Source organism: Ischnura elegans, chromosome 2 (genome assembly GCF_921293095.1).
Source record: "Ischnura elegans chromosome 2, ioIscEleg1.1, whole genome shotgun sequence".
In the NCBI taxonomy this organism is placed as follows: Eukaryota; Metazoa; Arthropoda; class Insecta; order Odonata; family Coenagrionidae; genus Ischnura; species Ischnura elegans.
Genome location: NC_060247.1, coordinates 64,154,733 through 64,298,911, shown reverse-complemented (window position 1 = coordinate 64,298,911; position 144,179 = coordinate 64,154,733). Strand labels below are relative to the sequence as shown.

Genomic DNA, 144,179 nt, shown 5'->3' with positions numbered 1-144,179 from the left:
AAGGATGAATTGGAGGCGACGTTATCTCATTTGTATTGATTATAATTATGCTGAATCAAAAATAAAGGCTTATTTTTGTTCTCACTTGGGCATTATAATGTTAGCATTTAAAATTTTGAGCAAAAAACTACAATATTTATGCTCATAATGAATTCTGCGAAGCTATTTGCTGTAAATCCGCTGTTATGATAGAAAAAATTAAAGCGATGTCAGTATCCTCGGTACCATCATACGATTGAGAAATAACGCGCAAAGAAAACGGAAATAGTTTTGATTATTTTTTAGACGAATAAATTGAGTAAGAGCGTCGACATCCTCGGAACAGCAATGAATTTGCTTCCATAATTTCATTTTCATTATTTAAAAACAAGGCTCCCCCACTAATGCTGCCAACTTAAGATACCATATGATGATATCGTTCAAATGATAAAATCAAAGTTTTATGAATTTTTTGGGTTACACAAGGCTCGTGAACGTGCCATATTTAATCAAAGTAAATTTTCGTGTTGGCACTAAAGTAGATAATTACGCCATTTCCGAACGAATATTTTCTATTCATTCTTCATGCATTCGTTGCAAATTTATCAATCACACTAGCATTATCTTTTTTATTGCTCAATATTAAATTTCAAGTAAGCATTTAGTATGCAATAAATGCGTAATTTTAACTTTTTAATAGCGGCATTACAACACGGCAAGAAATCGTACAGCGCCCTCTGGCCGTAAAAATACTGGCTCCATTGAAAAAAACTTCCAGGAAGTTTACCTTAATCGCTGATGCTATCTTTGGTCGTAAATTTTCCTTTCCGAATTCATTTTTTCTTCCCTTGAGGCCTAACTCAGGTGTTGGTGGCTATAGAGGGAGAAAAATGTTCGAACACTGCTAACCCCTGAAAAAAGTGCTAAGTGCTGAGCAGGGATATTCAAGAAATAAAGATAAGCTTTCAAGGCACGAACTTTAAAATGAAGTTTCACAGTATTGCAAAATATTTGTGCTGCGAAATGACAATGCATACCACGGGATTCAAATTTTTCTCATGTTTTACTTCTCTAAATAATATTTAAGATTTCTGATGTTGTCTTGTTTCCTATTTAAATATTTTCCGACTTTATGACAAACCTATTCCAATAAAAAATGACTTCCTGGAATAGTTTTAACAGAACTTTAAGTTAAAACGTTCTGGTGACGTCTGCAATTAAAACTGTAACAGAGAATCAAGGTGGTCCTTCGTGGATATTTTTTGTGTGTCAACATGATTCATTGCACGATATTACTTTAAGGTATGTCTCGTCGCTAATATCACATTTTGTATTAAAACAGATATTTCACACTATAAAATTTGAAATGAGAAAGGAAATATTTTTGGAGAACAAATAATGCTCTTCATTTGCTCATTATAAATTCTAGTTCTTTGGCATTTTTGATTCATAGCTAATTGGAACGACATTTTCCCAGATTTTATCAAGAGAATTAATTATACTTAAGCTGAGGCAGGTAAATAAAAACTATGCAATTTACACATCTACTTAAGACTATTAGGAATCGCAATGGGAAAAAACATTACTTAAAGTATAACCGCTACAAAAATAAGAACTTATTAAACAAGAAATGTAATGCTCACAATCTCCATATTTCATCATTGCTATTGCTAAAAAATGATCTCAAGGAGTTATTGAATTTATTTGCCATGTATCCCATTCCCATTATCCTGAAAATGAGTCTTGCATTTGGAAAACCTCATGAGCGTAATAGTTTCGTGAATCTGAGATATTTTTGCCTGATTCGTCAGGACCCTATCTCGAGATAGAGGTTGGTAATAATAGGTGGACATGCTAATAAGAATAGCAATTCTCTAGGCTGCCATTACATGAAAAACATCGTAAGATCAACGGAAGTCTGTTCATAATCATCATTTTGGCGACCCTGCTTCTCAATATCTGTCCAACATTTTCCAACTCCCACTTTATGTCTTCACAGCTGAACCCCAACTTCCTCAAGTCCTCTTTCACTTCATCCACCTTTCTTCGTATTCCTCAACCTCGCCTTCCATTTTCGGCGTACCCACTAATGAAGGTTTTGACTGACTGTTTCAGAGGATAAGCTATTTATTTGGAACATTCCATATCATACCTGGTAAGAAAATGACTAGAGAGAGAGCTCATGTTTTTCCATTTCTGGATAGCAATGAATGGAAATAGAATGTGCCATTTTGTTCCGTTGTTAGATTTGTGATAATTTTTAGGAGTGTATATGTATCCTAAATTCATGTTCTTAATTGCAGTTGGACTTATTGTTTTTATCTTTGATCAAAATGGAAGTAATTTACTTATTTTCTGTTCTGAAACTCAAATATGAGCCTCTCTGGTGATGTAAATTTTTGGAAGGCAGAAATTCTTCCGGGTTTTCTTCCGCGTTCATCCATTTTACTGGACAAAATTTCGCCAACGTTCCAGTTGGCTTCCTAAGGTCCACTGAAGGAAGCCTACTTGGAAACGATGTAAATTTTTACTTAATAGGGGATGTGGGTCATATTACTTTTTCATTATAAATACCTGGACTAAGGAAGTTATTTATGTTGCCTTTTAATTAATTATTTATCGCTTGAATGAACACAAATTCATGATTATTGGGGATTCCAGTTGATTATTCCAGAAAAATTCCAGAATATAGATGCGGTGAGTTGAGAAGAATTGAAATAAATATTAGTACAGGCATGCGATTATTAGTATGGGATGACTTCATGAAACCTCATGCGACGTTACGGGAGGGAGAGGGTGGGAACTGTTCAAGAACTGAGCAGAGAGGAAGGTTACTGTACTTCGGCGATGAGAGGCAAAGGTATAAATGGCTTTCCTCGGGTTTTTCTTTTCTTGCCACTTCTTCTCTCGACTCCAGCCCTTCCTTTTTGTGGTCTCCGGAGACTGTTCGGGGAATTGCGTTGGCTTGGGGGATCCGGTTCTTAAAGCGCTCTCGCATGGCCGGACGTTCAACTCTCCACGCTCTCTTCCTCTTTATATCTTTTTCTCCCTCACCCCCTCCCTCCACTGCGCTCTACACCCTCCCCACCCCCCACCCCCCATCTCCCTTTGCACGGGACCACACCCAGGATGGTCATCCGTCCGCATCCACTTCCTCTCCAAACTACCCTTTTTATTAGCACTGCCACCACACCTTTGCTTGTTCACGCTATTTTAATTTCAATCGCGTTCCACTTCGGAGGAGATGAAATTCGGAGATCTAAGGGATGATGAACCCATCTTTGCATCCACTGAACGAGAGCAAATTCCGTTTTTTTACGGAAAATGTTTAGTTGGTGTTGAAGAAATGGTGTCGGAGACTCTCAAAGTAATAAATTTTAATGCACAATATGGAGCAAAAACTAGGATGAAGGTAAAATGGCATAATATTCTTGAAATGTAAGTCTAAATAACAATTTGGTGGCCCGTGGATTTTAAAAATGATCATGTAAAACATTTGTCTTCGAATTAATAGGTTATGAGGTTTAATCGGCACCGTTTGGCAATAAAGCGGAGAATGCATTTTGTGTCCCGATGATTTCTATTTGCATTTTCTGCGTCCTTTTGCAAATTGAATTCCGTTACTTGATAGACTTCAGTGGGACAAAAAATACTCTAACACTTTAATGAAGTAGATACTGAGATTATAGAATTTTACGGTGGAAACATGTGCCTATGTGCCTGTTAAATAAATTTGAGTATCCTAGAAAAGGTCGTGGAATTAACAGTGCCTCTTTACTGACCAAAAATTTTATTAGCTCTTCTTAGCCTATTTTAATTACGCAATTGAATCACGATGTTGTTACAATGATGGAGAAAAGAAATTTCAGAATTGTTTAATGGTGAATCCTTTTTGACTATCCACCCATCCAGGAAAGACTCGTACCTAACTCTCCCGCACGCTTCGAATTAATTCGTTTAAATAAAGCCATTTTATATTTTTTGCGCTTTTTTCCTCTAAATTTTCTAAACACAGATGTCTTCTTATTACTTTGAACCAGGAAAACGGTCGACGGATATTCTGAGGATAAACTGTCTTCAGGATGAAATTAAAACTGAATTCAAATCGAATCTGGGATAATTATTACCTCGACGGAAAAGAAAATTACGGAACGGGTATTTTTGAAAGGGTGAGAATTGAATACATATTGTGAATTGTGGCATTGACCAGTGTCTTTCAGGGGAATCTCTTTCTCTTATAAAATGCTGTGGGTGGGAATTTTTAGAATGCTAGGCCATCCGCCGGAAAGTACGTCGAATTGTGGACCCTTGGCGCCTTTTGCAAGAAGTAGACTAACATAGACATCGATTTATTTATCCCTGTTCTTAGAAATCCTTCCCATACCAACATACTAACCTAAATGGAGTGAAGACCTTTTTGCTATTGACTGTTTCCTAATGCCATGTTCCAATTTCAGCAGGTGTAGAAATTGAAGCATCTTAGAAGTCTGGAAGTTTCGAGGCATGGTTTCAACCATAATGTTCAATTATGCTCATATATCACTATTCAAAGGGCGATTAAAAGACGAGAATTTACTACGGACTACTTTTTTTTAATTTTGGGAGAACCAGTCAGCAATATATACAGGAGATTATTATTACGGTCAAAATGTCGATAAGAAAATGATTTCTATCATAAAGGTAGAATAAATTCTCAACGAAAATTAAATTAAAATATTAATCCTAAATACTGATATGAGGTCATAAAATAAATAAATCAAAGAACAAGACTTAGTGTAAAAGGATATGGGGGAAAATTGGCGGAAGCAGGCAGAAACAATGAAATTTTAAATACATCAATGCAATGAGATCATTCTCTGTGAAGGGTTAATAGAGGAAGGCATAATAAATAAAAGACTGAGTCCAGATTGAAATATGAGTGCATATGATGTACTTAGACTTGACCTCGGAGAAATTTCTACGATTGGGAAGCTCAATGCGGCATGGAAATGAATTCATCAAATGGATATAGGAAGAGGCAAATGATGATAAGAATTAATGAAACTTCTAAAAAAAAATCTTTCCTTGTAGTCGCAGTTTATTTTAAAATTAGTTTATTAGAGAGCAGTTACACATGTCTTGGTGAAATAAGCAACTTTGCTATCATTTCCAATAAGTTTCAAGATATTGACAGTGTTTTTCATTCCTAGCCATAATCCCTCTCAACACGTCATGTACGTAAAAAACTATTTTCACCCTAGATGATTAGTTGGACCACTTAAACTTCTAACTTTCTCAATGTTAGTAAAAATAATAGCAGGTGACCACTGAAGGTGATATTTGGGTTATATATAGGTTATATATAGGTGATATTTATATTTTATGCCAGAGGATCTCCGGATTAATTGAGTTTTGGCATTAATTCATTCATTTCGAGTTTAACTTCATTTTATACGCCAAGCGTCAAAATATTTCGCAAAACATAGTAGACGACCAATACTTTCGTCTTATTATCAGAGCTTTTGGTGGTTTTCCACCTAAATTTCAGTGACTAGAGTTTTCTCTTTTATCCAGTTCGTTGTTCACTGTCATGCCATGATCGATTCAAGTTCCAGAATGGGCTCGTTAACCAATTTTATTTTACTTCCCCTATGAAAAAATTGTATAAACCTGTATAAAATTTGTATGCATTCTAATACATTGTCATGACAATTGTATAAGGATGTATACAAATTTTATACATGTTTATACAATTTTTTCGCAGGGGTTTTTTGTAAAGGAAGGATTTTAAAAGAAAAGAGACCAGTATTTTTCGGTTCCTCGTTCTGACGCGTACATTTTGAGCTGCCGGCCGCCAAAAGACACGACGACCAAAACCTTTCTTTGCACATAAGTTGATGGCATCACGAACTCATGTCTTGCCTATCACCATATTTCTGCCGCTCCTTAATCTGCTGCATGAGCCTTATGACGTTATTTATTAGTTATTGTGTACGCTCTTGCTATCTTATTCCTTCCGCAATGAAAGGTTCTTCCTAAGGGAGTGAATGTCCAAAAAGTCGGCTTTTGAAAGAATTTCTCTTAAACTCGTAAATAAAAACAAATACCCTTAATTTACAAGAAAAAACAAGAAAAAATGATCCCAATATGTGTTTTTAATTCCTGGCTATCCAGGTTTTAACATGAACAGCGCCATTTTTTGTTTGATACTTATTGCTGCTTCAAATAATTTAGCACTGGAAAAAGTTAATGGTTCTGCTGATCTGACATTTCAATTGGGAAGATATTACTTTTTGCTTCCCATTCCTCTACTTCGACATTTATCGTCTTCTTCCAAAAGGAACTCATAATTTTCGAGATTCCCGTTTATATTTAAACCGCAGAATCCATTACTTCCCTATCCATGACGTGCTAACCGACCGGAAAAAAGACAATGCATTCAGGAAGGTCTCCAGGACAAAAAAAAACGTGTTTGTGTTTTTTGGCGTTGATTATGTGAACCGCTATGATGAACTGAGTAGTAAAAAGAAATTCCCAACGAAAAACTTCCAACTTTCTTTCACTCCCTCCTTCCCTAAAATTATCGTATTTAAGGTTTCCTTATGGCTATGCCATTACAGCACCATTTGGTACATTTGATTGACGTTTTCAAACCGTTTGCAATATTTTAGGTATATTACGATTAAGATAATTTATTCATGATAATCCCTGGCGTTAGACACTCAGATTTAACTATTTGTTTAACTTTTACTTATTATGAGAAGCATATAAGAAGTATTTCTTACCTCTCTTTACCAGTGGTGTCATGGTGCCGGAATGTGCTGGAACGCCGTTTAACACGCCGGCACTGGTTTACAAAAGGCATTACGGTCAAATAACAATTTTATCAATTTTACTGTTCTTCATTATTTCTAATAGATACATTCCTGACCAAAACAAAAATTTTGTAATGAAATGGAAATAATAACTTGCAATCAATAAAACACACCGAGTAATATTTCACTTCTAAAAAAAGGTTAAGGAAAGTGCGTTCCGGCACTACAAATTTTGCCATGAGGTCACAGCTCCTTACCACATACAAGTAAGTGCAACGTTGTTCCGTATGCACTAGAGATATAATTTGAGTCCTGTATGACTAAATGAAGGAATCAATTATGCAATCACTTCCTCCTCCTTGCTTTAAGATGTCATATTGTATCTAATAGTGTCACTTCACTGAGCTAGTCAGGATACTGAGCCTCATAGAAGCTCCGTGAATGGGTTGGCTCTCCAGCGTACGGGATTTTCCGACAAATTCAGTGGAATTTATAGTTCATGCGAGAGAGATAAGGAAAACTCAATTTTAAGCTGCTTATCCATAAATCACTTCCATCACCCATCAGGCAGCAAAACTTCTAGTCCTGAGGTGAAGTTGGAAGGGTAGAAAATATTAACGAAAAGTGAGACAATTGGGTTGCATACCCACAGGAGTCTATCATGCGTTGAGGTCTCCAACGAATGTTTTGATTAGCTTCAAATTCGAAGAGTTTATCGAGAAAGCATCGTGGGAGTCATGGAAATGGAAACTGGATTAAAATAAGTTGGCATAAATATAATCTGCTTATAAAATGAAAAATAATTCTTATACGTACAATATTAAAAGATCGATTGGCCTCTGAATGGAGGTGTGGAAGCAAAAATATCAAAAATTGGCCTTTCGAATATTTCCGTGCAAAGAGTGGGAAAGTTGGAGTTATCGGAGCTTTTCACCCTGTAACTCTTGACCGGCCACCATGAGAAACGTCTTTTCTATAGCCGTTCTAGAAGTGGACGAGTAAGAGAGTCAGTTAGAAAAGAGGGTGTGTGTCATCCCCTTGAAATTGAATTACTTTTTCAAGGTGCACTCTCACATCATACCTCACTGCCCCAAATTAACTAAAAATATTAGCCATTTATAATCAACAAAACTACTATATACATTAGCTCAATGCATCCCCAAATCCATCTAGGTCTATTTTTGTGCCTCGGGAGATGGGGGTGATGAAATTACATAAGGATGAATAAGGAGCAGTAAGAATACTACCAGCTAATTTTCTTTTTGTAGTTCTCGGATATTGTGTGATGGATATTCTCAAGCTCGGTAACCCCATGTACATAATGATTTTAAACAAGAATATAAATAGATAATATCCAGATATACTTTATATTAGAGATGGGTCGAATAGCAGATTTCTCGAATTCGAATATCGAATTCGAATATTAAATCATTGCTCGAATATTCGAATACCTCGAATTTCGAATACCTCGAATACTAAATGATGAATGCTGGTATGTTTGACTCGGTTGCCTATGCAGCAGGAAACACAAGATTTTGGGGGAGTAATTTTGATTTCCTTTAAATGATTCGAACAGGAATTTAGCGGATTAATGAATATTTTAATTTTATGGAAACAATTGGGCATATAATTAATTCAACTAACATCACTTTACCCCCACTCCTGCTGCCAAGTGCTAGCTGACAATCTCAGGCATTTTGTAAAATACAAGCTCTTTTCCACCGGATTTTCTTCAATTATTTTGTTAGTTTTTTTGTTAGTTATTATTATTAGTTCATCTTTGGGAGTTCTCACGAGATAAGAAGATGAATTGGAATTGCTATCAGGGAGAAACCAAATATTCTGAGAAAATATCCCTTTGTCTGGGACTGTAACAATAAAGATTTATAGCACCACTCATAAATTGTAACTTGATATATGTTTTCGGAAAAAAATACGGCATCAACTCCCGAGAAGCTCTGCTGCTCATATCGAGTTTCGCCAGAATGCTAAGTCTCCGTCGTATTTTGACATTTATTTCTTTGCGTAAAATGCTTAAATAAACTCAGAAATACGTCGTGTTTGGTCTTATTCTTTTTGAAATTACGCGCACATTACTAATATTTCAATTCAATAAAGGTGTAACATCAATTGACGAAAGTCATTCTTAGACACCTTTTGTGCTAATAGATGACTCATGCAGCGGTTGACCTCCACAGAAATGGGGAACTTCGAAGCTGGTAGGAAAGAAAAGGTCAGTGGGGGAGAAAAGGGAGGGCCCGAAAGACGTTTCTATTGTTCTCGTGTAACTTGGTATTTTTTCGAAGCCAAGGTCTTCGTAATATGATCCCTGCGCGAGCTGTGACCTTTTTTTTATTTCGAAGAAGAGGAAAGCCTCAGAGGGGGGGCTAGTGCTGAATGGAGAGGGATACCGGATCTTGGGAAATGCGCTAATGTAAGTATCCCACGTTACTCACACAGCTGTTGACCTCCAGAAATGGGGAACTTCGAAGCAGGTAGCCAGAAAAAGGTCAGTGGGTGAGAAAAGGGGGGAGGGCGTGAAACACGTTTTTATTGTTCTCGTAACTCGATATTTTTTTCGAAGCAGGGGTCTTCGTAATGCGATCCCTGCGCGATCTGGGGCCTTTTGTTTGATTTCGGAGAAGAGGAAAGCGTCAGAGTGGGTGAGGCAAGTGCTGAATGGAGGGGGATAGCGGATCGTGGGAAATGCCCTAAGGTTGCTATCCCACGGCGCTGAGGTTCTCCTGGTGGGGGGAATCGGGGATTTTCGGATTTTTCCAACCCGACCATTTTCGGTTCCCCTCGTCGAACTCTTTTCTCCGCTAAAATCCACGAATTTGATGTAATTCGTCAACTTGCGTAAAACGGCGCAGCGAGCACTAAACGACTAGAGTTCTCTTCATTTTTCCGAGTCAACTACCAACGACGTGCGTGCGACAGTGTATGACGCGAAATTCAAAGTATTCGAGGTATTCGAGGCGGTACTTTTCGCATAACTATTCGAAACCTCGAATATCGAATACTTTCTAATATTCGAGGTATTCGAGTATTCGCGGATACTATTCGCACATCTCTACTTTATATTTTAGCTTCATACCAAAGTATAAAAATATTTAGAATAATAGAAAGCTGAATAAATGGTGAGGCCAATGATGATCAACAATTTTTGCTTTGTTTTGGTTTTAAGAACCAAAATAAGAATTCTTAACGTTAACGTATTTATTGAGGTACAATATCACCAAATATGACTCATAACTTCCATCACTTGCAGTCACCACTACAGTTTTGATGAATAAATTTAAGGCTTAACTACCAGGTCTATGCAGTCAAATTGCAGCCATACTACAGACCTCGCAAAAATTAATAGGGGTTAAAAAATTGTTTAGGTGGTGAAAAAAATTTGGCCTAAAAGGGAAATTGTTGAGAACATGATTTTAAGAAACATATTAAAAGCTATATTAAAAGAGGTGTAAGTGACATTTCATTGATAAAAAATATATACAATGTATGGTACAAAATTTGAAATATATTTCCAAGGTTTTTTTATATCGATATATCGGACAACTCACTTCACTAAGAATGAAGTGGTTGAACTTTTAATTTCAGCTATGCTGTAGTACCTAATCAGGCAATAACTATTTGTTTCAGTTGGCCTCACCCCAGGTAATGGGATGTATCGGTCTACAAAGAGTCACTTGTAACTCTGCCCCCACATAGGGGCATCAAATTTAGGGGGGGAGGGTCATGACCTGGGTCCAAGGAGTATGGATTACCCCCAGGAAGAGAGGAGCATTCTCCTTTCTAAAATGTTTTGTTGGGAGTGCTGCGTTCTACAATAAACCCGGCTCAAACTTCTCTCACATTTGGGGCTTGTAGCCATGCATTTGCATATGCATTCCCTTTACTCTGTTACAAGGGTACAAAAACTATCAAACTAATAAATATTTTAATACTTTTATAAAATTTGGGGGGTCACGACCCCTGAGGCCCCACCCTAAAGCCACCTCAGCTTTCAAGCAGGTCCCCCAAATCACTTGCTTGAAAGTGATGGCAAAAGGAATTCAGGATGAAGCTTATGAGCCTCAGGCTCAAATAGACTACTGCTAATAATGATTCATTGAAGCTTCATCAATGTGCAAATGTTTTTTTTCACTAGAACATTGTTCAATTTTGAAAATTTATATATTTTAGGGTAATTCTCAAAAAATATTCTATGTTTCACATTTTCCTCAACAATGACTGTCCAGCTTTTAGTATTTAAAATTTGAATTTTGGGTAGTTTGAAATGTGAATCCCTTACTTTATTATTTTATTTACTATTACTGACTAATTTTCTTCTTCTTTTTACTTCAGGTAATTGTGCAGATCTCGGCCATGCACCAATGGTGGAATCACCAGCAGGTGAATCGTCACCAAAAGGGGTTCAGAAAGCAGTTTCCTACAAGAGAGTGGTGGATAGGCATTACTTGAGGAATCATGTACCACCACCCCAGAATCCTCTCCCTCACATCCCTGGATACATACCAGTGTACATTCAGAGGGATGGAAGCTACTGAGAACGTGTAATTAAATGACAACATGACATGAAGAAAGTTCCATGACAATATATCCACCACATTGGAACTATGAATTCCAAAATTCTCTCCAATAAAAAAGAGAATTGACTTGTGATTACCGTTACATATCAAAGACATTAAAAAGCCTCCATCCAAAAAAACATATTTTAAATATGTATTCTTATGAATTAATCATTTCGTTGATATAAGCTGTGAACAGAATAATGAGATGGAAGTATCCTCTCCTGAGTGTGAGCAGAAGTTGGATTTTACTATTCGGCCATTTCTTTGCTTGCTTGAAATTTCTGGAATATATTTGGCTTAAAGATTACCCTAATGTAATGGAAATTTCATCATTAGTAGGTATTTATGTAAACAGTGTTCTCAATAAGGATATATTGGTATAATCATTATTACTATTTTTGAAGGCCAAAGCTTTGAAAACAATAAAATAGATTCATTGATCAGTTGTTGGTTTATTTGGTAATAACTTTCCTAGCCAGACCCCAAAATGTAATTCTTCTCTTCCTTTCATAACCTCCTCTATTCTTTATTTTATATCCCACCTTGTTACATCAACTTAATTCAATGGAATATGTGCAAGAGAGGTAGAGAAAGCATGAGATGGTAGAATCATTTATGATTGCTAGTAAAATATTAATGAAGTTCCATTTAATATCATATCAGCAGTTGAACCTTGGGGCATTATTGTAACTAAAAAATGACTTTAGGGTATTAGAGAATCCATAATTAATTGGTAAACTGTGTATTAATAAATTACATGCAGAATTGCAACAGCATGGTTTATGCAAATCTGTATGTGGTGTTTTTTTACCTTATTCTTTAAGTCCTTGGTGCCCAAAAATTTAGTTGCACCATATGATCTCATACCTCCTTTGTTTTTCAATTCAGTGAGGATCCTGACTCAATCAAAGAAAACCTTTTCTATACACTCTACTATCTAAATTAATTCTGTTGCTCTGGAAATTTTGATTTGTGAAGTTATGATATTTCTTGCACCAGGAACAGTAGCAAATACAGAAAAAACACAAGGGAGGGAACATAAAAGATATCATCAGCTACCTTCACTTTTATCATAATAAAAAAAATAATCAAGTTGCACGGAAGTTTAAGAAAGTTTTATTCAAACTCATTAAATACATATGCAAGACAATTTCATCTTATGATTTTAAAAAGCTACAATTGTGGCTCTGCATTATTCAGCAATGGAGGTGGCCCTGCAAGGGAGGGGGGTGCATATGTCTCCACCACTGGCCAAGAACAATGGGGCAAAATGCATTCAATAGATCTGTTAATCATAAATACACCCACACAGTTAATAGAGTCTGGAGGATGCCCAGTGAGAAATGGGTGGTGGAATCCACGTGGAACCCACGTGGAGATGTAACGTGGATACCACGTGTTTTTGGTCGTGGAATCAACGTGGAACCCACGTGGAAATTTGGTGGAAAAATTAAAACAGCAGTAGGTGCTGTCCTAAAACCATTAAAACCTCAACCACTCTATATCTAAACCTTCTATATATGTGTCTACGATTTTTCATGTGCTCTCATGGCTGCCTTTCCACGAATTATATAAAAATAGAATGTGCGATACAGTTTCACATAACTAGCGTGGTTTCAGGATGATAAATGACGCAATGTCACCAGAGAGTTAAGTTCCACAAATTAGAAATTCTGTTTAACATTTAATGCTAATCACCACAAATCCACTTGAAATCAACGTGGATTCCACGTGGGTCCAACCACTCAATATCCACCACCACCAAATATCCACCACTCAACGTGGATTCCACGTGGGTTCCACGTGGATTCCACCACCCATTTCTCACTGGGTGTGCTCTAGGTACTTGTCTTACACATTTGAAATCTATCCATAAATTTTTGGGACAGACAATGTCTGACAACCATCCATTCAGCCTGGGGAGGACTAAGATCTTTGCTTGGGGGGAAGGGGTGTGGGGGGTTCATTACTGTCTGGGGTGCCTTACTGGTATGGATTACCTCTCAGAGATATCGAGGCAGAAGTCTGATGTTCAGAGAAAATGACTTTTAGATATTCATCTTTTAAAGCATCCTTAAATGTGACCATCATTTCAATTTTTCCTGATATAAAGGGGGAGCAACCTCTTTGTTAATATTCCACTACATCCAGCCTAGCTCTAACCACTTTTACAGCCATTACAATGTCTTAAAATCAAGCATACTTTTTATCATGTTTTACAGCATACCTATTTGAAGTTATTACTGCCTTTTTTGGTGGAGAAATTTTCATTGAATTTAGACTTGAAGCGGTTCTAATAGTACACATTACTCACAATAAAAATGGGATTGTTTTCTTATGATGCCCTCTCAAAATTGACCATAAATTTCTAACATAAATATTGAGCAAGCATACTTTTATTGCAGAAATGAATCAAAATTAAAAACTTATTTCTGTGAGGATATTTTAATCCATAAGCAATTTATCTACAAGATATAAAGTCCCTTTCATAACTGGCTGTATACACCTATTGTACAAATTCCTGACCACTTCCAGAGAGGTGCAGATCTAAAACTTTTCAGGAAGGGGGGGGGGGGGGGGGGGGACCAAAGATTATGTATTTGGAGGATATTTCCAAAAATAACTATTTTTCACCCCATTCCCCCAAAACAATTCAAAATGGCGGAAATCCAGGTTTTTTTTTGAACAACTATGGTTAACAGCCTCCAAAAAGCAGAGTACATATGTACCTACTTGGGGTATCTTAACCTTTTTATTATCATTCAAATAGGAGAGGGATTAAGGTTTTGTCATAGTATAGGGCTAAAATAATTATTTCAAACTGAGAAACAAATGATCAAATATGCTTATGTTTCTTATCATGAAGGTGAAAAATTAGTGATATTGTAATGTGGAACCCTCTGTATACTTGGGCATTCCTTCCTTATGATTTACTTCATCTCCATGTGTCACACGGGTCCATTTTGGAGCAGGTTTCCTACCCCACATAATTTCCCCAAACAGTACCATCTGCCACTATTGCCCCATCAAAGGATTTATTCCTCAAGGAATCATGGGCGCAGCCAAAAATTAAGGTTAGGGGGGGTTTTAGGCGCAACTAATACTTTGGGCCGTTGGGGTTTTGCATACCCACCAGGGTAAGTGGGAGTTGCGGGGGCCCTCCAGAAAATTTTTAAGATTAATGGTTCCAAATGGCGAGTTTCACGGCTTTATGAGGGATATTTGATTAATCCTAAGACATTTATATAAGTAATACTAATCCATTAAGTAAAATGGATTAAATTTAAAAAATTCTCTGAGCTCTGGGGGGGGGGGGGGGGTTTAACCCCCAAAACCCCCCCTCGCTGCGCCACTGCAAGGAATAACCGTAGACAAGCCAGTGGTATACCTTTAAAGAGACATCAACAGGGCCATTTCAATTGCAAGAATTCTGCAGAGGAGAAGTCATTTTCCTTAGCTGTGACCTTTAACCAAATCTCCCAAACTTGCGAAAGATGTTATACCACTTGAAATACAAAGGCATCTTCTTCTCTTGCAGAGTTTTGTTGGATACAGACGACAAGACCAGGAGAATGCAGGAAATTCAGGTTTGACTCCCAGTCAGAACAAGATTTTTCCTCTGTAAAAAATTACCACAACTAAAATATTAATATCTCAACTAATGGCTCTAGCATTAACTCTGTTTAAATACTAAACTCTTATGCTTACCGCTATATATTTTTAATATCAATTACCAATTCCATTCATGACATGTGTCAACAAAAACAGAAGGAAAATATGATGCAGTAAAAAGCAATTACACCCATGCCTCGCTTAGCGAAGGGATACGTTCCTTGGAGTCTTTGCACTAACCGAATTTGCATTATTTGAGACCATTTTAATATGGGGAAGAAAGGGACGCATTCCTGTTAGCATAGGTGTTAGTTATCGATTGTCCTATAAATCATATGTATTCCTATTAGCAGCCTTAGAAAACCTTATTTATATAAACATTTATAGCTTAAAATATCTTTAAAGGCAGTAGGCTTTTCATTTAAAGACATTTTTCTCGTGAAAAAAATTAGTACGTGCTTTTGAAATTCCCTTCTTTCATGCAAGTAGGCTAGCATCTAGGAAAAAAGTGCATGCTACCTCAGGGGTTTGTAATACATTGCTGGCTGTAGACAAATTTTCAAAACGGTCTAAAAATAATTCTTGTGTCACTCAGGCCCTTTTGTTGCTCATCCAAAGGACAGGCAAATGTTACTTTGAATACCCTTTCATTGCTCGCGGAATTTGTGAAAGATAAATCATAACTGGCTTTAATTTGAAGTCCCTCGAGCCATTAGCACCAAGCAGCAATGTGAAACGGTCATTAAATGCCTTGAAGCCTGACCTAGGTTTTTGAATGAACGAGATTGCATTCTACTCCAAAACAATCCCATCTCATCAAAATTAAAAATTATAGTGGAAGGGGAAAGGAGCCACTCTCAATCACAGCTTGGATTTCATCAGAAAAAACTGCGGCGACTGTGTTATCATTATTTGGAGATTCAACTGAAATCGCAGTACTAAAATAACAGCTCGCCGTTTCAAATTCTGGAACTAAACGGAGCTTCCAAAGTCTCGGAGCACTCACCACTCTCACCTTTTTTTATATATTCAAATAAAGCCACAGCTTTTGCACAAATAACTGCCTGTGATAGAGGAACATCATTTGACCGTTTATGATAAATACAGGTTTTTAGAAGTCTTTCCGTTTTCTCCACTTCGTTTAGGTGGTGACCGCTTGGCTGAAGTTGGTGAGGCTGATGTCACTGACGTTTTATATCCTCATCAGATACGTCAAAATGCACGAATTTTTTGTCCTAAAGAACAGTAACTCGGCAATTCTATAGGGAATGACCATAAAATACTATATTTTTCGAATTTCGACCCTCCCCCCCTAAATTGCATTTGGGCGAGGGTCAAGGGTTCACCTAGAGGTCTCAAATTTTTCAGGCCTTATTTTTAATAGGTCCCACAACTTTTTTTCATCGGGCCATATGGATTTGAAAAAAAAACAGCTGTCTATATATCTAGATATTTCCGATTCGCCCTAATGCACACATCTTGATTAATGATCATTAATGTGTATGCTACGGACAGTGGGCCAAAGTTGGCAGGCAGAACTTTCTCAATACTACGAATATTTAAGTGAAATATTTTGGAAACTGAACTTCAAAATTGCAAGCAAAAATTCAACACTATTTTTATAAGGTAAAAGACCCTTTTCGAGTGAGTTGCTTTAGCATGAGAAAAAAAGACCACGCCCAGAGAGCAAGGAAAGATATTTCCAAAAGGAAAAGCTTTCCTTAGGCATAGTATAACCATTTGTAGTTTTTATCGTCGATACCAAACTTCCACGAAGTCAAGCCTGAAACGAATTTATATATTTCCTTTGGCAGATACATATTCAATGCTTATGAATCGCGAGGATGACTACTTACTTTTAAGCTAATGGAAATGTACTTTCAGTGCCGAGTGCTTTATCCAACCATCCCACATGCAGGTATCAGAGAAATTTACCAATCAGGGATTAGCAGCCCCACAGGTACCAGTTATCTGAGGAATATTTACCAGCAAATTTGAAGGCATATCCACTTCCGCTTAGTCTGAGGATGCATGCAGCCAAGTAGAGAAAATATGGCCACCAATATGTGCAGAATCGGGATGAAACCCATTAACCAACCCAGTGGTACATAGGAATAACAAAATTTCTCAAAGTGCATCTACATATTCATCCACATTCTATCCCGCAAGTTGCCTCAATACGAGTGCAGCCATGGAATTTTCGGACACCAACAAATAAAAAAAGGTGGGTACGAAGTGTCATCATGCATTTATTGAAGTCCTTTATTGCTTGGGGAAAAGCAAATTCATTTGCCTATCCATACAAAAAAGTATTTATATTGATTTACTATTTCAGTCATATGTGGATAGCAGGGTTGCAGCTAGGAATTAAGGCTAGGAGGGGTTTTAGGGGCAACTAACACTGGAAAGGTCTGAGGGTGCGAAATACCCACCGGGGTAAGTGGGAGGTGCAGGGGCTCTCCCCTAGAAAATTTTCAGGTAAATGGCTCAAAATGGTTAGTTTTACGGCTTTCTGAGGGATATTTTATTAATTATTGCACTGTTATGTATGTTAGTAATATAAATCCAATTAAGTGAAATGGATTAAACTGTAAATTTCCCTGAGCTCTGGGGTTGGGGGGATTTCCTCCATAACCCCCTCCCCTCGCTGCACCACTGGTGTAGAACAAGTATCAGCCTTTCAATAAAATCACTAAAAGGATTTTAACTTTCTGTTCAAATTTAATTTCAAAATTAATTACAGGTATCAATCATCATTATGATGTTGGGCAGACATAGCTACTGGAAGTATTTTTGAAGGGGTCTCATTGCTGTAGAGGGTGGCTATCTGAGCAACTAAAGACAAAATGGTAACTCTGTAGGCCACCTTCAAGGTGTGATTTGTCCTTTTCCTTGATTAATAGCTAAACAAGACAGTTTGAACAATAGACTCATGTTTCATTTGGTGAAATTATTCATGGCAATTAATTGCTGAAACCTGGATCGGTGCAATTTTTATAAAAGTGTGGAAGATTACAAATGTTTTGTGCTCCTCTATCATCACAATGGAACAGTCCATGCAGTTTTTTGTTCACACTGTCTCAAATGGTTGAAAAGTATATAAAGCTGTTGCAACACTTAATACATTAAATAAGGTTTCAAATTTTATCCACTTCAGAAATAGAGAAGACATATGAGATGTTACCTTCTATAAAGAGCTGTAAGTATTTGTAAGTACTCCTGTTTCCAATAATTCTCCATTAATGAGTAATTTTCACATCTTAAGATCATATAACAGCCAATCGCCATTGTAATTGTCGCACTTCTTGGTGCTGCAATGCAAATCTCAGTGTGGTGCCTGACTTGACTGATGTAGGTGTAACCACAATGCTTACAGATCCATGTAGTATTAAAGGTATGTAACTAGTACATTTTTTGCAAGTTATTTTATGATGATTGACTGCTCTCAATGTGAGATCGATGTTCGGCCCTTGCATTAAAAATGTTTGAAGACCACTGGTCTAGGTGGTCGTGACTGGTACAGATTTGACCACATTCCAGGGGTTATGCAATGCTTTCTCACATTCAAAAGGCTAATCAACCTTTAAATGCCTATTATGCTCATACAGGCCCAGGAAAAAAAGCTCCACTTGGTTTCTGTCCTCCCTGTATGAGCAAGAAAATGCCATAGGGTAGAAATTAAATCCCACAGTGAATTGCGATCACTGGGCATTTAAATTCAGCAGCCAAAGGATAACCATGGGATGGGAAGTGAAGAATTTATGAAAGAGACCAAGAGAGAGGCATACCACAAAATGGCAGACAATACGATACCTCCCCTGCACAAATGCTCAACAATCGCCCACCGAATCAAATCTGCTCATCTAGTAGCATTGTTGTATCTGTGTTGTATTGTTGCATCATCTTCTTCCTTGTTCATCCAGCGACACAGACGGTGATACGCAGAAGTCACAGTTCGAAATGTCTGCTACATCATCGCCATGGAATATCATGAATAACATTTTCTTCATTTAATGTATGAAGGAGTATTCTCAATCAAAATCAAAAATGCTTATCAATTCACGTCTAAAACAATATTTATCAACATAGGAATTTCTGAATGGAAGATCCAGCCATTTGAGGATGTCCCCGACACATTTAAATAAAAATATTTTTAAATTATAGCTTTGCATGGAAGTACGCAAGCAATTTAAAAAACACAAAGATAATGGCAGGAATAGATTTTGACAAAAAATTATTGCAAAATGTGCCGTTGAAAGTTGAATGCTTCGATACACTGGTTTTATCCTAATAATGACTGAGTATTATTTTTACACCGTTTTAACCAAAAAGACATCAGTAAACGACTTTTCGGTGCTGTCTGGGAGATGAGCGGATTTGATTTGGCGGGCGATTGCTGAGCGTTTGTGCAGTGGAGGTATCGAATAGTACACCAGTGACCAGACATGAAGAAGGAGACAATGACATGGAAACTGTACAAAGAGGGAGGATAAGGATTAAGAAGGAAAAGTTGCGTTGTGAGTGCAAACGAAAGTGATTGGGGAGTACTTTATCCCATAAGAGGTTTTGAAGCATTTAGGAGAGGCTTGGTGTTGGAAATCAGTATTCAATGATTTAATATGGTAGGTAGCAGGGAAAGATATATTTAAGGGTAAATGAAAAAAATAAAGGGAAAAAACCTTTCAAGTGAGATGCTTTAACATGGGAAAAAGACCAAGCCTTGAGTGCAAGGAGAGATTAAGTTTATTAATTGATAGCACATGAGTTGAACAAGGTTACATTAAATATCTACTTGGTACTGCAGAAGATAAATTTGTACTTAATATGTCTTCTCATAAAAACAATTGAACAAAAATGTACAAGACTTATTTCAAGGAATTGAATGACCTAATGAATCAGGAGAGAATCAAAAGTACATTAAAACTTGAGAAAATTAGTAGATGAAGAATTTTAAAGACTTTGACAAAAGGATAATGGCCAGATATCAGCTGAAAATCAACTAAATGAAGGGTAAGTTATTAGTTTGCAGCAAAAGATAGGAGGCTAAAACAAACATCAACCTAGGACAGCATAAGCTTGAAGAGGTGAAAGAGTTTTCTTACTTGGGAAGCCAAAATACCAACGATGGACGAAGCAAGAAAGAAATAGTCAGTAGAATAGCGCAGGCGAAGAAGGCTTTCTACAAAAAGAAGAATCTTCCTACAGCTGAGAATACAAGTATAGAAGTAAGGAAACAATTCATCAGATGCTACATATGGAGAATGTTTCTCTATGGAAGCGAGGCTTGGATGTTGACAGCAGCAGAGAAGTCAAGAGTTGAAGCATTTGAAATGTGGTGCTACCAAAGAATGATGAAGATAAAATGGATTGACCGTGCAAGTAACGAGAAGTGAAAAGAGAAGCCTCCTAAAAACCTTCAGGAGAAGATGGGACAACTTAGTCAGCCACATTTTGAGGCACGACGGCCTGATGAAGACAGGTGGAAGAATCATAGAAGGACAGGTGGAAGGGAAGAAAGGCAAGGGACAGCCCCGAATATGTCACAAAAGACAGGTAATAAAGGATGTAAAGGAGAAGAAATACGTCACTATAAAAAGGTTAGCGGATAGGAGAGAGAAATGGAAAGGCTGCGTCAAACCAATCTTAGGATTGCTGTGATGATGATGATGAAAGAATTTTAATATCGAATACTTGAACACCTTTGGCCACAATGTTTATCCATCACTATCATAAAAAGAAAAGAATACCAGGATGGATAGGACCAGGGGCGCAGCTAGGAATTAAGGCTAGGGGGGTTTCAGGCGCAACTGATACTGGGGGGTCTGGGGGTGTGGTATACCCGTCAGGGTAAGCAGGAGGTGCGGGGGCCCTCCGCCAGAAAAAAATTTAAGATAAATGGTTCAAAAAGTTGAGAAAAAGGGATATTTTGTTAATCCTCACACTATTCTATAAGCAATATTAATCATATTAAGTAAAATATATTTAACTTAAAAATTTCTCTGAGCTCTGGGGGGGGTTTTATCCCCAAAAACCCCCCCCCCTCGCTGCGCCACTGGATAGGACCGCCACGGAAAAATTGAGATAGAAACACATGCATCATGGCACACTTCTTCAGAAGGTTCACTAACATAAGTGTACTAAGGCCAAGTTTACACAATGCAGGCTGTCAGAAAGTCAATCGTAGCAGGGTAGCAAAGAAAAAGCAGCAGACATTTTGTGGACCGAGGACCATATACCAGAACATTAGTCTAGCCTTGATACTGACTCAAACTTGACTCAGCTGCCAATTTGGCACTTGAGACCACTCAAATCCCATCTTAAAATCAGTCGCTAAGTTCCAAGACATCCACAGCAATTTCTTCACATTTTAAAAATGATATTTACATCTCTTGTGAAAATGCATTACTTTTTATATTTTACCACAGTTAATCTATCTACAGTGAGTTGAGTTGAAATTAATTTATAAAATACAAATTGTGACGAGCGTGATGCGCCCGCTCCCAGCGGGCTTCCCCCGCTCTTTTCAATGCAAGTCCACAGAGGGATAGGCGCGTTTCTAATTTTAAAATGTAAAAAATAGGCAGGGTCTTATGTACAAATTTAAATGGAATGTTCATGTACTAATTGAGGTCAGAGGACCTCTTTAAACACAACATTGGAAGTAATTACACTATCCTCTGTTAATACTTGTTTAGCGTTTTCCTTAATATTTACAAAAATATTTTGAAAAGATCTTACCCTAGAGAATGCTACATAAAGTTGGCCATGAGAGAATACAGGGTCAGGCAGGAATAAGCCGGCTCTTTGCAAAGTCTGACCCTGAGCCTAGCTAATAGTCATCGCATAGGAAACCTTAATGGGAAATTGTCTGCGAGTCAAATTAAAAGGCATGGTGGGATCCGATGGCGTTAACTGTATTCTTGGGATGAGGACAATCTTGCCAGAATCGATTATTATTTTTATTTTTAAAAACCAATTTTAGGAAACAATAGCAATATTTAGGAAGTAAGATATGCCGTCCCATGTTCTCTGATAAATTCTGTGCATTTTGGTACCTCATTTGTAGAGTTTGGTTGCGTATAAGTTGAGAAAAAGGTATCTATGCAGTACAAATAATAAAGAGGATTTAAACTCAACTTGAGTAAGAGATCTAAACCACCAAGACAATCAGAGAACTCAATATTTATTCAGGTTCCAGAATATGGCTCTGAGCCTTGATCAAAAATTGTACATCCTGCAGACATTTTGCGATCAAAGAAACCTACCTATGACTAAAGATGGAAGCAAAATCCTTACAATGAGCACAAGCCAAGAGAAAGGAACTGAATGTATGAATTACATAATCCTGTGGCTTAGTCTGGTAAGCATAACCTTTACCTGTCAAAACAACATTCGAGTTGAATCTATAAATATAAAATAATTCATAATCAAATGGCAGGTTTATCAATATAAATCATACATACCTACTTTACATACCTACCACCAGAGGCTTTGTTGGCATTAGGAGCCTTAGCAAATAGGAGGAATGTTTACATAACCTAATTTATATTGACTTGAGATTGCCAATGTACTGAATTGAAAACTATAAATCTCATAATTAACCTTGTGCCTTAAAGTATAGCAGCACCAGTGACTAATTCTTTTGTATGTATTTATAAGCAAGTAAAAGCCTTTGAAAGTTCACAGGTTACTGGTAGATTTTAACAGGATTGAAGTAATTGCAGATTCTGAACATTCAGAGTTGAACACTCAGGATACATTCATTCTAGAGATCAAGAAAAGATCCTGATATGGATTATGTTCTTCAATTTCAAGGTAGTACCGTTTTCATAAGCTGGTTTAAAGGCTCCCTACATTGGATTACTGAAATTAAAGCCCAGATTTATTCACCACAGATGTAGGAAGAGACTTATCGAAAGGAGGTAAGAATAAGAGCTAAAGGGTAAATGGGATATAGGGATACATGTTTCCACCAATCATACACATCAACAGCCTATATGAGGCAATAAATTACCATCACTATAAGTTAGACCAAATGATGCCCACTATATAGAGGCTGACTAAACCTGTAGTACAGAAATTATGATCAAAGAGCAACATTGAAAGAATGGAACCTCTGCTTACTTTACTCAATAGAACTTCGAATTAAAGTTCAAAACTATTTCTACAAAAAAATTAGCTGCTACAGAAAGGTGCCGTGTAAGCCATTCCTGCTATAGATCAAACTGGTTTTGGAAGGGGGAAGTACCTATATCACGTGATTACCCACTCACTCAGGAGCGAGTGAACATGCATTTATAAGCATGTAAAAGCCGTTTGAAGTTCACATATTAATGCAAGATTTAAACAGAATTGAAATCATTCTAGATTTTGAACAGAGGTCAAAAAAATATCCTGATATAGATTAAATGAGCATGCTTGTGCAAAAAATAAAAATTTCTCATGACAAGACCCGTTTAGCCAAACTTATTTATAGAATTCCTTCTTCAAGTCCACGGCATTCTCAGCAGCATTCCCAATTAAGGCCAGTGTACAGCAAAAATAGCAATAAATATAAAATGAGAATTAATGAAAAAATTAGCTCAACGTCTTTGGGGTGCTTACAGAAAAAATTAGCATTGACACAATGTATCATTCTTCCGCAAAATTATAACAGCAAGCTGGTATGGAAATTGAGTTGCTTCTTAGCCACATTGAGGCCTTTTTCCATAGTTTACTTCTGTATTCAATATTATATGTACTTTATTTTCTATTCCATGATTCAAGGTTAGAACAAACAACACAGGGATACTAAGCACATGAAAAAAATTGATATGACACTGCACATTTCGATTTCAACTAAATTTTCACTTTAATTCAACATCTACTTATCTCTGCTCAAATTTTCATGCAAATTTCACTGAGTTCCATGCAAATATTTTCTATGAGCACCACAATTGACCTATGAGTAAAAGAATCTCATACAAAGTGCACATGTGTGGATAATTATTTGCTAATATTTTATAAAAAACTGGTCTTTAATGTCCAGCAAGTGCTCAGTCTCTCTTTACATTAACATTTTCCAGATTCTGAACACCATAATCATATTTAATCATATGTCACTCAAGTCCCTGCTCAAAATGAGTCACCAAGTTCCAAGATGTTGGCAGGCATGTCCTCATGTTTTAAAAATGACATGTGTATCTCTCATGAAAGCACAACCAGTTCCAAGTTTTTGATAAGCAAGAGACCATGAATTATTGTAGTTATAGCTGCAGACAACACTTCAGAATAAAAAATAGAGTGGATATAACATGGAATGGAGAAGCAAACTTAGAAAATGCTATGATTGAGCTATGATAAGCACCGCTTCCTCCGGCTGATACAGCACCTTTCTACAGCAGCTAATTGTTTCCGTGGAAACACTTTTTAAGTTCAGCATTCTTTCGGGCTGCATCCGCGTCCGTTGTCGAAGAACCACAACAGTTTCGCCAGCTCTCCTGCCAGCGTCCTCAGGTGAAGGATGAAGTGAAGCTTTTAGTCCTCTCTTATATAGTCAATTTTTGGCCCCAATTCGGTGGATTTCTTTCGACCAATCAGGGAACGTCCTCGTATTTGCGTCGAATATACCTTTTCCACGCGCTGTGCAAAGGATAGCCATCCTCCCTGTTAAAGTTCACTGGTCTTTTGACTATCTCAATGGCCTCTCTTATTATTCTCGGGAAGTACTTGTCTTCTCTCGCAATTATTTTGTCGTCGTCAAATAAAATTGAATTCCGGATCAGGCGTCGCGGGCACTTGTCCTCTGTTTTCTTCCTTCTCGGCCCTTTTCAGGAAGAAGAGGCGGCTCCAGAAGAGCTCACTAGTGGCTACTCTTGTTAACCGAGCATATAAAATTTGCGACTCAGACTCAATTGCCAGCGAGAAGAAGCACCTGACATCAGCCTTACTAAGAAATGGATACAGCGCCAACATGGTCCTGAAAAGGGCCGAGAAGGAAGAAAAGAGAGGACAAGTGCCCGCGACGCCTGACCCGAAAGATTCCACCAGGCCGGATCCGAAGGCTTATGTCACCATCCCCTTTATCGCAGGGACTTCTGAGAAAATCACGAGAGTATTGAGGAAGCATGATGTAGTGACCAGGTTCAACTGCGTCACTAAGATAGCTGACATCCTACCCGGGCCCAAGGACAGAATTTCACCACTACTCTCCGAAGGCGTGTACCAAGTGCCATGCTCTTGCGGTAAATGGTACATTGGTGAAACATGCAGAGCGCTGAACACCCGTATGAGCGAACACCGAAGAGCAACCAATAACAAACAGTTCAAAGCCTCTGCCATCGCGGAGCACGCCTGGAGTGAATCCGGACATTCAATTTTATTTGACGACGCCAAAATGATTGCGAGAGAAGACAAGTACTTCCCGAGAAATAAGAGAGGCCATTGAGATAGTCAAAAGACCAGTGAACTTTAACAGGGAGGATGGCTATCCTTTGCACAGCGCGTGGAAAAGGTATATTCGACGCAAATACGAGGACGTTCCCTGATTGGTCGAAAGAAATCCACCGAATTGGGGCCAAAAATTGACTATATAAGAGAGGACTAAAAGCTTCACTTCATCCTTCACCTGAGGACGCTGGTAGGAGAGCTGGCGAAACTGTTGTGGTTCTTCGACAATGGACGCGGATGCAGCCAGAAAGAATGCTGAACTCAAGTGATCACCGTGGAAACCTGCGTACGAACAAACACTTTTTAAGTTTACCCTTTGCATTGGAATGAAGTCCTATTTGTTAAAGTAACGGGAGGTTATTCTTTCAATGCTTCTCTTTACTCTCCATTTTTGGTCTACAGGTTCACCCGTTATACACTGGGCATCATCATGTCTCAGTTATAGTGACGGTAATTGACTGCCGGATATATGCTGTTGCTGTGGTTGATAGGTGGAACCATGAATCCCCATATTTTTCTTGCCCTTTAGTTCTTATACCCCATTCAATTTAGCCTTCCAATCCTGTGTATAAGTCCCTTCCTACATCTGTGGTGAAGATAGTTAATGAATCTGGGCTTCTATTTCAGTAATCCAATGTATAATTTTTTCTAGAGTACCCCAAAGATGTGAAGCCAATTTTTTTTGTTAGCTTTCAGACAACAATCCTTGAGTTTGCACTTCTCAAGATGCTTTCCTCATCTGACTCGATCAGTGCCACAGAAAGCAATTTTTTCAAACTGGGATAAACCTTAGCTTAGTTTTCATGATGCCCATTTCTAAAAATACACCCATAAAATGACTTTGAAGGGCGGGAAGTTACATAAAAGTGTAGTGAAACATTTGAACAATACCATATGGGGTAAAAACATTTATTTTCATTTTTAATATTCATAAGATCAGTTATCTTGAATTACACAGATTCGTTTCCAACATTGAGGTAAGTTTAACAGATGACAAAAACAAAACAGTTTGAGGGAAAGGAAGTAACAATTTCATTGATCATTTCCCTGAATGCATAACCTACATTTACAAATATGATCAAATTCCTTGTATTAAGTCAGAGTTAGGAAATTTCAGATATTTCATTGAGATTCACCATCAAAAATGAGATACATTAGATGAACTAAAAGTTAATTATTATTAAATTTTGATGATTCAGTAAGATTAATGCTTCTTGGTATCAATGAAGACTTTTAAATCAAACAATTAGGTGTACAGAGTTGTATGTTCGTCATGAAATTAATTTATACATCAAAATTAATTTACTTCAGGGGTGATCTAACAGTTAAGAAAACAATATAACAACAGGCATAGAAACCAAACATAACTTTGTTTATGTAATACATTAACATAAATGCAGTACCAGCAGAAATTACTTTAAACATCAAAAGCTGATCAAAATATCAAAATATATCCGACTGACCATATTACCATCTTCATTCACATACTTGTACCATCATCTTCATTCTCTCACTTAACAAGTAAGTACATTACAGAGTAAATCAGGCATGCTTATATCTGTACATACATACTACCTCCGTGAATAAAACCAAGAGGAAGTATAGTCAATCCTACAAAAGCTTTCCTCGGGAATAAATAATTACATCCAAACACAAGATTCCTCTACAATCAGGAGTTATCACCATTACTTTTCAAGGCGAGATCACAATTTTCAAACCAATGACTGAAGAATTCAGCTGGATAACAAAGTAATGTTATAGGAGAATAATATAACGAAAGCCCAATTTTTCTTACAACCAGTGCAAAAGCAATGCTGTTTTGCATAAAAGTTGCAAAATTGTATTTACCTCATAAACCAGCTATGAGCATTAGGGAAAAACAGATCACTTTGATCCCCTTTTCAGTTTAAGAAAAAATGATACTGTAACGGAGGAGGTAAGTTTAAAACATTTTTCCTAAGAATTTCACATTGAATATTTCTGCTGAAAAATATAACTTACACATTGCAGGCTATCTACCAGATATTTTGATGATTTGGCCTCCAATTTATCGAAAAGCAACAGAAACAAAGTTATGATTGCATTCACCATAAACAAAATAAAATTTATCTCCATCATGGGTGATCAGCATTATTTATTCATACACAACAAGGACTGCCACTTCCATTAACCGATTACTTCTAGAATGATAAGATTTTGCTATGATTTTTGAGTTAAGGGCCAACAACCTATCGCAAAGGCAATGTGAAATTCCTAGTTTAATGTCAATAAACTATATTCACGGAGGAAGGGCATTCAACATATATACAAACAACTTCCAGGAATTCAACATATTGGAATCATGTAAAAATTCTCTGATACCAATTGTATGAGAGGAAACCCTCATTCCTCAGTTACAATTTCACATGACATTCATTATTTAAACCAGAGGTTAAAAACGTATGAGCAAGTTAATTAAAAATTCAATGGCATGTTTTGGCAAGCAAGGAAACTGTCAAGTCCATTCTTGAGTACAACTATTTGAAATAAGCAAAATTTACAGACCATCTAGCCTTCCTCAACGGATTACTTTTCATCGCTTGCAAAGTAACTTCGAATGTTCATACAAATAACTTTGACATTGGCCATCAGCAATAATAATATACTGAATGAGAAGTATGTAAAGACTACAAATCATAAAAGACACCTCGATATATTAATTTTTTGAGAAAATGCTGCATCCTAACTTTGTTCAAAAGATTAGGAGAAAACCATGCAGCCAATTCACCACAGATTCAGTATTTTAAAACATCAGTAAAAAATTAGATGTTGATGCTTTGCAATAATAAATTGTACCATAAAAATATTCTCCAAAATACTCCAATGATTTCTTTACATATATAAATAAAGCATTTGTAACACAGGCAAGGGGGTCACAGAATTCGATACAGTACTGGCGACACTTAAAATGTTTTATACAACAATTTGAAGAAAATACTTTCTGATACAAAGAAATACTTGCTTAAAAAATCCTTCATGGACACATTAGGGCCGAAGTCTCTGCTCTGCATATTCAACAGTCCCTTGAAGAATTTCCTTCTCACAAACCCTGAGTTGAATCGCCAAACGCTGACAATCTGTAAGGACCTCTGTCTTCTGCGAGTCCTTTTCCAATATCAGATAGTCCTCCTAGGGGAAGAAAACCGTAGAATAATAATAATGATTCAATACTAATTAGTGGGGTTGATAATGATAAATAAACTGGAGATATATAAACATTTTAAGGATTTTGAGCAGGTTGAATATTGAAATGCAAACAAATGATTCTGCATGATGAAAACATAATTTATGCACATTAACAAATTTATACTGAGATAGCTGATTCACAAATCATTTCCATCTTAATAACATACCAAAGTAACTTTGTCCCTTCCACAGTAGATACATTTACTATTTTAAACAATCATGACATCAAAAAAAGCTTGCTTTGGGCTTATCCCCTCTAAGAAAAAGATCTAGTTAAACCTTTCGAGATGGTGGAGTTCTCTGCTAAGCATGACTGCTGGACTAAGTCCCAATTATTCTATCCCCTATTCCGTCCCCTCTGTACAGAGGATTATTGCAGGACATTCGTCAAGAAAGGCCTCGTGGATAATCACAGTCTCAGCACCAACCTTTTCCGACCTTTCCTAGCCGGGACTCCACATTATCTCGGACTCTGAAGGTATTTGGGCTCCCTCCTTTCGGGGTTAATAACCCTACCAGTGGCACTGGTTTGCGGTCAATCACGCTTTGCTTACATGAATTAGCTATAGGGATAATTGTTACTTGCACATAAATTGCAGACTTCAAATTTAATTCCTTGTTTAATTCTGAGAATTTTCAAATTTCGAACAAAGCTCTGCCATCAATAATAACGCATTTAATGCAGCAACAATCTCCATGTTGATGTATATACTTAAATCATGGTAAAATAGTTCTCGGAGTATAGGTGTGTATGTAATGCAAAAAAGTTTAAGCCAACGTTTCAGTTTATTTTAAACTATCATCAGGGCTTCAATATGTTCTAACGTTCCTCTTGTATTTCTTCTTAAATTTTCCATTTTTGAAGTCCAAAAAATGGGTTAAGGTTAGATGTTGTTATGCAGCTACTTCTTCGGATTCTTCTCCTTGTACTTCTATATTGTAGTATGAGATGACAGTGATATGAAAGTGATGAATAACTTTCCTTCTTGGTTGATTAGATAATTATAGAACTTTTTTGCAGCACATATATTGACCTATACTCCGAGAAATATTTTACCATGAATTAAACGAGGTCAAGATAAGAAGGAAAAAAATTAATTATACTGAAATCGAGATATAAGTTGATATTTGTCCTACAATTTTGTTTGAAAATTGTAAATGCTGCACAAAAGACAAAAAAATCTGTTCTTAGTTTACATTTTTTGAAAAAGGAACAAATATTTATTTCGAAACACAATTTTGAAAACTGAATGAATGAAAAATTGTATGACTGTATAGAGGGGTAATATAAGATGAGGGGTCTGGACACCTGCTCCCGGATTTTGAGGGTACGGCCTAAGTCCCGCTTTGTTGGGTCCCGAAACAAAGACTTTGCGAACCCGAGACCATCACAAAAGGGGGAGAATAAGGAAATGCATATTTTCAGCTTTCATTCACCTGCGTAGGTAAATCTCCAACGAAAATTTGCGGCTTTCGTCTCCCGGGTCAAGAAACGTTCCGCCACACATTTGCCTCGTTCTTAGCAAAAGGGTTAACATTATTGTAATAAAGGATGTAAATGAATACCAATCTCATGATGGGAACACTACAGTATTAATGCCAACTAAAATACTGTGTCAATGACTCCATTGTGGCTCAATGGTCTAGCTTCAAGCATTATGATTTTATCATGGAAGCAAAATCAAAGGTGAATGAAATGAAAGTATCTAAAGCAAACATTAGGGAGTAATGAGAATAAAGTCCTGAAAGGAATTGGATAACATAGAATACGTACTTATGAAAACCTGAAAAAGAAGTTGGGACAACTTATTTGGCCACAACATGAGACAACATGGCCTAATGAGGACAATCATCCAAAGATGAGTGAACATTAAGAATGGCAGAGAAAGACCTAAGATTAATAGATGGATAAACACATAATGGTTGATGAAGGATGCCAAATGAATGTGAAAAAATTAGCAAATAGGAGAATTCAGTGAACAATCACATCAAACCAATCTTACGATAGTTGATCAGTGATGATGAAAGCAAACATATACCCTGAATGAAGCAAATGAAATACATAGGAGAATCAATGGCAATGCATCATGCATAAATTTTACCTTGAGTGTGGTGGAGTATGCAGATAAAAGCAAGCGCACACGAGTTAGAAGGAAGTTCCATGCTCGAGACTCCACCTGGGTGTCCACAGCGCAATCAGGATGAACTAAATCACCACTGTGATCACTTTCCAACCAGTGTTCTAATTGCTCTGCAATGGATACAAAACAAATAAATTCAGCTGAGTGTGTCATGGGGAAAAAAAAGGACTTTAAATTGACAAACTATAGTATAGACAAATCTAAAGTACTTCCTACCACTGTAAGTGCTACTGTTCAATGCTCAAAAAATTAAAGAGGCTCAAAATAACGTTTCTTTTGCATGTAGAAAACTCAAATGACTCCACAAATCAGCAACTTTTATTAGATAAGGCTTTGGTAATTCATGCACATCATCTGTATCCTGTAAAAGGCATTTTAAACTGGGCACATCATTGTGCAATCTGATGTATATGCAAAAGCAAAACCAAAATTGCAATCTGTTAAGTGGTGAATTGCTAGAACACATGCGAGAATGTGTGAATGCGAGACAAAGTGTGCAAATACAAAATAGCCCCTGCTCTAATTCCGAGCTTGCATTCTAGCAACTTCAGCAAATGTTTTCAGTGCTAATCTTCACAATGACATGACCTCTGTAAAACAGCCTTAAACACTAGCAGAACATTATTAAGGAAATGATCTGTGTAAAACAACCTTAATAATGTTATGCTAGTGTTTTAAGGCTGTTTTACACACGGCATGTAATTGCACATTCTGACATGTGTATAAAGGTGCAGTCAAAATTGTGTTGTGTAGAGTGGTGAATTGCACGAACACATGCATTGCATGAACATGATTTGGCAAAATAGCCCCTGTTCTCATTTCATTCATGTATTCCTGCAATTTCACCTCATAATCAGAAATGAATGCAGTTCTAATCTGCTCAATAATGTGTACCATGTATAAAGCCCTTTAAAGAAATTGACCTATTTCATCATCATTTGATAATATATGTCAGTTCAACTACGATTAGTTTTACTAATCGGATTTCTATTCTACTTTTACAACTGAAATCTTCAAAATCATGTATTTTCTAAAAGCCACTTACCTTTCCCCATTGCAAATACCCGCAAAAATGCTAGCAGTTGACCATCAACTGGCTGGGGTCCAGGCAGCAAAGAGAAATCCGTGGGAGGCGTGGCATTTGAAAAAAATGGAAGCTTGGGTGGTATTTTGGAGAGAAGTGCTGTCCTCAAGGGATGCAGAGGATCACCCTTAGATACACCAAGACGAAGTGCTAAGGAGTCATGTTCATTTTTAGGGAAGACAAAGCCGTTGTGCACAAGAAGGTCTGAGTTAGGCCTTGATCCATAGAAAATGAATATCTGAGAGCCTTTGGAAAAATTCTGGAGAGCATGGCAAATACTACGTCCTCCTTCTTCCTCTTCATAATCAGTGGTCAACTACAAAAAAAGGATATTTGGAAACATCAGAGTAAGACAGAAATTCCCTTAGCATATAAAAGTTATTGTGATCTACAAGCATGTAAAAGGCAAAAAAACAGTTAAAAATTTAAGTCAAACGGTTGGTCGAAGTTCATAATGGTTGGTCTTTGCCAATAATGAAATCTCAAAGCACAGTCTTCATATGCTTCTTTCAATAGATACATATCAATTTATTTCTCTGAACATATAACTAAAGCTAAACTTTTGAAAACGTTTAAAAATGCTAGATGCCTTATTATTAGGGATACTAAAAGTTAAAGGGGATCTAAAATGGTTTTTTTCTCATGGATGTCCTTACACTCTCTATAATTTTATTATGTCATATCTTAATTAGGAGAACTGAGGGGAGACCTGAGTCTTAACTAAGCTATGGAATATTGGCAAGTGATAAAAATTGTAGATTTTTGGTCATAGCGAGCATCAGGAGTGCCACAGTAAGTAAAATCACTCTGAAATGTATAGGGAATTCAGTCTTATGCCTTTTATTACCCTTTCAAATTAACTTCCCAATTTGTACCTTTTCTCCAAATAAACCCCTATCCCTGAAAATTTTACGAGGATACTGCGTAAGTAAGTACATTAGAAATATGGCTATTTGACATGTATGACTTTACTTTCCCAATGCTGCCTGCTGTTGAAAACCAGGAAATAGAGATTTTTTGATCATATAAAGTTAAACTGCAAACTATTATACATTCAAGAGTAATAATAAATGAGTTAAACTTAAAATAAAACCAAACCTGAGCTAGTATATTTCAATTTAAGGTGGAAGGAAAAGTATGACTCACATTAATTAAGGAGGATTGAAAAATTGACAATTTTGAAGATAACATCCCAAAATGACCATTTTTCCTCGAGAAAATTAGGAAAAGTGCTTAAACCTTTTAAAGCATTAACAAAAAATAGTTTCTCATTTGGACTAATAGCTCACTCTAGACTACTAGAGGTAGTAATAAGAAAGAAAATTATGGGCCTGAGCCATGAAAAATGATGATAGAATAGAGATACAGTTAACTTACTTCTCCATTTGTGTGGTTGCACATATCCCACATTGGAATAAAAGCATTGACCAGTGCTGGATTCTTTTCAGATTGCATTTCTCCAGGTTGGACATCTCCCGGCACAAAGTTTTGTCGAGTCATCACTGTTGAGACAGCCCATCTATAAATAAAAAAACACCATTTCCAAATTTAAATTCGCGTTTCATTTAAGAGACACACAGATGAAGATCGCAATTCATTGGGCATAAGTCCTACACAAATAATTAATTGTGATTACAATCGGACATTATTAACAATAGCAACGAGAGGTAATACTTATAAAAAAAACTTTCCCCAACAATTACTGGTAGGAAACTGGTTCATTCAGAAGAATTACGATAAATGGGGAACATAAAAAATGAATAAGTCAACAAATAATATAATAATTTAATCTACATGAAACATCACAATCTACAGTCACCAAGGCAGAGCTTGAACTCACGTCCTCCTGTGTGGTGGGCAAGGACTTGACCCTGATGCCACTGAGGCCGGTAATTAACATTAAAACACCAGGGGATTATCATTGATACACCTACACCTAATATAAATTACTCTAAAATTCAACTTCAGTTACATGGTGTTTCAAGGAGAGAAAAAAATGCATTTTAGAATTTGAAAATCTGCCCTTGTTTGTATTTTAATCTTGCTCGCATGGGTAAAAGCCAAAGGGATGACAATAATAATTTATTTTTTCAGTACACTCAACAGTATTAGAAACATCTTTTTAGGTAACACCCATGGATAAACCTGGATCGGGGTTACCTTTTTGTAGTCGTTATAAAAACTATTTTCCAACAAAATCAAATTTAAATTATACACTGGATTAACTACTATATATTACATTAAAAGCAGGAATTAACAATGGTAAACACGCACATAAAATAAATACTTTAAAAATTCAACAAATATTACATGGCGTTGCAACAGTGGAAAAAATTTAATTTTTAGAATTTGAAAAGCCACTCTAGTTCGTATTTCAACCTTGCTCGCATGCGTAAAAGCCGAAAGAATGATAATGATAATAATTTATTTTTTCAATTCAGTTCACAGTATTAGAATTTTTTTGGTAACCCTCAAGGATAAGCCTTTCTTGGAGTTAATTTCCTGTTATCCACGCACAAATTATTTTCTAAGAAAACCAATTAAATCATACAATAGATTATGCTATTAACATTGGTGAACATACTTATTAATTACATGCCTCATAGTTAAAAAAAAATGTAACATGGCGTTACAACGAGAGAAAAAAATACATTTTAGAATTCGAAAAATCGCTCCCTTGTTTGTATGTACATTCGCCGAGCATTTTGCCGGGAGAAATCACTTGAGGCCGCGCATACACTATCGAAGCACATCATCTTCCGCGCACGCCACGAATTACTCCACACGAGATAATCGCGCTGCGGGGCGTCCGACGAACCCTCGCTCGCTATATATCCCTCCTCCTGCTCCAGCGCGATTGCCAAGTGACCCAGTTATGACGGCGCGACGCGACGGTGGGACGGACGCAAACAGGCCGCGCGGAGGAATGAGTCGAAAAAAGAGATGGAGAGAGATAGATGGGTGGGGAGCAGAGTGTTTTGGGAAGCGCTGCGTCCAGTGGCTGATCCAGGATAGGTACAAAGGGTGGAGGTGGGGGGCAGTGGAATAGCAAGGAATATTAGTAGGAGGAGATGGGGGCCTGAGGGCGACCCACCCTTGCAATGGGGAGACATTTTTTGAAAAATTACATGCCTGGAAATACATTCTAAATCATTTTGGCACTTAAAATTTAACTTAAAGCAGATGCAATTCTTATACATCAAATATAGACAGTAGTTTAAAATATTTTTTTCATTTCTTGAGGCTTTGGGGGGTTCTCTATCTACTCTAAGATCTATCCCCCTCATCCCCACTGGTGGGGGATAACCTCCAAGAAGTAGTGGGGTCTCGCAGGTTTGGATAATTTTGGGAATTTCGAAGTTTGTAGCAACAATTTAAGGTTGTCTAATTACCAATTTTCCAAAGAATTAAGTTTTAGAAATAAACATTAATGTACATTTTTAGTAATTTGAGTTTTCGGGGCTCTCCTCTCCTGCATATATTTGGCAACTGAAAAAAGTACAATTTTATCTAGAGTATACTGAATACTCCAGGGTGGGGGACTATATTCCCTTCTAGCCTCTCTATGGATCCCCCACTGGCTGCATAGCAACCAAGGCGCGTTCACTAAGGTTTCCGCGAACATTACAAAGAGGATTCTTCTCTCGGCCTCTAAAGGCCGTATCACACTAGCGACTGCGGCCGCCGCTGCGACCGCGACTGCGGCTGCGGCTGCGACTACACCCCATCACACATTGCGGCCGACGCCACGATCGCGCATGCGCACGTATGAACGTTTCTGCTTGTGGCTTGTTTGTTTACGAAAGCCCAAAGAATAGATAGAGAGCAGCAATTGTTGAAAATGTTCCTAAAATATGTTAAAACGTACTTCATTTTCATTCACCTGTGTACTCGGGTGCAATATCCAATATACTGGGCCTCCATCTTCACTTTAAAAATCCGAAATTATCTCAGCGTTATCTTATAACCTTCTTGAACTTCCCTCGCTACGGTAACCAAAACAAACAAACACGTCTGCCGCCAGCGCGCGAGATTGAAATGGAGCTCTCTGATTGGCTGCGACTGCGACTGCGACTCTGAAGAATAGCCGGTCGGCTATTCTTCGGAGTCGCAGTCGCAGCGTCGACTGCCTCGCTCTGATTGGTCGACGGGCCAGTCGCAGTCGCGGTCGCAGCCGCAGCGCCGGCCGCAGTCGCTAGTGTGATACGGCCTTAAGGTGTGTAGTCACCGACCACAAATTTAAATGAGTTTACAAAAGTCGACACTCGCGTAGCTCACGAGCAGAGCGATTCCAATTTCACAGCGAAAGAAGGTAAAATTTAGGCCACTAACCGAAATTCATATTCGTGATGATGGGATTTTTAAATTTTTATTACTTTTCAATGTCACTCCTTACGATGGAAAATATTATATAGTAAATATTAGGAATAATTGAATCGCTACGTACTCATAGCCAGGTAGCGGATTTTTTGAAAACCGATCAAAATGCGCCCAAATTGGAAACAAAAAAGGAGGTGAGAATAATCCGACTCCACCCATTTTCACCAAAACATATTTGTAGGATATTTCATTGTAATTCAAGAGCATGAACGAAATATTCCTTGAAGCACATAATAAGTGAACTTCAAACAACCTTCAACCGCTCCTCTTTTCTGCTTCATACCGTAATAGGGTATAGTTTCCTTCATCAAAGAAAACGAAAGGCATTGATTGCGATTCGTTACCCACCATTAGTGAATTCATAATATCAAATTATTTGGTTTTAGAAATACCAGTTTAGACGAATGGCAATGGTCAATTTTAACCGCATTTGAAAAAAGGCCAGATTGGCGCCCATGCGATGCCACTTCACGTGACGTCACAGGGACCTAGTTTCTATACGATTAGACAGGAGTTTTACATCGTCTGAGATTGCCAATCCATAGATGAGGCACAGAGCTCAGGGAAACATTCCTTAATAATCACCTATTACAACTGCCTAAGGTCGGGAAGTTTCCTTCGTTTGATAGGGTATTAACAATCCTTATTTAAGCCAAGCGCTACCTGCTAGCAGGGTACTCTGCTACCTGCTAGAAGCCTGCAACGTACCGGCGCTCATAGTCTCGCATTAAGGTGGCCTCACACGGCGGTAGCCGGAATCATAATGACGTCACGTGGGCTTTTCCCAGCATTCATACATTGTCGTCGCGTTTTCGCGCATATGAAAATTTTCACTTATCATTAAATCGCGAAAAATAGATATCGTCATTTAAAAATCTAAAAGCGTTAAATGCGTACTTCAGGAGTCTAAATTACCTAAATCTTTCGATTTAGGCAATAAAAATACAATGGGAAACCACCCTAATATTCGTAAACGATTCACAGATCTTACAAACTCCACCACTTCACGTTTGAACGGATTAGAGAAAATATGTGAAATAGAAATTACATCTTACCGATGGTAATGACGTTAAGTTCTCCTGGCCTTTGACTGCAATGCAAGAATCCAAGTGATAAGTGTTTTGTTTACCTTTAAGCTATTTATTTCGAATTCGTTCACTGTACCGATTTTTCAAGTTTACTGTCATCATACCCGATGAATCGCGCGATATTTAAATTAAAGGTGACATGGATGCAAAATAAGTGAACATTCAGTGAGTGTTGGTGATAAAATTTCGTCATATTTACAAGTGAACTTTTTAAGAGGATTATTAGAAAGGGATGAATTCGAACCTTTCACTGCGCAAAATTAGTCAACTGCGGCCTGAATATGTAACAACGGACCAGATAGGTACGATTATGAGGAAGATGAATGCCATGCATCGAGAACTTGAAGGCGAAGCACACCTCCGGCTGGGCCTGTGGTTTATGGTGACAGATTACTCGCTTAAGACTAAAATCAACAACTTGAAATTTTCACGGTGGATTAAGTACACCCCGGCCAAAATTAACCAGTATCTTGCATTTGAAAATTTTACCACATTATTTTCTCAAATGCATTTTTTATACCTGAGTAATATAGGAAAATGTTAGCAACGGTGTACACAAGTTTGATACACAACCTGATTTTTTTAAGATGACGGCGTACGTTTTAAATGATGACTTGGCACCAACATGACAATATATGACCGATCAACAGGAAGGTATGCGTTCTCTTAAGCGTAATCCACACGAAATACAATAGAGCATCTATTGAAGTGCCACGTTGTTCGGGGGAATGACGAATTCCAGGGCCAGAACGTTCGACAAAATATTTCTCCCATTTTATCATTACATCTACATCTACATAATACCCTGCGAGCCACCTCTAGGGTGTTCGGCAGGGGGTGATCAATCACCAGCATGCAGCATGCATTTGGAATCCCACATGCACACCACACCGTCCAAAAAACGTCCCGTATAATAACAAACTATACTACTATATGCTGTTAGAAATAGAATATAGAATAGAAATTCAGAAACATGCATTAAGTTTTACATAGGTTGGTAGGCTACACTACAAGTCATGCAATCTATTTACGAGTTCTATTGCTGCCGTTATAATCTCTTATTGATCGTGGAAAAAATGACATTCGGACTGTCTGTTCTGCAATCTATCTCTCTTTACCAATGAACCTGTAAAAATTGCGCGATTCTAAGATGATTTTCAACGTGTCACTCGAAAAAAATTATGCAAGCCTAGCACGTGGACTCACTGTTCTCTTGCGACTCCAAACCAAATTCGTATACAAGGCGTTTAGCGCTCTCCATTCTTTCGCGGCAGGTTTTAGGTGCGAAACTTTCCTTAGGATGCTTCCCCGGCTGCAGAAATCACCCGCCCGCGGCATTTCTTTCGGTCGGAGAACATCAGGTTGCGCGCTAAATGAATAATTATAAGCCAACCGCCGTCCTCCTTTGGCCATGTCAATTCGCCCCGATATAGCGGACTCCACCGTATGCATCGGCCGTGTTTACACCGAAGGAACTTTCACGCGTGCGAGGGGAAAATCAAGGTCACTCCGACACACATGGACAAAAAGAAAGGCTGACATCCCAAAGGAGTAGGGAGACATCCGAGAGGATGCATGAAGTACGTGATGGCCAACGAAATTCCATTTTCCACTTTCCTCCGCCGGGACTCGTTTTCAAACAGCAACTGGCCTCCCTTGTATTGAGCGCGCAGATCAAGTGAAACGCGAAATCGTAAGTCGCAAGCATGGTGGCGACCCGATACATGTATTCATGTTAAAAATATTAGATTTCGGCTCTGGTGATCTCGAAATTTCCCATTGAAATGACGCCGAGTTTAACCTACTTAGTGCCACGGGCCGATCGTTCGGCTTTTGCATCATAGCCGAAAAGTGCCACGAGCTGAAATATCGGCTGTGAGATAGTAAAACTTTCAAATTAATTACAAGGCAGCAAGTAAACTCTTGAATAACCCTTTAATAGCTAAAAATTAATACAATTTTTTAAATTATAGTATTCTACCGATTAAGGTAGGTTTTCATGGAGTATTCAAGAAGTGAGCTGGGAGCCTACCTTTCCTTCCAGCACTACCTTCTTTAATTCACTGCTACTCTCTTTCAATCTATCTAAAAATCCTATTCTTTTCCTTCCCCTCCCTCGTTTCCCTAACATTCTACCCTCTAAGAAAATTTAAAAAAACAGCATGGTAATATACCAAAGGATGGCGTAACAGATATTTTTCCTCGAAAATATTACAATAGATGTTAATACCACGGGCAGTTCTCGCCAGTGCCCCTCTAAGTAGTTGGCACTACTAGTAAGAGGGTTAACCATTGCGATAGCGATGTCAGAGTGCACCGAAACAGCAGCGATTTCTGACACTAGCGCACGCGACGACAGAGATTGAAATGGTACACCTTGGGGTAGCTCTTCTTGGCTGACTGAATTGTTAGCCTTTGCTATTACGCTGTTTATTTGGATTATAAATTTAATTTCCATTAAACTGACGAATAGCGAGTAAACAAAAACTACCGTAGGAGTCAGCCCATTACGAATCACGTGATCTGGGATTTTATATTCGACGGCACTCCGTGGTTTTTGGTTCTTTTCCTTCTCCGTACAAACTGTAAGTGTAGCAGCAAAAAAAGCAAAGCAACGCGATGCGATGGAAAACATGCATCAATAGTGGCGTAGCCAAGAATTTCGTTGTTAGGGGGGGGGGGGGTCCAAAACCAGGGGTAAAATTAAAAAAAAACTAGGTACTAATTAGAGGGTTTTAAACTAATTTTAATACTTTTCCTTATAACTTCATTTGCTGAATATATATGTTGTACACTCATGATTTTTCAATGCTTTGTTTTCTTTTATGAACGAAAATAATTGCACTTTTATATTTCGGGGTGGGTCCGGACCCCCCGGACCCTCCTGGCTACGCCACTGTGCAGCAATAATGGAAACCGAAATTTATCCACAGGATATTCTAATGCACTGGTTATTCGGAACATTCTGCGCTCAAAATAGAGCTTTATGACAATTTTTTCAAGAATTCGAAATTTTAATTTTAGCTTTTGATTCTCTTCATATGAAGCTCAGGCTTTCATTAAACTAGAATGAGCGGTAATCGTCGACAGAAACATAAAGACAGCCCTTATTTCTGTAGCTTAAGTTGCGGCCCCGACAATCAACAGAAAGCAGTTAAGAATAACGACAGTAGAAAACAGAAAATGTTCACCAGCAGTTGAGTTTCACTTTAATTCCCGGTCTCATGCGACATGACACTAACTATAACGTTGAGATGATGAGACTTGTCGTTAGTTCCGCCTATTCTTCCACTGCGCTGCCCTATTTTCTCCTCTGTGAATTATTTTACCATAAATATTGTACTTTTTTAGAAACTAGTTCCTTATAGGAGTACGTCTCTCATGGTCTGTTTGATTTATGGCTTATTAATAGGCCGGTAATTCGAAAGTACAAAAGCACACGGAGGCTTCGGAAATCACAAGGGTAAGCGAGGTAATCCTCGGAAATAAGCACGACTTTCAAATTCAAGACCTGAAGTTATTCATGTGCGGTTTATGCGCCATTTTTACAACGTACCTTTGGTTATAATGATAGTGCACAGCTTCTCTCAAACTCAATACCTATTCTGAGTATATTCTTCAGATGATGTTTCTTAGAGATATAATTTATGCCTACGAAAATAACCGAGTGATAGGGAAAGATTTTTAACTTGTGGTCTTCAAGAGGACACGTGTTTATCATTTTTTAGCGGAACGTTTCATTGTCCACGAATTCATAACCAATAAATTATTTATTATTTTGTTACCATTGATATCCCGCTCAACAAAGAAAGGCCCTTTAAGCAGTTTACACCAATCAAAAACGATGGATTATAAAGAGCCATGCCCTGGACTGCAGCATCCTATCCATCCAGACAGAACTCGACCTGCGACCTTCGGCTTAGCATGCGAGGACTATCGCTCGCCGGCACCGAGGCCGGCTAACTGCACTCGCTTAACGTTATAGTTATTGGTATTTTAGTAATACACCGATATATTTACTCTTAGTCTCACATACACTCTTACACATTTTAATTAATTACATGCAATATATCTAAAACACCCAAAAAATAAACGATTTATAACCAGGAACGGGTGATTATAAGACAAATAAAAAGCATATTTAATACTCAATTTAATAAAGATTCTCAATACATAGTGCTCACTCTAACTTCTCAAATTGGATCGGTTACAATACCACAAATAGAATGAATCTAAAATATGATTGTTTCACCCCAGAATTTTCTCGGGGAAGAGGGGGAATATCTTTTAATTGAGACATAGTAAAAGTTCGAAATAAGACTACTATTGTATGCCTAAAATCTTTTATAGGATAGCGTGAGAAGTAATGATACAGGAAACACTACGAAAATAAAATTTAAATATATTTTTTCGCGAATTTCCCAGTATTTTTCAATAATTTGTTTGACTAATTTAAGCCTTTTAATAAACACTAAAAGATTTCGTAAGTTTTAAAGGAGTAAAAATTGACGAAAGAGGGCTAACACAAAATTACTTACTATTAGACAATTAGTGATGCGTCTTCTCCACTGAAATGTGTTTTAATAAGTCCTTTGCAGTTGGACAAGAAAAACTCACCTTGAAAATGAGTGAGAGCACAAAAATCATGAAAATAAACCGAGCCTTTCAGTAAGTTCACGCCAATGTTTTGGATCGTGCGAAATGGACCGTGGAGGGCTATGCAGTCCCAGCGTCCAGCCGGTTAAACACTCTTACGGTAATGTATTTTTCGCAAGTCAATTACTGTACAATTATTCCAGATATTCTCCCATAACTTTCATTATTAATTTACGTTTCACAATATACCGTACTCGTTCAAGGTTTCAACACCCCATAGGTGGTGTATGATCATGAAATCGATCGAGTATTATTACCTAAGTTTCTTATCTTTAGACTCAAATCAAAGGCTACTTTTTGGCAGGTTTCTCACTTATTTAATATTAAAAATCAATTCATACATGGCCTAAGCTAATGTTTGAAGAGGAATAAGCATTAAAATATAAAATTATTAATCCCGAGTAAATGAAACCAATGATTTATGCGGTTGAATTTACAATTTACTACGATAGTTATCTTAATATTCTATCACAGTACGAAATTCGAGAGTGAATATAAATGGGACCCGCAGAAAAGTGAAGCTGACTTGAAAAATTCTTTAGAGAATCTTAACACTGGTAACACACACCAATAAATGGTATCATTATAATAAAATTAGCACAGATAAAATATGATATTTGGATCCGCGCGTTTTCCATAGTAAATATACCGTTGCCACCGGTCCAAATGCCAATTGTCGGAAGAATAGAATCTTTGGACCGATACAAAGCAATAGCTCTCATAGGAAATAAGAATGAGCTTCTCTTACAACAAAAAAAGAATTCCTCATTTGAAAATCATCGCTTGTCTAAGAACCAAGGGACCAACAACAGGAAAATTCGCTGTTCTCGCTCACATTTTCTCGTTCACAAACCCTTCCCCAGCATTAAACCATTGTTTCGAACATAACAAGCAACTTCAAGAGGATGATGTAACAACGCTTCCATTATTATCGATGCGGCAATCTCGACTCGAGGTCATGCTCTCCAACCGCGGGAAAAGTGAATATTTTAAGACTAAGGTGATCATAGCTTAAAGTAAGAAAGAAAAATGATTTTCTCCGAGTTAGATGTCTTAATTGATCGTTTCGCAACAACAAACGTTCCAATAAAAACTGACACAGTTAATTTTAAGACAGTTTTACATGGGGTTAAATACATGTACTTAATTTCTTAAAGTCCTAAGAGCAACCCAACCATCGTGTGAAAAATTAGAAAAGGAATTATTTCCCCTGGTCGTATTTTCGTATTTTTGCAGCTGTAACCGAAGCCTGTCACTGAACCAGAAGCAATTTCTAATCTACAATGCATACTGTTAACGCTGACGTCTCTCGGAAAACAAGAGTTTAAGCAAGACGATGAAATAGCTGCAAAAGCTGACCAACTGCTCCGACAGTGTTAGCTCTTGACATAATCAAGTCAATAGGGTAGTTACCTTCATCAAAGGAAACGAAAGGCATGGATTGCGATACGTGACCCAACATTAGTGTGTTCATAATATAAAAATTATTTGGTTTTAAAAATCCCAGTTTAGACGAATGTTAATGGTCAATTTCAACGCCATTTGAAAAGGCCAGATTGGCGCCCATTCGATGCCACTCCACGTGACGTCACAGGGGCTCACAGGCCATACGAGCAGTCAGAAGTTTTACATCGTCTGAGATTACCAATGCGATGAGGCACAGGGCTCAGGGAAACATTTCTTAATAATCACCTATTAAAATTGCCTATGGTCGGAAGGTTTCCTTCGTTTGATAAGGTATTAATAATCCTTATTTAAGCCAAGAGCTACCTGCTAGCAGGGTACTCTGCTACCTGCTAGCAGCCTGCATTGTATCGGCGCTCATATCCTCGCACCAAGGTGGCCTCACATGGCGGCAGCTGGAACCAGAATGACGTCACACAGGCTTTTCTTATTTTTTTTATTCTAATCAAAATAAGTTTAATATACGATCATCTACATCCACACAACTCCCAGTAAACCGCCTCAATAGGCGTGAGTAAGACAATGTTACTTCTAGTACACTGCACCCAACTTTACCCGTCGAAGGTTTCAGACAGTTTTTACGTTTCTCTCGGCTGTAGGGCCCCACGATGTTAATATTGAGGGACCGCAGTGACTTCCTTTGCTCAAATAAGCCGAAGTGGCCTAACAGCCGAAACTAGGACACAACTGTGGAAGTCAATGAGTCTACCTGCATTGCCATTTCTGTAAGTTGGTACTTAAATTAACTTATCCACGCACTGATTGGCAGTACAAATATGGACTAGAGCGATCCATGTGGATGAACATCAACCAAAAGATGATGTCAACGTTTTAATCCCAATTTCGGTATTATTATGTAACATGGAAAAAGTTATCAAATTAGATGTTTAAATTAATATTTAATTAAAATCCTGAATTTCCTTCTTATAAAATTCAATAGATATGAAATTATAATTGAAATAAATAAAAACTAAATGCCAACAATCGCACCCATCCCAATCGCAACTCAGGAATCACGTCATCCCGGATTTTATCATTTTAATCTCGGTTACACACGCCGACAGCCGAAAATCACTACAGGCAATATTTTCTCCGAGGTTCCGCACCACTCCAGAACTGCCAACAAATGATCCGCTTCAAAATTTTTCGCTCGGTGACGCATGACTGAGAAGGTCTTGAGGTCAGAGGCATTGAGCAATTTTGAAGCACGTGAGTTAAGTCCTCTCATTCACGCGGTCGAATGGTGATGGGGGGGGTAATAAGTGAGGGTTGGAAAGAGGGGGGGGGTCGCAAAACGACGAAGGGCCCATTGTTAAAGGAGAGCATTCGCATGGGAGTTGAAAGCTGAGACCATTCTCGGAGAGCGAACACGCGAGGTGTGGACGGAAAGTGCCAACCCCTGCCCAGTTAACGCCGAAACAATGACAGCGGGTCATTGGGCGTGGGAACTCGTCCAATCAAGAGCGCTCAACTTTGTTATGAGACGGAGCAAAACTCCACGCCACGGTGGACCTGCTTTGCGCGTCAAAGAAATGAAATAGCGGGTGGATAATGAGGGAGGAAAGGGTTTCTGTGGTTGGGGTAGGGAGATCAAAGACGTATTACGCAGGTGAGGCTCCCATTATTCAAGTATCCACGAAAGATCTCGGGAAAAAAGTATGAATTGCGATTGCACCAGCCATCAAGGAATTGCAAAAGAGGAAAAAAATCCATATTTTTAGGCTTCGCGCTTCTTTTCTCTGCTTACGAATACTCTGGTTTAGACCTGGCGGGGTATAAGCATTTTTTCAGACAAATGGTTTCGTGTTTAGATTCTAACAAATACAATGTAAAATAAATTTCCACCCTCACCAGTAAAATAAATTCCGAAAATTACGATAAAAAAATAAAAAACTAGTTTTTACGATTGGTTTTTATTCAATTACAGTAAAACTTGTGAGGCAATATCACAAATGGGAAAAAATAACAATGCAAGAATTTTTATAATCAAGTAATAACGTCTGAAATGACTACATAAATGTCTCTTGAACCACTAACTGACCAAGGATATATGGATTAACAGTAAAATAAGCAAGTGCGTAAAATTCGCCGCCTAAGACAAAAAATGGAGTAGTATAAATAACAATGAAGATAATAGTCGTATGACATAAAGCATGAAACGGGGTCTAATTAACACTTTTCTGCGCAGCCAGCGAAGTTCTGAATATTTTACATTTTGCAAAACGTAAATACGATATGACGCCACTCGTTCCAGGCGATAGTTATTAATAGATCACTAGCAATTAAATGTATGGACCACTAAATTAACGAGTAGGACAATGGGGTGCATTAAATTTCCGGATTTAAACTTCCAATAGGGAAAGATTTAGAAGTGGGAACACTTCCGTAAGCGGCATGTCGGAAGTAGGCTGAGCATTAATTGCTAACGTGAATCCTACCACCTCAAGGCGGAAACCAAAAAGATTTATCTTTATAAACCTTATATGAGGGCTAATAGGTAATTAGGAACATTCTGTGATTTCATCGCAGTATGCATCAGCATACTCATCATGCAAATTAAGAAATATTTGCGAGATAAATCATCTAAAGTTCAATAAAAATAATTCACTTCCCTCGTCCATAATATAATTAAAAATTTAGTCCCCTCAAGCGACATATTTAGCTTTAAAATAACCTGCCCTTGGTTTATCGAACACGACCTTCACAGTTACTCTAGCATATATTACCCTTAATATATATTTACATGCTGCATTACCAAAAATCCCACAGCCGTATAGTAGCGATAACGACCAAATAAATATAAGTTGAGCCGTCAGAGAGAAAATAAAGAAGACTGGCCAGCTTTGTCAGAGGGATGTTATCTAAATTTTTATGCCAGCCATTAATGCCAAGGAAAGAGAGGCAGTTACGGAGGCACTTACTACCTGCACCTCCAGTTTATTGTTTTGACACTAATATAACATCCAGTATCGCAATCAGTGCCACGTCACGGAGGGAACGAGATATACTGGAGCCATCCCTCGAACCCGCTTTCGGCTAAATAATATTTTTTCAGGCAATTTAAACACTACTGGTAACCTACAAGTCTTCAGAGATTCCTAATCCAGACAAAAGAATTTTACATTGGTACTTGCTAACACAAACTCGAAAAAACTTTCTTTGTATTTCGTCACTCCCTTTAAAATGACAAGGTTTAGTTCTGAAGAAATAGAAGTCATTTCCTCTCTAGATACCGAGGAAGAGTACTCATTTCTACTACTGCAGCAGGGGTTGGAGCAGGAACATAACATCAGTAATCGTACTTATGAAAAGGGTGAATCGATATTTTAGAGACTATTATAAATATTTTACCACCAATTTTTCTAACATAGCATGGTAAACTACAAGGACGCAATGAGCATTCTCATCATTAAGTTTTTGCAGTGAAGTACAAAAAGTGAGGGCAGATGTAACTATTTAGATTTATTTTGTATTAAAAACGATTTCCACCCATTGAATAACGTTTTGAAGTGGGCGAAGACTTGACAACATTATCACCTTGAATATCTATGCTTGCAGCTGCATCATCAATTCATTAATTGGATAAAGATTTTTTATGGAAAAATTAACTGATCGAGGGCTACGTCTATTTCGGACTCTTCGATCTTAGCATTATTTTTTCCCGTACTTTGCGAATCATAAAATTATTTCCCGACCAAGTGCTATGGATTTCGCAACTTTAAAATCATTACATACTGATTTGACACTGAGAATTTCTCAAATTCGTTAAGGAATCTAATTGATCATCGCAATAATAAAAATTTACGTATTTTCAAATTATTATTTAATAGCCGCGGGCTAAATTACCGATAAATTACACTTAGTACACGTAATATACTTTATTGGAAAACAGTAAGAAGTGATGGCCGAATAATGATGTACTACATGGGTACAGACTTCCCGTTTAGTTATCCCAAGAGGGTAAGACAATCTTTCAATTTATCTTCTAATGTAACATCGGAGAAAAATGAAAAGAAAAGATTTAGCTGCTTGAGAGAACTGACGATTACCGGACTGATTCTTGACAAAGCGACATTTTCGGGTCACGAGGTCACAAAACGAACGAGAGTGAGAACGTTTTCCGTGGGAAAACCTGTTTTCGCACTGAGTCGAGCATAACACCCGAGGAGTCCTGTTATGATTATGTAGAGGGTGACGGAAATATACACTTCTCAGAAGCGAATCACGCGCAGGAGGGGGGCAAGGAGACGCAATAGCAAGGATATGTGCAAAAGACGTAAACAAGGTGTCGAGTTCGCCTGATTCCGGGCCAAAATTAGAGAGGGGTATCCACACCTGTTGCGTTGCTGACACAAACACGAATGTCTCCTTCTCGCGGAGAGAGAGATATGCAATCGGTAATAAATCTCGTTGGCTATGGCGATGGGCATCGAAAGAAATTAACTACTATTTGAAACAAATTAGCCACCCACAAGTCAGTGGCTAAGCCAGGAAATGATTCCGGTGGGATTTCATGATAAGAGTTCGATTATGGTACCTGCGGGCGATAGAAAGTTTACTTATAAAAGTAATAACAAACTTAGTAAAACGAAAAAGTGCGACATAAATCGATTTTAGTTGACAACAACAACAAATTTGTGCTGTACTATATAGAATGAAGAGAGAAATTTGGTTGATCAAAGGGCGGAAGTGTCCTCCTCGCAGGGGTGGAAAATAGATATCGCTTATAAATATTTTTTGCTACAAAGAACAGAACCAGAACAAATAACTACAATTTGATATATATGGTGCAATCAAAAGTCAGAGGTTAAGCCATCAAATGACTCCGCTTAGACTTAAAATTAAACTTGCATTATGATAATTATACCTCAAAGAAATCTCACTTCTAAATAATAATGTATGCACAACACGATTCCCTAATTAAATTCTATGTGGCAGGCACTTAAGAGTTCAACGTCCGTCCGTCGGACGAGGTTCCCTTGGCGCCTTTCGTTAAGAGCATGCTAATGCCGACACCAGGTTTCTCTCCACCCTTCCCTAGCGGCAAAAATGACCTTATCTGCCGGTCGCCACTTCCACATAACATACCATACTTCATTCCATAAACCCAGCTCTCTTCCTTCCTTCCACGTTATTTGACATCTTCTCTCTATCGTGTATTTCAAAATAGCCTTGTCCGTAAGCCTAACCACTCCCTATCTCTAATTTATCTTATCCAACGATTTCATTTCCCAGCCCACCGCATTTTGGGCCTCCTCATTTGTCCGCTCTCTTTTGAACATACAAATGATAGTTAGGAGTGAAAAAGCTTTTCATTCACTTGAGGAGGAAGTGTCGGATTGATCCACTAAAATAGAATGGCAACAAAACAGGGTTCATTTGGAACAGGAAATACGGGGAAGAGTGGGTCCTACAGTGAAATTTAGTGAAAGCCATCGCAAACATGTCAAAATAAAATGTCACTCATTCCACAACGTACTCCATGTTTTCAGAGAAGAGATATTTGGTATGGTTTCCCACTTCCATTCCATCATTAGAGGAAAACGGATACAGCAGTAAAGTTTAAAGAAAATATTAGTGAAGAGTTTGATCAGGAGTGTACGGCGCTCTCTCTACGGCGCGGAAACGCGGACACTGAGGAAGGAGGGCGAGAGAAGATGGAGGCATTCGAGATGTGGGTATGAAGAAGAATGGAGAAGGTGAAATGGACAGAGAGGAGGAGGAACGACGAAGTGCTGGATATGGTTGGCGAAAAGAGGCAGCTTTTAGATGATATACGGAGGAGACAGAAAGAATGGATGGATGGAGCGAGTACTTAGCGGGGAGGGGATGTTGAAAATGGTGTTAAAGGGTAGAATGTTAGGGAAACTAGGGACGGGAAAGAAAATAATAGCATTTTTAGATTGTATATTGAAAGGGAGTCGGCCTTACACAGAATTGAAGAAGGCAGTGCTCGGAGGAAAGGGTGGCTCCCAGATTTCTTCTTTAGTACTCCATGGAAACCTACTTTAACCGGTAGAATACTATGATTGCACAACGTAGTCTGTTGCTCGGGAAAGACTGGCCTTTACAAATAACATAATAATTTTTAAAAGACCTAAGATTCCAAAAGGTATGACATCACTCCTAAACTCATCTATTATTCATTTCACTGAACAGTTTGTTATTAAAACATAATAAATTTGAAAAGGTCGAATTATTTCTATGCATCGAGCTACTCAACGCCAGAAGCGTAGACAAGGGTGTTTCGGGGCTAAAATCAGAACCAATACCGCGGTCAAGCAAAATTCAACCCATGAAAATATCGATATTGCCATTGAAAGTCATTTATTTTATTAATTTAAAAGGATTTATTTACATTATTGAAAATAAAATGCATTAAATACATCCCTTCAGAGAATGATAATCATGAAAGAGGTGTTTTTAACCTAAAAAATTGCAAAATACGGCATGAATTTTAGCAAATGCTGCTGTATAATTGCATTTCCATTCCCTAAGAAACCTTCCAACAGCTGAATTTGTCTTGACATCGGCTTGAAAACGACTGTGAATAAAAGACCTCGGACCATTCTCACCTAATTCTTGAAAGGGAGCTCATTCAATATGCAAAGCCCTAAACTGAGACCTTCACACAAGACTAATCCTAAGTCGTGACTATGAATACGGACATACCAGAATGGGCGTCGTCGAAAGATTTATCCCCATCCCGTCGATGTAAGCTGTCTCCGACCGAAGTTGGAATGACACGGCATATGGCGAGGAAGTCGCTCCTTGGAATGCATTTCCGACTTCGTTACGAGAGGCACGTAACACGTCCTTTTGAAATAAAGCGAAGATATCCATGGATATCACAGAAGCTCTGGAGGAACGTAAAAAGAGAATGTGACGCTTTGCTCTCATAAAATTGTTTTTCCTTCGAAAAGCTTTAGCTAATTGTATAAAACTAACGCTATCATCTTAAACAGTTTAGGGTGAGGATAAGACCCTTATCAGAATATACAGTACAGAGTTACGTATTTGTTAGTTCTTCTCGTAAATCGATTTCAACCTCTCCAAATGTGATAAGGGGAGCAGAATTAATATGCTAAAAAAATCAGGTCAACTTTTTTACATTTGTAGGTCACTCATTGCATTTACAATTAATTTTCTTAAATACGCCAAGTAATATCCATAATCTAAGGCTAACATGAAAATTTACAGTACTTAAGAGATAAACATCACACGTTTTTTTAATACCCGGGGAGCCGTTATCGCCGAATAAAATATTTTAGCGTTCTGCTCCGGGTTCTCGCGCACAACAATCACGGTCAGCCGATTGGGCCAACTGCAGGTACGAAGCATATATAAATACAAGTATTGTCTCGGGAGTAAAACCTTCATGATTAAAATACAGGCATGTTTTGAAGGTTTTACTGTATAAATCCTTCACGAAAATGCATAAACATGTATGTCCGCAATGGGTTATGAATTACGTATTTTTTTTTCTAAGGAGTAATAAACCACGAACAACACAAAATACACGCGGTCAGACGACATAAATGGGTCTTCCTTAGGAGGTCCTTCCGCGAGTATGGCTTTCAAAAGAATAATTTTCTCACGACATATTCATTCTACAGCATTCCTCGAATCAAACTTTGGGACCTCGAAACTTTGATTGGTGAGGAAAAATTTTTCTGGATTACCCTACGCCTTACCCACATCAAATCCTCGTAAAATAGGTGCCAAAAGGCACCAGAAGATTCATCAATATTCAGGAGGAGACTAAATAATAGCCTTATGTAAATTATTCAAAGTCTCTACCGTTTAGAAGAAGGAAATGCGACTCGATTTGAGAGTTTATTGTTCTCCACGGCATGATATTAAGGAAGTAGGTACATTTCCCAGGCTAGCACCGTATAGTCTGGAGGAGAAATTGTATTCTTGTGAAATATCCGATAATTAGTTCCTTTTCCAATCTTAAAACTGATTGGAGAACCATCTTGATAGCATTGCAGCCATTCACTTGATTCTTTTGGTTGGTTATCGATTCCAGATGTCTCTCACTTCGAGATCCCACCCCCATTGAATATTAAAAGGAAGTTATGAGAGGAGTTTGAGGTAATCTACAGGAGAGGAATAATTGTTGCAGATTTTAATAAACAGGGACTCCAGGAAATTATATAAAAATTGATCTTCATTGGTATTTTATAAAAGCCTCATTCATGATCTCGAATTGATCAATACGCAATTACATATGTAAATTACAAATCTCAATAGTGGTAAACCAGTAAACGCCTGAGAAATTTAACACTTTTAATCAATGGCATTCATTTATTTGCATCTCTGGACGAGATATATTTGATTAAATAAAAAAAACATAGTCCCTCACAGATACTTATTTCCCCGACACTTTGCGAGGAAAACTTTTATTTATTAAGATGCGGAGAAGGTAACCCATTCATCCGCCAAATACACGTAATTTAACGATAGAAGAAAACATTCTGTCCATGAAAGCTGCCTCTTACCGAAGTTGGAATGGCACGCATATGGAAAGGAATCGCCGGTTGGAATATACTTCCGACTTCCTAACGAGAGGCACATAACACGCTATTGCATTTATCAGGTGATTATTTAGAATCCTGAGGTACTTACATCTTAAATATCTCACGGAAAGGAAATTTGACCGAACACTACATACCTTAATTTTACATACTGATGAAAGTTTGAGACGTAGTTATCCCCTTTTACATTCATGCTAAAATTTTAACGAACTTCCCCCTATTTCATTGAGGACTGAATATGAGGTTTCCGCGGCATTTCTCCACATTTTTAACGGCTCTCGGGCGTTGCCACTATCTTATTGAAAGATAGTAACCTCTATTATCACCAGCTACATAAGATTGGAGTACTTTCATCGATTTAAATAATCAAGTTTACTAAAATTACGACTTTATTTGTCACAAATATTGCAAACATGGTGACGAAAAATTCCCTGGAAACTTAGTTTAAACATTAACTCTTTCAAATCTTAGCCACGATGCCAAAATTTATCGAGATAAAAATCTATTAAAGAGGGATGAGAATAATCGAACCCTTCCAGTGATACAACACGATTGAATTACCTCAGAAAATGGAAAGTGACGCATTAGTTCGACCACTGATGCAGGAACTGGGATCTTCCGCAAAGGAAAACTAAACCACGATGCCAAGAAAATCATTTCAACCGAAAAAGGGAAACCAGGAACGCGTAAGGCGGCGATCCGCACGGGAAGCTCCATAAAAGAGCTCTTTTTCACCCACAAGGGGAGACACGGAGCAATAAGCCAGGAGCTTTCACCGACGAATCTCGAGATCCTTATCGCGAGGCCATGCGGAAAGATAGGTGAGGATGAAAAAATGTGGCAGTCCCGGGACTGACCGGCAAAAGTGAAAACTCTTAATATTGAATGCAGATCATTTTTTTATATCACAAGTTAAGTATTGGTCAAGTGACTATAATATTTATGGATTACGGGGGTAACCCGCGTCAAGGCTTATGGAAATTTATTAAAATGACCATTATCAAGCCTTGACGCGGGTTAAAATCCAATGACATAAGCATTAGTGTTCATAAAAAGTTAAGTTTAATTATGAGAAATATGTATAACATTCTTCATGATTCATATTCACTACTATCAAGCGCATACACAATTACAATTTACACGCTATACATGCATGTAAATAAATTCCCTGGATGGTGAGATTCCCACCCACACGGGGTTCGATTCTGTGGCCTTGGACTTGGCAAGATGTGACGTCACCACAAACGTGACTCGCGGTGAACGAGACTAGAATCATAGGAGGAATATAAGTAAGTAAACATAGAAAAAAATAGAAATCTAAATAAAAATTACGTGAATTAACTAAATGAGTACACTTCAGATAATAATTCAAAACCAGTGGGCATAAAACATGTTAAGGGCATTAAACCAACTCGTTACCTAAAAATTACAAATTTTTTAAAAGAAAAATAATAAATTTAAGGCTAAAGTCTAAAATTTGGGGAGAAAAATCATGAATGAAGAATGAGAGAGAATTAAGTACTACACAACGGTGTCTAAAAATATAAATTTTGATTGCAATTAACCTATTTATTCAAAAAAATAAATATCTACACGATGCGAAAGGTGCCAATTTCATGAGAATAGCATTTTTTACACAAAACTGGAATAAATACCAGCCCAAAAATTTCTGACGTTAAAATTTCTCGTAAGGGTTTATACTATCCACTTTGTTTACTAATACTAAAAGGGGGTTATACACTATTACACTTACAAACTCACATAATAATCCACAGTAGTTCGGATTGTGCACTCATGAATCAACATCGTTATTACGCGTATTGCGTCATGAAAATTCTGGCATCCTATACTTATTTCAATTATTCCGATCCGTAAAGTTTTAATTTTTCAAACTCGGACAATGTTTGCATTCGATTAATACGAAAAAAATTCACATAAAATATGATAACTTCTTCGTACGTCTTTCTTTTGATACAGAATTCCACCTGTATCAAAATAAAACCCATTAACTGCTTCGTAGTCTATTTAAAAATAAAAAATATTAATACTTGATCGTTAATGAAAACATTTATAAAATAAAGTTCTACGATCACCTAAAGCAGTTGACGTTTAAGAAACGGATAATAATCCACTTTAATGGAAACGGGAGGCGTGTAAGTCGAGACAGAACGAGGGTGAAAGTGAGCTATGTAACGCAGGAACGCGTGGATACAAAACGAAGAGCTTCGAAAAAAAAACTCTTCGGATGAAAAACACAAAAAAATTCTTTTCCACGCACACCCGACTCTTCCGACGCTGGAAGTGTTAGGAAATCATCGTCATCATGCATTCAAAATGCTTCCCGGACGAAAGGAACTCCCGGAGTATGAATTCTCAACGGCGGAGATTCATGAAAAAAGCACGGATTCACACGCGTTGAGAATCCCCTTTCCGGATTTCGATTGTTGAAGATGTTCTCACGTCCAAATGAAAGGAAGTCAGGCTTCGGAAGGAAAGCAGGATGCAGGATGTAGAGTTCATTTTCGGTCAGACAGCTAAAGGAGAATTTAGATGGACAGTCGACGGGCAGGGAAACATGGGAGAATAATATTTTCCTTAAAAATATGTCGTTTTTTTTTAATTAGCAGTAAGTTTCATGAATCATCATTACTTTTGTGTTCATTATTAATACCGTGTTCTAGTCGCTAAACGTAACTTTAGAGTAAAGATCATTGATGGTTTCACAAGCTTTCATATGTTTAAAATTCAAAATGTTCTAAAGCTTACTCTTCGTTAGGCCTACGAATGGCCATATTATTAGAAGGGAACTCGAGCTTTCCTAGGCCTTTTCAGTTCGCAGAATATAAGGAGCCAAGAATGATGAGGTGGAATTTGGAACCAAAGCATCAATCGGTATATAAATACTGGAAATAACACATTATGGCTGAACGGCTATACTCATTTCACAATAAAAGCTATCAAAGCCTGAGGCACCCTGTCCTCAACAGATTATAAGCCCTCCTATATTACTTAGGAAAAAAATACACTACTCATCGGTATATGCTCAAAAATTCTGATAAGCACAATATAACTCGGGAAAATGTTCACGTAACATATTAGTTATAATGGATGTACAGTGTATACTATATGCATTGTACACCGATTAAATATATACCCATTTTAAAATAAAAATTAATTATATTCATATCTTGCTACAATTAAAGCTATGCGTAACAAAATTACCCAAAGATTAAATATAAAATGCATGTACAGTCATCACTGATCAAGATTTGCCAAGTAACAAACAACAGGTAAAACCAAATTCTCAAAAAATCCCGAAAATAGCAATAAGTAAATCTATTATTATGAATAGCCGGCCATCAGAGAATATTCGAGAGAGTAGTTCTTAAAGAAAATTTTCCTATTCCATATTTTAACGAAAGATGCACACGTACGAGAATGAGCATTAACGAGGAATGAGAAGGATGAGGAAATGAATGAAGAGATGCATGTACGAGCATGAATAATGCAAGTCGTATGTGCGATAGGTAAAAAAGGATGCATTGGAGAAGAACTACTTAATTATGAAATATTACCTCTTTACAGAACTGATTATGAGCGGAGAGCTGTGTCAAACCAATTTTGGAATTATTGACCAGTGATGACGATGGCGCTAAAGGTATTAAACCATTTAAAACATAGAACTATTCAATACTTAAACAAATCTGAATGAACATCTGACGATGAGTTTACGGGTATCAACATTTTACACCCACAATAAAAACGGAAAAAATAGAAAATAATGATAAATATTCGTGATAGCAATACAACCTTATGACGCAGGGTCGAATTTCGATTGATTGAAGAGATAAGGCGAGGAGACGAGGCAAGGGTAAAGCACAAAAGACGACCTGATCGAAGGAGACAACCCAGGGAAGACAATAGGGTTAATCTTCTCTCTCTAGATATTTCAGATGATGGTGGCCATCGACAGGAGATAAGCCGAAATCCAAAACGTGCCCACTTAGGAGGGGATGAAGATCAATGACTGATTGGGACATTATTAGCAAACCCAAAAGCGTTAACACGTTACAGTTCATCGAACTTAGACCTCACAAACTGAGGCTGTGAATTCCAAAACAGCACTAGTATATCAGGAAATTATAAAAATCTTTCTCTTCACATCTTCAAAGCAACTGAAACCTTCACTTAAACGTTTCCGCACAAACAGAAAAGTAACTTGACATAACATCCATTCAAAGACATAAATACAGTACTTTCTCAAGGCCAAGTTACTTGGTAATTAACTCATACGAGTTAATGCCTAAATACACGAACCCGAGACTGACAGCGAAATTGCATCAAGGAACCACACGAGCATGAACATAAAACAGAATATATTTTTATTAGGTTCCATTCCGGTCCACCAAAATCGTTTACGCATGTATTCCCACTCGAACGATCATTCTTCACGAAGAATAAAACTTTTAAAAATTAAGCTATCGACCTGAAATTGTAAGGGTAAATAAAAGACGACTATGTCAAAATTTGCCCGCATTTCAAACTTGAAAATTTTACCTCAGTAGATACTCATTTGTAAAATATTCAATCTAAAATATACGTGCAAACATCGATTAGGGTCTGATAACTTCTATAGCTAACCCTCTACCCACAAATTTTGTTTGATGATGCGATCTTGCAAATTCAACACTTTTCGATGCTATTCACCGCGACTGTAAATATTGCTTAATAAATATACCGCAAAGCACTCCAAGCCGCGTTGCGAACATTTTTGAAGATAGTTTAAATGCGCCCAGAAAAGCGAGCAAAAATCCAGCTACCACGGGACGTACTGGTGCCTCCTGCAGTCCCCTTGTCTCTACAATAGGGTGGTTTCCTATAATTTGTTTAATGCCTAAATCGAAAGATTATTACTCCTGGAGTACGTATTTCACGCTTTTAGATTTTTAAATGACGATATCTATTTTTCGCGATTAAAAGAAAAGTGAAAATTTCCCAGAATTCATACTTAGCCGTCGCGAAAACGCGACGGCTAAGTATGAATGCTGGGAAAACTCCGAGTGATGTCGTTCTGGTTCCTGCTGCCGCAAGTAAGGTGACCTTGGGGCGAGGCTTTGAGCGCTGATACGACGCACGATGCTAGCAGGTGGCAGAGTACCCTGCTAGCTGGTAGCGCTTGGCTTAAATAAGGGTTATTAATACCTTATCAAATGAGGGAAACTTTCCGACCTTAGGCAGTTTTAATAGGTGATTATTAAGACATGTTTCCCTGAGCTCTGTGCCTCATGCATGCATTGGTAATCTCAGACGATGTAAAACTCCTATCTACTCGCATAGAAACTAGGTCCCTGTGACGTCACGTGGAGTGGCATCGCATGGGCGCCAATGTGGCCTTTTTCAAATGAGGATAAAATTGACCATTGCCATTCGTCTAAACAGGTATTTCTAAAACCAAATAATTTGTATATAATGAATACACTAATGGTGGGTTACGAATCGCATTAAATACCTTTCGTTTTCTTTGATGAAGGAAACTACCCTATTGGCAGTGCCGTCGTGTTTCGTCACCATCATTTAAGCTATATGCCCCATCAACTTGAACACGACAACGTATTTTGTCGACTTTTCGACGATACGTAACCAAAAGAGAAAAAAGATAATCAGTTGAACAGGAGTGAAGAGTGCCATCCGAAGTTTGACGCCGTCATCTTGACCACCAGCGGCCGACCTACATCAAATGAGAGCGAATGAGCAGCCCACCAACGATCGCCCCTCCCGCATGAAATTATCCCACACGACTTTCTACGCTCACGGAGAGACAAGAGGACTCGACAGAGAAGATTCTTGGAGAGATGGGAAGAGCGGAGCACAATGTCGGGTAGAAATACATAGTGGTTAGATGTCGCCTAAATTATGGTAACGCAACGCGGTGACATTGTCAATGGTAGAGATAAAGGGACTATACTTATGTGGGAGACACCAATACCTCCGGTTGCATCATGAATTTTTCCCATTTTTTGGGAAATTTTAATAAATTTTTGAAAAATGCCCGTAGCGTAAGGATGAGTGCAGAGCGGTATGTTAACTATGCAATATTTAAACCCACGAGGAATAGCATTGAAAAGTTCTGACTTCGATGGATCAAATCATCATGGATATAAATTTTGTAAAATATCACAAATTAATCATAGTCTTCTGTTAAAGTCGGATTGCTCTGTTCAACAACGGCGCGAGTTTCGACTTTTGTAAACTCAATCAAATGCATAGTGTTTGAAAAAACATCGTGAGGCCGACAAGAAAATCCCCTATTGCAGTGTTAGCGGGCAGGGGCCTTGCGAAAGATTACGCAAAACTTGAAAAAAGAACACAATGTCGTACCAAATCTCGCTATTACTCTTCTTCTATAATAATTTAACCAATCGAAATCATAGTCCAGCCTCTAAGGCCGAGAGGGCGGGCGGTGTGAATTCCTCGTTTGACAAACCCAAGTCGCGTGATAAAATACTGGAATCGAAGCCTGGAAAGGTTTCCCTTACACTACTAGTATATTTGCCCCTTTTTTAGTAGGTATGGGTGTATTCGATCATGCGTGAATTGTTAGCGGTTAAATCCCCTGACATACAGGACCTAATTTACTGTTTTCTGGGATGCATGAAATAAATAAATAAATGGTCATCTACCACTCACGATGCAATGGTTAGGGTCATTGTCTAATGCAATCGGACAGGTACAAAACTGTTATGAGAGGATTAATCTGCTGGATACTATCAGTAACAAAAAAACCGTCAATAAAAAAGGCCTATATTACAATATTCCTATGAAAAAGCGACCAGCATCGTTCGGGAAACGTTGGGACCACCCTAACAATGACGAAGACACAAATCCTAAAAGTTTTTCACCATAATGACGACCGGCCACGAAAGTTTTCATGATGATCCAAGCCCCTTTATTTCATTTCTTTCTCTAATCGTGAGCACAAATTAAAGAAATTTTTCAAATCGTTTAATGCGTTTAAGTGGATTCATATGTCAGAAATCAAGGTCAATGACAAAATGTGGTCATAACCTTCCAAATATAAAAGAGCTGTCCACACAATGCTGACCGTGCACTTGCAAGTGAAAGTGCGGAAGGGCAAAAACCAATGCACGCTCCGCCAGTCACATTGACGATTCGCCCTTCGAAAACGTCGAGAATTCTGAGAGGCAATCAACTATGTCCACAGACGAGATGAAGTTCAACTCTCTAACGCAGGTGTAAGGTAGTGCGCGGAGCGGACTAATCTTCAGCTTCTTTTGCAACTTTTGGACAACTGACAACCGTGACAGATTGTGGGTGTCGAAATATTTTCACCCTAAACACGCGTCAAATTTCATCGGCGAAATCGGAAACTTGTGATTGAAAAAAAAGAAAAAAAATTATCGAGAACACTCTCCTTTTCAAAATGGTACCCCAAGTTCCACTGTATTACACTTAGAAAATCAAAAATTCGTCCTTTTTTATGTCAGACAAATAAAATGTACGACTTTCACCGATCACGGCTCTAAGAACTTCCTTCACTACTTCCCTTCTACAGGATTAATACGCAAAGATTCACGAAAAAGGTTGCTTTGCTAAATTGGTGGGAGAAATAATTTTTTTATGAGAGAAAACGAGAGCACATCTGACGTCAATGACCAACGAACTACAATTGGTAATCAGAGAAAAAAACTATTCAATTATCTTCAGAAATATGTAGCTTAGTAGAAGCACGATAGTAAGGACAGATTTACAAGAATCTAATATACATAAAGGGTGCAATAAATGTGATTTTTTTTCATCTGAAGGCAAGCGTTTTCCTATAAGCAAAAAATTTAAAGCCTCTATAGCGAAAAAAATCTTATACAATAAGAAAATCATTTGTAACGAGATTAATTACTACTTCCTGCAGCTACGGAAATGGACTGGAGTAGCATCCAAAAAAATATTTTTCCGATTCTGACTTTTATTCGATTTCTCCCTACGACAGGAACATAATTGCGGTCACCGAGCCACTCTTATAGTCTCCACAAAGGAATAAATTGTCATAAATGGCTTATTCACCCTTTTCTATTGAAGCCAGTAAACTTTCGAAGCGAGCGTGAAAGTATAGACAATATTCAAGGCAGGATGAATCCTAGTCCGCGTAACGTAGAAACAAGAAATACCTGTATTTTGTATTATGCGCATGAAGCCACAAATCCCTGCACCGGGAAAGTTTCCACAGGAATTACTTGAGGTTCCCACACAGAAAAAAGGGTAATTTATAATCTCCCCATGAATCAAACAGTTTACACGGACACAAATGAATTTAAACAGCTCATTCTGCATAATAGGATCAAAAACTGCCGCATTAATCGATAGAAAGTTAATAATGGAAATAAAGTAGACTGAAGACAAAAGAGGCGAAATATCAGAAACCACGCACAACAGAGCAGGCAACTATCAAAAGCGACCGTTTCACAATGCTTTCGGCGTAGAGCAGCGTACAGAATGAACTCTTTAGAATCGCTAGAGTTGAAACAAGTGACAAGCGTAATTCATGGACTAAAGATAATCAGATAATAGGTGGTGACACAGGATTAAAGTGACCACTGGATAAATAATTCATTGATTTTCACAAACTAAAAAAATAAATGGCGAAGTAGTAACAAAAAATAAATGTTCCTACATCTATTACAGCTTCAACCACTGAACGGTATTTTATTTCCAGATTGCAAAAACCTCACTCCTGAAAGTTAGTCGACACTAAAAATCACCACGTACGCAACCAGCAGTGTTTCATACCTAAATTTGAGAGGCTAGCCTATCACAAGTTCTAATTACACTAACACTATTACATTCCATTTTTCGGGTGTACTTCTGCGGGCTTAATGTTTAACTCGACGTTCCGTTCCTTCTGCTGGGAACGTCGTCACGAGACCTGCAGAAACCTTAAAACCAAAATCTAATAAAACATATTTAAGAATAGTTAATTATCAAATTAGTCATATATAATAAACCCACATCCACATTAAAAAATCCGCAGAAAAACCTCAGTAAGAATAGCCGAGAAAGAATAAAATTACATCTACGGTAAGAGAGAACAAGCTGAGGTAAAACAAGAAATTAAGGCGTTTAAGAGAAAAAAATTTCATGTAGTGATGTGCATTAATAACAAAGAAACATAGACACTATTCTTTTTTAATTCTCTATCACCAACAGAAATTTTTCTATTGTTTGATATGCTTCAATATTTCCGTCAAGAACATTGTAAAATTTCATTAGTCAGAAATAGATGTTTCCCAGTTGTAGGTTTTAGAGCTTTTATGAAGCACACATTCATCCGAACACCAAAACTCTTATGTTAATATTTACACCAGTCTGTAAGGAAAATGTACATTGTGGCGATTCATATATCAAAATAATGAGCTCTATGCTTTCGAAGGTACGTATAATTTCACCCATGGACTAAAATATCAACACGTTTGAGAACGCTCCATAAATATTCATGGGCAATCAGCCAGATGATTGGCCACTTTCACGTTCATTTGGCGCAAATTTCCCCATACAGACCCCGATTTTTATCACAATCTGCATGACAATCGGTAACAAAAAAAAGAGGATGACTTTTTTCTTCATCGTCCTCACGGGTGACATTGCATCAACATTGAACGTATTAATTGCACCATTGAAAATTTTGATGGCGCAACACCTATGAGTTATGTTAATTATAGACCAAAATCAATACGCCTATGCACGAGTACGGCACAACGGTTAGATAATTCTGGATCAAAGTAAACATTTTAAGGCACCAAACAGGTCATTAGCATTAAAAAACTCGGACTCCAAAAATTGATCCTTGAATATACGACACTTAAAGATACTATGAAAAATAAATTACACACAACAAAAAGTGATCAAATTTACTTCAGAAAACGACCGAGAAGCAACATCTAATCCACATAAACGAGGTATCTTTTATATTTAAAGCTGTCGATACGATGAGCTTCTAGAGTAGCAAAAGGAGGCACAAAATCTAAGAGCGGGATTACCTGTTTTTCCAAAAAAGAGTCACTGGTTTCAAAATGTCAACGGTATAAGTTGTAACAAAGACATGTTCCGAAGCAAAGTACCTTCACAATGAAAATAAGCTATACCCTTCACAGTATTCCTTGAATTTTTTAGGCAATCAAGGCAAATTTAAGTAAAAGTCTCTAAGAAATGTGAACACATAAGTTTCAATACAGAATTTGTAAAACGTATACGTTTTTCGGGGATTCATTTACAAAACCATTAGGTTACCACGCACGACGGACATCAACATAGAAAATGCACAACAAACACTATACAGAAGAAATTTATTATTAAATATCAAATTTTTTAGGACATTCTGGTCCCATTATAAGGTTCTGCGTCGCACTTAGTGCTACAAAGCGTAGGATCAACGAAATACTATTTAACTTAAACGTCTGGGAATCAGTGAATCTTAGGAAATCCATGCACGCCATATAATATATTTTCCATTTAAGACAGTACCGCTATTTTTCATGGTGAACTCTGTAATGACTTGCTTCACTAACCATGAATTCCCATACCATAGCGGTCATAACTCGCTCTTAAAAGAGAAACAGCCAAAATTCCAGTGGTTCCAGCAGATGATATCAAAACAAGAATAAGAACGACTCACGTTGAAGGAACGCACGCATTCTCCACATAAATTAATTCATAAAGCTGTACTACAGCAAAAATTAAGAAATGTCGGGTGGTCTTGTTTCCATCATTGCTCCATACTCCCACCGTTTACCATGGCCCAGGCGACAGATAAAATAGATTAGATGTTAACAATGAGATAAATCGTAAACACCTGTGTCGAATCATATTTCACAACACTAGGCTTAATGAAGCAATAAGCCAAAATTTCCTCAACCTCCATTTTTTTACTGAAGTCAGGAAGACATAAAAATATTGTTCTAAACAGGGATTCGCGTGACTCAAGTTGCCTAAGGAGGTTGGCATTTGAGGAACGATCATCAAGGCTAATCTGCTCACAAAGTACTTCGGAGAAACACAAAGGCATGCGTTTAACGATTGGATTATTAAAACGAGTGATTAATTTATAATGACTTAAAAATATTTCAGTCCTTTTTACCGTGAAACAAAGTTTCTTTTAATTCCACTCAGAAGGTTGTTTTTTTATTATAATTGCGTATTTTTTCGTCTACGAAGGTAAAGCCTCGACACGGGCATTTTGGGATATGCAGCTTAAATTTTTTACGCTTAATCTAACGGGTATCTAAGTAAATTCCCTTCAGGGCCCGTTGTATTTATTGGAATAGGTTAGAGAAGTATTTGAAGGAAATGAAAACTTTGAATTATTATTTCTATCCTTTTCAAAAATTGGGGAGGATGCTACGCAATTGTGTTATATATCATGCAATTCAATAATGGTTTTATCAAAAAAAAAAAGGGAAAACTAACGAAATAAATGCAATAAATTTCCCCCAAACACTTTTCTGGATACAATTACTTCATTTTATTCTCCTCAGTTTCCTCAGACTTTCTTGCAGGAGTGTTCTCATAAATTTATGTCCCAAACGCGCAAGTATAAAGCCAGCTAAATATTACATTCGTCGATCAGTTATGTTAAAAATATGGAAATAAAGTATATAATCTCATAAAATAAATAATATCAACCACTAGGTCAATATGAGTGGCAACCAACATGTAGGATGAAAAGTTCTCGGTGAAAAGCCCGAGAACTTTTCATCCAACACCTACGCCGGGAAAACACCCGATTATATTTAACCAACACGTAGGTTACGACAAATTACCATTGAATCGTCCACTAAACCATAATTATAGCTTCCTTTTTCCATTAAATTCAAAATTACAGCAGCTACATCATTACGTAGACCCTCAAAAAATCTTACACGTTTACATAAAATTGCTACACGCCGACAACATTATGGCATAAGACTTTCCGTGATACATTCTGAAGTGATTTATAACTTATATTATTTAATGCGATGAAAAGGCCCGAAATGTGAATCTCATGAGCGTAAAATACAGTTGGGATGGAGGAAAGGAATGATTTCTATCGCATACGCATTCAACGCCTTCTCTAAGCGCAAATTAATGCTTACTCACTGCCGAATCGGCCTGATTTCCATTGTAATTGTAAGTAGCCCAAGTTCAACCTTTTCTATACATTTAAGTCATCACTACCGTCCTTTCACAGGGATACGGCTCATCGGAAATGGAACACAACAGCGTCTTTAAATATGAGTCGAGTCATTAACGTCGAGCTTTTCTCTCACTCTTCAGGAAGTAGGATGAGCGCCGATAGGAAGTAATTTCATTTGGAACTGTATCATTCCTCAACACAGACATGTGAACGTAATTAATTTGATCCTCGGACCGAATTCCACGGACCCAAACCTTGAAATTGGCATAGAGAACATCCTATGATACTGACCCACATAATCACATATTAGATGATACCGAATAAGAGGCTCTATGATAATTCGACATCTGAAAATGATATTATAATCCCCTTGCTCACCGAAAGGTTATAATACATATACCATACATTTTGCCAAAAATACGCAATCAAATATTTATTTGAATGCCTTTCACTCGCCTTTCAATAAGTCTGAGAAGCACCGAAGGGAAGAGATATAACTAGATCTAGAACATCATAGCTCAAACCTAAATTTAGCACTATTGTTCCTTACTTTTCTTTCATTTCGCAAAAACAAAATGGTGAACTGGGAACAAAACTGATACAAAATTATAATGGCTACCCATGGACAAAATTTAGTATTAAAAACATATTATTATCTTGTTGCAGATGATCTCTACTTTGCATCGAGCTACCACTCGTCGGCCAAAAAGCTTCGTTTCGGAAAACATGATAAGAACTTTCAAGGTATAACAGGTATATTGAGCTCATTAAACCGCGGAAAAATTCAAAACTTGCTCCAAATTGGGAAATAAAATCGCTTAAGAAAACTCGCATCAAAAAGTAGGTCGTCCAGCCAGAATACAAGCGGCGTAATTGAATCATGAAAGTATCTTCAAAACCTTACCTAAGAATAAGCGTGACACTGCTTCAATCCACCCTCAAAATTACAGAAGTTTGACTCCAGGGAGCGGCTACAACACCATTAGAAAAACAGCAAGGAAAAAATTCAAAGGACATCGAATATAAGAAACAAGAAATATCTGAACTTAAGATTACGTATAATACAAGGCGCAATTACCTTCACAAATCTAAATCGATTTTGTTAGGGTAAGGTAATTTATTAGAACTGACTGAGAATTTCATGAAAATTCGTACGTTATATCAACACTCCATATTCACTTTCACAGATACAAAGAACGATTAACAGGAACACAAAAAATTGAGCACCATCATCACTTTGCAGGTAAGAAAATCAATTGAAGTTGAAGTGGGTGCAAGGCAGGACAATAGACTGAAAAGGGACAAGCGAGCAGAAAGGACGCTACAAAAAACTACGACTATTCGCATTTAAGTCCCCAAACAAAGAGCCATTAGGGTTTCGACACCGAAGCACACCATCTCTCAATTTGCATTCCCAGGAACTTGGTGGACCGGAGCCGGGCTAGGGGTACCAACCCGTTCGAAACAAACGCAAAGTGGATTAGGGGCTCTCACAAAGTTCGATTCCGCGGAGAATGAGATTCAGAGAGGAGACAGTCTGTTGCCAATTAAATTCTGCACAACCCTCGTCGCACGAGCAGGGGGAAGCAAGAGGGATTTGGACGAATGAAGAGATACAATAACCCTTTCAAACGTCAATGAGTGACGGAGAATGGAAAAAAAAAACATCAGATGAGGGTCTGAAGCAGAAGGTACTTGGGAAGCTTCAACAAAAGAGAGAGAGAAAAATCGAGAAAAATAAGGCTTAGGGACGCGGGACTGAATTAAATCATGGGGAATTAACGCGAAAGACTCTGTAAAGAAACACACGAGAGTCATTTCGGGCTTTTCCAACGACACTTCCAGCTTTTCCTCCAATGAAAAATCGTAACATCAAAGTTATCTACTGTTTTAGGGTAGGGATTTAAAAGGGTCCCTCATGAATATTGTTAAGCAAATAGACTTGCATATTTCCATTTTCCATGACATATTTCAAATTTACTTCACTACTTAATTAGTCGTAATAAAGTGGGTTGGAGGTGCGATCGATATGCCGGTAACATAACAAGACGCATTTTGGAAGACAAGCATCAAAGATATTTCCCTCACTGCGAGATATTCAAGACAGCATACGAAATAGACCGAGGAACTATTTAAAAAGACAATACTAGATTAATTACAATTCTAACCATGATAAGGGTATTTTAAGAGGGTTCGATCAAACTTAAATGAAAATAATAAGCCCCCTCCACCCTTTAATTCCATAATAAACCGCTCAAATGAAAGGATATATACCAAGATTACAATTCAAAAACAAAAATTATAATGATAATAACGAATACTTAGAAATGCAAAGTACATTTTGATAGTCAAAATATTTATGACGGAGTGATAATATAACGAGGAAAAGAAATTGGAGTCGTCGCAGTTTTATTTCTTAACAGACAAGCAATATTGCCATTTTGTCCTTAAGTATAGTTACTTTGGATATCACCACGCACGGCATTACTTCCACCAATAGGGTCCCTAAATGCAACGATAGGAATAATCTAACTTTCAGCCTTATTTTAAAAATTCCACCTGATTTCGAAGTAAAAGATATTCACGCTCTCTTTGCGGCGTTGCCAAGGTAGTAGTTAAATGATACTCCACGGATTTGTTCGAACACGACGCGTTTCGCTGTTACAACAACATTATACAAGAACTTGATAATGTTGTTGTAACAACGAAATGCGTCGTGTTAGAATAAATCCTATGAAAATATTGCAATGTCCCATTTAACTTATATTAAGAACTTCCGCCATATCGTGCCGCATATAATACGAGATATTGTTAAGGTGCTTTAATGCCATTCAGGCTAGCCAACAATTCTTAACCCTTTCTAACCCAAAGCTGCTTCTGGAAGAAGTTAAATTTCACGACTTCTCATTTTAAAAAAGTGAAAATTCTCTACTCAATTATGATTACTGTGGCAGCTAAATATTTCGCCATTAAACTTTACCACACAAAAGAACACGCAATTTAAGTGTTTCCTGAACAGAGCTAAAAATTTACACATTTTTCATGCTACATAGAGGCAACAGTGTGTTATAATCAGGGAAGGCAAGGGAAACTAAACGAAAGCCAAAACCAGTAAAAATTCTATAATTTCGTTCCCAGGAGGGAAATGCAGAAACGAAACGAAATGGATTTAAATCCGGAGAGCTAAACTCAGGCTCGAAACGAAATCGGAGTCAAAACTACTTCGGGTCGAAACTAAACTATAAATCTGGGAGGAAATGAAACGCAGATAATATTTCGCACCGGAGGGACCACGTGCTTCACCTTCTAACAGTTTAGCTTCGACCCACGCGCCGAGTATGAAGTATGGTTGAATGAAGTAGGGATTCGGCCAACCGCCATTAAATTCATGGGGTACTCGTATTTTTACCAATAACAGGAGAGCGGTAAACGCAAACAGGCCATTTGATTTTTAAGCTCAATGTTTTAACCTCTCTACACGTATGTCAAACGTAATGGGACGAAACTATACCCTATTATCCCCTCCACTCAACTTTTGGAATCGAAACTTAACTATGAGCAGCGGAGTTTCGATTAATTTCGTTTCGTTCCCGGGAGTAAAGTTCCGTCCTGGGTCGAAACTAAACTCCTTGGTGAGTTTAATTCCGTGCAGGAACGAAACTAAACCTTGGTCTCGTATTTTCCTCCGGGTCGAATCGAAACATTTTTGTTTCGTTTCACTTGCCATCCCTGGTTGTAATGGGGTTCACCTGATGATGACGTCTAGCGTTGAAACCATGGTCGTGAATAAATATTAATGTGAAAGTACAAAGTTCTTTTTAATGTCAATTATGAATCGCTTTCACCAAGTTACACCTCAAACAATCAATTTTATCCAATAAGTTTCCAAACCTTTTCCAAAATCAAGGCCATACTGAAATTCATCCAAAAAGAAACTAACACATGACACGTAAGAAAATGATCCATACTGCAGCCTCCCTCAGTACGCGCCCCTGCGTGGAGAGGGAAATATTATGAACGTGGGCGGCGTCGGAGGGGAGTAAGGGGGTGTCTGGAGAAAGAAGGTGGCGGGGGAGAGGATGGACCGGAGGAGGGGGAGAAAGGTGGAGGAGAAGGGGGTGGGGTATAGGTAGGAGAGGGAGGTGACGAGCTTTCTCCAACGCACACCACCGATGGGCCCGGAGGAAGAAGCCGAGTCAGTTCACCTCCATCCACAGACAGAGAAAGAGTCGGGAGGGCGTTTTGCATACCTGCGCTGAGGAGATCCCAGCAACTGGGGCGAGGGAGGAACACGCCTTTGAAGACAGCCTTTGGTGGAGACCTGAGTGAGAGTCTTAGGTGGGGAGGCAGCGGAGGACTTCTAGAAGTAGGTGGGGCTAAAGTGGAGGGGGAGACCAAGTGTGTCGGCCCGAGGAAACTGGCAGTGTTCAGAGACCACGCGCGCGGTGGGTCTCCTGAGGATCTTTCCCTTAATGAACTCCGGTTCGCGATAAGTGAAACAAGACTTAGAACACGCGAATCTTCAGGTGAATCAAAGGATAGAAAGATCTTATGCGTAAATGGACATGATAAGGGTTGTGCCACTTATTTATCTTCGGTGAACTTCAATCTTTGACGCTCTATGCAAAAAAATTAAAAGTTTGCCCACCACTGTGAATACAACACGCCAAACCGAGTGAATGCTCCAGAAAGAAAATTAAATAAACCACTGGGGAAGAAAGAGTGGTTGACTGTACTTAGGGGATTAAAAAGGTCGTGTGGACACTGAGACGGGGAGTGGCAACTTGTGACTTACTCGCAACACGTGGATAAGAACAGCTTTGAATTATTGGTGAAGGCCGTGACAGTGTTTTTTTCAGTGGATTTGTGAGAGATTAAAAAAAAATTGGTAGCTATCTACACGTAGCTGGCTAAACTAAATATCTCCTAAGATATTAGGATATAGGATTTGGAAAAAGCGGTCTTTGCATGGTGATACCGGAAGGTAGAGAACGGCAAGGTGAATAGATGATATCACAAGCGGTTGGCGAATACGGCAAATGGTGAGTCATTACTCTTCCTTTCATATTCATATTTTCGTTGATAACAAGATTAACTAAACCATAAACTTCCTGCTAGCAATTAAACAAAATGTTCCGTTGTCACTTGTGATTCCAAGCCTCTTTAAAAGTCAAAGGGTTTGAGAGGTAAACATTTAATGGGTCACTTGGAAAATAGATCATGATCGTGAAAATGAGCCAATTCAGAGAAATAAGTTTTTTTCTGAGAAAATGAAACATGAAGGCACACGAAGGAACACTAAAGACTAAAAGCATAAGAGGATAAGAATTAAGATCATTCGTCAGAAAAACTAAAAACAATTATATTCCTATTCAAATTTGAAAAGTGAATCAGAGCGTAAAAAATAGTAACAAATACACAATACTTTATTTGTTCATAAAGCTGTTTATTACAGAGATGAAGCAATAATTGAGAAAATGCACATTTCACGGCACCATGAAATCGGTTAACTAGGAAGAAGCTCCTTACTTGGCAAAAAAGAATCATTTCAGAACGGAAACTATTAATGTACTTTCACATGCATGAGATTGATTTTGTTTGACTCACTGTTTCAGAAGAAACGCTCATCATTTTAAGCAGTCACTGAGAAATGATGAAATCCCTCAATTTCGGCGTATCTGCCCGAAACGATTATCACAAGAATAAAGGAGATCCAAGGTCTGTGGTGTGAGTCCCGATCCACGCAACGAATTGAAAATGACCGCGGAGAAACATTAAAATTAACCTGTTCTTCATGAACCTACTCTTTAATATTTCGGAAAAAATCGATTATTGTCTAGGTAAATATAAATTATAAAATCCACAAATAAATAATGAGACTGGTGAAAGAATGGCAAAATAAGAGCCAAAGAAGGCACCTCACAATATACATTTTAAAACTAAGAGCAAAGCAATACTGAAGTTATAGTAAAACGAGAAAAATCGATAAATAGAAAATAGTTCATAGCCTTCTTGCTAAGCTATAAAAGTATTAATATAAATTCGTACTCAACGAGTATGCTGAACTTTAAATATCCTAATTTTGCATTTTAATACTAAGAATACCATCGCTGAATATGTATTTTTTTAAATTACATACTTAAAGCGCGATTAAATAGTATTTATTTTGACCAGCGTAATCACGGCGGTGACTATTTAATACGACAGGCACGAAAGTATCCATGTAAGGATGATGGTAGGATAGCCCTTGACGTAAACTATTAGGGAGCAGATTTCCCACCGTTTCCTCGGATAATCTCCACGGTCCCTCACCTTTCCTAACCCCACCTAACCCTCTTGTCGCTCCGTTACCCTTGTCTCAATTACCCTTTCCCATCAACCGCCAATGAAGCGCGTAGTTCATCCCCTAAGAGGGTCTCCGAGAATGAGCGTGTCTCTCTGCCAGAAGACGTGCCCATCGATCAAAGAGTAGTGGTTAGAAAATAACTGTCCTCCTCCCCACGACTTCCTCAGAGGACAACGCTCGGAGATATTTTCTCTTGTTGACAAGCCACTCCACTACTTGTCATACGGCGTTGAGGGATCATGGTCATCCTTCGCCAGAATCTCATGAGCACTAGAGCGAATATTCGCCATCGACTACCCAAAACTCATTCCTGATCACCGGAGGAAGATTGGGAAGATGAGTAAACATGGTGGCAACACTGATGTATTTGCTGAAGATACATATAAAGGGGCTAGTATACTGTATTTTTTCGCGATATTTATTTTAAACCCGACTAGTTTCCTCACATTTCTACCATTTTCGAGGATAAGAGCAAATTATTCACATCAAGAGACTTGAATATATGTTCAAACACTGAAATTTAGCGGAATAAAATACAATGTAATACATACTTAGTAAACACAGTTTCACTCTTAAGTGAATGATTAAAATTAATTAAACCACGGACACTTGAAATTATTCACGCTCCACAAATTTTGACTCCTTTAGGTGACACCAGATCTTGTTCATTATGTATCATTTCATTTTCTAGTGACAATGGCATCGTTCTGGACTCTATACAGAAAAAAATTAACAGCATACGTCACCACTACTCACCGAGTTCATACAGCTACTGAAAACAGCGAGATATCATTGCCTAATTGCCATTAATTAAGTAAGCATGCAACTAATGCAGAAAACGTTGCACGTAGATTTACGAATGGTCAACAAGTTTATAACATTTTCCCTCACCGATCTGAAATGAAAGCGACAAAATGAGTAGGTACTAGATACTCTAAATCAGAGGGAAAGAATGTTTATATCCTTTCTTTTCATCAAGCATCCATTCCTATGGTATATTTTTCCTTTTTTGGGAAAGTAACGATCAAAATCCAAACATTATCATGACTAACTCAGGTTAATTACAAAACGTGCAGAGTTTCTGTATCTTATGCACCGAGTTCCAGAGCTGTAATTAATTTCATTCCGGCATTTAATGGAAATTTATCCACCCTGAAATCAGATTATCACTTTTAAAATTAAATCGAATTATCTTTCACGTATCAAATGAACAAGAAGACATCGAAATTAAACCAAAGACAAAACTTGAAAAAAAAAAACAGAATTCTTCAACGGCACATGTAAAGGAAAATATGAAGAACAAATACAGATGACATTTACGATCTCGCTTCATAGTTCTATCGTAAGCATTAGTCTTTATAAGCCTAAAAGCTAAACAAATAAAATAAGCCCGTAACAAAATGCAAACGAAGAAACAGGAAAGAGTGGGAGCTTTGAGAACCATGATTCAACAAAGAAAGTAGGAGATAAACATGACCTTCCAACATGTATTCCAAAATAAAGCACTATCCTAAGAGAGACTCTATACTCTCCAGGGGAATTCTGATACAAGTCAAAGGGAAATTCCAAGATACATCCCCCAGGGAGACCAAGAAAACAGGATTGAAATTTGTTCAAGGACTCCCATATCAAACTTCAATTCCCAGTCAACAAATACTCAGCGTAAAGGAAGTTAACGTTGACCTATTCACAAGGATAAACAAAAGATGAGAAACCGTCAACGAATGCAAACAATTTGAAATAAATTATACACATTGAAAATGACATGGAGCAAAAGAGATCGAAGATCGAAGAGTTGATCGAAGATCACCTCCTCCGCAACAGGTTTCAGGTTTCTAAAACATCATTTCCCTATTCATAAGCTAAAGAACGAGGGAAATCAACCAAAATAAATGCATTTATTTCGTTGTAAAAATGAAAATGGAACCATATCAAAGTGGAAGCGACTAGAAATCGACAGCATGCAATTTTTATGTTTCCAAAATGCGACCACAATATGCAAGACCTTAAATAAGAAGATCTACAGCCCTACTAGCAGTCGGAATTTGCCATTTTTTCATAAAATTTATCACATACGCTTGGAGCTGAGATATAAAAGGTTTATAAAGCAAATAGCGATCGCAAAATAAAGATCAATACGAAATCGCGAGAGATGCTACACATCTTCAGGTCTTCATGAGAAAAAACAACAGATGATAAAATTTCAGAAAAAGCACAAAGTAAAAAATACATAAAGCTTCATTTCAAGGTGTATTTCAAGGAATAACCTTTAGGATTCTTATTACGAAAAAGCCCTAGAGGTGTGGGCAAGGAGAAGAATGGAGAAGGTAAAGTGGACGTAGAGGAAGAGAAATAGCGTAGTGCTGGAAATGATGGGTGAGGAGAGATGGCTTTTAGTTGAGATATGCAGGAGACAGTCTTTTTGGGTAGAGCTATTACTGAGCAGATAGGGGATGATAAAAACAATTTTGGAGGGAATAATGTAAGGTAAGCGAGGGAAAGGCAGGAAGAGAATAAGATTTACGGATGGAATGAACGGGGGTAGGCCCTATTATAAATTCAAGAGGGAAGTACAAGTTGGGAGGGGAGATACGCCGATGTAATCGGCAAAATGCACCATGTATACCTACTTTATCCGGCAGGATAATTAAATATACTAATTTGGAGAAAACTTATTCATTAAAAGAAATTTAAGTAATTTTAGTTGCCAGTATATCATAAAGATGGTAGACGATTGTCAAGGAGGATATTCAAAGTTAAAATATGAATACCTGGAAGACTTCACATTCCTTCGCGAGGTCTCACTTTTAGTCATAAAAACAAAAGTAATAATTAGTAAAAGGCTAAGTTTCCTAAATATCCGCGGAATACCTAAGAAAGTGCAACCAAAAATTTCGAGCCACTAAAAGCTTAAATATATTTTCTTGCAATTTGGTATTATTCCATTGGCAGTGGCAGGCCGGATCATTGTGGGTAGGGTGGATTAGACCATTGTCGAGAATGTAAGAAATTGCTTGCTACCAAGCATGCTTCTGAAAAAAATTTCACTCATGAAAAAGTGAAAACTTGTACGAGAGCAACAGGTGTACGAAGACACTTTGTAACCGCAGCGACACTTCCCCATTAATGTGTTCCATTCCAGCGACCAGACACTCACAGTTTTCTCCGATGGTAAGCGGAAACGCGTCGCCCAGGGGCAATTCGCGGCAACATTCAGAGAGTTAAAGAAATACGCGGAAATTTTTAAGGGGCACATCACTACCGATCGATTAGCCTTTATTAGCGATGAAAAACTCGTTTAAAACTTACGCTATCATCATGAAAATTTCTAGATTCTCTACGGAAGTGAAGCATGGACAATAACAGCAGCAGAGAAATCAAGGGTAGGGGTGGTTAAGATTTCTCTGGTTCTTCATTGGGTCAGGTCCTACATATCTCCTTCCAACGTTTCAACCAGCAACTCGCCCATCGTCTTCAGGGATTCAGGAATCCAATCCGTCATCGTTTTTAGGCTTTCAGAAACCCTTGGATTCCTGAAGACGATGAGCGAGTTCTTGTCGAAACGTTTGAAGGAGATATGGAGGACCTGACCCAAAGAAGAACCCGAGAAATCTTCACTGCTACTGTTCACCGGGAAAGAAAATTACATCAAGGGAATAGGCTTTTCGAATTGCACAGGAGAATAATGAGGATCAAATGAATGAACCGAATGAACAATGAGGAAGTCCTAAGAACAGTAAGAGAGAAGAGAAGCCTCATGAAAACCTTGATAAGAAGACGGAAAAACCTCAAAGGCCATATCTTAAGACATGATGGCCTGATGAAGACAATCTTTGAAAGTAGATGACAAGAACGGAAAAGGACGAACTAGAGCATAATGTATGGAAAAGGTACAGAAGGATATGTAAGAGAAGAAATACCAAGGTGTGAAAAATTTAGCTGATAGGTGAATTGAGTGGAAAGCTGCATCAAACAATTATTTCATTCATGATGCTTTGATTAATTCATTGATGATGGCAAAGAAGGCTCTCACCATTATTTTTCTGAATCTCAAATTAAGGAAGAAATACATTTCTCAGTATTTTCTCGGATGTAAAACGAGTACCTTTTCAACACAAGCAAATTTGCATTAAATGTCTCCTATAGATGCCCAGAAAATTTTGAAGATGATAACGCACGTTTTCAAAGAGTAATTCTTCGCGGAAAAAGACTAAATACGACTGGTCAAGAAAAGTGATGCGCCTTCTTAGGACGTAGACCCTAGTCGATTTTTGTTATCAGAATGCGCGCAGCTGCATATTTTTTTTCCATTACCCCATAAACAGCACATTTACGGCCTTTACAATGGGGCATTAACAATTAACAATGAAGGACATTCACACACGCCCATGCCCTGGATAAGGGTAACTTACCCAGGCGGGACTCGAACCCGCGACCTTCGGTTTGGCAGTCGAGGACTTTACCCGGCCGCCACCGAGGCCGGCATATTTCCCAGTATCCCACAAAAAACAATTAGATGCACTTTATTAGCCGTGAAGTGGTCTGCTTGCGCTGAAATGTTAAATTAGTTCATGGAAATCACTAGAAGGGAATCAGTGCGCACAGCGTCATTTAGGTTGGCATTGCTACATAAAACATATAATGCTAAATAAAGGGTCGCATGTGAATATAGCATCAATTTTCGGCCTTAAGGAGCTGATTGACGCTAGGGTAGCCTGCGTAAGTTCAACAGGGAGTGATCCGTCCTCATGAATTTCTAAAGGGAATCTTTTGAAATCCATTAAGGAGGATTTCGGAAGAACGGCAAAGGAAGGCCTTGTGCGGAAGACGAAACGACCATCACAATCGTTAGTCAACAATCCTAAGATTGGTTTGACGCATCTCTCCATTCCTCTCTCCTATCCGCTAGACTTAACCATAGCTAAGTATTTCTTCTCTTATATATTCTTTATAACCTATCCTATGTCACTCATTTGAGGCCGTCCCTTGCCCTTCTTCCCTTCCACCTGTCCTTCCATGATTGTTTTCATCAGGCCATTATACCTCATAACGTGGCCAACTAAGTTGTCCCGTCGTCTCCTTCAGGCTTTTAGAAGAATCTTCTTTTCTCCCACTCTTCTTAGCACTTTCTCATTAGTTACATTGTCAATCCATTTTATCTTCAGACAAACCGATGAAGGATGTAAGAGAGAAAAATATGAATACAAGAAAAGGTTAGCTGATAGGAGAATTGCACGTAGAGCTTTGCAAAACTATACTTAGGATTGTTGACCGTAGATGACGAGGAGTCTTTATGGCTTTATAACTCTTAGGAAACGACGAGTAACGAAAATATTACACAAAACGGGCAGAAGAAAATTATGAGAAGGTAAACCGATCTTCGCTTAATGGCCAGTCTAAAAAATTCCAATCGTAGCGACCAGTTTCGAGAAAAACAGAATTCTCCTTAACGCCTCACTGACATTGGTAACGGCTTCCTTCCGGAGCAACTTGGCGTCAGAGGTGGGATGGGCACACGGCAACCCGTTAAAAAGACTTTACGCCTGAGTTACGGAAATGAATAACGGACACTTTCTCCGTCTAAACCGATTCACTCCAACGAAATTTCCGCAAAACAGGCGAGGGAGGAGAGCTTCGGGGAACCAATGTAGCATGATATTATATCTCTGCTCTTTTTATTTTTGCAAAATTCCGCTTCTCGGAAACTCGCCGACGCCAACATGAAATGGAATTAGAGATGATTTCGATCAAATCGCAAAATTCGAGACTTTCCCGGAGGAATAAACTGATGAATACTTCTCGGGTTTCAAACAGGTTGAATGTCTCCGTGACGGATGACAGAAACGTTAGAATTCTTTTCCAACACTCCCAATGCGAAATATGCTGTTGGTCTATCTCTGACGGTTTATGTAGGTACGATTTTCATTATGCACAAATGGTCAGTTATGTGTATCTCCACAACGCCATCACAAAAAAAATTGTGATGAGTTTTCAAAAAACCTCTTCTCAAATGAAAGTACCTCCTCTCCTTAGAACTTGCGAATACGCAAACCTCATGCGGACGAACCTCGGAGTAAAATAATGAAGAGTAAAAATAAGGTGCTCCGTTAAAAATGTCATGGAATATCAATGAGTGAAAAATTAGTCGGGACGGCTTAGGACTCGTTCATAGCAATTTAAGTTAGCGTGAATTGTCGTGTTGAAAACTTGACAAGAGTTTCACACAACTCTAAGCGGCGTAATACGAATAGGATAAGTCATTAGTTGAGAAAAGCGTAAATTTATCTTAAAAGCACCGGGTATCAAGGAAGAGAGTAGTGTTTAACGATGTTGCCTTCATAAGTGTATGTACTCGTCATTCCTGATGACGCCACCAGAAATACAGGATAAATCACTAACGCGAAAAAACTGGAGGCCATCAAAGAAGGCATGGGCAACACAAGGCTGTGATACTATCTTCAGCGTCATCTGTAAAATAATAACTGTCTGATTTTACCAATTAACCTCAGCCTCCCGTCTAAATTGACATGAAATATATAAACAAGCATATTTCCACTCACCTTTCGTTCATAACAAGGTTAACAGGGCGCCTGGACTGCAACAGATATTATAATTACTCTGCCGTCAAAATCTATTAGAAAAAATCGCCCCCAGTTTCACATTTCAAGTACATCAGCATCATTCGAGGTAAACTCTACAAGTGAAACTGGTAGTGCGAAGCAAACTCGTCATCGAACATTTGAAATGCAGTGACTAAAACCTCTGTAGTCCCCGCTAAAGATTACACGAGCTGGCGCTGCAAACATCGGATGAGAGAGACCACCGATTCGCTCCATCAGGTTACGCTTTCTCATTATGCGACCACTCCGCCGGTACACCGACATGCTGCTTACTCAAGAGTCAATATTCATTTGAAACTGGATTAACAGGGGACCTTTCGCGCGAGCAGACAGCGGATGTCGCCTTTACCACTTTGAAGATAATGCCGCTTTTGACAGCCATTTCCACGCAAAAGATTTCTCCCGGGGAGTAATGCCTCCTATTTGACGTTTAAATGCATTCACGAGCACCTGGAAACAACTTTATACGCAACTTCTGTCGTACTTGATAGAGGGCAACAAGGGAATATACAACTGGAGGAGAAAAACACGGAAAATTATTATTATAAGCGCCTTAAATTCACTTAGTAGTAGTAAGTCTAAAAGGTATAGAATCTTTAATAACTAACTTAGCGCAGGCATAACGCTTTTGGAACGCCGTACAGATATTTTTCACAATCTTCTCCTTTTAATTAAAAATTGTACGAGAGCACCGCAAAAGGTATTCCCAAATTCTCTTGAAATAGTTTTAGCATGCTATTGAAAGGGCTCACAAGTTTATTTGGATCCTTTCCTTCGTGGCTAACATATGCCAAAAGTATGACATATAAATAACCACAACATGAAGAATAAATTTCCACACTAACCACCGAAAAATAACTCATTAGTTCTGAGAAATGCTATCATAAAACATGACTAAATTAAATAATCAACAAATTTAGAGGCAAGGATACATTCCTGCATTAACCACGACAAATGATACGATAGCTTTACTGAATGGTAAGAGAAAACGCAGCCCGCATTCCATCAGAAATATACAGCCGTAACAATTGATTTTGTTATGAATAATTCTATTGGTGATGCAGCTAAAATAGTCCATTTATTGAAAAAGATGGCACACTCAAAAAATGACACAGAAGCGAGAGGCACTGAAATTTGAGGTAAGAAATTCACATCTTTCTATTAGACTATGATTGCGAAAAATACGAGATACATAGCTTAAAATAATACGGATGCAAAATACAAAGAATAATAGAATAACGATAAAAATTCAGAAAAATCATGCATCTAAACATTTTTTTACTTGGAAAAACTACAACTGGAACTCTATCTAACATTTCCGTTGATAAGTTAATGCTTTATTCGCTCAAAATGGCGAGACAAAGTGTCATAACCGTGGCAGGTCTGTTTTGCCTGGGGTATTTTAGGCGTGAGGAGAAATGATACGGAGAAAAGAATAAAATTCAAAGAAAAACTAAGAATGACAGAATAATGCGCGGAAAAAAAATTAAAAAAGTATCCGGAAATCTCGTCGCCAACAAACAAAAGAAGCCTTGAGAAAACACAAACTTGGAAATTATACGGGAGATATAAAAAGGATAAGAAGGAAGAAACAAGAGTGTTATTAGGGGCCGAAAATAAGAATCCTGCAGCCACAATAAGTATGCGATTCATTCATCATGACCCAAAGAAGCCATCTACTCCTTTGATCACCATTGTCAGCATTGAATTTTATCTCGTATCAGTATTGTTCTCAACAAAGCGAAGGAGTTGACGTACTTCAAAAAATTTTCTCGACGAAAATTTTACACTGTATTCAAAGATTATCTTCATCATCTAAGCTATCGCGCGCACAAAAAGCCATCATTTCTGACAACCCGAGTGTAAACGAAGTTCATACTGCAAAAAAACCGGAAAACAAAACAAGAATTGCCGAAACAAACCACTTTCACACCAATTATCATAAAAACACTTCAACGCGTAGAAAATACCATTTTCACTATACCTCAATCAAATAATACGGTAATTGATATTTCCATTAAATTTCCAACAACCAATAAACATTTACCAATGACTCTCATTTTACCTCAGTTAAATAACTTACGAGATCATTTAGAGGCGGAAAATATTAACGCAAAGCCCGTTGGCGTCTGAATGCAACCTATTCCGAAACTACTACATTAAGTCCGTCTTCCAAAAATGTTCCCACGTCAGATTCGAATACAAACGGGAACTTCTTAACCAAAATAAAAATCCACAACATCATTCCATTGGATTAACTCCATGCAGTAAGAGAGAATAAAAATACATAATTAAAAGTTAAAATAGACATTAGGAATGAAACATTGTACAAATCACTTCATCATGAAAATGACAAGTGTCACAATTATAATCATTAATGAGAGCATGAATTAAATTAGAGTGGTCATTATCATCATGATTAATTATTTTCCAAATCCAGAAAATCTACAAATCAAACTAAAGTCGTATGATTGCATTAGCAACTACTCTTAAATGTGTACATTACACACTCGTATTCATATTTTACCCAGCTACTTGAGGTAGAAAAGGAATTGCTTCCGACAAAAGGGACGCCACATGAAAAGCTATTTCTTCGTCGGTGGACCTCCCCATACGGCGTACGCATAAAATGATATTCGATGGTGGCGTAAAAATAGCTCGCGAAAAGAACATTGCACCGGATGGTATTCGAACCCATAGTCATGCTGCCAACACTCGACCTTCAGAGGAAGATTCATACATCCCCTCTTCTCAGACTCAGGAGGCCATAACGCAGACACAACCCAATGGATAGGCTGTGCACCATAATAATATCCAAAACTCATATCCTAGCAAAGAATAACCCATTACTCTATCATTTTAAAACGTACACAATCACTAGTAACACCCATATCGTTATTCCATTATTATAATAACATTTTAAAAAACTTCTATATGAGCCAAATATTATCTTTCTATACTCAAAAATTCTCCCTTAAATGAAATTCAATTGTATCTATATCATTAGAGATCATAAAGGAATAACAAAAAATAAACTTGCCTGGAAATACGTTTACATTTATTTTTGCAAATGGTAAAAAATATAAGTGAAGGAGAAATAGAATAGAAAGAGGAGATATTCAGGAGTTCCTAATCGCATGAGGAAAAATGTTTTCAGCAATTACGCAAGAAAATAACACGCGGCCCTGACCTAAAATTAAGTCTTAAGAAGAGTACACTGCAGGTACAAAAGTACACAAAAACATGCAAGTTAAAAAAAATATAAATTGAATGATTACTGGCGAAAAATGAGCTTAATAAACACAGAGCTACATGCTTATATTGAAAATTCCTTCCATTTTAGACATTTCAGTGACAGTTTTCTTCCAAATTTAATAATTTAGCAAAAAAATCGACTCATTTATTCGACTCAATTAGGCTCACGCTCACGTAGACTATTAAACGGGACTTCGATGAACAATGTCAAGGGAAGGGCTTCGAGATGTTATCACTCAAACCGTTGAAAGTAGACTGCTAGAAGAACGCCCCTTTCCAAAGGTAATATTATTCTCAATTATGCCGACACACCCGAGGGAGTACATCACTCATGAGATTTAGCAGTGCATAAGGAAACAATTCAGCGAACCGACACGAAGCGGCTCAAAGCATAAATAATGGCATCTCACTTATGAAGAAGCAGCCTAGATTAGCTGGGAGAGCGGAGAGAAACATTAATTACAAATAAACTGGTGGATATATAATGAAGGCAATGAATACTTGAAAAATAAAACTTCAACTAACCTGAAGCTAATCTCGATCTGTTATCTAAATTGGCGAAGTAAACACATAATTATGCCAACCATTATGAGAAGAGGATGCATATACTTACAACCTAGTTTTAGACAGCTCAGAAGGCTTTCAAACATCAGGAAATAAAAGGCTTATGACCAACGTACCTTTGCTTTATATGAATAATATGTAGCACGTTACTACCGACACAATTGCTGTTAAGGAGGAGTAAACATAAAACTTTCTAGTTTAAAATAGATTAATAAGGCAAGATAATGAAGGCCTTTCAATTAAAAAACTATCATATTGATGTTTTGACTAAGGCTAACGTAGGCTAATTTCGAAAATACAGTTTGGCAAAACTTACTAAAGCTTGATTAGAAATGGAATTACGTACTCATAACATACATCACAACGTGTAACATAGTATCTACAGTTGCAGCTAATCATTGCAAATGGTAAAAATACAATCTACATGATATCCCAGTATATTGACCCCGAGTTGATGAGAACTTCATTTATCCTAATTTCGACATATGCAAAGATTTTAAGAAAATATAAAAAAAAAATACAATTAAATTATGTATTACGCGGATAGCATGCTCATCACATAGAAATACTGAAATATTAATATGTTTAAATTGCATTATTTATTTCGGTTAACGGTAGTTTCATGGGGCCAAGATCCAGCCAGGTATATTGGACCCAAGCAATGCCCGATCGCTACCCTTTTCCGAACCCTTCCACGGGCTCTCAGAGATAAACCGGGTCCTCGGGAGACGTCGTCACAGCATGATCCTACCCCGACCGACATGATCTGTCGCAGTATATTTTTTACTTTACTAATTCCAATACTTAGAGGAAAATAAATACACTGATCATACTCCTCGCGGTTGAGCGATTATATGCTTTAATTTAATCCCACTCTGATGAAATGGTCGTCAATGGCCAACGTACTCCATGGTCGCCACAAAAAATTTCAATGGTGTAATACTAACCTATTGACTATTGGATTAGATGGATTCATAATGTAATTAATTATTTCCAGCAGAAAATGAGCACTTACACCCTCAGACTAACAACACATCGCGCCATAAAATTATTTTACGATCAAAATTTACCAGTTCCCGAATATTCATATGATGATCATAATTTTTTCCCTCAATAAATTGACTGGCGACGTAAAATGATGAATTGCCACAAAAACTGCAGTTTGAACTAATCAACAGGACATAGCTTTAATTATTGACAAGTGAAAGGAGTTGGAATTTATATCGCGAGCGTACTCATAACATTGAACAGAGAGGGAGGGAAGCAATCACGGAACGGAAAGGAACTCAAGTGACAAAGAGAAAACTGGATGAGAAAACTCGATTTCCACATGCCTCTCCCCGGAAACAATTCCTCGTCAATGACGACGAGGAATTAAAGAACTTTTTTGCTTCGGGGCCGACGTTCTCTCGTTCAATGCCAATGCCGCCAACCAAAATCAGTTATCCACGCGCTCAAGGAAGCGTGTCGAGCAGAACCGCGATGGCCGGAGGCGGGATACAAATGGGAGTGATGTGGGATTTTTGACCTTTTTCAAGGAATCGGCTGCACTCGTTTGCGAAAAAGATATACCACGACAGTCCAGCGATGTAATCTTGTTTAAACCCGCGTCACAGTTCAAATACATACACCAACTGTTTCGTTTTGCGAGTTTTCTTCCAGGTTTCCTTCCTCAATGGAACGCCCCGAGGAAATCTCAAAACGAGGAAAGGAAACTGTTTGTGTCTATACGATATTTTAAAATTTGACGTGGGTTTATTAAAAAAACGCAAAACGGTACGTCATTTCGGCACTGTGGTTACAATGATGGCTTACAATTTTAAATTTAGTAATTAGCCTAGATATTGAAAAAAATAAATTCTGAAGAGCGATTACTTTCGTCTCAGTTAACCGTACACATTTAACACGTTTCTTACAGGAGTATTTAAATGCAAAGGAACAACACGCCTGGGCAGAGGTGTTGAGATTGAAAATATGCGTCAATTTGGGCGAACCGCCTTTGGTTTAAGCATGGTTAAAAAGCCAATGTTAAAAAAAAAAACATTACCTACTCAAACGCTACGATAAGTCCATTCATAATAAGTAACTAACAACAACTGGCACCATACTATCAAATACCTATAGCATGCTTCAAAATTGTTTCAGTTGACGCACCTAAATGACGAGAATCTTCGTTATCCATCCGGAACGCTTGGGAAAAAAAGACGAGAATTCTGGACATCCGTAAGCAACGTGGTAATAATGCGGCCCGCAGGCACGCAATGGTGTACCAAACCTGATCATAGACCATATGGAAAAGCAGGCTAAAATATACCAGAAAAAATAGCTACCTACTTAGCTCATCATCAAAAAGTCACCTGACCAACCTCTCTTATAAGTTTTCAGAGTACCTAAGGAAGACTTACTAAAGAGGCCTCTTTAAGTTGAAATATATCGGGGAAGGGGTGGCACGGCGTAAAAAAATATACTATTTAGAACAGTGGCATTGCAACAATAGCTCCAAGAAAACTTTATTGCAATTACTTCAACTTTTTATTACTTTTAATTTAGTTCAAAATTAGTTCGTAAGTGAAGTTTACCTACAAAAATATTACCTACTATGGAATACAGGGAAATAGACGACATCAGAACTCATTTTTGAGTAACAGGTTCATTGGCACCTGGATCATATTGATTGATGGATAGTTACAAGGCACTCATATGACTGACGTAGCCTTAATGTTAATGATGAAAAAATACCGAAGCAAGAACTCGGTCTTGTCGATATAAAAGTAACAGTAATAGTATTTATATTTGTGTTGAGTTTTAATTCTTAAACTAACTTGGCGTCATAGATACTCAAAGAAAAATTAATAATGAGATTTTTCTAACACTATAAAAAGTACGATTCTTACATGATGAAATTGTAATATAGATGATAATTTGCTTTTACAAAACCAAGGCTTGTACATTACTTCCAGGGAAACCATGACTATTGACAGCTTATGTAACGGATTTCCACATTTGCGAATGGGAGAAAATTATGGGGAAATATCCTATAGATAGGATACCACAACCGAGAACAGATATACCAGAGGAGCATTTCAAAATCGTATTGTCATGAACACGGACTATAAAGGCATACGAAACTCTCCTATAAATTCCTCCATGAAACTTGATTAACAACAGAGATCCTGACCGAGGACATAAAAAATTTCTGGCCCTTGGAAATGAATAGGTAATGACTACAGACGAATTTATAGAAATTAATATTCACACAATTTATCAGTAACCGCTCCAGAGATTGAAGCCATTGTGCGGAGAAATCATTCACAATGAATGCTATCATACGGTATATGGTCGTCTTGAGATGGGAGCCCAGCCTAGAGAGAGCGAAGAGTACAAGGAACTTTCGCATAAGCAGCATCGAGTTGATTCCACGGGTAGGCAGTGTGAAAACGAGGGCGAGAGACACGAGTCCTTAGATGGTCATGCCGACGGACAACGGAGATCCACCACGGTGGATTCCCCTTATTAAAAAAAATGGGACGATTATCAGACAAGGAATCGAAAAGGTGGAAACTAGCGGAATGAAAATTGGCTGTTTAGAATTCTCCGCACTCATTTGTAAAACGAATAATAGTATATAGGGAAAGGTGAGATTGAGTGCAGGAAAGAACTCATTTTTTTAGTGCCTGAGACCAATCACATCAATATCGCTTAACGGCTCTCATTGATTGCAACGTAAAACGTCTTCAATAAATCTTAACATGTTTTTTATTCACACACATTCAGCAAAATAAAAATTTTACAGTATCGGCCTGCATGGGCTACGCGTTTATAGAAACACGGTGGCGATACATAGTACTTCTTTTAGTTCAATTTAATTATACCTAATTTAATTAACACTAATATTTACTTAATTTTCTTAAAAACAGATGAATTTGCACGAATTTTACCACCCACAACTTAAACAGGAAAAAAAGGTTCATTATCCCATATTCTAATCATATGATAGCTATGAAACGGACTAAAGTATTAAAGATATTTCGATATCGGATATTGATTTCGGAATAATTAATTTCGGTTTAGTTACTCGGCGCTCGTAATAAGTAGTTCGACAAATTTTCAGTATTCACTACATTTCTGCCCTGTAAAATTTCGTCTTTAAGACATCACGGCACGAAGATTTAGATATTAAAATAATACCTTTTTTACAAAGAAATCAGCATAATCAGTACCACAGTTTGTTCCAACGGGAAAACAAACTCACCCTTATGAATATTAACAAAGGCAGGCGATGTGATAGTTCATTCTTACGATGCCTGAGGCCGAAGCAAGTAGCTCATGCAGTCAATATAAAAAGGTCAGATTCTCAGAATAACAATCAATACGCCCACGCTCAAAAACATTCTTTACGCCCACGTTGATAAACACGCGAAAGAGTTTTAATAATGATGAGTTCCATGAACAACCATCCAAAGCATACATTTTTTTAACATCAATTACGGCAAATTAGACTTTTTGAGCTGTAACACGAATACCTCACATGTCTTTAAACGGTGGCAAGGAATTGCACCGACCGTAAAACCTTCTGATAATTTCATGACCGAAGAGACAATTAAATTTTTAATGAAAACCTTCAATGCGTGTGCACTATTATTTAATTTATTTTTATTTATTATTCAAGAACACTCACCTGCGCATCGATCTATAACTACCTCAATACGAACCTGTAAAAAAAATAAAAAAGCAAAGTGAAATGGCCCCTACATCATCGTTCTCATTCCAACAGATTGACCCCTTTGGGTAAAGATTGTGTTTTAAGTGGGTACTGAATAATATAATTTTAATGATTTACCTCGGTTTCCAAAATTTAAATTTTATCATTGATAGCGTGAGCGACTTATTTTGAAAGTACAGCGTATCTGATGTAAGTATTGATATTAACACAACGCATACCGCTTCTGGTGAGTTTCAGTGTACTATACAGGTAAATTATCCATGATCTGCAAGACAGAATATCTTCTTTTCATTAAACAAGATAAATGGCATTTTGCTGCTAAGCAGAACAAGATGAGAGCAATAAAGAAGCTATTGAATATCTCAAAAGCGATTAAATCGAAAAAGTTAAATAAATTGCGGTCAAAATTTCCAACATTTCTCATCATTCACAGCGACAACCCTTTCAATTCAAGGTAACATGGACGTAGTGGTTAATTTTAAACGTTTTTGAGTTTGAAAATTCAGAGAAATAGATAAAATATTTTCTTATTGCTACGCGAGTAAGGGTGTGAATACCTTGTATATACCTACGTTGCGATGTCAGACTCGTTTCCATAATCACCGAGACATTTAAGCATATGCACATGCCCATACTATGCGGAGTAAGATCAAATAAAAGGAGTAGAAATCAATGAGAGGTATGGAATGAAAAATTAGCAAGATAGCGAGGAACGAATTGAACATCTACAAGTCGCACTGAACGAAACAAGTGACTTCATACGCGCACAGGTTCAAATATTCACCAAGGTCGAAAATTTACCATTAAAAATCATTAGGCTAATCCAAGATACGAACCCGGATCTCCCGAAATATCCCTGTTGTTTTAAATGCCAGTTTTCATGGTCGACTTCCAGGGCTGCTTCAGGACTGCTCTAAGTACCATGATATTTCACACCCATAGAAGACATTTACTATCCTTTCTGTGTTTCGCACGTTTTGGCAGAGGCTGTGGCATAGGGATACAGTTTATACGGAACAGTTCTCAGAGACACAAATAAACGAGGGAATCAGAGCACATTCATTCTCACCTTGATAAGCTCTCACGTGAGCCCAGTGCCCCGTCGGAAGTTTCTCAGCCGACATCACGATTACGAACGTTGAATATTTTCGACAGTTGTGGAATAAAGGCATTTTTTTAAAGCATTCAATAATCTCGTTGTGTCATGAAAAGTCAAACTTTTCCCCATAGAGTTACAAAAAGTGATATTCAATAAAAAAATGAAAAGTACGCATCTTATACACCAAGCAGATACCAGCTGGATACAGCCAACTTAGAATTTCATTCTGAACACATTCACTTAAGGCTACCAATAACTGAAATAAAATATCACTAAAACGTTACCTACAATCTGATAGACGGGTATGAATCATAACATTTATACATCACTTAAATAATAAATTACCATTAAAATGTAAATATTTAAGCATTTACTGCTTACATTACAAGAAATTTGAGAAGAGAGGTGTGCTGAGAAAAAATCTAACAACAGAGAAAATAACTGAGAACTCATTCGAAAAAATTATAAACGGTACACACTCAATATGATTTATTAATTATTTTTGACCAAGGTTCGACAGACTTCTAGGAGTTCTTCCAGGAGTTACTAGAAATACTTTCGAGGAATTGATGGAAGAATCCTTAAAAAAAAGGTAAAACAAAGTACACCCATCAGTCGATAAATACAATTGTACATGAGACATAGAGTCAGCTTAAAAACTTCTTGCATTTTTCACGACCTACCTCACATTCAGGGGCAAGACGATGCAAAGCGGCAGGGATGGATATGTACGGACGACTAGCTTGACATCATCTCATATGAGAAAGTGCAAGGGAAACATGAAATTCCTCCGAGTAGGCACTTGATACTCAAAACCCCACGAAAAGGAACTAGGCCATTTTTGCTTTGACAGTTATGACCAATATGAACGATTAAACCTTTCATGTCGCTTCACAGCTCTTCCTTGTCCAAAACGGAGTCTTTCATGCATTAAAAGGCGACAAGAAGGAGAGTTAATTAAGAATGTATAACGAGAGAAACCGTGTAACGGCCGACCATGTGGGTCATTCCGGAACCGGTAATGATCAGGGATACCCCGGAGCTAACGTGGTGGAAACGATGCACCCAGTTTCACCCGAGCAGAGATAAAGATGTGAAAACACATCTGCGTGGAATTAAGGATGAGTTCCACATAGCAATTTCACGCACTTGATTTCGTTGATATCGCGAACGCGTCGTCCGTTCGAATCTCACACATGTGTCCGGAGATAGATATTTACTCATGCTCTGGGTATACCCTTGGAGCAAAACTCAATTTACAATAAATGGCTCATCAAAAGCACAAAGTTCATAAAATTATCAAGCAATAACAATAAAGTTGTTTGATACACAAATAATAAAGAAATGACACGTAACCAAGGATTGAAATTTGACAACACACGGAATATGTTGGCTGTATTTTATGTAGGAGTTTATTTTCGCTCTCCATTGAGTAAAGCCATGCATAATTTATATTTAAATGCATGGTTGGAGCCCTCCTGTTTTAGATCCTCAGGGAGAAAATTCCAAAATTTAGATGCCGTTACTAGAAATGATTTCTGGTAGGTAGTTGTACGAGGAGTAGGATAACATAAATAGTCCTTTTTGCGACATGACATGTGAGTGGTTACTCATTTGTTCATAAAGATTTCCCGGAGATAATTAAGGATTCTCTCTCTGAAAATCTTAAAAAGAAGGGCACCGAGTAGATATTTTCTTCGGTTACAAAGTAGGAGATAATAAAGTAACAAAAAGCAATTTGAGTAAAATGAACTAAGATCCCACTCTTTCACTAAATATGGTGGAAAATGGCGGCAGATTATCTCCACGGTGATAGAGGGACATTCCGTCAGAAGAGAAGATTTACAGGATCTAATTATTCTCTAACCCTACGCCACTCCCCCAACATGGTAAAAGAAACTGCTTGCTGAAGACGAAGAAAAGTTTCGTCAGAAACGATAGTTTATCAAGCAATGACTACCTACCTAAAATCACGATGCAAAGATATTATAGCAGTGCAATTCATCAGGGCTGTCTGCGAAAAACTTTCAATATGTGAGATGGAATCGTTCAGTTTGATACGTCTGCCGCAAGAAATTTTATTTTCACGCACCATTGGTGAAAACCGTGAATTACACTAGGTGTAAAAATATAAAATTAAGACAAATTTAATCACATCCGAGATGAGGCGACGAAGCAGTACTGCGTGTAAAGAAGGAATATTCTGGCGAGTACGACTATTTCCATTGCAACGCCTCTATTCTAAAAATCTATACGTGCCCAATATGAAATCAAAGGGAAACTCTCTGTAAGAAGGGAGTCGAAACGACTTGCATAAAATACAAAGCCAAATCTTTGAACTTCCGGCCGAGCAATTTGATCAGATAGACTGCCAACTCCATATTTTCACTATGGCTGTCAACCGAATCTTCTCAGAAATACGTCAGGCAAAGAAAAGGTCACAGCATGACTAGCAAGAAATGGATGGGAACTACAGCACGGCTTGTTATGTATATTTTATGTATGTACTTACATTTTGGAAAATTTAGTCAAAGCAACTTAAACGCTACGCTGGGACGATATTCCCCAACATTCTTTGCACTACATCATAAGCCTAACATGTGATACATTTGTATAAATAAAATTCAAATATGTCAATAACAAAATGTGTAATGAACACATAAAAATCGGATTTCCAATAAGAGTAAATTAATGAAAGGCACTGTAAAGAAGGCTTTATAAACAACCGTACGATTTAGGCGGGAGGAAAAAGTTTTTGCGACGTGAGAAATACAAATATCTCATCGTAGAAACGCTGGCTTAGCTAAGTTCTTTTTTTATGCTTACGCCGAATCAGGGAATAAAATATTAAAGGCAGACAAGAAAAAGAAGAGTAGGTAATATGCTATCATTTCGATATTTTAATATTTGAATTTCTAAACCACAAGTAATATTTTCTATTGTTACTGGCTTTAAAAAATATTATCCATATTATTCTGCCACATTTAATTCTTTTATTGTGTATTTTCTAAATGTCTTGTTTTAAATTACTTTTTTCGCATGGGAAACATAATTTTCTCCGTCTCTGCAAACATATTTGCTGTCAACCATTTATTCGGTAGGTATGTATTCATTATGTATCCGTTGTCAATATGCATTTGGTTGCAAAGAGATGGTCATCATGTGTTCCGCGAGGCGCTTTTGGTTGCCTGAACACTTGGTATGAATTCAAATTATTAATATCACTTTCATTGTTATCGTACCCGAACAGGCGACCCGACTAGAGCAGGAGAGGGTCTTCGCCAGGTATCACATGCATACCTACTCCGTGTCGAGGGTATTCGCGTCTCGCGTGGATGCGGGGAAAAAAGGTGAAAGTCGAGGATGCCAAGGCGACCGACCGCCAGACGCTACTACTACCCTTCCACCTCGCCACTACATGGCCCGCTCACTCACTCACTCACTCAACACACACTGAGCAAAGGATGGGGAAAGGATCTCGGTGGCAAAGGACGTAATGGGGGTGGAGGGGGAAGCACTACAGTTGGACGGATTCCACGAGGAGGGCGAGGAGACAGATGTCGCGCATCGGAGCGGTGGTTTTTGATCTCACGCACACTGTCTCTCCTCTTTTTTTTGGCGACCTGACGGAATACCAAGAGTTCCTTTTTTATATCAAAAGGGTGCCGCCACTACCAAGCCGAGTGGCGGAACTAGGGAGTAGGGAACATTACGATGCGATTCGTTAGTTTCAAACGAGTTATGAGACGCCTCACGAGACAATAATATGATGAATAAAATCAAAGTCCGAAGCTTTCAAGAGGTGTAAGTTGGCCATAATGCACATAAAAGTAAAAACTATATTTTATTTTTAAAACCCAATCAAATCTAGAGGAAGTAACTAGCTTTATTTTTCATAGACAATCCGGCCGCACCCATATGACCTAATTACGTACTAATTATGTCTATTACGACATGGCCCATTGTCATTTTTCTCAAGTACTATCGATATAATTATTAATTTTAATTTTTCTTAAAGCTCGAAGCTCCTTTTATTATAATTTCTCTAATTTCTCGATGCGAAAGGCAATGCATTTTTCGCATTAACGCAAATTCACGGATTAGAGAAGTGGACTATCTAAAAAGCTGGCCAAAAAAGACTATTAGATCTAGTCCTGGCGTGGGTTGCTGAAGATGGAATGGATGGACAGGGTGTGCAGAAAATACGAGAAGGGGGAACTGTGGAGCAATATACGTCAGGATAGGACCCCGGTGGATAGGTTATGTAAAAGACTTATCAATCACCTGAGAAATTCAATAGAGGGAAAATTGAAGGAAAAATCCCCCGAGTAAGATCTACAGATTAGTACTTGAGACTGTCAGAGAAGGGCACAAGAAAAAATAATATCAGGTAACTGAAGGAATTTCCTAAGAAAATGGACGGTTGCTGGATACCAATGTCAGGATTATAGTCCTACCATGGAGGGATGGATCGAATCCTCCTTAAAAAATTTGTTTCGTTCATTTCATTTCCTACTTAATTTGCTTCCGGATGTGCAGTAATTCGGATATATTCTCGAGAAACAAGTTAGAGGCTTACCGTAAGGGACCAAAACCCGTGCACTGTTTGCTCTGTCATACTTCGGTGTTTTGAATTCAACTACTGAATACTACATCCTTGTATATCATGCTTTTGTTTCCTACTTCATTATTTCTCTGACTTTCCAGGATGACAAAAAATTTCTCACGAAGTTTTACTCCCTCGGTTGTGACTGGGTCCCCTGATCCCCTCAGGGTGCCGTGATACATGACAGGACGGTGATGAGCCGTGAAATTGGGTTCCGCCAGGACGGATCGAAAGCTCTTTTTCATTTCATCTTCTTCGGTATGGAGGATATGATGCTCAGGCGTGCGTGGATGGCCCAGGTCGTTACCATCTACCATGGATCATACCTCTTCGTGGTGTATATGATCATGATAAGCATATTAACGTGAAGCCTTCCCGGAATTTCCACTTGTTTAATTCGTAGCATATCACCGTTGGACATCCAGAGAAGACTTAACGCATATTATTAGCCGGTAAAAAACTACTGCACATGTTACGTATGTACAGTTTGAGTAAAGGTTTCTCTGGTTTTCCACCGGTAAAAATTTGACATGGTCAACGTTTTAAACGTCAACTCATTTTTCATTTACAGGGCTTAACGCATATTTGCGTTGCATGGGAAGTCTCATGCACGGCATGCTGATATTTTCTTGATTTTGTAGCTTTTACAAATAAGTTCTGCAAGATTATGTACTTCTCTATGCATCGAAACAATCTAAAAGTGATAGATTCCAATATATTTTCCATACAATCCAAATTCCATGATTTTTCTCCAACGCTTATCCAATTCAACTTTGTCCAAGCCGTGGGAGTAAATTTTTTCATACACCGAGGTCCTGAATGTGAAACCGTGTATTCCATTGTAGCCATATGCTTCTTACAAATTCAAAGATAAATCTTTGGCACTTCTCCCGACGTATTTTGGAATTCTTTGATCATAGGAAATTATAGTTCTGCCTTCCGCATCTGGGGATTATTCTGTTCGCTGTAAACTCTTTTACTTATTCCGAATTATTTGGCTCTTTATATTTATTGCCCAATTAGTGTCCCCCAATTCCATTATTTCCCTTCTTTCCTTTGTTTTATGTTACTTATTTTTGGTAAAGAAGCCCGATTCATTGTATCTGCCTGCGATGTATCTTTTACATAAATTTCTTCTCTCTCTCCCATGCTTTTTTCCCCCCACGATATCTTCCATACGCTACACACATTCTCGTTTGTCTCTTTCCCCTCTCAGTTGATTATGCTTTCCTATTCGTTTTTCGGTTCAGGGACTTAAACTTCGCGTTAAAATGAGCACTAAATCGTATAATGCTTATGTTGAAATACAGGAAGTTTCATTACTGTTTCCAGACGTTTAAATATTTTATTTTATTTAAAAACCCAAACAATTGACGTAATTAGCGATTGAAATCCAGTTTTTCATTCCAATTCAAAACTTCAATTCAATCCTTGAACTTGATTAATGAGTTGCGTAAGGGTTAACGGTTTCATGCGCAGTGTAGCATGTCAAGCACCGTGCAACACAGGATAGTGGCGGATATACGGCGGGGGCGCGCGCTCCGTCCCCCTTGCGGGTAGCGCGCATTGCAAGTAATTGGAGAACCACAATAGCAACTTTTTTATACCATAAGATGGCAATTTTTTCTATACTTTAATGCGATATAAGTAAAGATAACTTAAGATATCTCTCTCGCCCACCGCCATTGAGTTTTTTTCTATATCCGCTACTGCAAAGGACTACATATCAAAACCTTTTTTTGTGGTTGACATATACTCCTTCTTGGAGACCGTGAGAGTGAAAAAAGAATTCAAGGCACAGATGGGAAGGGTCAGTTAATGCCCGTGAAAGTGGAAAGTGCTGGCGACCGCGGATGGAGGGAGTCTCCGTCACGTCCGAAAGATATCGAAGGGGTGACTAGGCACACACCGATATCGCGGAATGTTTTGAGACGGAATAAAAGTATATAAAATGTGGGGATACTATTGGAGTGGCCAGCGCGGAACGGACAAGGCGAAGAAACTCGCCGAAAGAAAACAGGTAACCGCAGACGTGCTGAGGGTGGGTGCCTAAAAAAATATGTCTAATCCATTGAGGACGAGCAGATATATTCATTGCTATATTAAATAGAATTCCAAGAGAAACATCTGCGGTTTGGGGAAGCAGTGTCCGAATGCGTTCGAGAAGAAGAAAATTTTCTCCAAAATTTGAAAGTATTAATAAAATGGTTCCAACCACCTATGAGCCACAACAAATTGCTGGCTACAGGAAAAAAATAGAACGTATTGTCGTGCTCAACGACCGCAGCACAGTGAGCTGAAATCGAAAAACACTGAACAAAATTAAAAAACTTTCCTTTCCAACCGGAGATTCTTTGACATCCAATTTGACTTACATGGTATTAGTAACCGAAACTTTAACAACTTTAAGACCTTTTTTACGATCAAGAAAGTCCGATAAATCTGACTAAAATTGGCTAACTTTGAAATCTTCTCCTTTTTTCGCGTTACCACGTACATTCTCGCTCGGTTAGTGATAAGATGCTACTTTATCTCGCAAAGAAGTGCGTACGGAAATGTGACAATTTCTCTACGCACAGGATGCGCTCTCTTGTAAAGTGACCTATCAATCAGACGAATCAAAAAATATTACGAAGGATCTATAAGCTAAAGTTAGGGAATGATTTGTCCACCCACTTAGTCCGCAAATGTCTAGCGATGCATTTTCTAGCAAAGATCGGCTAAAATTATTTCTAATTTACAGAAAAAGGTAACGTAGTTTGAGGAAAGCTAAGAGATAGAGAAAACGTTTTGGGGTATGAAAATTCCTTCGAAAATCCTTCCGGAAACGGTTCATGAATCGAATGAAATAAAAGATAACCCATGAAGGTGATATATTTAGCCCATTACAAGTATTCCGAGATAGAAGGGAAATATCTATAAAAGTACATACACATAGAAGGCATTCACAAGAAAGGATGCATTGATCGTTCAAAAAAATATTTTTCCATATCCAATGGTGGGTGTAAACGCAATTGATTCTTCTTCTAAATAAAACTGACATAGCCCTCTCAATGAGGAATATTAATATCATCCTGCAACAGGATTTTAAGTTGAAAAAATATAATATAAAGAGTTGACAAATATATTATAAAGAGATGAAAAATATAAGATATACGTTCACCATTATTTACAAGAGCAGTGCGCATACCTAAATAGTTTGTAATAGGAGAAGAATCCCAAACTATGAGAAACCTGCATTTAGTCTACTTCTGGACACAACGGGGATGCAATCCATGTACTGCCGTAACATCAAGCTTAGAAGATAAACGCTTTACTATACAAGAGCAATAGAATTTTCTCTCAAACTAGAAAATATATGATTTCAGTTTTTCCGAAGTGAATTCTTGATTAGATTTGACGAGAAAGTCGAATTAGATCAACTTTCTCGCTTTTACACATATTGGCCTTATTCTCACCACGGGAGTTTTTGGATGAATACATTTGCGGGGAACCCTTCAGTGGGAAATTTAATCAGGAGCCGCGCCATAAATTTACCTTTTATTGAACCACATTCGATTTCCCCTTTGACGACTTACTTTTACCTTCGGGTAACCCATTTAACTCTCAAAAAACATCTCCAGAATTACGCAGACACTCATCTCGCTTTCGAGGAATCGCGGAGGAAGGAGAAAGTGCGGTAGCCGGCGGCTGACCATCATCTCAATCGCCGAATGAAGGGCAAGGTCGAGGCACAAGGAGCAGAAATACCAGCAGAAGATAAGAGGGAAAATACGGATGCTGAAGATACAACGGAGGCGGCAGGAAAGGACGCGTGCATCGAACAAAATAGCTCAATTGTTCCACCTATTCCACAATGACGGCGAATCTCAATTTTCGCCCCGTATACCGGGCACAGGTCCGGAGCGTAGAAAACTACCTTTTAACCTCTTGCGCTGAAATGTCAAATCTAGCTCGTCACGAACTTCCGATGCCAAATCGCAACGTAGCACGTCTTCGGATTTTCATAATTTTAGCACCATTTAAGGGAAAATATATACGCATTTTGAAAGTTTAACAATGTTAAAACATCCATAATATACATGAAGAGCTCTTATTTCATGAAATATGATACATTGGAATCTATAAAATAATTTTATACGAGTAGCGATAGCTGTGTGCTCGATGTAATGAACTATATTCTTTACAGTATGAAATAATATTCACTAATTATTTCAATGTTCTACGCTGATTACAAACAACAAATTATCATTTCATTACCTACCATACCATTTACAAAAAAAACTGCAGAAAAAAATTAGTAGAGGTCAGGAACACGATATAAATTGAAGTGGAAGGAATTAAGCCCGAGTGATCGAGCGTATATAACACTTAGAGGACAAGTGGGCACTTAAAGGGTAAGTGGACAGCGTTACTTCTCACGAGTGCATCGGATTTAAGCGTGTTGCGCCCGGTAATGTACGCCTTAATTTCGGTTCATTCGGGATCGCTTCCGCTTCGTGACTCCAGTTTTGCGAGGGTTCCAACTCGCGTTTGCAGATCAGGATCAACCTCCTTCCACGAACCATAAAATATTTTTTTAAACTTGAGCTATCGCCTGAATAGTTTAAGGATAGTTATGCACAGTAGAGCCCTGTCAACATTACCCTATATAACATATTTTAACATTTTACCTGAGTATTTTCTCCCATGTCAAATTTTTAAACTTTACATTCTGGTGATTTTGGAAAAACCTGCTCTATATAGCCTGAGCATTTCAAAATGATAGCCTCAATTTTTAAACTAATGCTATATCACGAAATAAGGCAAAATAATACCGGTCCAGCGATATTGTAGTACCCTCTTAAAAGGATGCTCACTCAGCATTCGACCAAAACTGAAATTCGAGATTACGTGATGGCTTACTACAGCATAGTACTACTACAGCATAGTATTTTATAAATTTATTTCCATTGGAAACTTTCATCCAATTAAATTTACACTCATGAAATAGGAGACATATCAGTAATTTATTGAAATTTAGAAGTATTTCATGAGCTACTTTTTTTATTCTCCATTGCAATGTTGATGTTTTGTTCTCTATGCTGGCCTCGGCTTTGAGTTATTCCCCGGCAGGCCGCTGTTTTTGGTGGTGAGGGGTGGTTCACTACTTTCCGCGGGGCATTCATTGTTGGCGATTGGTGCAATTCGCTCAGCGATGAGTCTGACGTCTGATATTCGAAGACAAGTGGCCTTCAGATACAAGTTAATTTCAGTTATTTCTAAAGATTGCGGTCAATCTGATGATGTACAAACTTTTATCTGTAGATCCACCATAAAAATAACGTATTTTCAAGGTTTACAAAAATTACGGAGAGGGTCGGCCGATCTCCCAATAATTCACAAACACTCCTCAGTTACCTTGAGCGCTTTTGCCGAAGTAACCTTTTATATTTCAAACTCTAGTAACGTCGTCCCTTGTCCAACTACTTATTTTTTTATTTTATTCCGTTCGTTCTTTAAGTTTTTGACTATTCATTTACATGTTATTGCATTTTTTTGATAGGTTGATGCTTTAGATTGCTTGTTGTGTGTTTAAAAGAACGTTGCTATGTGTCATTGTTAAAAAAAGATTAAAAGAGAAAAAGTGTAATAAAAGGGCAATGATAAATTGAGTAATTTTATGGAAGTTCACTTTAATTGAGGGATCCCGGCATAACACTCCATGAGGAGAAAACAACAGGTCTGAAGGGATGGAGTTAGTCCAAAAGAACAGGAAATAATGCTTTTGCCGCGGAGATTTCAACGAGGAAAGTGGAGCGTCCTCGTAAAGCTCCCAGTTTTCCCAACCTGGTTGAGAGGAAGAGGTTGAGTTCCACGAGTTCCCATTGCCAAGGGCGGATACAATTTTCATCTCACTTGAGAAGACTTTAATGAGGGGAAAAAACACCACTTTTTCGACACCTGTTATTTTCGTGGGCTAAGGAAATAGAAAGCAAAATTCCAGAAGTTATTTCTGTATTCAAGAATTGTTCACAGAACTTTGACGAGGTTCACTTTCCTCGAAGCTCGAGATGTAGCATGAATGTATTTTCCTTAAAGCTTTGTAACTTTTAATTACTCGCCGAAGGATTACTTTCTAGCGCAGAAGTATGGTTTTATAACGACGCAAACATTTCTTTCTAAGAATTTTGGGCTCAATTCTCCACCTGGCCTTTTGGGAAGAGGCTCAATTCTGAGTTCAGTGGGTACATTGAAATCATCCAAAACAATAAGCTCATACTACCTAAAAACACTCTCAACGACAGAAAACTAAAAAAAACCGCACGACAAAAATCTATGTTGACAAAAAACCTGTACCTTCGCACGAAGAAGACTATTAAGAAGTGCTGCATAATATAAAGAGCGCAGGCTCTTCAGTTCACACTGGTACAGGTAAGAACTGGATGCATTTTTTAACGGAAATATAAACCTCTAAAAGAATATCTATGAGAAAACGGACTATTTTCCAGTGTATAGATCTTTCATATAATATATTCGGGACCACCCTAGGGTTATTCACCAGGTGATCCCAGGCTGTCCTGTATAGCTAGAATAAATAAAAATCAACCTAAAACTACGAAGACAAACTTAAATTCTCTTTTCAGTTTGTAATTTGATGGAGATAAGTATATGAAATGGATTTCTAGTTTTGACGGATAAAATTGATTCTGAGGTTCATGCGGGACGTTTTGCTTTTCGGCCTCAGGACTACGTTTTGTTGGTAGTAAGTTCCCTGGTGGTATTCCTGAGGCTGGGAATCTTGCATCACGACACAACGATATACAGCGCACGACAAGGGAAAGGGACACGGTATTAAAACAACATTTCAAACGTGAGTAGAGTCTCTCCTCACACGGGAGAGAGTGCCATTATCTTCCCGAACGACTTGAGCCCAACCCAATAAAATCAGTCCGTGCGTGCACGAGGGATGGCCGAGGTATGATAATAATCATCCACGCCCCGGGGGAACTCCCCGTCAAAAAGTGGGACGACTTTCGTTCTCCAGCCCGTAATGGATTCCATGGGAGACGAGGAAAGGGGGATAGGGGACAGTGTTTATTAACTGGGTGGCCGCGAGAGAGTGCTGGTATCTTCGCGTGCCAGATGACACCCATGGGGTGCGTCATTCAATCAGATATTCACCTCGTGTGTCCCATACAGAGATTTTCACCTTCCTGGAGGGACACCCCATGGGGTGGAACATATGTTCGTTTCAAGGAGAAGGGAGAAAGTGGAGACACTTTCTTTCGTTTGGGGTGGACAAGGTGTTGACAAAGAGCAGACGGGCGGATGTCAACGAATTGACCTCGAGCGCTCACTGATTGAGGAGGAGACCTTTCCAGAGGCACGTTTGAAGGACGGCAGCAATTAAAGTGAAGTCACAGGCCAAAAAATACCTTTTCCACTTCCGGACTGCCGAAACCCAACATGATGGTTTCAAGTTTACACAATTGAGTTGTTTATCAGAGGACGAATCTCCACAATAAATACCTATAGTTGTGAACTAATTCTACATTTAAATCACACTGAAACTAAAGACCGGACGATACTTAATACTAATATGATGAAGATTTAGACTCACTTTCCCGATGCAGTTACTGAAACAATTGAGGAAATCACTTCGAAGAACTTACCAAACCCCTCAAAATTATTTTACGTTACTTTCCATTGCTGCTACATTTAACTATCTTTTACATCAGGCACATCGTTTTATGGCCAATAAAACTAGAGTCTTATGACTATACGCTCGAAAACCATAACTCAGAACAGCATATGTGAGAGTGAGAGGTGTGGGAATGTGCTCTTGCGAAAATACGAATTTCGAAAACACCTAAGATCGCAATTAAATATATTTCCGAGACTGTTTTACATTGGGATACGAGGAATTCATGTCTGTAAGAGAAGTTACTTTCTGGAAACAAGCTAGGATAAAATTCATCTAGAAAACTACCTTTCAAGTGTGTCCAATATTGACGAATGATTCGTTCACGTGAGAAGGGGAAGACTATTATGATTCCCAGTAAAGTTCATTGGTCAAATCGAAATAAGTAATACGGATAGAAAATGTAACAAACCCGTAATGGTGTAATTCCATAGGAACCAAATCCGAAGGAGTGTTGCAAAAAGATAGCAATGAGATTCACAAACACTAATCAGAACTGACTGGGGCACAATTTTATGGACTTACACGAACTAAGAGTATTTAATGGTCAAGTGACCACCAATTTGCATAAGTCATTTTTGAATGAATTGCGCATGTTTACGCTTGTCGCATAAAAGACAAATATGTCACCATACATTTACTGCATTACATTCTAACGATACCGAATTCGCATTATCAAGCCTAAGGGAGCAAATGCGGGGCCCAACCACTCCGATATTTATAGTTCGCGACCATTTTAGTGAAATGCATCAAAAAGTAAACTCGGGTTGCATTATGTACATATGCATATTCCAATACTGGTGACAAAAAATTTTGACAAATTCCATCATTACGCTCAGTAGAGTCGCGTGGGAAAGAAAGGAAACAATGGTTTTCCCTCAAATGCCATTGCACTGAAAGCAGACTTGTGACTGCCTGAGTTAGCTTACGTGCTGCCGAAAAATTTATGAAACGATGTCTTAGATACGAGTGTGAAAATTCTCGCTTTTCATGGGAAAGCCACGTGAGAAAAGGGGAGGGGAGGTTCACCATGTGGGTCCGTACCTGTAAACACACCATGGTCGCTTTTGGAGGCCGAAAAGGTCCCCCTAAAAACAGCCCCATTGAAGCGTGCAATCAATTCATTGCCGCAAAGGGATCCAATGGAAACGCCATGACTCAACTCATCTCTTATCATTTCACTTTTCCAAATAAAAAGATGCTGTAGAGCATGCAACCTTATTGAAGGCCATCACTCACTCGAGCAATCTAGTTCACCAGGCTTAAAATAAGCGCAGGAGCTATTTTGCCGAGTAGCAATATAAAAATTACGCATTAATTCCTGAGATTTCGTAACGCATGTCTATTTTTAAATTTTGAAATGCTTTTAAACAAATGCACACCAAAATGTACAGCAAATTCCACGTTTAATTGGTCTGAATTTAATGTAATGTTATATTTTGGTTAAAATGTTTTTAAAACTCAACTTTTCCTCACTCATAGGAAATAGAATTGTCATATGCAAATAAAAGAATTAACAAACCTCCGCCGCTGCTTTAAAATAAATTATCAATGTCTTCGAACCAAACAGGTTACCTTATATGTTTTATTTCTGGTAGTTCTTGCTGTCAACGTTTCTAAAAGTGCTTATAATTCGGTAGTAGACAACACATTCAAAAAATAAAATAACAGGCTCTAATAAGACACTAATTCTCGCTCAACAACGTAGGATATCATCACCCATTACCTAGCTACAATAAATCGGAGCGCTGAGTGAACTGACAGCTGCAATCGGTTGAAAATGATACAGAAAACGCGCCATCTACTCCGGGGCACGTGAAGGAGGTAGGTCACAAAAAACTTCTCTTCGCTCCAGCGCAGGCACTTGAATTACAAATCGATTCAATTAATCCAGTTGCTAAATTACAAACACTCTAGTTCTGTCTTATTTTCCAGTGAACCGTGGCAAATTCGTGGAATAAATTGATACGTTACATTGAGGACTGCAAAATAAATAAAACATATCCACACACTAATTAACGATAAATTCAATCACTTCAAAATAATAGGGAACTCGCATTTGCATCACGTATTCTGGACTGGTTGAAAAATGCATAAAAAAAGTCAATTAAAAATGCACCAAAAAATTACATGCGGGTTAGCACTAAGTTATTTTTCAAAACTGATACGATTAAGTCAGTAACCACACCGAAATGATTACGTTGAAAACGGTTGGAACTTCCAATAATGTTTGTCGATATTTAAAATTTTTTACGTTTCAAAGTATTAAAAACAAAGCTGCGGAAATATTTGGAATAAGTGGAATAAAATTGAAAATGCCATCCAAATTTCTCTCAGATTCAGATTTTTATGATTTTATGTGGTGCTACAGTACCCCGCACTATTTTTTTGTTAAAAGCTTTAATTCATTATGTCACTTAACGCTAGTACCTTCAAATTCTTCTTACTATACCTTGACCGAGGTTCCACTCCGAACCCTCGAATTAGGATATTTCCATATAATTAGGTAATAGTATAATGATGCATACTCTCCGATCATTCCTTTCAAAACAGCCGATATTGATGTGAAACCTAACACTTCATCTCTATCATGTTTATGCCATTATTTCCTGTAAAATATCCAATACTTAAACAAATGAAACTTTTAACTAACAACCACTTGATATTTCATCAATTTTATTAAGAACTCCAAGGCAATTTCTCAACGTAAGACCAGTGTTTTATCTGCCACTCAAGGCGCCCAGATTTCTACTTACAACGACATTTAATTAAATATTTGAAGAATCCAATTTTTTTGTTTTTTTTTTAATTTTGTTCCCAAACCACCGAATACAGCTGCCTATGCCATTTTATATCGGGGTATTTTACAAATTTAACAAATAAACGTACACGAACAACCATACCCTGGATATGGGAAACTTACTCAGGCGAGACTCGAACCCGCAACCTCATGTTCCGCAGGCTAGAACTTTACCCCGCCGCCACCGAGGCCGGCGTACTTAATGCGGAAATAATAGGAGAATAAAGTGGAAAATATATATCAGTGGCGGAAGAAAGAGACGAGGAACATTTTCATCAACCTTTCCCCAAATCAATTTCTACTCTCTCGCGTGCCCAACTCCCCCTTCCTCTTATGAGCAATAATTGCCATCGGCCGAGGATAACGTACGTAATTGCGAGGAATAGCAATGAAGAGTTGTGAATTTGAAAAATCGCATCATTATTACACTCCTTATCATATATATTACTTCCTCGTGAAATTCGAATCAATATGTCTGTCAGAGACGCGAATGGCGACTTCGGGAAACTTGTATAAATGCGCGTAGATTGATAACATATTTAGAGGCTAGAGGATCCTATAATGTAATATTCATGCTCTGTAATGTAATATTTCTGCTCTAGAAAAAAAAAACACGAAATGAAAAAAAACGGACACCATCAAACTAAAACATTACAAAGAACGCACCGATACGCCATCCTGAGTAGTAGATACCGGGGAAATTCACATCAAGGAAGGGGTGTGGGCCCTTCCCATACCCCAGGACTTCTGTATAATCTGCCCGAGGACCCAGACAAAACATCCCAGTGGAGGAAGTAAGAAAGATAGGAAGGAAGGGGAGAGAGGGACAGGGGAAGGAATTAGATGGACGCGAGCGGCGAAAAGACACCCACGCCGCCTTTCCGCCCGGCCGTGATGGATTCCCACGCAGCGGCCGCTCGCTTAGGTCGCCAAGATTTCCCGAATCGTGGGGTTGGGTATTTTCGACTCTCAGCGGAAAGATTTTCCCTCACGGAAGTGCGGCGAAAAACAGCATCACCCCCGATTCCCTGCACTCAACCTTTCTCTCAGCGCTGGCGCCTCTGTCTAGTGGGCGATGCATACGACGGACAACAATGCGGTCACCATTTATTTTACGTCTGGGATAACACATAGAAGAATGCAAAAGATGGCAATCAAAAGCAGTAGACAAATCATGATTACCTCGTGATTTTGGCAAAACTAAATACGTCATAAATATTCATGACACTTCATACTCTCCTAATACCGTGTTTCTGATGTAGACAATGGTCCTTCTCGAGAAGTTTCCTCGACAGTTGGGAAGAGCGGTACGTTTTATTAAATTTTTGCGAAAGAATGTAAACTAGCTCAGTTTTTATCATAATACCTCTCATAACCAACGTCCCACCGGATTCAGCTGACATGATGATTGGACTAAGAGGCACACAAAAAATCGGCAAATATTTACCTCTTATCAAAAAAAAAGTTTTTATCGTAAGATATGTTTTCAGGGAAGACGATACGGAATGGTAGCCATACACCCCGGGCACCTACCCGGGTCTATCGCTACCGTGTGAAATAAAGTTGGAGTTTTAGACCGAATATCTGCACTTGGCGGGGTAATAACGAAAAAAAAATACTAAATTTGTACACTACTCTAAAGGAGAGAGGCCGAGATATGCACGTATAACCCACGGTCCGCGGTGGCTACCGCTCGCATGAGACTTACTATTAATAGCCGCGTACAGTCTAAGTAAGCATCAACCACGACTTGGAGAGCTTAGATGTCATGGAATTTTAAATTCATAGAATTCTAAATAGTTAAGTGAGTGATTGCAACATTAAGAATCCCTATATACGGAGGGAGAAATGTGTATGAACATGGTACCACAATCGGAGAGCATCGCGAATAACACACGGAAAAAAATGAGTAGATAAAATAAGTGACTCCACAGCATTTCCTAGCAGGATATTTACTATGAAATGTTTCAGATGCCGTAATGCGGTTAAAATAATTAAAAAAATTGCGAAAAAATTATCAGGTTGGGTTGGCGTGAAAGCATTAGAATCAAGGTAGAAGCGACAAAAAAAAACTTATCACACTTTTCAATCACTATACGATCTGAAGGAGTGAATGAAATCATTACTATTGAAAATCGTCTACTTTAATTAAGGATTTAAAGCTATATATTTTTCTGACGACATCTTGCATGATGGCTATTTTACATTAAGTATTTTTTCATTCGGATAATTTGACTAAAAAACATTGTAATCTAAAACACCTAAGTACCGTAGTTAGTTCTATTCATTTAAATATGAGGCCATTCCATACGTTCCACTTAAAATCACAGAAAATATAGTTTGAGCTTACAAAATTATAGTTATTACTAAGATTACTACAAAAAAAACTACCATAAAATATTTCCAGCAAGTAGGTTCATTAATTAGGCTCCTGATTTCGTTTAGTGGATCCGAAAAGAAAGCTTACCCACATCACCGTCAAGCAAGCAAAACTCAAAGAATACTCGCCCTGATTTTCGAGGGAGAGCCTTTATATTTCTTTCACTCTCCATCCTGGAAACGAGCCCACAATGGTCACTCATAAGGCGCCCAAAAACTTTTACTCGACATATGTCCAATGCATGCCGTTGGTTTCCCACCGCCATCCCACTGACCCTGATACGGACACTCTTCCACCCACCCTCCTTCACCCAACGTCGCGAAGCGAATTCTCAAAATTCGGCACAAGCGTCCCGTAATTTAGCGCGCGAGTTTCAAATATCAGCCCGTGAACTCGAATTTTCGATGTCCTTCCTCTCCCTTCCCTTGTATCCAGCTGCCATTTTCCGATTTCGTTTCCTCTCAAAATCAGCCTAGTATTTTGTTTCGCACCCAAAGCTTGACTATTTCGCGCGCCTGTATTTTTTTCTTTCTCGATACAAAACAACAAGCTTTCTCTTGACAACAATTATTTGTTGGCATCAAGAACCACAAATTAAGGCAAACATACGTGGAAGATTCACACACAAAACGAAATTTAGTACATTCGTACATGAAAATATTAGCTCAGGGCAAAGTGATTCTGTAGAATTCATGTGCATCGAAAAACGTAACGGAAGAAACAGAAAACCTCAACCCATTACCTACAGTAATATATTGGATTCCAACACCAAACTGGTTTAATCCTAGAAAAAGGATCTTCCATTCTTGCAACACAAAAATATCGCACGTTAGCCAAATCAGCTTGATAATATAGAGCCTTCATTACGAATTAGAATACATTTTCACCTCTTTCCATTACAAGCCACCGCATACTGAATAAAGGAATGTTATACAGGAAACGATGAGGTGTAAGTAAAATTAGCAGTCAATTCACAATGGTTTAATACATACAATTTTAAAGTTTGCAGAACGCTCATCCATATGACAAGCGTTAAAAAAAGTAATAAAAACTGTTAATCATACATACTCCTCTAGCGGTTGGTTTCAAAGAGGATCATACCGAAGTACTTTCATTTTATTTCATGATAATATTCGAGACCGATAGGTTAATTGTAATGCATTGTCATAAAAATTTAAATTTCAACATCCGCAGGGCATCGATTTCGCAAGCAATTCTATTCTGAAACACACAAAATAATGCAAATTCTCTTAAGCACCAATAACATGCGGGTCATCATCATATGCTTTTTTGTGGAGCTTCAGTTCGAACATGGAAGCTTGCACATAAATGAATTAAAATACACAGTTACGACTGTGAGGTAAAAGAGGGTAAAAATACAGTGATAGCACCGATACGTCGATTTGAATGTAATGCTTCGTCTTCCTCGACTTAAAAAAATGATATTATATAGAATTTTCAGTAGCTATGTGTGATATAGAAGTTAACGGAAATGTTACTGTAGAAAAAGTTTATACCAATAAATTAAGAACATTTTTCAGCCTAGAAAGTTTCAACACCTTGGGAGACATATGAGAGTTACCTTGAGAGTCGATATGAAAACCAGAGAAAAATTCTTTCTGCCGAGACTATTCCCTGCTAAAACAACACTGAAATGTATAAATAAATTTCAACTTTCCAGTCAATGGCCTACAACAGCACTTTTTATCGCGCAATGTATTACTATTCCTATTAAAGAGGTGTTTTCAGTGCAAACCCATATCCCACGCTACTGTCGTGATAATACATAAAACCGAGAAGATAACATGGTTCCAAGATAAAATTGATGTTTACGACGATATTCGAGGGGTTAGCTGTCGGATTTTATTTACAAATATTTGTTTGATCGTGTTCGGCACGATAACGAAGTATCCACAAAATAAAAAAACCTACAAGACATTTAAAAAATTCCGAACGCTACAAGATGAAAATATGTGATTTAGACTTGGCTAGAAGGAAATTATCGGCAATCTCGACGGCAAGAAAATATCTAATATAATACCATGAAAACATAATAAAAGAACTTCTAGCCAAAATTGATAAATAATGAGTGTAGAGCAGTAGAGAGCGAAAATTTAAATTTTGCTACCATTAAAACAAAAGTATATAAGACAGTTATTCATCCACATAAAATTTATCTTAAACAGGAATGATAATGACTTAACTAATACATAGTGATAATGACTTAACTAATACATAGTAATTTTCGCAAATATATTTTTGGGTGGATAGCTTAGTTGCAGATTACATAAATTAGTTTTGATCGTTGAATTAACAAATGATAAAGAAATGCTGTCAAGAAGTCACGCAAAAACTCTAAAGATCATACTACTTGAAAACATAACACAAAATAAGTATAAGGTATACTAGGTTGGAAAATTGCGCGGGCTTGAGCGAAGCATTAAAGGTACTGAATGAAACAAACATATAACAACACACCACTTAAACATTTTAGGAACAAATAGCCTACTATGTGGGCTGGACAGTAAAAGTTTAAAATTTTACAAAATCTCCAATAAATATTATCGTAGACTGATTATAGCCAGCAATTACCAATTCCTCAATAAAATAGTGACGTAAGTATGAGCAGCTATGAATGAAAAGAGTAGTAAAATTCTCTAAAAAAAATAAACTAAGTGTTCGAAGGACACTCTTTCATATGACTACCATCAAAAATACTAAACACAATTCTTAACTAGTTTTGAAGAGTAAGCCACAGTTAAATACTTAGTTTAAATAACAACTGTGCATATTTAAGTACAATAAGTAATGCCTAATGAATAAGTGGGTAAAATAACTAACCATTTCAAGGAATACTTCTACCAGATACATGCCCTTTAAAAAAACCGCCAGATGGTTTAATGATTTTTTTTTATTGTTCAACTCCATGCATGTAATTATTAACTTTTCATTATGATTAAATTCAACTTTTACAAAAGCATAATTACTTCGAGGAATCGATAGCGTTGCAATTGATAACGAGATGAAATATACTTACTAATTATGAATAACATTTCTCGGATATTCACTATTATCAGAGAGGAGAATCATCGCTATTATGTATTACACTGACTTTAACTGACTATCTAACTAGAATCTATTTTTCAAATACTAAATTATCATGGACGCTACGTCAAGAAAGTAACGTCATTGTACAAATTAATGTCAACATTAGGCAACACATGCAAATTCATAAGCAACAATACATCGCCTAAAGCGTTAAAACTCGCATTTCTTTCTGCTCGCAGATCGTGATGGCAAAACAGGAGAAGATGGAACCTTTAAAACTCGTGGGACTGGTGCTGACGCTGATAATGACGGTGAGGGCCTCGGCGATAGCGGAGCGTCCAGCCACAAACCCCGATTTCGACCTTCAACCAGAAGACTATGTTCCGGCTGCAAGGAGGATCTGGGACGCAGGAGAAAACGCGGATGACACCGACGGACAAGCCACGATGGTACAGGCATCATACGGCCTTATCCCAAGCGGGGACTTTCGCAGAGGAGGCTGGTGAGTGACAAAATTCAAAGGCTGCCCACTAGAGTTTAGGACTTCAATTTAAAAATGTTGATATGATAACTAGAAGGTAATCTGATGTACTTAATATTCACATTCCAAAAATTACGATAGGGTTCCTGTATAAAGGAAAGCTATTCTCAAATTAACATATTTTTCATGGAAATGGAAAATACAAGGAAGGGAGGGCATATATTTTGAAAAATGTAAATGAATTTGGCATAAGCTACAAAATAGACACCACAATTGTATCGAATTAAAATATCTTTTCTTTTGTCTTTACTGAATACCATTTCATATTAGTGTTGATATAAATACCGTTCATGAATCATAGACAAATACTTGAATTAATGCCGCACAAAATTTTACACAATTGAAAATAGTTTCACCATAAAAATGCCATGTCCAATCAGGATATTAATTACTGCATGCCTGAACAATATACAACACTCCTGGGGTGTAAAGGGGAGGAAAACCAGGTATTTAGAAATAGATATTCCACAACTCAAACAAAATTGACCGATTTATGAAACGTACGAGTTGGAACACATGACGAGGGTTATTTGACGCCAGATATTTCTTCATTAAATCATATGGCTTCCTTATCGTTTTTTTTCTTAATGTCCCATATAATCGCAAGACAGATTAACCATAGTTTGTAGGTTTAACCTATGTCGCATTATTAGTATAACAGAACTGCCCATTACTCCTAAATACCAGGGATTAAAGCCTAAAACATTTACATCTACAGCTTCTGTAATCAACAGGAAAAAGTTATCATCGACAAAAATTGCTTGGCTTGGGATACTAATCGCGGCTAACTTCTTCATTTGGTGCTTATATTTGGTGCATTTTTGTGCGTGGACGCGTCCGGCGTTTACCCTGTACTTCGTCATTCTGATCATTAAAGCTATTTTTTATGACCGCAGGTCAGCGGCTGCACCACCCGCGTTCGGGGAAGCCTACGGAGAGGATGGCGCCGGACTGTGGGACGTGGTGGCAAGCGAGTCAGAGGCGAGGGGCGTGTACAGCGGCGAGAGGATGCGCTGGATGCCCAGCAAGAGCCGATACCGCCAGAGAAAGCAACCCGCCCCGGAAGACAGCCCCGCCGAGATCCCCTTACAAGAGCACCAGAGACGGCAGAGACTCCAACTGCAACAGCAACTACTGAAGAGAGCGCCAGAAGGACGGCGAGGAGCCTTGCAACTGGAGAACCTTGGAGGGGGTATCCTTGAAGACGTAGACGATGACTTGGACGAACCAGAGGAGCCAGAAGAGGAAGAGCCGGAACTGAGACAGCCCGTAAGTGCCCGTTCCAGATTGGCATCTCCCCCGCAGCCATTTTCCAAACTGCCTGCGCTCAGGCCACCTATCGGGGCGAACGAGCCGACTCCAGGGAAAACACCGTCAGCTGCCGACCTCAAGAGCATCCTCAAAATGTCCGGGCCCCTGAGCCTGAGCGAGATTCTACAGGGGAAGAACCTGTCCTTGGAAGAGCTGCTGAAGGGGAGCAGAGTGGCTCTTTCGGCTGTGGCCCAGTCCGCGACCACGGAGACTGCGGAAATCGGGACCAGGACGGAGCAGAGAAGGAGACGACTGAAGCCGATCGGAACGAGACCACAGCTGAAGCGTAGGAGACCAACCACGCCACCAGAATTTAACACCGAAGTACCATCGACGACGGTGACAGAGGGTTACACCACAACCATGCCAGCCACAACGGAGGCAACAACAACCACAACTACTGTGAGGTCTACCTCCACCAGTACCACACCCATGCCAAATGTAGAGATGGTGATCACTACAATTGAGGAACCAGAGGCCACCACAGTAGCAATGAAGATGGAGGAGCCATCACAGTCCTCACCATGGTTCACGTCCAGTGGAGACCCCGCCAGGGACATCCTGGACATAATCCTGCAGGAGGATGAAAATGATGGTCCTAGTCTAGCCGAGGTGCTCTCCTCCAGGAACATGACAGTGGCAGACTTAATAGAGCAAAGGGAAAGGGCTTCGGGGAGGTCTACCATCACTTCCCTTTTCCCTCCACCATCCAGCATTGTTAAGGAGTGGCATAGGCGGAAGGGAAGGGGAGACGAAAGGAAGGAGAGGGCAGAGGAGAGCAAAAAGGTGGAAGATAGCCGAAGGGGCCGTAAATATGCACACTTTGACCTCACAGAGGCTGACTGGGAGGAAGCTTCAATGGAAAAAGCAGAGAAGACACCAGTTGAGAAAGAGGACGAGGAAATAGACGACCAACAATTCACGCAAACAAGAAACACATACCAAGTGATATCTTCAAATGATGCAGTTGTGCATCTCCCGAAGTCTACAGAGATGGAAAATGTAAAACCTTCATTACCTATAAGGGAAACACTCACACATGATCACCCCATTCCAGAAGAACCAAAACCTACACGGCACATTCCAAATAGTGAGATAAAAATTTCCCAGATATACATTCCATCTCCAAAAGAGGTTCCTACTTACAAAGATGAGGATCACAGGCCCATAATTAGAACTAGAGTGGCAGCTCCAATGGTAACTAGCACTGAAGAGGTCTTGGCAAATGAGGAAAAAGCTAACAGAGATACTGAAATTCAGAACACACAAAGGACAATACATGAGGAATATGGACATGAAGCACCACTGAAGATAAATGGTCTTCCAGAAGGTGTGAAGAGTGCAATCATTGCCAGCACTAGTTTGCTTGGCATAGCACTGCTCATTTTCCTAGCTATTTTTGCTGCTTTCCGCTACAGACAGTGGCGTCGCAGAAGGGGCATGGGACCTTATCTCTGTGCTGCTGTTCTGGAGGCAGCAGCTGGAGCTAGGAAGGGCAAGGGACCAAAAATAATCAAGAAGGGGAAAACTAAAGAGAAAGGCTGGGGTGATACATTTGATTCAGCCCAGGAAAGGTTGTGGAGGACTTTGAGGAGAGGCCGATGTCGATTTTATGACCGTGAAAATGGACAAATGTGAACCTATTTAAATTTCCCAAAACATTTATGCAATTAACTAATCATAGTTGATTCCCAAAGTAGCACCCTAATGAGTGCAATCAAGTGTACACATTTAAAGTACAGAAAGAGGGAAAAGATGATGGACAATTTTTAAGTTAATGTTAATTTTTAAGGAGTAAATTATATTGAACCTAGGCACTGATAATCTCTAAAGCTCAAGGAATAGGAGATGAAGTAAATGAAGCAAAGATGATGCCAAAGTGTAACATGAAATTTAAATTATGCATTATGTGGAAAAACTAATGAAATAACAGGAATACTTTCTTCAGTTACAGACAAGGTATTTACCACAGGTTTTGTATGTTTGACATGATGTAAGGCTTTAAATGATGTATGTAATTCCACAGTTTCATGTTAAACGCAATGTAATAAATGTTATATAGTATGAAATTTTCATTTAATAGTCTAAAAACTTGTGTAGCGCATAAGAAGTATTTTTCCTTCACTGAACTTCAATATAAAATGGTTGCTAAAATATGATGTCTACTGCAATTTGCATTGGAATATTTCAATACAATGCCTGAACATCTATGCATAAATGCAGCATATCATTTCTGGATACTATACAGCTTTGAATGCTTCTAAACTATACCTACCTAAACCAATAAACCCGTCTTACAGTCAAACCACAATGGTCATAATAAAACCATGAAATAGGCATTAACAAGGGCATTGTTTAGACAAAAGGTAAAACAGGTGCATTAAAATATAGAAAAATGGAACGTCAGTACTCACCTATATTGCTCATAAGTGAAAACATCTCTAAGAAGTAAACTTGCTGGATCATCCATTGTCTAAAAATTAAGCAAAAGCATTTGTAAAAACATTGGACTTAAAAGGAGTGATTAGAGAAAATTTTAAACTCCTTTTTTCAGTTAAATTATACAAAAAAAAAGGTGTAACCGTACCTGAAAAACTTTATGAAAATATGCATACTGCCTTGCTATATTCCTGCACTGCTTGAGGGCAGTTTCTATAAGGTAAACGAAAATATTAATCAAATATCCCCGTAAGCATTGTTCTTGGAATAAAAAATGATAGTCATTGCATTAGTTACCACATAAACTGGCTGTAAAGTTTCAATTAAGTTCATGAATGATGATTTGCATATATACTAAATAAACCATACAATTAGAGTTAGGGTGGAAAAGAAGGGCTGCAAAATTTGTATGAGGTAAATGTTTCAAATAAGAGTTAAAATAATATACAAAGAAAACACTTTAATAACCTCAAGTACTTAAAGTCATGACTTAATTTTCATTAAAAAAGAATATGATACATCGATAGCTGTCATGAAAATTTACCAGTAGATATTGCAAAAATTAAAAATATCTAAAAAAAAAAGTAAGGCATAACCTTATCTATACATAAGTCCAGAATCAAGTGACTGCAAGCAAACATTTTCCAAGACAGACCATAAAGATCATATCAAAGGCATACCAAGCTAAAGGTGATCACATCCATGCATCAATCATTCCATAAGCAGTAAGTTATAAGAGGGCATTTTCATAAATATAAATAAAAAACATTGTACATAAAACTTACATTTAACTAAAAAATACAACATCTATGTATGTATTAGTAAAATATAGGAGATATTAACAAGAATGCAAAAGATCTGGTTAGTACTAATGAGGGGTGCAATTGCAAAGCTCATTATGACCGACTGACAGAACTTTAACTAATCAAGAGAAATGGTTTTACCCTTAGGCTAATTGTTAAAAAGATAATTATCATTCCCATTATGAAACGTTGGAATAAGGTTCCTGTGTGTTTGTCACCCAATACAAAAAAAAGTGGCTAGTACATTCTGATGATTCTAATAAAATAGTTAACACATGACTTAGCAAAGTAAAACGGACTAAATAAGTTTTGTAACCAGATGCCTCAACGACTAACACAGAAGAGTCCTATTTATTGACATTACAGAAGCAAGATAGCTGAGCAAAATTATGGTCTCATTATTTGTTCATGAGATTCATAAATCTTAAGACAGAGGAGTGGTATAACAGAGAAAATACCATGATTAAAAAAACCCCCAACAAAGAAAACCATGCTTGGTAAAATAATTAAATTCATTCAAACAAAACCACAGCAACTAAACTTAGCATTAAATTGGAGCATGAATGTTAACAAAAATAGGTAAAAAACAAATAAAATGATAATAAAAGGGCTAAAATCATACATCTAAAGGTAATATATGGTCTTGAAGCAGCATCCAAATATTTTAATTGCTATGTATTGGCATGAGTAAGCTCCACAGTTAAATCCAATGCAGTTGGTTTTCAAAGAAACACTTGCTCCTTCATCTCATAACAGGTTGACTCCACCACCGAAATAATCTAGAATCAATAAAATGAATCCTTTGCCAATGGAAAAGAATTAATTTGGTAAAAAAATAAATTATTGATTTAAAAAAGTAGCTACATACAAAGAAATGTTGAATATTCAGGGGAAAATTTAAGGAAAAGAGGAATAAGTAATTGAGAAAACATCAAATATGTAGTAAGCAGATTAATGCATTACTTTTACACTCAAACTCTGAGTAAAAAGGTGTATACATAATAGGTGGTATTCATGGCAGAATATAGGATTTCAAAAAGCATCAGCATGAGCTTATAAAGACCAATAAGCATTATCAAGTATTTATAAGAAAAGACAAATGCTTCAAGTGTAACCTATTACATACATACTACTAGGCTAGCATCATGACACATTCATTAAAATTAAGGAACAAAATGACTGCCAATGCTCATACACTTTTCTACTTAAACACTATTGATAATCGCAAGCCAGATCATAACTTCATTCATTCAATTTCTACAACAGACATTACTGCGGTAGGTATCACATTTCAGCAGTAAACGAAGCAGTATCTTGAAGAGAGTTTAATCTGAAAATACAGATCACTAGGGTCAAAGTATAACATAAAATCATGTCAACTCATCCTGAATTCAATTTTAGGATGGAAAACTTTTAACACCATGTGACTCTATCAAGGTTTAGTTGAATGAATCATTCACGTTGTACATGTTTATGCTACTCAAACTTTCAAGCAAGTTTTAGCTTTCATCACAGAAATATATTTCTATTGCCAGCCTTGTTGGAAGCAGGATGTAGTCAACATTTGCCAAACCAAATGTCCCTGCTTTGAATTCCACATCGGTATATTACATATATACAGGAGATGGGTGTTTGCCATAGTTCATATTTATTGTGAGACTCCTAACTAAGGCCAAAATATGTGGTTTATGGGAACGATGAAAAAATAAATTATTATTAACCAAAGGTATGATAGTTCCCCTTCAAAAAATTAGTAGAGGTATGCCCCTCACTACTCTGAAGTTATTTCCTAGTAGCTGTGTTGAACAGCACTATGTTTGAAATAGGAACAATGGAGCACTGAACAATGCTCTCTGACAGCATTGTATGTCCGGCAACAAATATGTACTATTTTCTCCCTATAACGCTTACAAATTCTACAGAGAATGGCCATGCCTTAGCATAAGTGGTTAGGGTAAAAGGCCTTCAATGAGGTATTAATGTTAGTCACTCTATGCACAGGTGGATATGAGAGATAGAAGCAAAGCCTATCACATCTGAGTATTTAAGTTCCCAGCTAGAAGGATTGGTTCTCATTACCAAGTGCAGAGACAAACAACAGTTATACAATTTAATCTCCATCATATTCTTTGATAGAAGGGCAAGCCATTGCAATGGTGAGCCTCAGGTATTTGAACCCTTTTAAAGCCAGCTGAACCTTGGCACAAAATTAGCCTAGCAAGAGCCCTAATGGACAAATTACTACATTTAATGATCACTAATATTCCTCTTGATGAGCACCTCCATTTTTAGAGCATCTAGGTTTGTCTCACTGTCAGCACAAATTATTTTTCGATTGGTAATTTTGGCACTTGGCGCACATTTATATTGAAAGGTGTGCAGATGGCTGATTTGCCTTTATTAAAAAATACTATTAAACTTAATTCTGTCACGTGTGCACCAGCACATTCTCATGGAAGCCACAGAGAATATAAGTTTTGGCAACACTCCAAGAAGCTTGCGTGACTTACTCCACCACTTGGTAAGGGCCACACTTGTGTAACCTTACTTCAGCAAAAGAGTTGAAGGAGTAGAAAATAAAATCATCAATATCCAAACTGGATGATTAGAAGCCAGATAATTAAGATTTAATTGTGGATGATTATGAAAGAAAATATGAATTCTTGAAAAATATAGGATGAAAGTACTCAGTAGGAAAAATAACCACCATAAGATTCACCATCGCATGAAACTAGTACTTCATTGAGCATTCTACCTACACACGTGGTGAGTAAAGATAAACATCATTCAAACATTGACTCTTAGTGGTTAAGGTAGAAGGGGAATTGAATTACCAAACGGGAAAACTAGTAGAGAATCCTTGTGCTATAGAATTTCTCAACCATTGAATATTATGCATTATTATTTCTTCTTATAATTATGTAACAGATACCAATTAGGTGTCTACTAAAAGCATGCAGGAACATGAAAGGCAAACTTATGGCTTTTGGGGTACTATCACCGGCTATAACAGTGCCAACAGCTATTAGATTACCACTCAGCCAAGCTAAAATATGCACTGTCACTAAGCTACCAACAATATTTAATATTTCAAACAGACGGAAACAATGAATTGCCAATAACACAAATCAGGTGGTTGCCTACGAGTGCTGCAGTTTCTGAGAACCAATGATAGATCAGAATGTTTTTCTTTGGCTTGTTGCTTTCCCACACCTTTACAAAGGTACCACAATAATAGTGGACCTAGTCATGCAGGAAATGTACCAACTAGTTTAATATTAAAAACTAAATCATTTAGAGAAACAAAACATATGGGAGTCTACTAGATACCCTCGCTCTAAATGGACATTCATTATTGTTATGCCCATACCCAAGTGTTTCCGGCACAGAAGTTGTTGAAAATACAAAAAGTTTCAAAAATGAAATGATGGCACGACTGAACATACCAAATGGTTACAATGAGGATCATACCACACATTTTGAAAATTTCACAGAAGACAAAATCCTGGAGCAAGGGTTCAACAATGTTTTTTTTTTTTAAGTTTAAGGAAATTCGCCATTCAGTTAAGACTAACTTGGCCTTATGACTAAGTAATTTGAAATAAAACAATCAAAATTATTTGTACATTTGATAACGATACCTTCAGTAAATGCCATAAGTGCATTAGTAGGATCCTTGGCATTTACAATACGATATACCAAGTAAATTCACACATTATTATGAGTGAATACTGTGTTAGTGTCTAAGGGGTATCACTTCATAGGTGTATGGTAGGACAGTTTTACCTATCATGTAATCACAATATCTATACATGTATGTACAATAAACGAAGAGTCCCATTAGCTTGGCAGTGAAGCAATTACAATGCATGTTATGAAAATATGAACCACCACGATTTGATTTTCTGTACAGTATTAGTTCCCCATTGAGAAAATTTTGAGAGCCTTACACTATTCCCCGAAAGCATGCAGCATAGCGAAAAAAGGCATTAGAAATATTTTTTATCGTATGGAGAGATAAAAACAAGAGACACTACTTACCCAGCGTTGGTGATCCTTTCAACTCTTGCAACTCATTGGGCTGGAAATTAAGTACCGTTGTATATTTCGTGGGAAGCGTGTTGATGTAAGGCTTCCAGAAGGAATATGAGCTGAATTTTTCAACGAGAAGGGTTAGGGCAAGGGCAACATTGGGCATGTGCTGCAAGACTGCATCAGATGAGAGTAGTGAGCCTAAAAATTAGAGAAAGGCTTGTGTAGTAAACACAATATATTACGTCACACTCAAACGATTTATTCCTCCATTGACGCTTAAAAATAAGTAGTATAGGCCAAAGACAAAATTGAACAACAGCTAAAGTAGGTACCTAAAACAGATTCCTTAGCGCGCTCCACTGTCAGCATTAATTTCCTCGGAATTGAAAGGAGTAAATCACCTCTTTCGAAATCTTTATCAGCTATGAGCCCATATTCATAACCGGGAAATTCAGATATCTTGATGCCATCGACTTTGGCTCCATTACTAACCAACCACTCAACGAATTCTTCAAAATGAGAACTTCGATTTACTGGTTCCGGCGCCAAATGTTTCTCAATGTTTTGTATCTTTTCGAGAAGCTTGGTTATTTCCAGGTAGTTTTCCCAATCTTTCAGAGCCCCAGGGGAGGACTTGAGGCTGCTACTTACTGCAGATTAAGTCACTAGATAAGTATTATTTTCACAGCATGTATATTATCCTAGCCACATTAATTTGCAAAACATACCTTTATGCAAGGTTTCCACGAGTTGATTTAACTCATTCTGTTTCCTAACAGTCAGGGTTCTCTTTGAATTTGGCTGCGGCGACACTTCCGCCTTAATGTAAGTTTTAGCTTTCGCAGCTGATTTTCCATGACCCTTCTTACCCATATCGTACTACAGACAACACTGCATGTTGAACGAAAAACTTGGTTTCACTCCAAAAACTATTTATAGGCAGCATGTATACATTTATTGCCGTTCATCTATGATACCATTTTCAGACTGCTTTTGTTTATTTTCAACGTTTTCGAATCCCATTCATGAGTTAGTTTTCCATTCTCGCCGCTGATGCCGCTACAGTATGAAATGTCAGTGCTGCCGCGCGGAGTTCTGGAAAACTACTTTATGCGCGAAGGTAGGATATTAATAAATGGGTATTTTCAACGGGAAATATTTTTAATGAATTAACTATCGAGCCGAAATATACGTTACAGCAATTAAAAACCTCAGAAAATGATTTTCCTGCCTAATTTCAGTGGAAGCAAACGAAACGGGATATCGATATTGACTTGTCATGATTGGTGTAAAAAAAGTAAATCGAAAAGCTTCCGCCTCAATAGCCAAAAAATACATATAAAATATACTCAGCAAAAATAAGTAAATGCATAAGCATGCGTTAGATAGTTGCTTATATCAACAACATTTGGATGGCCGGAAAGACCATGTTTCTAAAATGGATATCGTTGCTTCATTACATAATTTTATTTAAACTGACCTCCACATTTCATTTACCAACAAACATTTCGTGTATGAATCCATCTGCGGTCTCTCACGGTACTTTTATTCGGGTTAGCGAACCACATATACAAAAAAATAAGATGCATATTTGAGAATCCAAATCTTAATCGGTCCCTTTATTGTTGCGTCCAGACATCCACGAACTCGCGAATTGTCACTTTTGACAGAATATCCGCAAAGTGGGATTTTAAAAATGTCTTTAAAACTGAAAAATTTAGCGAAACATAAAAAGATAAAATTTGAAGTTATTCCCAGAAAAATAATTGGTCGCGACCAAGGAATATTTTATTAAAATCCATATATATATATAAAAGTCAAAGTAAAAATGTAGTAGCTGATGTAGTACATTCAGGACAAAATTAATTGATAAATTGTCAGTAACTGCGTTATCATTGACTAAAGAACTGTCGACTATCTAACACAAACTACTTCAATCAATATAATAGTATTTACTGATACATGCATAATCAATATTTTCTTCGTAAAACCATTGCGTTTTTAAAGCAAACGATTTAACTGATTTTTCATGTTCTGTGACGTTTTGAAGTGCCATTTTTCTCCAGCCAAATTAATTCCTATCGTGAGGTCTTTTATATATCATCGGGAAGAATACACTATACACCTGAATGGTGGATAAAAATTGATTTTTTTACCCTCGAAACACTATGAAAATTATTCGTACTCAACTCTGAACTTGGAACTGAGGAAAGAAGGCGATAACAGACTGAAGGCGTTCGAGATGAGGGAGTGGAAACTACCGGAGAAAGTGATGTAAAAGGAGAGGAAGAGGAACGACGAAGTACTGGAGATGGTAGGTAAGAAAATGAAACATCTAACGGTGTGAAAGGGAGCAGGGAGGTGGGGCTTAGAAGAAATTCCATTTGGCGGTGGAGAACAGGCGGGGTGATTCGCAAAATGCTTTTAACATTTGAAATACTACCTTTAATAACGATATTGACAAAAATAATGATTTTAGATACATATGGATCACTTACACTACGTTCAAATGAAATGTGGTTTGAAGGAGAGTTTTGGGAATGCCCGACAACTTCAAGGTATGTGAGAAGAAAAATAATGATGATGAACAATTATTATAAATGACTAACCATACGAGACTATGACTATCTTGACCATACTGAAGTAAAGGCTGATAAAAGAGGGAAAAATATTTATAAGACCCATGGGTATACCCAGCGGGGTGCAGGAGGGGGCAGCTGCCCCCCTCCCCCATGAAGCCAAAGTAAATTTAGTTTAAAACGAAATTTTTTAATAAATTTTCTTTAAATCCATGAAAATAGGATGTAAGTGTAAAACATGAAAGAATTATTATTCTCCGAACAAATAATTTTAAAAACTAATACAGCGAGTTAAAATTTTCTTGAAATTTTTATTTCATAATCTTTTCTGAGATGCAACTTGAACGACCACGTCTTGCCCCTTTCTAGTTTTGATCCTGGGTACGCCCTGGATAAGGCCTTGAAACTGCTCCTATTCTTCACGGGCATAAATCGTATTCTCACGCGGACTACCCTCTTTACGTTGAAGACAAAAGGGGTCCAATGAGAAAAACCAAAACTTGCCTTGACTGCGGCCGTTTTACACGGAGCACGTACTTGCGTAATATGATGTGTGTACGAAAGCTCAGTCAAAATTGCGGCGTGCAAAGCGGGGAATTGCTATAAAACATGCGAGAATGCAAGACGGCAAAATAGCCCCTGCTCTAATTCCAAGCTCGCGTCCGCTCATTTTCAACATGTTTTCAGTACTAACATGAGCAATGACGTGCCTCCTGTAAAACGGACTTCAGAGAATTAAACCGGGTGATAATGCTCGGAATGATGGCGGGTCCAAAGACAAATGAGAGAAGAATTCTTCAGGTCAAGAGAGCTGAATGAGGAAAACGGAGGGAGAGGCGCATGGAACTCTGTAGGGGCTCGTTTTTCTCTCTTCTTTTGTCGAGCAGAGGACTACGGCGGAATGTGCCACATCCTATCCTCGTCGTAAGCATCGTTCCTTTCCGCCCCCGTGGAACGTGGGAGTCCTGCCGGCCCAGATGCCCCTTGCCCTAGAGCTTTGACAGCGAGCCAAAACCACTTCCTACGTACACGTATCGCCAGCCACCACCCGCGCCACGGGATCACACACGTTGCGGGAACCTCGCCCGACCAGCGAGCCACCAGTCAGCGAAAACATTCGTGGGTTATAAACGGCCCTAAGTCTCCCGGTGAACGGATCGGGAGGAAAAAGGCTTTTTTGATCGCTCCTTTCAATCGCATCCCTTTCACAAACTGAACTGACTGACAGTAATGGACAAGGGCAGGGAGGGATAAATTGATCACAGGAAGTCGGAAAATGGGTCATTCTAGCCTGCCAACTTTTTCCTGTTGCAAAAAATATTATTTGGCAGCCTAATTTTGCGTTCGATAAAACTGTTTATACTTTTTTATACAGGCTAAAAAAGATAACGAGAGAAGATTGCTGATTTATTTCTAGGGAGAAAAGCTTTTACATTTTCAAAAAACGCAAAAATTGTAACGACTAGGAAGCGAAAAGTAGTCATTATCACGTTTAATTTCTGAAAAACCCGCTGGTTTTCAACTGGAGGAGAAAGAAAAAGCGGAAATTCATAAGTCATTTCTGTATAGAAAGTGGCCATAACGGTATTCCTAATTTATCATCGGCATCAGAGAAGTGTTTGATTTATTAAAATCACTAATACACATCAAATAAAGCATAAACGTTAAAAAAACGTTTTTTGCTACGCTAGTGCTGATGAGTATCATCATACATCTTATCGTGTGCTTTGATTTGTAAATTTCTCGCCCAGAAAACAAATACAGTTATAATACATCTATCTTCTTTAAGGTTATGAACATCGGCGTATTCAAAAGAGAACCCTCTCCTTCCTAAAATCTAACTACGGTCGATGCTCAACTTGAAATGTATCGCAATAGTCTCAGGCCATTAAAAAGAATAATTTAAAGCAGGATGAAAGGGATTATTATAAGGAGTCAAGATAACAGCAGATAGGGTCTTTTTTATTTACAGAGAGATATTAAAGGAATTGGAAGGAGAATTGCCGTGAATGCAGAATTATTCGAAGTGTAGAAAGATGTCGATGTGCCAATTCAAACACCTCGAAAATTATGCCTAAAATCATGGAAAATGTGAAAGCTGAAGTATGCCGGGATACACTTTGTAGAAAAATCAGGTGAGTTTGAATAGTTGACAGGAAGATGTAGATGTAGGCCAGCATATGTAATCATTCGTCTGGAAAAAGGAGGCGAGATTGGTCGGATAATACCAAACCGGTGGTAGTCATTAGACGAAAAATCAAATTTCAAGGAATTGAAGCCAACAAAATGTAAACTCTTCCAGTCGCACTTCACTAAGTTTGCGGGCGTTCCGTTAAGATTTAATCATATATTTTTTCGAAAATAAAACATCGGTATTATTATCGTGAATCATAGGATTATCTCGCGAGATAGACTAGATATTTGCGATATCAAAGAGAGAGAGAGTCTAAAAACAATTTCAAGCAAAACTTTTCCAATTTCATGGAGCATCTAAATCTGCAACGAGTTGCGGAACCGTCGAAAAGTTAAAAAAAAAATACTCAATCGGTCACGATTCTTTTAAAACGTCGCGGCCGCGGGCAGGAATTTGGTTAATAGCATCCCAGGCGTTGACTGGGGTTAAAAAATGAAGAGCCACGAGTTTAATACCGCATTGCGATCGACGTAAGATTCTCAGCCGCGGGACACAGCGACCCAAGAGTCGCGGCTTCGAACCGCCCACCATTACTCCAAAGTACCCACTCTTCGAAGATTCGCGAGGCGGCGATGCAAATCGCGAATTATAAACATGGCCTGTCGCGCGCTTCACCGTGATCGAACCACGGCATCGGGTCAAAGCGGAAGGGAAGACGAGTCCCCGCAGGAAAGAATGCCTTACGGTATTTGCGAGAATCACGCACCTTTCCTCCCAACGAGCGCGATTAAGTGAAATTCAAAAGGGCGGGAGGTCGGCCAGATGGCTCGCCTTCGTTCGAGATCTCTGGCATTTAAGGAGGCCAGCATGTGATCAAAAAAATAATTCTCTTCGCTTATGCGACTAAAAAAGATTTTACCAATACAGGCGACGTCTTCGAGGTGGCTAAAAATCAAATTTATGGTGCAGAGAACGTTGGTAATAAGGTACTTACATTTTTTTTACTTTTCAGGTATCTTTTGCCAGCTATTTGAGCAGACAGTAGCGTCATTTTCGTGTAACTATAGTTTTCTTACTGTATCCATTACATTGATCAGTTAATACCTTAAAGAGCACTGCGGTGATGAATCATTCCTTTTATTATAACCACGATTTTGACAATTCAATGACGATTTTGTCCAAATTATATTTATAATACATTAGTAATCATATTTTTAGTATGGGCACGCTACCGTAGCCTTAAGAAATTATTTTTATATTCTAAGTTATAGTCTAATGTTTTTATACCCTTAGCTAGATTTCATATTAAGGGATGAGAAGCCAAGAGGCACAAATGATTCTGTTTTATAAACAGAATTAGGTTTAGAAATTAGGTTAAGGAAATCGAGGTCACCTGGATATTAAGTAACACCTTTGATTTTCCACTCGATGTCAACACAAAACACAGATTCACTTATATCCCTGGGCCACCAAGTTTTTGTATATCTATTCCAACAATTTCTGTAGCTAACTCTGTTAAGGAAAAAATCACTTGTATCCCATGGCATTTCACCCACTGAAATGAGATTTGATCCGAAATTTCGTACGGGCTCATCTAATAAAGGTAGAAACTCAAATTTACTAAGGAACGACGTCCGTGACGCGAGTCCAGGAATATTTGTAAAGGTTTATTTTATTTACATAGAGTAATTCAAGGAAATGTGAAGAGAATCGTCGTGAACGCAAATTTTTCCGAAGTGTAGCATGATGTTGAAGCTATAATTCACACGCCTTAAAAGCCCACTCATAGCTAAGGTAAAATCAGATGCATGAATTATAAGGGAAGAAATAAAGACTAACAGAAAAATAGGGAAACAAAAACTGATAATTTCAGGTGAAGAAAGCATCCCATCGAAAGAAATAACTACTTTCAGCAGGAAATCTAAGCATGCGAGTGAGGAAACAATCAGAACTTACTTTTGGAGTATGCATCTCTACGAAAGTGAGGTATGGACAATGAAAGTGGAGAAATCAAGATTAAAAGCCTTAGATATGTGGTGCTACAGAATAATGGTGATGATGAACAAATGGATCGACCGAGGTAGTAATGAGGAAACCCTAAGAAGAGTAGGTGAAAAGGGAAGCCTCATGGAAATCTTAATAAGAAGACGGAACAACCTTATAGGCCACATCTCGAGACATGACGTAGACAATCGTCGAGGGAGAAGTGGGTGGCAAGAACGGAAAAGGAAGACCCCGAGTAAAATAAATGGAGCAGCATATCGATGGCTAAGTTCTAACAACACGTATCTCAAAAATAGCAACTTTTCAGGAGAGCAAATAAAAAGATTTATTTTTTCAATTTACATAAGTTTCATTGAAATTAAAAACCAAAAATACATTAATATTGACTCAGACCAGCCAAATTTTGAGATACGTGTTGCCATCTAAGCCATCGATTTGCAACACAACAGAAGGATGTGAAAGAGAATAAATTCGTAAGTGTGAAAAGATTAGATGATATCAGAATTGAGTGGACAGTTGCGCTAAACCAATCTTAGGATTATTGACCAGTAATGATGATGATGCAGGGATACACTTTGTGGAAAATTTCAAGTCATTTAATACGGCTGAAATTCTTTGCATGTATATAATTCATTCCCGTCGCCATCCCATTACCGTTGAGCGATAACGGAAGCAATCCCTGGCTTGAGAGAGTTTTTTTTTTACGAGAAGCCATCATACCGATCAAGGAAACGCCAAGCTCAAAAGGGCTTTGAGATCTCGGGGCTTCACGGAAGAGATGGAATTCTGAATGATACCACGACGCACGCCAGTGTACCTAATCTAAGCGGAGAGAGCGAAGGAACCCCGCGCCTCGGGAGAGTGAATGAGGGATTTAATTAATAATTCATGAGCGACAATGATGGGACACGGGGGGGTGTCGCCGTATTTCGCGGCCCTTGATGGCCGAGCGGCAGCGCGTGCCTTCTCATTACAGTTCGAGGGGTGGTTAAGAATCGTAGGCTGCAGGGAAAGGAATTCTTTCCCGGTTCACCGCGGGTGGCTTCATTAATAGGGCGCATCACTCACAATCCGCCGATCGTATTTTGTCTTATTTCGGGACAAATTACTCGTCTAAACTTGCATGTTAACATCCTGAAATTTTCAGAAGAGATAGGATGGGGTAGTTATTGAAAGGTAACAATAACTATACGCTCCTTGCACATTACACGTTTTTATCCGTGCGGGAAAAAAAACCGCACGGGCCCGAAGAAGTTTACGAGACCTCTCGCAATGTGCGGTTAAAACACGGGCACGATTTTTAGCCACATTGCAGCCATCTAGTGTCACTGGGGCAACACGGCTACCGTGTCATCTTTCTGCTTAGCGATCCACGTAAACAAATGCATTATTTCTCACTAGACGGTTTCAGTCTTTCACTATTTCACTAGACGGTTGCCTCCAGTACTGTGCAAGTTGGGTCCTTATTGAAGCGGGCGATAATGTGCTTGTAAACAATGTCAGCAAGCAGTCAACATCTGCCTGTATTTCAAGCACAAAATTTTTATAGAGGCGAAAACTGTGGCGATATTTTCAAATTAGACAGAGAGACAAATAATGAAATGGGTTCACAATGTATCAATATGACAGCGTAAGTTTTAAACGAGTTTTACGTCAAGAAAATGCGTGATGCGTGTTCGTACATCTAAAACATACTCATCAAACTGTCACGATGGGCATGTGGTGCATTGTTCTAGGACACCGACTTTAACACGAAAGAGAATTAAAAATAATCAGGTGCGCGTTGCGGGGATTTGACTCTCTGGGTTCGATCTAGCATTTATTAAATTTATTATTCAAAATAAATGAATTTCTGCACTCATCTGTATAGCAAAACACCTCTTTTATTTTATCACAGATGTCGGTCTTGGAACTGTGGTGTGATTCTAAAATGAAGTCTTCCGAGTTATTATGAAAGATTTCAGTTCTCAATTGCTCCAGCAATCTGGCACGTAGCGTGCCCCCAGATTAATTCGTGTGGAGCTGAGACCGACGCTCTCTGACCGTTGCAGCTTTTGACTAATCGCGCCGCTTTCTTCTGTATTTTATTAATTCACGTATAACATCTTTCTGCACTAGATGGGAAAAATCAGAGGAGCAAAGAAAAGGAAAAATAACCGCGAATAACTCTTCAGAGGCACTAAATATGCTAGTCCCATAAGTGTTAGGAAAAGCCACACTCCAGATGATGGCTATCAGAATGCACGACGGTATCGAGGTAACCAAGTAGGTAGAGGGAGATAAATGTAGTGTGTTTACCTTGTGATCAAAGTTGTCATCAAAGTTTCCCGGGTTCAAATTCGAGTAAAGCCTTTGGGTATCTCAAAACCAATATCCTCGTGGAGCAATGACATATTATAAATTGAAGTTTCCAGGAGTCCGAAGTTAAATCATATTTTACGTACAGATTATAAAATATTTTCAGTAGCTAAAAATAAGTTTTTTATTCTAACTGCAACTATACAGTGTAGAGATCATTCTTTATGTTTATTATATGAATATAGAAAAAAATGAAAAAATTTCTGTGACAGACCCTACCCTCTTATCCTCTATGGGTAGATAGTCATTGATTCATGAAATGCCACTGTTAATACCACAAACTCTTAAACCTTGTGAAATTGTATGCTGGCCTCGTCTTCTTGAACGCTGTCATTAGTCGACTCGACCCCAAACAGCCAATGCTTAATAAGCGGATCTTTCATCAGGAGCATTGACGAATACTGACGAATTTTCAAGGCCTTGTAAGTCTTGTGAAACATGTGCGTCGCATAAAACTTTTGCCAATTGCCACCGGACCAATCACGGTTTTCGAATGAGAATACCTTTACTCAAATTTCATTAGCAATTTTTGGATATTTGTTTGGTGAACTAAATTATTTTTTCGCGCATTCAATGATATTAAACTAATTATCGTGAATGAAAATACGAAAATTGCTTGGAGGGTAAGGTCAATGAAAACCCTTTGACTCATGTTTTAGACAATTTTCTCAAAATTTCACGAAAATTTTAACATTCCCAACGTTTCCAACGGTATTATCTCATTCGTTCGCCTACAATATCTCTGACTGGTGGAACTTATATATGGAGAGACTGGAATTTAACTTTTAAGGGTGAACGAAATGTTTTTACAAATTGTTAAAACTCTGCTCTTGTGGGGAAAAAGGTTTTCCATACTCCTTTTTATCCTCTTACATACTAAGTATTTGAGGCAGAGTTGGAGGAGAACATAATAATAAAAACAATGAGGTCATTTTCTTACGCAACACATTTTCTCTCCAAATAAATGGACACTTAATTCACGAGAGGTACCCCGCCATGCAGAACTCTTTCATTAAGGAGAATGGAAGGTTGTTTAAAATTTACTCGATGCGCAGCAGGAAATCGAGAAGGAATTTTTCTGCTGAAATTACTGATCTCTGCCGCTGCGATAGCCTTCAATCAAAGATGACGCACCACGCTTTGGGATACACCCACTCATTTCTTTTGCAAGACGGTCCACCTTGGTCGGTAGTGCCCCCTCCTGTTATACCAAAGGTCACCAAGTAAAAGTCATGACACGGGTATCATGGAAAACGAAACCCTTCAATCATAATTCAATCACTCTACAGCAAATTATTATGATTTATTCCCGGAGAAAATTACGATAAACAGCATGACAATGCCTAAGGGTTAAAACAATGAAAATAATTTTCCTCTCTTCAATCGAAAAGAGATACAGGGGAACGCCATCTGCATGGGAGCAAATTTAATGTTTCTTCCAGGACCAAATGCGTGGGATGAAAAGACATGCCGTCTGAAAATAGTCTTATGGAGCAAAAATTGGAAATAGAATCTTATCGAAAGGGTATGTATGTAAATATAACATTCAAGTTTGCATGTTAAAATAAAATTAGTTAAATCCTTTACGGTAAGCCACATTCGTAGAGGTACCACGACCTTAAGATGTTTAATTCAGCTATCTTTATAACTTGCCTTACTTTATATATCTGAATTATTTAACTAGATAATTTTTAAAGGCAGGTATTCTACTGTTTTTTTATGACCGATGAAGTATTTTCAATATACGGGAAGGATTTTCCGGCGACGTTATCATAATCAAGTATCAATTAACGCAGAGGGAGCCCGGAAAACAATCGCATCAGCTACTCACAACGGAAGGCTTCGCGAGAATCTGAAGTATTTGAGTACAATGTTCGTTTTAACATCACAGCCACATATCCTTCAATTCGCAAATAATTTCTGTGTGTAATCCTCTTTAGCACTTCTATTGCACATTCCAATATTTTTTTTTTTAAACCTGAATTTTTCTTAATACCTCTTTCTTCAAACATTCATTAGTACAGAGGATAAACAGGTTACAAACTTTTTTACTTTCAAATAACTATCGCCGTTTAAGTAGTTTTTGGTACCTTAAATAAGGGTATTAACAGAGAAAGCTATCTGAAGGTATGATTAACTTCACACCTAACTTTGGAAAAACTTAAAGGAAATATGTATGCGACACAAAACAAGTAAGCTAAGATTCATCAAGCGTGTTGTGGGAACGTTCTTCGATGAAAAAGTGAATGAGAGGTTTTGTTTCTTACTCGTTAGGCCGCACCAAGAATACAAGAAAAAAATCTGACGCAGGAACAACAATCCATGGGTGAACTAAATAAAATACGAAGTAAGCCAGTGAGATTCGTCAAAAACCGCAACGCGCTAACAAAGTATTACACAGTTTCTTAAGAGCAGGGAGACGCTAATCCAAGCTTGTTAGAGAAATTAAGCAATGGACAGCAGATACCTTACAGAGAGACACGGAGAGAGTCATCTTAGAACCACGTTGAATTTCCAGGTTTGACATAATTGATATTATGATTGAGTTTCTTGACCGAACGGGTAGCCATAGGAAATCGTTTTTTCCTCCACCAATGAAGGAATACAGTAAATGCAATGCCAAAGACAAATCGCCTCACCTACGCACAACTTAATTTTTAGTGCATGTACAGATATTGGTTAAACCAACCACCAAACGCATATTGAGACGGCTCGAGGAATAATACGTAGATGTAGATGCTAAACTATGTAGGCATAGATGTTGAATGATTTTGCGTTTTGAAGCAATGCATGATATCCACGTTGTCCCGTTTTTGAGCCTCTATCCGTCAGCAGAGAGCGCTAAATCCACCCACGGCTCATATAAGACACGAAAAACAAATGATCGAAACGGCAATGTTTCAAAAGTTTACCTAAAGTTGAGCTGAGGAAGGAGCCAAGAAATAAGAAATAAAAATTTAATGGCATTTAACTGCCACATCACTCTATAGGCGGCTATTTAAATTATGGGTGCTTGTTGTCTATCTTGCCTCAAAGTTTGTCTATGGTTATGCATGTGTGTTTGTAGGGGTTTATTCTCACATACATGGTAAACATGTGAATGCGATACGTTATATTCTCTCTGATAGGGGATCCACTCTTGTTTCAGTGGACATGCATGGCATATTAGGAATGCGACAGTATTTTCAAAAGGCGCTTTGGGAATTCGATCGACGTGAAGAAGAATCGGGTGTAGTCTTCTCTAACGGCCACGTGTTCCTCCGCGAAGGGACAATAATGAATGCGGGGACGTGAGACAATCCAATAAGTATTTGGGGCACGTTCCGAGTGAAACTGACGGACGGGATTCCTCGGCATTGCAGTGCTCACACCCACCCATCCGGGATATTCTCTCGGTCCATCTCCAAGCCATCTCAAGTTGCTCGCACACCCGCGGAGGATTCTAATAAGCGCGGCGGAACTTTTCATCTCCGTATCACCGAGTCGGCATCCGTGCCCCATGTCAATTCGAGCGGTGGGAGTAGTCTAAGTGGAAGGTGTGGCGGCAAAGTGTCTGCCACGCCAGCCCTGTTATTAGCCGTTTACCGTGCGCCCGAAACGTCTCTCCCCCGGGCGACACTCCGCGCCGATTGAATTGACTTACTAATCAGTAGTAAAAGCTTCTAAAGCGATGGATTCAAAATATGATTGAGTCACCGCCGAATTTTTCTTCCTACATCAAAGGTATTTTCCTTGGGGAGGGGTAAAAAAAGTTATTTTATCCTAACTTGGCGCGGGAACTCAATTCAGTGATATTACGGTCTCGCATGCTTGATATGGCCTCTACCAGCGCCATTTTTTAAATATCTATAACATAATACAAATGGCATGAAGCGTACTAAAACACAACCTATGACCATATGTATGGCGTAAAGACTGCTACTCTACTCCAAAATCATTATAAGGAGAAAAAAGAGAAGCAAGTGAGCAAATTCGTGAGGAGAGTGGCACTCGTCAGGCCTAAAAGCATAGAAAATTTTAAAATAGTGATCAGAAAAGACAAAAAACCCTGAGAGTTGGCGGTGGCAGCTGGTGCTCAAGATCAAACCGTCGGATAAACTGAGACACATGGTGGTATTACGAGAAATCTGAGAAAACTGGTAACTAAGGAGCATTATGAGCCAGGAAAGGACCTGGTGGATTAGCCATGTCAAAAGACAGTCAAAACATGAGATATTTGATTGAGGGAAAAATTGAAAGGAAAGTCCTTCGAGATAGTTCCATAGATAAGTTCTGGGAACAGATACAGAAGGGCACAAGGGTGAGGAAGATCAGGGAACTGAGGCAATTAGTTTGGGAAAGTGATAAATGGAGGACTGGAGTATACCAATATTAGGAATTTGGAACTGAGAGTAAGATTAAATCATTAGGTAATCAACAGTTTCCGAACATAAGGGGAAAGATGGAATTGCAGTGAAAACCCAGCGACTCAGGTAGCCTTCTCAAAGGGAGATGCGAAAGAGAAGAAATACGTCGGTGTGGAAAGATTAGCTGATAGGAGGATTGAGTGGAGAGCTGCGTAAAACTAATATTGTTGTTAGTTAATTCTTATCCCCAAAACACATGGTGGTGTAATATGTTCCCACTTCTCAACTACCCTCTTCGCCATTCTCCAAGCTTCTTATGAAATACAAATCACTTTATAAATAAAATTTGATAAAATGCCACATTAAAAATGCCTGAAGTAAATATATTCATATGAAATCATTAAAGAAAGGTTAATTCACCGGAGTATTCCTCAGTTATTTTAAGAATACCTCAATTACACCCACTGAGTCATGCAATTTTACTTCAAAAATCTTACTTAAAAATTGTGCCCATCCTTAGCTGCGTAAAATACCTTTCATAGGGTATTCAAAATAACCGAAGTGCTAATTAACTTATATTAAAGGTCCGGACAAGTCTACAGACTCTAAATCAATTCTTGGGAATATTTAAATAAGGTGATGTTAGACTTAGTGAGAATTAATAGGAGAAAAATAAAAATAAATTCCTCAGAGTAAAAAATTACGCTTTCTATGTTCGATTTTCCTTCACTCACTTTTCCAGGTGTCGACTCATGTGATGAATAAGGTGAAGAAACACCTGCGATTTTGTAAAGACACTTTTTTTCGCATTGTAATGACTCAATGCAAGTCTTTCTCAGCGGTGACGAATCGGGTCCACCCAATAGTAACCGAAGCCAAAGAATTCGGCCAGTTCGGACTTTCTGAGTGCAGGAAAGGAATGTAAAGTATTTGGAGATGAGTTGGGGCTCGGAAAAGAATGAATTATTCGAGCACTGAATGAAGATGAAGATGTATAAATAAGTCTTGCCTCTATTTCCCTCCGAATCGTACATTCTGTGCCATGCACTCCTACCGCTTGGGACCGAGAAGTAGAACCTTAAAATTACATATGAAATGGGCGAGTATCTCAGGCAAATATTAAAATGGAAAAAATCCTCCATCAAGTGATAACAGTAATGGCTTTTATTGGCTGATTTCGACGATATCATGTGATTAAATTTTGTTAATTTCGATAGAAAGCTTTATTTTCATCATCTTTAATTCTTCCGAAGAAGGAGAATTGTGTATCAGTTTAGGGGTTCCATTTCGATCTCAGATTACAGTTTTGATTTGCATTATTACATTTCAACGATCAGTAATCACTCGATTATCGATTATTATAATTGAATTTTGCCATTATATGCCTCTGGCTGGCATCTGAAATTGTTAGAATGCAATACCCGAACGCCATAAATCATAACGATTTGAAGCCATTACTGTCCATCGACCATACATGACCATAATTGGCAGTCAACAATATACGATCATCGTTGGCGAGCGAAAATCGCGGAAACTGCTGACCATTGGCAGTCACTGACCATGGACCAATCATAGCCAACAATGAATATTTACCAATATATAGTGGATTGGATGTCGGAAATGCCTAGCCATCATTCGATGAACACATTATACATTGGCCCCATCCATGTTTTAAACCATAAAAATTATGCGTTCGATATATTCCATTGAAGAAGCCTTCTGCGTAGCCTACAAGTGGCGACTCGTTCAGTCCCCTGGAAGTGTATGGAGGAGGGTGCATCATCAATATTCCTGTGGCCGTTGGTGGTGCTCCGCCGCCCAGCCAACATTCCCTTGGCTAACCGTACAATCGCCCCCTCGCAGCCGTATTGTCGTTCCCGGTATGCGCCCAAGACCTCATCTCATCTGCCTCATCGGCCATGCCAATCACGCCGCAACTCATCCGGAATTCCCTTTACGGCTGACCGGCTCCCGTCCCTCCACATCTATTTCCCATTCCTCAACCGAAGGACCCTGACTCCCATATACTCTCACATAACATAACTTCCCCTTGTTTTCATTCCCATTGAAATCATTTTTAAAACTAATTATATTTGTAAATTGCAAGTGAATAAATTATTGTGAAACTAGAAAATTTGTACTTTTTCTGATAATCATGAAGGAGTTTTATCAACTAACGTCCGATACCATAGTGCTAATTATATCACCTTGAATAATATCATGCTAAAAAATATGACCATCTCTAACATGCATACAGCTAAAACTGGTATAGTATGGTATTTACCGGAGGCGACGGTCACCTGAGACCATTTGCGCCATGAGGGAAGGGTAGGAAATGAAGGGCGCAGTTGCTATTTAGCTATACCTGGGGTTGCTATTTAGCCTGCTCTTAATGAAAGCCACCAAGTGAACCACAGCTAAACGTCCCATCCGAAGGACGAAGTGCAACACTTGAAGTTCCTCGCGTGAAGCACTCAAATAGAGACCGGGTAGTCTATGAATAATATTCACGCCCCTGGGATTTGAACTCGGACCCACAGGGTGGAGGCCAGCACTATGATAACTAGCATTACAATTGGAAATCTTTCTCGGGATTCCAGCCGGATGACAACAGAATAGTTGCCACCGGGTGCTCACCAGTAAAACCTATCTCTACTCGTCAGATTGTAACTGGTAGCAATAATGTTAATTATCAGACCAAGTAAGTGTATTGCTGTATCATAAAACGTGCTGATTTCCACAATGCCACGCAACCTAGTCGCGACTACATTTATCCTCGGGTATTTTAAGTTTTTCGTAAGTCACAAAATGCTAGGCGTGAAGCAGTTTCGTTTATTGCACTTAGAAACCTACTCTGCGATTGTTGGCAAATCCTTAAAATAAATTGGTTATAAGACTTTCAACGGACTTGACGAAGGGCAAAGATAAAGTTGATTCTTTTGTTTTCCGGATTTTTCGCCGCGTCAATCTATTTCGAAAATTATAATACTATACTAACAACACTATACTTGTTAACTATAGTACTAACAAGTCGGTGAAGTACTACCTTTAGACTGCTTTACTTACAAATACGAGGAGGGAACGACAGAAATTGAAAGAATACCTCCAATTTTTACAGAGGCCACCTTTTTCACAAAGCCTTCGTCTTTTATGAGTTTAAATTCGCTAATGATCACAATTTCATCAATAACTCACTTGAGGATAGCTGGAATTTATTAGGCAATGAAAAAGTTACCTCATAACGATCAAAGGACGGCAACTTCTATAGTGAGATATAAATTAGAGTAGCTAAAAACGCGTAATCATATGAGCTGTATAATACGTACATTGAGGGAAATGGGAACGGCAGTTATATAGCCAGACGGAAACACAATCAAAAAGTGATTGCGCAAGAGGAAAGAGCTAATGGCATGAGCATTAAGCAGGAGTTAAAGAAGGAACGACTGACATTTACTGTGTCGCAATAAGGTGTGCGGTAATCGATTTGAATTAATTTTGTGTTCCAGGCGTTTGAGGTGCGACTATGAAGGAGAATGGAGAAGTTGAGAAGGAATAAGATGAAAATGAAGGATGCATATTTTATATATAAGGGAGAACTAACTATTTAAAGCTAAATGCCAAAACCCTGTTATAGAGAGAACGGTGAATGCGTAGAATAAGGTCGTTTAGACAGAAAGACAATCGCAAAATAAAAGTCAACTACATTAGGGTATGGTATCCCTGAGCCCGTCTTACAAGAGAAGTCCCTCAAATGTCACCGGGAAATGACAGGAAATGGATACTCTTGAGATATAGTTTTGGTTTCAGCCTCCAACGCTCCACATTTTTCGAGACATTAGCGACGGAATGCAACAGAAAAACGCCTAAATGTATGCACCACGCATCGCAACAATATCCCCTTTTATTCCGTTACTATGATGAAGACCACCGGCGCGCCGCGACAACACAACAACAGTAGCCGCGGCGGTGTATTGTTGTGCTGTGTGTTGCATAAATTTCGGCGTCTTCCTGGTACTTTCCGTCGCCAATACCACCAAAAGAATTCCGCGTTGGCTGCTAAAACCAAAAGTACACCTCATGGGTATCCATTTTCCGTCCAAATTTAAACGAGATCTGGTGGTAAGTTTTGAGGGATTTTCCACATTAGTGCAAAAATGTGACCGTAATAATCCTTTGAGTCTCTCAGAATATCGTAGTGGCTCATAAAAATAAAGGATTGCATTGAAAATAAATTTTCAGCGACTGCACTTTTAATGATTCTCCATTATATAATGTAGTCACTTTCTTGAATGTTTTCTGGTAAAAAATACAATCAATTAAGATGTTTCCACGTGATCTCACAGGTAAGTGTAAAAAACTACAGGTGGAGTACTTTATTTTCAATCACAATCTCTTGGTGCAATCAAGTACATAATTTAAGTGGCTATATGACTAGACTCCCTAGATAGCTTCATAATCTTACTTTATATATTAATCATGAAGTCTAATAATCACTGTTCTGTATTTCACATATAAAGAAATAATTTATCCATTTCATTGGCCTAATTAGTTGCCCTAATGTATGAAATTCCACCTCTTATTTTGATTATGAATCATTTATGTTTATACTTGAGTGAAGTAAATCACTATTTTTAATTTTTATATAACACATGCTATAAATAATTAATTTTTGTTGAATATAACTGGAGAAGGAAGGAGGAGTAGGTAGTGTATTATTTCCATTACTTTACACTTTACTATCTATACAACGAAATATTCTTTTCCTCGTAACTGTATAACAGTACATTAATCAAAGAATAGTCGCCATGCTGAGAAACAATTGAAGTTGTGGATTCAAAAACAGTCTCAGTATAATCGAAATTTCCTTAATGGAGATCACTTTTTCCGGGAATCATGAAATTTATTAAATCGATCACTTTATATTTTTCCAACGAAAGTTATTTAATTTTAATGTCCATTCATTGAAAAACAAATTGAAGAAACTGCTCATGTAGCCTCAAATATATGCAAAAAAATGGTCATAAGAGGCCCCTGCCAAGTTTACTTGTGTCTTTTCGGAATTCGTGGTGTCAATTTTATCGAAAATCGGTATTTCACCTCTTCAGTATCTACTTGGGTGGTCTTTTTTTCCTTAAGCCTCACGTTGGCGTCCGAACGGGCGAAAAACCGCCGAGGCAATATGATAAAATAGTCTCATGCGGTGAGGTGACACAGTTGGCACGTTTTTCTATGCATGCCACGGGACCACCCCCGCTTGCTGTAAGCTGGCTCCACCTGACAGCCTCCACCGGAATCAAGGAGAGACATTTTTTAAAAGCTTTGGTGGCTCAAAGGAGGAGAGGTTTACGGATCGCTAACAAATGCGTAATAAGTAATAGTAAAATGCAGAATAAGTAAGGGTAGAGCCTCTTGATATCGAAACGTAAAAGAAACAATGTTATGCTAAATGAATTACAAGATTGACTCTGAATAATTAATAATTTAAATACTTTCGTCATTAATTAATTCAAGTGAATGTCGACTTAAAATGTATTATTTGAAAGTGTCCTACGAAGGAATGCTTCTTTTATTCCTTATTTTTAAATTGATACAAATGATGGACAAAAAATTCTATTTTTATATTTACATATATATATAAAATTTCAAATTAGATTGATGAGAAAGTAAAATTAGTGTTAGAAGAATATATTAGATATTAAAAACGTGGCGTGAATTTAATATTAATAAAAATTTATAATTGCTGGTCAATTTATATCAGATTTGTCTCCTAGCAAAAGCGAATATAATCTTACATGCGCACCACGTTTTTCGTTTTTGATATTTTTTTAGGGGCCGTAGGCAGCTATTTTTTTTTTTTAATAAAACGTGGTTTTCATCAAAATGTTATTTTTATACTTTCGTAGCATTTTAGACTTTTCAGATTTGTTGGAGAGGAATATTAAAATCGATTTGAATTTTAAGTACTACCGCCAAGTCGCTGTCTCAAATATTGTCTATTATACCCAAAAGCGATTACGATAACGATTGTTGTAATTTCAAGCAGTATGAAAAGTTTTCTAATATATTTAAAACAAAATGCCAGAACCTACTTGGTTGGCAAGATAGGGTGTTCTTTAAATGATACAATCACTTTAAATCAACTTGGATGATTATTGTTGTAATAATTGCTCTATTTACTTCCGTTTAAGAGTTTCGTCATGTATATTCCGTAAAAAAAATCATGATGAGCTCTCTGGCAAATATGTTAAAGTTAATTAAAACATATTTGCCAGAGAGCGCTAATCTGATAAAATAATTTAGTTAAACTGTTCATTTTGCCAACATGCCTTTACCTGATTTCATGATATTGATGTCTTAACAAACAATATTATTATGCTGTAACTCACTTTCTCTTTACTTCCTTTCAGCTCACTGTATTTTTTGCACTTCAACTATTTTACCTATTTATTTCTGGACTAATTCAATTTCCATTATTTTAAATCGAAAATAGATCTCAAGAACAATTGCTACAGTTTCATCTGTCATGAGTTCGAAATGGATCCTAATTAGACTGTACATCTTGCCAACCCACCTTGTTTATTGCCTTGAAATTGATGTCTTAACACACTGTATTATTATAAAGTGTCTCATTTTTTCTTTTCTTTAAACTTTTTTCATCTCTAAATTCAACTGGTTTATTTCTTCCTTCAATTTTAAATAGTTTTGTAGCAAAATTTTGTTTCTTCTATTGTTAATTGGAACATAGAGACGGCAGAAGTTATGTGTGTAATAAAAAATTCCAATGCAGTAGGAATGTACAATTTTGCAGAGCAAGTCATAAAAGGAATGGTAAATCGCAGGCTTCTGTTGAACATAAACGGCAGAAAAAGTATACAGGTAGGTACTTTACGCTTTACAAACAGCTAATTTATTGCGACAACTGAGAATGCAACGCCTCCATTGGATTTAAGTGGCCATTATAGAACTCCATATTTAATTTTTACTCCTGAATCTTACTCGAGATATTTTTTCAATCTCGGTAAAAGTGAAAGAACATTGCATTGTCATCCAGTTCTCGGCATTTATGAAAATTTCAGTGCTATTGGTAATCAGGATGTGATTGAAATTTAAGCGGCAAGATTTTTCCCGTAAGGACAAAAATGAAAGCGATTATAATAAAATTTGGTAAAACCAACATTATATCTATCGAACTATTAATGTTATCAGGTAGTTAAAGCGCAATAATTGTTTACTATCATCACGTGCCGTGTATTTGAAAATATGTTCAAAATCACTAGACACCTAGCAGAGCAGAGCATTCTGCGCCAAGGAATCAACGAACATATTCCGCAAAAACTGAAATGTGATAATAAGGAACCTCGCTGGTACAATAACGATGTCAGAAAGGAACTTAGGAAACAGAGTAAACTATACAACTCATACAGAAAGTCCATTACGTCACGTAATAAATCGAACGAACTTGAAGCTAGAGAACGTTACGCTGCACAACGCTCAATAACCAAGAAATCAATGCGAACTGCAATGCAATGAAAGTTTAAGAAAAAATAACTCGGTGAATTACTCAAAGAAAATCCGAAATCCTTTTGGTCGAGAGAGCTTCAGGGAAAACATTCAACCGTAGATTCGTTATTTGATAAAGATGGTTAACTTGTCACCGAAAATAATGATAAAGCTAAGACTTTAAATTCCCACTTCGAAACTGTATACCCTACTGGCGATACTCAATTCAATTTAGATATTCCATATACTGAGGAATCGATAGAAGAAATATCTATACAACGTGATGGGATAACTAAGCAACTACAATCGATTGAGAATAGTAAACTCAGGGTCCGGAGGGAATACCCACGCGTGTCCTCAAGGATCTCCAAAGATCGCACCTTACTTAGAGATCATATTCAAGAAATCACTCTCCGAAGGGAAGTTACCGCTAGACTGGAAAATTGCTAGCGTTACACCCATATTCAAAAAGGGAAACAGACATGACCCAGGCAACTACCGTCCGAATTCATTAACATCGATTGTAGGCAAGATACTTGAGCATATCATCGTTAGCAATATCATGACTTTCTTGGACAGACGTAACTTCTTCCATGACTGTCAGCACGGATTCCGAAAAGGTAGATCATGCGAAACACAGCTCGCGCTCTTTCTTCACGACGTTATAAAATCTGGTGAATCAAAAAGACAAGTTAACGCACTATTTCTAGATTTTAGGAAAGCTTTCGACACTGAACCTCACAACAAATTTTATACAAATTACAGTCATGCAGATTAAACGAAACAGTTGTAAACTGGATATGCGACTTTCTCAGAGATCGTAAACAAAAAGTAGTTCTTGACGGAATTAGCTCTTATGTAGTAAAAGTTACATCAGGTGTTCCACAAGGAAGCGTAATCGGCCCCCTGTTGTTCATTATATACATTAATGATCTCTACCCCCGCATTGGCAGTAAAATACGTTTAATTTCTGACGACGCTCTCATCTATCGCGAAATTAGTGATCACTCTGACTATGAAATTCTATCATCTGACTTAAACAACGTTTATTTGTGGAGCCAAGAGTGGGGACTCGAACTTAATTTGAGCAAATGCATGGCGGTACATTTCTTGCGGAATTCGTCCAACTCTAACCATGTTTATGCAGTGGATGGTATTAACATAAAGGCAACAGACGAAGTGAAGTACCTGGGAGTTACGATAACCTCGAATCTCACGTGGGGAACACATATAAAGAATATTTGCGGCATAGCCATGAAGAAATTAGGATTCGTCAAGCGTATTGTGGGAAGATTTTCGGATGAGAAAGTAAAAGAAAGGTGCTATTTCGCTCTCGTCCGACCGCACCTTGAATATGCAGCGAGCGTATGGGATGCGGTGCAGAAAGACTTAATCCGCGAACTGAATAAAATACAAAGGAAGGCTGCGCGTTTCGTCAAAAACTACTACGGGCGTACAGACAGTGTTACCCAGATGTTAAGCGAATTAGGTTGGGAGCCGTTGGAGACTCGGAGGCTGCGCGCTAGGCTTATATTCCTTGAACAATTGAGAATGGATATCTTTAAGAGCGACACAGTGAACATAATATTAGAGCCATACTATATTTCCAGGTCCGATAGAAGCGATAAATTACAAGAGATGTTTTGCCGAACGGATAGATATGGGAATTCGTTTTTCCTCCGAACCATAAAGGACTTTAATAAACGCCAGTCCCAACCTCGTTAGAGCAGTTCATTTTTTTCAGTTGTAAACGGCTGGTGTCCTAACACCCCCTGCCACACGCCTTTTAGGCGGCTCGCGGGGTATTATGTAGATGTAGATGTAGAATGTAATTAGATTCCTTAATTTTACCATAACCTTATTGCTCACTTATTGAATGCGGTACTATGATGGTTGTTATTGTCCTAAATAATTATGGTGCACTCATTTTGGACAAAATTTATTGCAGAAGATAAAAAACTTATTATGTACCTATACTTCGTCTTTTGTAAAGATAATCACGATATGATAATCGTATTCATGAATAAATAACACACTTATTCACACTCCACTCACAAAAACCCATAAAATCAACAATATTCTATTGGCTACTTCAGTAAAGCTGTGGTCATACAGAATTTGAACAACGTGCAACTCTAACTTGGCCGCTTCTTTTATGAGTATGTAAGCAATTGTAACTTTATCTTCTTATCGTCTAACAAGGGGAATAAGAATATTTTCCCTGAAATTCATTCTAATTTTAGAACATATTGTGCTCTTCTTTTGTATTCCCTTTTGTGCCTAAGCCATGAATCTTAAAGTAAAATGGTAGTTTGAATGAGATAATCTAGTTGAAAAAATACTTCTTACCAGAAAATGTTCAAATACATTCCAAGCAAAATCATTCAATTATAATAATAACATTCCTTTTTAAAAGCGTTACGTCATTCCGTAGAGTTCTTTAGCGAGGACAACCTTCCGAACTCCCCTTCCATCAAACCCTTCCAACGCGAGTTGCTGCCAATTTTTAGGGCACGATTTTCATTATTCCATAGGCAATGGAGTATTTTAGAATTCTGAATGGCTCGAAATTCTCAGCTTGCAGACTCCACCAATATGAGTTAAATAGTTACGAGCGTGATGCGCCCGCTCCCAGCGGGCTTCCCCGCTCTTTTTAATGCAGGTTCACAGAGGGATAGGCGCGTTTCTAATTTTAAAACGTAGAAAAAAAGGCAGAGTATGAACAAATTTAATTGGAATTTTCATGTAAAAATTGAGGTCAGAGGACCTCTTTAAACACAAAATTGGAAGTAATTACACTATCCTCTGTTAAACGCACATGATGACTCATACTTACGTATCAACAGGAGACTTGAATGCGGAATCAGCCGCATTTTGATGAAAGTTATTTAGAGAATGCGAGATATTGTTGCAAATAAACAAATGTGTAAGTTTGTGCGCCGTTAACGTCAAGAATATTTACCGGTTTTTTAAAATAATTTAAAAACCAATTTTAGGAAACAATAGCAATATGTAGGAAGAAAGATATGCCGTCGCATGTTCTCTGAAAAATTCTGTGCATTTTGGTACCTCATTTGTAGAGTTTGGTTGAGTATAAGTTGAGAAAAAGGTATCTATACAGGAGAAATAATATAGAAGATGGTGGTTTGAAAGAGAGAACCTAGGTGAAAAAATAGTTCTTACCAGAAAATTTTCAAATACATACTAAGCTAAATTAAATATTAATCAATTCTAATATTAAAATTCCTTTTTAAAAGTGTTACGTCATTCCATGGAGTGCTTATAAGAGGACAACCTTCCGAGCTCTCTTTCCTTCAAACCCTTCCAACCCGAGTTACTGCCAAGTTTTAGAGCACGATTTTCATTATTACACTGGCAATAGAGTATTACAGAGTTTTGAATGGCTTGGAATTCTCATCTTGCAGACTCCACCACTGGTTTAGAGAAGCTAAATACGAGTTAAATAGGTATAGCATTTAAAACACACACACAAAAATAAATTAATTAGAGGACTGCCAACACGCTGAAGAGAGATATAAGCTGTTAATCCTATAATGTCAACATTTAGAGCGAAAGCGTAGATTATAAAGGACACTATTACTTTAAGTCTAATAAAATGAACACTACATTACTGATATACTCACGGTTGACGCTGAAAACCATCCAGTCAAGCTCACTGGTAGATGAATAATTCTTTTTTTTTATCATTTTTATGGAACCTTTGCTATGATTATGGACACGAGTAGAAAATGAAATTATAAGTTTAACTTAATACTAGATTATACATAGAATTTACCATTTTGTTTGACTTTAAGGGTTTTTAAAATTTATCAATATCCTGTCGCATGCTCATTAGAAGACGGATCATAAAAATAGCGATTATTACAGATTTAAACGTTTCACATTTTTAAAGCTAGTATTTTGAATAGTTCATGCCATCAGGGAACAATAGAAATTAAAGGTTGGATAAGACTCTGCCAGTTGAAGAAGCAGAGCTGAGTTTCATAAATTATAGCAAAATGCATTCTCATGTATCCACTTTAAATGGTTTTACATCTTATATATGTCATTGGAAACTATCCCTAGGATTATATTAAGTTAAATAGCTGATGAGAGCCAGTGTAAGAAGTAATCGCATGGGAGCCAGCAATAGGGTTAGAGTTGAGCAAACCAAAGATGAAATTCGCCATGATAAATGGCATCCCTGAGCATACGTTGACTAAAAGTTCTCTTTTCCTTTCATGAAGTACTTCGAAAAAATGAAAGTGTTAAGAGTGTCCACTCATGAGTCACTGGAATCTTGATTTATAATGAGGCGCTATCTCAGCTCACTGAGAAGGCATAAATGTGAGAATCTCGTATCTTCGGATGATGATCACATCAAAGGATCCGAGAATTCAGCCACTCCACTGCTGACTGCAGTGTCCAGATCAACAAGGAAAACTGACTTTTGTGATGGAGGAATGGTGGTGTAGTTTCAAATTTTCACAAAAAGAAGTTTCTAATATGTAGAACATACGATGCACGGCATTCAAAATATAAGAATTAGGGACGAATTGAACGACGAATTAACTCTAAAAGTAATATATGACGATTTTGTGGAATATTGTGAGGTACCTAAGTCTCAGAAAAATGTTTGTATGGTCCACAAATTGTTATCAACCGACCTACGTTTCGACAAACTATGAGGTGAGTTCAATAAATAATGCAACATATTTTATTTTTCGGCCAATTTTGGTTGAAAAAACTTGGCATTTCTTATGGAACATTTTCAAGAATTCCCGCTTCGTCTCGTAAAATTGCATTGACTTCCGATAGGTGACCTCGCAATACGGAGCTGTTAAAATGGCGTCTGTTACCGAGGTGTGTTCCAAGCAACAGACAATGATTGAGTTTCTTTTGGCGGATAATCAGGGTATCTCACATATTCAAAGGGGGTTGCAGCATGTCTACAGTGATCTGTCAGTGGACGAAGGTACTGTGAGTCGTTGGGCAATGCGTTTTTCATCATCGCCGCAACGGGGATAAGTAAGGAGGTTGTAAATATCTGGAGGCGAAGTGTTCAAGTTTTAAGCGTGGTTAGAATTCCGCCATCTTGGTTTAACAATTTTCGGACTTAGTCTCAAACAATGTACGTATATAATCAAGTATTCTATTTTTTATATCGCCTCTGATTTATAAAATGAAAAATGCAACAATTACTTCTTGATTGTCATCGGAGTTTTCCGATCGTTCGTCATACTATTGTGTATATTAAAATGTCCATATGGTAATGTTCTGGTGATAATACATCGTCGTGGACATACTTTCGTACTATTATTGCAACCAGTCCGCCATCGTAAGATTCCATTGGCTTTAATCTTATTAATTACCTGTAGAAGTGCAGGGAAATGGATATTTTACACTTCTAAAATGTTATTTTCCGCTTAGCTAGTTGCAGAGCGGAACCATTGTGATTGACAATAATTTTTCTTTGGGAAAAGATATTCAAGGAATATCTTCACGAAGCCTTCCCATAATGATAGAAAAAGGTTTAGTGTGTTCGTTTGCACAGCGGAAAAGCCCTTCAAGGTGGAGTCAAGTCGTAGCATTGAATGGAAATTACTTTGAAAAATTGTGTTGTGCAGCTAAAAGAATAGTGAATAACATGATGTGCTTGTATACTGAATAAAAAACCCCTGTTTCAGCAAAAATGTGTTGCATTACTCATTGAATTTTCCTCGTACGTCGATATCACCTATCTTAAAAATTGCATAGTAAGTGGAAACCTGCGTTAGTAGATAAAAATCTACCATACTATCATTACTCGGGCCATACTTATATTTATTGGTGATTATGCTACCTGAAATAGAATTTTAATTATGAAATTTTATGTGAAACTCGTTTTGCCAAATAATATTAACTTTAATACATACTCTTAAAAGATAACTATAATCATTCTAACAACTACGAGACTGTCTTATTTATATTTTGATGGTTTTCCTTTTATCTTAGAATGGGTAATTTTAACTTTAATGGTCAGATTCGTGAGCATTAATAACCTTGTGCTTCTAACCTATTATTTTGCAATTTAATAAACAACGCTTCAGTATTCTTTCAGCAGTAAAATGTAGCATTTTGTGAAGTTTACTGACATACTTAAACCCAGTTAAAATATTAAAGACATTTCTTTATTATGAAACTCGACCCAATTTTTAAAAATTTAGGCGGCTCACCGCTAAAGTTTCTCGGTCGGTCTTTATAAGTAAAAATTATTTCAATCAATATCATGTTTCAATGAAAAAAAATGTTATTTTTGCCACACTCCTCACTCGCCGCTTCTCAAGAAATACTTTCATTTCATGCTTTGTGGAAATGACCTCAACTTCATGAAACACTAAACCAGCTTCCCATACTCTTAATGGGGAGAGATCAAGCTGAAAGAATAAAAACATGAAATTGACATAAAATTTATCGCAGCCTTATAACCAGCATGAGTCGGCAAGTAGATTTAAAATACATGCAGGAATCTTGATTCAGAGACAAGATGATTCAGCACGCGTTTTTTTTACTACGTAGTCGGCGAAAAGTAACCCCAAAAGAACGGAGAACACTTTGACTCGAAGGGTGAGATTAAGTCGGCCAACGGCAAAGAGGAAAATTTTTTCCTTCAGCTAGCAGTGACCAACGAACGAGGAGAACAGCTGGTCGTGAGATTAGGAGGAGTGGAAAGAAATGAAGTCATCAAGAAAGCATATTAGAGGAACTCATACGAGGGATTGTGCGTGCGAACGTAAGTTCAAAGGATTCCCGTAATGACGGGAGGAGGTGAAAATATCACGAAAAAAACTCAGTGAGATAACCGAGGGGTTG

General features: G+C 37.9%; 2 protein-coding genes across 2 annotated transcripts; one reads left to right on the top strand and one right to left on the bottom strand.

Moving 5' to 3' along the window:
- Positions 1 to 26,286: 26,286 nt before the first annotated feature.
- On the bottom strand, positions 26,287 to 117,389 carry LOC124153856 (actin-histidine N-methyltransferase). Its single transcript, XM_046527238.1, has 9 exons — positions 117,135 to 117,389; positions 116,739 to 117,056; positions 116,413 to 116,604; positions 111,717 to 111,781; positions 111,544 to 111,602; positions 33,221 to 33,362; positions 31,805 to 32,159; positions 30,721 to 30,869; positions 26,287 to 28,561 (listed from the first exon to the last, which is right to left on the bottom strand). The coding sequence occupies exons 1-9, from the start codon at positions 117,277 to 117,279 to the stop codon at positions 28,418 to 28,420; spliced, it is 1,569 nt and encodes a 522-aa protein (XP_046383194.1). The 5' UTR covers positions 117,280 to 117,389; the 3' UTR covers positions 26,287 to 28,417.
- LOC124153855 lies at positions 68,337 to 111,193 on the top strand. Its single transcript, XM_046527237.1, has 3 exons — positions 68,337 to 69,194; positions 107,517 to 107,779; positions 108,715 to 111,193. Exons 1-3 carry the CDS (start codon positions 69,192 to 69,194, stop codon positions 110,765 to 110,767), a joined length of 2,319 nt encoding a protein of 772 aa, XP_046383193.1. The 5' UTR covers positions 68,337 to 69,191; the 3' UTR covers positions 110,768 to 111,193.
- Positions 117,390 to 144,179: the final 26,790 nt, after the last annotated feature.

Excerpts from the sequence above, each read along its gene's own strand:
- LOC124153855 (XM_046527237.1), top strand. Across the intron at positions 107,780-108,714 it reads GACTTTCGCAGAGGAGGCTG|GTCAGCGGCTGCACCACCCG; the intron begins GTGAGTGACAAA and ends TTATGACCGCAG.
- LOC124153856 (XM_046527238.1), bottom strand. The coding sequence starts at position 117,279 with ATGGGTAAGAAGGGTCATGGAAAATCAGCTGCGAAAGCTAAAACTTAC. Across the intron at positions 111,782-116,412 it reads GAAAGGATCACCAACGCTGG|AAACTGCCCTCAAGCAGTGC; the intron begins GTAAGTAGTGTC and ends TTTACCTTATAG. Across the intron at positions 111,603-111,716 it reads ATTTTCATAAAGTTTTTCAG|ACAATGGATGATCCAGCAAG; the intron begins GTACGGTTACAC and ends CTTAATTTTTAG.